The sequence below is a fragment of the Malaclemys terrapin genome, chromosome 6, assembly GCF_027887155.1.
Source record: "Malaclemys terrapin pileata isolate rMalTer1 chromosome 6, rMalTer1.hap1, whole genome shotgun sequence".
Classification (NCBI taxonomy): domain Eukaryota; kingdom Metazoa; phylum Chordata; order Testudines; family Emydidae; genus Malaclemys; species Malaclemys terrapin.
In genome coordinates, this window is record NC_071510.1 from 133977744 (window position 1) to 134120341 (window position 142598).

The 142598-nt window shown below is 53.2% G+C and overlaps 2 protein-coding genes across 5 annotated transcripts; one reads left to right on the forward strand and one right to left on the reverse strand.

Annotated features, from left to right (window-relative positions):
• Positions 1-9879: 9879 nt before the first annotated feature.
• On the forward strand, positions 9880-37024 carry LOC128839315 (gamma-secretase subunit Aph-1b-like). 2 transcript variants are annotated; one of them, XM_054032204.1, is made up of 7 exons: positions 9880-10064; positions 20791-20961; positions 32418-32491; positions 32763-32885; positions 35717-35844; positions 36448-36571; positions 36901-37024. In XM_054032204.1, the coding sequence occupies exons 1-7, from the start codon at positions 9952-9954 to the stop codon at positions 36936-36938; spliced, it is 771 nt and encodes a 256-aa protein (XP_053888179.1). In that variant the 5' UTR covers positions 9880-9951; the 3' UTR covers positions 36939-37024. The 2 variants fall into 2 exon arrangements, with proteins under 2 accessions (XP_053888179.1, XP_053888178.1); XM_054032203.1 differs by having other exon boundaries at positions 9898-10064; positions 32766-32885.
• Positions 37025-39958: 2934 nt separating this feature from the next.
• CA9 (carbonic anhydrase 9) lies at positions 39959-91089 on the reverse strand. Of its 3 annotated transcripts, none has more exons than XM_054032498.1 (14): positions 90825-91089; positions 67952-67981; positions 59323-59493; positions 55812-55954; positions 54545-54637; positions 53935-54001; positions 52623-52780; positions 52238-52379; positions 47627-47701; positions 45118-45192; positions 41654-41677; positions 41097-41132; positions 40673-40766; positions 39959-40311 (listed from the first exon to the last, which is right to left on the reverse strand). In XM_054032498.1, the coding sequence occupies exons 1-14, from the start codon at positions 90925-90927 to the stop codon at positions 40245-40247; spliced, it is 1278 nt and encodes a 425-aa protein (XP_053888473.1). In that variant the 5' UTR covers positions 90928-91089; the 3' UTR covers positions 39959-40244. The 3 variants fall into 3 exon arrangements, with proteins under 3 accessions (XP_053888473.1, XP_053888474.1, XP_053888475.1); XM_054032499.1 differs by lacking the exon at positions 90825-91089 and adding an exon at positions 68157-68244; XM_054032500.1 differs by lacking the exons at positions 45118-45192; positions 47627-47701 and having other exon boundaries at positions 90825-91086.
• Between the last annotated feature and the right edge of the window lie 51509 nt (positions 91090-142598).

The window sequence follows — 142598 nt, forward strand, 5'->3', positions numbered from 1 at the left end:
TTGTCCCCACGACTGACCCCAGACTCACCCCCCCGCCTTCGTCCCCACGACTGACCCCAGACTCCCCCCACCCCGCCTTCGTCCCCATGACTGACCCCAGACTCCCCCCCCCTTTGTCCCCACGACTGACCCCAGACTCCCCCCCCCGCCCTCGTCCCCACGACTGACCCCAGACTCCCCCCCGCCTTCGTCTCCACGACTGACCCCAGACTCCCCCCACCCCGCCTTCGTCCCCACGACTGACCCCAGACTCCCCCCCCCGCCTTCGTCCCCACCACTGACCCCAGACTCCCCCCCCCGCCTTCGTCCCCACCACTGACCCCAGACTCACCCCCCCGCCTTCGTCCCCACGACTGACCCCAGACTCCCCCCACCCCGCCTTCGTCCCCACGACTGACCCCAGACTCACCCCACCCCGCCTTTGTCCCCACGACTGACCCCAGACTCCCCCCCCCTTCGTCCCCACGACTGACCCCAGACTCCCCCCCCCCCCCCGCCTTCGTCCCCACGACTGACCCCAGACTCCCCCCCCCACCGGCCTTCGTCCCCACGACTGACCCCAGACTCCCCCCCCCACCGGCCTTCGTCCCCACGACTGACCCCAGACTCCCCCCACCCCGCCTTCGTCCCCACGACTGACCCCAGACTCCCCCCCCCTTTGTCCCCACGACTGACCCCAGACTCACCCCACCCCGCCTTTGTCCCCACGACTGACCCCAGACTCCCCCCCCCTTCGTCCCCACGACTGACCCCAGACTCCCCCCCCCCGCCTTCGTCCCCACGACTGACCCCAGACTCCCCCCCCCACTGGCCTTCGTCCCCACGACTGACCCCAGACTCCCCCCCCCACCGGCCTTCGTCCCCACGACTGACCCCAGACTCCCCCCACCCCGCCTTCGTCCCCACGACTGACCCCAGACTCCCCCCCCCGCCTTCGTCCCCACGACTGACCCCAGACTCCCCCCCGCCTTCGTCTCCACGACTGACCCCAGACTCCCCCCACCCCGCCTTCGTCCCCACGACTGACCCCAGACTCCCCCCCCCGCCTTCGTCCCCACCACTGACCCCAGACTCCCCCCCCCGCCTTCGTCCCCACGACTGACCCCAGACTCCCCCCACCCCGCCTTCGTCCCCACGACTGACCCCAGACTCACCCCACCCCGCCTTCGTCCCCCCGACTGACCCCAGACTCCCCCCCCCTTCGTCCCCACGACTGACCCCAGACTCCCCCCACCGGCCTTCGTCCCCACGACTGACCCCAGACTCCCCCCCCCCGCCTTCGTCCCCACGACTGACCCCAGACTCCCCCCACCCCGCCTTCGTCCCCCCGACTGACCCCAGACTCCCCCCCCCTTCGTCCCCACGACTGACCCCAGACTCCCCCCCCCGCCTTCGTCCCCACGACTGACCCCAGACTCCCCCCACCGGCCTTCGTCCCCACGACTGACCCCAGACTCCCCCCCCCCCCACCGGCCTTCGTCCCCACGACTGACCCCAGACTCCCCCCCCCCCCACCGGCCTTCGTCCCCACGACTGACCCCAGACTCCCCCCACCCCGCCTTCGTCCCCACGACTGACCCCAGACTCCCCCCCTCTTTGTCCCTACGACTGACCCCAGACTCCCCCCCCCTTCGTCCCCACGACTGACCCCAGACTCCCCCCCCCGCCTTCGTCCCCACGACTGACCCCAGACTCCCCCCCCCACCGGCCTTCGTCCCCACGACTGACCCCAGACTCCCCCCACCCCGCCTTCGTCCCCACGACTGACCCCAGACTCACCCCACCCCGCCTTTGTCCCCACGACTGACCCCAGACTCCCCCCCCTTCGTCCCCACGACTGACCCCAGACTCCCCCCCCCCGCCTTCGTCCCCACGACTGACCCCAGACTCCCCCCCCCACCGGCCTTCGTCCCCACGACTGACCCCAGACTCCCCCCCCCACCGGCCTTTGTCCCCACGACTGACCCCAGACTCCCCCCACCCCGCCTTCGTCCCCACGACTGACCCCAGACTCACCCCACCCCGCCTTCGTCCCCACCACTGACCCCAGACTCCCCCCCCCCTTTGTCCCCACGACTGACCCCAGACTCCCCCCCCCTTCGTCCCCACGACTGACCCCAGACTCCCCCCCCCCGCCTTCGTCCCCACGACTGACCCCAGACTCCCCCCCCACCGGCCTTCGTCCCCACGACTGACCCCAGACTCCCCCCCCCACCGGCCTTCGTCCCCACGACTGACCCCAGACTCCCCCGCCCGCCTTCGTCCCCACCACTGACCCCAGACTCCCCCCCCACCTTCGTCCCCACGACTGACCCGACTCCCCCCCCTTTGTCCCCACGACTGACCCCAGACTCACCCCCCCGCCTTCGTCCCCACGACTGACCCCAGACTCCCCCCACCCCGCCTTCGTCCCCATGACTGACCCCAGACTCCCCCCCCCTTTGTCCCCACGACTGACCCCAGACTCCCCCCCCGCCTTCGTCCCCACGACTGACCCCAGACTCCCCCCCGCCTTCGTCTCCACGACTGACCCCAGACTCCCCCCACCCCGCCTTCGTCCCCACGACTGACCCCAGACTCCCCCCCCCGCCTTCGTCCCCACGACTGACCCCAGACTCCCCCCACCCCGCCTTCGTCCCCACGACTGACCCCAGACTCACCCCACCCCGCCTTCGTCCCCACGACTGACCCCAGACTCACCCCACCCCGCCTTCGTCCCCACGACTGACCCCAGACTCCCCCCCCCCTTCGTCCCCACGACTGACCCCAGACTCCCCCCCCCCCCGCCTTCGTCCCCACGACTGACCCCAGACTCCCCCCCCCCACCGGCCTTCGTCCCCACCACTGACCCCAGACTCCCCCCCCCACCGGCCTTCGTCCCCACCACTGACCCCAGACTCCCCCCACCCCGCCTTCGTCCCCACGACTGACCCCAGACTCACCCCACCCCGCCTTCGTCCCCACGACTGACCCCAGACTCCCCCCCCCCTTTGTCCCCACGACTGACCCCAGACTCCCCCCCGCTTCGTCCCCACGACTGACCCCAGACTCCGCCCCCCCGCCTTCGTCCCCACCACTGACCCCAGACTCCCCCCCCCCGCCTTCGTCCCCACGACTGACCCCAGACTCCCCCCACCGGCCTTCGTCCCCACGACTGACCCCAGACTCCCCCCCCGCCTTCGTCCCCACGACTGACCCGACTCCCCCCCCCTTTGTCCCCACGACTGACCCCAGACTCCCCCCCCCACCGGCCTTCGTCCCCACGACTGACCCCAGACTCCCCCCCCCACCGGCCTTCGTCCCCACGACTGACCCCAGACTCCCCCCCCCGCCTTCGTCCCCACCACTGACCCCAGACTCCCCCCCCCCGCCTTCGTCCCCACCACTGACCCCAGACTCCCCCCACCGGCCTTCGTCCCCACGACTGACCCCAGACTCCCCCCCCGCCTTCGTCCCCACGACTGACCCGACTCCCCCCCCCTTTGTCCCCACGACTGACCCCAGACTCACCCCCCCGCCTTCGTCCCCACGACTGACCCCAGACTCCCCCCACCCCGCCTTCGTCCCCATGACTGACCCCAGACTCCCCCCCCTTTGTCCCCACGACTGACCCCAGACTCCCCCCCCCGCCTTCGTCCCCACGACTGACCCCAGACTCCCCCCCGCCTTCGTCTCCACGACTGACCCCAGACTCCCCCCACCCCGCCTTCGTCCCCACGACTGACCCCAGACTCCCCCCCTGCCTTCGTCCCCACCACTGACCCCAGACTCCCCCCCCCGCCTTCGTCCCCACCACTGACCCCAGACTCACCCCCCCGCCTTCGTCCCCACGACTGACCCCAGACTCCCCCCACCCCGCCTTCGTCCCCACGACTGACCCCAGACTCACCCCACCCCGCCTTTGTCCCCACGACTGACCCCAGACTCCCCCCCCCTTCGTCCCCACGACTGACCCCAGACTCCCCCCCCCCCGCCTTCGTCCCCACGACTGACCCCAGACTCCCCCCCCCACCGGCCTTCGTCCCCACGACTGACCCCAGACTCCCCCCCCCACCGGCCTTCGTCCCCACCACTGACCCCAGACTCCCCCCACCCCGCCTTCGTCCCCACGACTGACCCCAGACTCACCCCACCCCGCCTTCGTCCCCACGACTGACCCCAGACTCCCCCCCCCTTTGTCCCCACCACTGACCCCAGACTCCCCCCCCCTTCGTCCCCACCACTGACCCCAGACTCACCCCCCCGCCTTCGTCCCCACCACTGACCCCAGACTCCCCCCCCCCGCCTTCGTCCCCACGACTGACCCCAGACTCCCCCCACCGGCCTTCGTCCCCACGACTGACCCCAGACTCCCCCCCCGCCTTCGTCCCCACGACTGACCCGACTCCCCCCCCCTTTGTCCCCACGACTGACCCCAGACTCACCCCCCTGCCTTCGTCCCCACGACTGACCCCAGACTCCCCCCACCCCGCCTTCGTCCCCACGACTGACCCCAGACTCACCCCACCCCGCCTTCGTCCCCACGACTGACCCCAGACTCCCCCCCCCTTTGTCCCCACGACTGACCCCAGACTCACCCCACCCCGCCTTTGTCCCCACGACTGACCCCAGACTCCCCCCCCCTTCGTCCGCACGACTGACCCCAGACTCCCCCCCCCCCGCCTTCGTCCCCACGACTGACCCCAGACTCCCCCCCCCACCGGCCTTCGTCCCCACGACTGACCCCAGACTCCCCCCCCCACCGGCCTTCGTCCCCACGACTGACCCCAGACTCCCCCCACCCCGCCTTCGTCCCCACGACTGACCCCAGACTCACCCCACCCCGCCTTCGTCCCCACGACTGACCCCAGACTCCCCCCCCTTTGTCCCCACGACTGACCCCAGACTCCCCCCCCCGCCTTCGTCCCCACGACTGACCCCAGACTCCCCCCCCCACCGGCCTTCGTCCCCACGACTGACCCCAGACTCCCCCCCCCACCGGCCTTCGTCCCCACGACTGACCCCAGACTCCCCCCCCCGCCTTCGTCCCCACCACTGACCCCAGACTCCCCCCCCCGCCTTCGTCCCCACCACTGACCCCAGACTCCCCCCCCCCGCCTTCGTCCCCACCACTGACCCCAGACTCCCCCCCCCCGCCTTCGTCCCCACGACTGACCCCAGACTCCCCCCACCGGCCTTCGTCCCCACGACTGACCCCAGACTCCCCCCCCGCCTTCGTCCCCACGACTGACCCCAGACTCCCCCCCCCCTTTGTCCCCACGACTGACCCCAGACTCACCCCCCCCGCCTTCGTCCCCACGACTGACCCCAGACTCCCCCCACCGGCCTTCGTCCCCACCACTGACCCCAGACTCCCCCCCCCGCCTTCGTCCCCACCACTGACCCCAGACTCCCCCCCCCGCCTTCGTCCCCACCACTGACCCCAGACTCACCCCCCCGCCTTCGTCCCCACCACTGACCCCAGACTCCCCCCCCCCGCCTTCGTCCCCACGACTGACCCCAGACTCCCCCCACCGGCCTTCGTCCCCACGACTGACCCCAGACTCCCCCCCCGCCTTCGTCCCCACGACTGACCCGACTCCCCCCCCCTTTGTCCCCACGACTGACCCCAGACTCACCCCCCCGCCTTCGTCCCCACGACTGACCCCAGACTCCCCCCACCCCGACTTCGTCCCCATGACTGACCCCAGACTCCCCCCCCTTTGTCCCCACGACTGACCCCAGACTCCCCCCCCCGCCTTCGTCCCCACGACTGACCCCAGACTCCCCCCCGCCTTCGTCTCCACGACTGACCCCAGACTCCCCCCACCCCGGCTTCGTCCCCACGACTGACCCCAGACTCCCCCCCCCGCCTTCGTCCCCACCACTGACCCCAGACTCCCCCCCCCGCCTTCGTCCCCACCACTGACCCCAGACTCACCCCCCCGCCTTCGTCCCCACGACTGACCCCAGACTCACCCCACCCCGCCTTCGTCCCCACGACTGACCCCAGACTCACCCCACCCCCCCTTCGTCCCCACCACTGACCCCAGACTCCCCCCCCCTTCGTCCCCACCACTGACCCCAGACTCACCCCCCCGCCTTCGTCCCCACCACTGACCCCAGACTCCCCCCCCCCCCCGCCTTCGTCCCCACGACTGACCCCAGACTCCCCCCACCGGCCTTCGTCCCCACGACTGACCCCAGACTCCCCCCCCGCCTTCGTCCCCACGACTGACCCGACTCCCCCCCCCTTTGTCCCCACGACTGACCCCAGACTCACCCCCCCGCCTTCGTCCCCACGACTGACCCCAGACTCCCCCCACCCCGCCTTCGTCCCCACGACTGACCCCAGACTCCCCCCCCCTTTGTCCCCACGACTGACCCCAGACTCCCCCCCCCGCCTTCGTCCCCACGACTGACCCCAGACTCCCCCCCGCCTTCGTCTCCACGACTGACCCCAGACTCCCCCCACCCCGCCTTCGTCCCCACGACTGACCCCAGACTCCCCCCCCCGCCTTCGTCCCCACCACTGACCCCAGACTCCCCCCCCCGCCTTCGTCCCCACCACTGACCCCAGACTCACCCCCCCGCCTTCGTCCCCACGACTGACCCCAGACTCCCCCCACCCCGCCTTCGTCCCCACGACTGACCCCAGACTCACCCCACCCCGCCTTTGTCCCCACGACTGACCCCAGACTCCCCCCCCCTTCGTCCCCACGACTGACCCCAGACTCCCCCCCCCCCGCGCCTTCGTCCCCACGACTGACCCCAGACTCCCCCCCCCACCGGCCTTCGTCCCCACGACTGACCCCAGACTCCCCCCCCCACCGGCCTTCGTCCCCACGACTGACCCCAGACTCCCCCCACCCCGCCTTCGTCCCCACGACTGACCCCAGACTCACCCCACCCCGCCTTCGTCCCCACGACTGACCCCAGACTCCCCCCCCCTTTGTCCCCACGACTGACCCCAGACTCACCCCACCCCGCCTTTGTCCCCACGACTGACCCCAGACTCCCCCCCCCTTCGTCCCCACGACTGACCCCAGACTCCCCCCCCCCGCCTTCGTCCCCACGACTGACCCCAGACTCCCCCCCCCCCGCCTTCGTCCCCACCACTGACCCCAGACTCCCCCCCCCCGCCTTCGTCCCCACCACTGACCCCAGACTCACCCCCCCGCCTTCGTCCCCACGACTGACCCCAGACTCCCCCCACCCCGCCTTCGTCCCCACGACTGACCCCAGACTCACCCCACCCCGCCTTTGTCCCCACGACTGACCCCAGACTCCCCCCCCCTTCGTCCCCACGACTGACCCCAGACTCCCCCCCCCCCCGCCTTCGTCCCCACGACTGACCCCAGACTCCCCCCCCCACCGGCCTTCGTCCCCACGACTGACCCCAGACTCCCCCCCCCACCGGCCTTCATCCCCACGACTGACCCCAGACTCCCCCCACCCCGCCTTCGTCCCCACGACTGACCCCAGACTCACCCCACCCCGCCTTCGTCCCCACGACTGACCCCAGACTCCCCCCCCCTTTGTCCCCACGACTGACCCCAGACTCACCCCACCCCGCCTTTGTCCCCACGACTGACCCCAGACTCCCCCCCCCTTCGTCCCCACGACTGACCCCAGACTCCCCCCCCCCCGCCTTCGTCCCCACGACTGACCCCAGACTCCCCCCCCCCGCCTTCGTCCCCACGACTGACCCCAGACTCCCCCCCCCACCGGCCTTCGTCCCCACGACTGACCCCAGACTCCCCCCCCCACCGGCCTTCGTCCCCACGACTGACCCCAGACTCCCCCCCCCCCGCCTTCGTCCCCACGACTGACCCCAGACTCCCCCCCCCCGCCTTCGTCCCCACGACTGACCCCAGACTCCCCCCCCCACCGGCCTTCGTCCCCACGACTGACCCCAGACTCCCCCCCCCACCGGCCTTCGTCCCCACGACTGACCCCAGACTCCCCCCACCCCGCCTTCGTCCCCACGACTGACCCCAGACTCACCCCACCCCGCCTTCGTCCCCACGACTGACCCCAGACTCCCCCCCCCTTTGTCCCCACGACTGACCCCAGACTCCCCCCCCCTTCGTCCCCACGACTGACCCCAGACTCCCCCCCCCACCGGCCTTCGTCCCCACGACTGACCCCAGACTCCCCCCCCCACCGGCCTTCGTCCCCACGACTGACCCCAGACTCCCCCCCCCACCGGCCTTCGTCCCCACGACTGACCCCAGACTCCCCCCCCCGCCTTCGTCCCCACCACTGACCCCAGACTCCCCCCCCCGCCTTCGTCCCCACCACTGACCCCAGACTCACCCCCCCGCCTTCGTCCCCACCACTGACCCCAGACTCCCCCCCCCCGCCTTCGTCCCCACGACTGACCCCAGACTCCCCCCACCGGCCTTCGTCCCCACGACTGACCCCAGACTCCCCCCCCGCCTTCGTCCCCACGACTGACCCCAGACTCCCCCCCCCTTTGTCCCCACGACTGACCCCAGACTCACCCCCCCCGCCTTCGTCCCCACGACTGACCCCAGACTCCCCCCACCCCGCCTTCGTCCCCACGACTGACCCCAGACTCCCCCCCCCTTTGTCCCCACGACTGACCCCAGACTCCCCCCCCCCGCCTTCGTCCCCACGACTGACCCCAGACTCCCCCCCGCCTTCGTCTCCACCACTGACCCCAGACTCCCCCCCCGCCTTCGTCCCCACGACTGACCCCAGACTCCCCCCCCCTTTGTCCCCACGACTGACCCCAGACTCACCCCCCCGCCTTCGTCCCCACGACTGACCCCAGACTCCCCCCACCCCGCCTTCGTCCCCATGACTGACCCCAGACTCCCCCCCCCTTTGTCCCCACGACTGACCCCAGACTCCCCCCCCCCCTTTGTCCCCACGACTGAGCCCAGACTCCCCCCCGCCTTCGTCCCCACCACTGACCCCAGACTCCCCCCCCGCCTTCGTCCCCCCGACTGACCCCAGACTCCCCCCCGCCTTCGTCTCCACCACTGACCCCGACTCCCCCGAGGCTCAGCGCCCTGCTCCGTTCTCAGCACCCAGGAGCGCGCTGGGCAGAGCACAGGAAGCCCCGGTCCCCTCTCCAGGGGCCTAAACCCGGACCTGGCAGGAGGGGGTCGGGGGTGCGTCACCCCCAGGCCCAATGACGCTCAGCACCGCCCTGTACAGACTGGCCCAGGGCCGGCGGGCAGAGCTCGGCTCGGCTCGGCTCGGGGCTCCTGGGCTCGGCTCGGCTCGGCTCGGGGCTCCTGGGCTCGGCTCGGGGCTCCTGGGCTCGGCTCGGCGGGGCTGAGCTGAGCTCGGCTCGGGGCTCCTGGGCTCGGCTCGGCGGGGCTGAGCTGAGCTCGGCTCGGGGCTCCTGGGCTCGGCTCGGCTCGGCTCGGCTCGGGGCTCCTGGGCTCGGCTCGGCTCGGCTCGGGGCTCCTGGGCTCGGCTCGGGGCTCCTGGGCTCGGCTCGGCGGGGCTGAGCTGAGCTCGGCTCGGGGCTCCTGGGCTCGGCTCGGCGGGGCTGAGCTGAGCTCGGCTCGGGGCTCCTGGGCTCGGCTCGGCTCGGCTCGGCTCGGGGCTCCTGGGCTCGGCTCGGCTCGGCTCGGGGCTCCTGGGCTCGGCTCGGGGCTCCTGGGCTCGGCTCGGCGGGGCTGAGCTGAGCTCGGCTCGGGGCTCCTGGGCTCGGCTCGGGGGCCCGGCTGGGCAGGACCGAGGCTCCACGCTGCGGCCCGGCGGAGGGCCCCTGGCCCCGGCGTTGCCCTTTTAAGGCGGCCCGGCTGCGGGATGTGATGTCACCGGGCTCCCGGAAGGGCCGGAGCCGGAGCCGGAGCCGGAGCCGGGACCGGGCCCGGCGGGGCGGGGCTCAGTCGGGCGGCGGGGGAGCGGCGCAGGCAGCCGGACGGACGGACGGACGGACGGACAGACCGAGCTCCGCCCGCCCGCCCCCGGAGCCCCCCGGCCGCCATGACCCTCGCCGTGTTCTTCGGCTGCACCTTCATCGCCTTCGGGCCGGCGCTCGGGCTCTTCCTCTTCACCGTGCTGCGGGACCCGCTGCGCATCATCATCCTCATCGCCGGGTGAGTGCGCGGCCCCGCGGGGCCCCGCCCGCAGCCTGCCGGGGGGGGGTCCCACTGCCTCGGGAGCGCGCGGGGGGGCCCCGCTCCCGGCCCCTGCCCGCAGCCTGCCCGGGGGGGTGGGGTCCCGCGGCCTCGGGAGCGCGCGGGGGGGCCCGCTCCCGGCCCCTGCCCGCAGCCCGGGGAGACCCAGCCTGGCCTCCCGTCGCACTGGCCCCAGGCCCACCCAGCCCAGGGTCCGCTCTGCCTCGGGGGCACCGGGCGTGAACCGAGCCAGTGACCACCCAGGGACCCATCCCCTGTCGCCCGTTCCCAGGCTCGGGACACCCTCCCTGCCCAGCCTGGCTGATAGCCCCTGATGGACCCGTCCTCCATGAACTTATCTAGCTCCTTTTGGAACCCGGTGATAGGCTTGGCCTTCACAACATCCCCTGGCAAGGAGTTCCACAGGTTGACTGCATTGTGTGAAAAAATACTTCCTTTTGTTTGTTTTTAAACCGTCTGTCTATTCATTTCATTAGGTGACTCCTAGTTATTGTGTTATAAGAAGGAATAAATAACATTTCCTTATTTACTTTCTCCACACCAGTCATGATTTTATAGACCTCTGTCATATCCCCCCTTAGTCGTCTCTTTTCCAAGCTGGACAGTCCCAATCTTATCAATCTCTCCTCATATGGAAGCTGTTCCATGCCCTCAGTCATTTGTTGCCCTTTTCAAATCCCAATATATCTTTTTTGAGGTGGGGTGACCAGATCTGCAAGCATTATTCAAGGTGTGGGCATACTATGGATTTATACAGAGGCAATATGATTTTTTTTATCTTATTACAGTAACTATCCCTTTTGTAATGATTCCCAACATTATTTAGCAGAACCTGGGAATGGGTGGCAAGGAATGGATCACTTGATAATTACCTGTTCTGTTGATTGCCTCTGAGGCACCTGGCATTGGCCACTGTGGGAAGGCAGGACACTGGGCTAGATGGACCTTTGGTCGGACCCCGTATGGCCTGTTCTTATGTTACCTTTTTTGACTGCTGCTGCATATTGAGCGGATGTTCTCAGACAACTGTCCATAATGACTCTAAGATCTTTCTTGAGGGGTGACTGCTAGTTTAGATTCTGTCACTTTATAGGTATAGATGGTATTATAGCACGGGCCGTAGGACTAATCTGACCTCCTGTACAGCATAGGCCAGGGAACTGCCCCCAAATAGTTTCTAGAGTAGAGCTTTTCAAAAAACATTTGCTCTTGACAGGGTCAGCTCTATGCACCAGCAAAGCAAGCAGGTGCTTGGGGCGGCATATTTGTAGGGGCGGCATTCGGGTCATCCTTTTTCTGTGTGTGTGGGTGAGTAGGTGGGGGGGAGGGCAACCCAGCAGGCGCTGACCCAGCCCGACACTGTCCCAGCCCGCAAGCTGACGCCGAAGTCCAGGTGGAAGAGCCGCAGTGGGTGGCCAAAGCTGGCCCCGGGGCTGGGGTCCAGCAGCAGCAGTGTGTCGTGTGGGGAGGGCGCTCTAGGGCCGCTGTGGTTCGTGCCGCTGGCCACGGCTGAGCCATCCGGCAGGCTCTGACACGTGGAGTGCAGGACACTTGGGCTGGGGGCTGCCCCACGGGGTGCATGAAGCCGCCTGCAAGTGCCACAGGGCGGCCGCCCTCTAGCCCTGCAGCCGGGCCTGGGCAAAGCGGCCCGAGCTGCTCAGGAGCTGGGGTGGCATGGGGTGCAGGTGTGGGGGGGAAGAGCCCAGGACTGGGGCAGCAGGAGGGTGCGGGGGGTGGGGGGGACCTAGAGCCAGCCCTGCTCTTGATTTAAAATTTTTCAAGTTATGGGGTACCCACCATGATCCTTGGTAAATTGTTCTAAATGTTAATTACCCTCACTGTTAAAAACATACACCTTATTTCCAGTTTGAATTTGTCTAGCTTTGATGTCCAGCCATTGGATCGTGTTAGACCTTTCTCTGCTAGATTGAAGAGCCCATTATTGAACATTTGTTCCCCATGGGGGTACTTGTACACTGATCAAATCAGACCTTAACTTTCTCTTTTTTTAAGAGTTTATCACTATTTTTTTTCTAATTCTTTAATCATTCTCGTGGCTCCTCTCTGAAACTTCTCCAAATTATCACCAATTTCGAACATCAGAACTGGACACAGTATTCCAGCAGTAGTTGCACCATTACCAAATAAAAAGGTAAAATAATCTCTATTCATACTCAAGATTCCCCTGTTTATACATCCCAGGATCGCATTAGCTCTTTTGGCCACTGTGTTTGGCTGATTATCCACCCCCACCCCCCGAGGTGCTGGAACAATTTGTGTAGTGGGGGGTGCTGAGAGCCATTGAACCAAACTGTAAACCTTGGAAACCGCTTCCAGCCAGGGGTGCTGCCCTCCTGCACTCCTAGTTCCAGCACCTATGCCCCCCCAAAATCTTTTTAGAGTCCCCACTTCCTAGGATAGAGTCCCCCATCCTGTGAGCATGGCCGACATTCTGTGTTCCTAGATGTATAACTTCACATTTAGCCATATTAAAGGCATGTTGTTTGCTTGTGCTCAGTTCACCAAGTGATCCAAATCTCTCTCAATCAGTGACCTGTCCTCTTCATTATTTATCACTCCCCCAATTTTTGTGTCCTCTGCAAACTTTGTTTTCCTCGAGGTCATTCATAAAAACATTAAATAGTGTAGGACCAAGAACTGATTCCTGCAGGACCCCACGAGAAACACCCTGTCTACAAAAACAATGAGGAGTCCTTGTGGCACCTTAGAGACTAACAAATTTATTTGGGCATAAGCTTTTGTGTGGGTTCTAGGTGGGATAATACACCTGATTGGAATGTTGGTGTGGATGGGTACAGCTTGCTCAGGAAGGCTAGACAGGGGAAAAAGGGAGGAGGTGTTGCCTTGTATATTAAAAATGTACACACTTGGACTGAGGTGGAGATGGACGTAGGAGACAGAAGTGTTGAGAGTTTCTGGGTTAGGCTAAAAGGGTAAAAAAAAAAAAAAAAAAAAAGGGGGGGGGGAGATGTCATGCTAGGAGTCTACTACAGGCCACCTAACCAGGTGGATGAGGCTTTTTTTAAACAACTAACAAAATCATCCAAAGCCCAAGATTTGGTGGTGATGGGGGACTTCAACTATCCAAATATATGTTGGGAAAATAACACAGCGGGGCACAGACTATCCAACAAATTCTTGGACTGCATTGCAGACAACTTTTTATTTCAGAAGGTTGAAAAAGCTACTGGAGGGAAGCTGTTCTAGACTTGATTTTAACAAATAGGGAGAAACTCGTTGAGAATTTGAAAGTAGAAGGCAGCTTGGGTGAAAGTGATCATGAAATCATAGAGTTTGAAATTCTAAGGAAGGGTAGAAGGGAGTACAGCAAAATAGAGACAATGGATTTCAGGAAGGCAGATTTTGATAAGCTCAGAGAGCTGATAGGTAAGGTCCCATGGGAATCAAGACTGCCAACTCTCCTCAGTTGTTTTCCCCCTCAGTTTTTCAAAGGGACACTATTAAGGGCCCAAAAGCAAGCTATTCCGCTGGTTAGGAAAGATAGAAAATGTGGCAAAAGACCACCTTGGCTTAACCATGAGATCTTGCATGATCTAAAAAATAAAAAGGAGTTATATTAAAAAATGGAAACTAGGACAGATTACAAAGGATGAATATAGGCAAACAACACAGGAATGCAGGAGCAAGATTAGAAAGGCAAAGGCACAAAATGAGCTCAAACTCCCTATAGGAATAAAGGGAAACAAGAAGACTTTTTATCAATACATTAGAAGCAAGAGGAAGACCAAAGACAAGGTAGGCCCATTGCTCAGTGAAGAGGGAGAAACAGTAACAGGAAACTTGGAAATGGCAGAGATGCTTAATGACTTCTTTGTTTCGGTCTTCACTGAGAAATCTGAAGGAATGCTTAACTTAGTGAATGCTAATGGGAAGGGAGTAGGTTTAGAAGATAAAATAAAAAAAGAACAAGTTAAAAATCACTTAGAAAAGTTAGATGCCTGCAAGTCACCCGGGCCTGATGAAATGCATCCTAGAATACTCAAGGAGCTAATAGAGGAGGTATCTGAGCCTCTAGCTATTACCTTTGGAAAATCAGGGGAGACTGGAGAGATTCCAGAAGACTGGAAAAGGGCAAATATAGTGCCCATCTATAAAAAGGGAAATAAAAACAACCCAGGAAACTGCAGACCAGTTAGTTTAACTTCTGTGCCAGGGAAGATAATGGAGCAAGTAATTAAGGAAATCCTCTGCAAACACTTGAAAGGTGGTAAGGTGATAGGGAACAGCCAGCATGGATTTGTAAAGAACAAATCGTGTTAAACCAATCTGATAGCTTTCTTTGATAGGATAACAAGCCTTGTGGATAAGGGAGAAGCTGTGGCTATGGTATACCTAGATTTTAGTAAGGCATTTGATACGGTCTCGCATGATATTCTTATCGATAAACAAGGCAAATACAATTTAGATGGGGCTACTATAAGGTGGGTGCATAACTGGCTGGATAACTGTACTCAGAGAGCTGTTATTAATGGTTCCCAATCCTGCTGGAAAGGCATAACGAGTGGGCTCCGCAGGGGTCTGTTTTGGGACCGGCTCTGTTCAATATCTTCATTAATGACTTAGGTATTGGCATAGAAAGTACGCTTATTAAGTTTGCAGATGATACCAAACTGGGAGGGATTGCAACTGCTTTGGAGGACAGGGTCATAATTCAAAATGATCTGGACAAATTGGAGAAATGGTCTGAGTTAAACAGGATGAAGTTTAACAAAGACAAACACAAAGTGCTCCACTCAGGAAGAAAAAATCAGTTTCACACATACAGAATGGGAAGAGACTGTCTAGGAAGCAGTACGGTAGAAAGGGATCTAGGGGTTATAGTGGACCACAAGCTAAATATGAGTCAACAGTGTGATGCTGTTGCAAAAAAAGCAAACATGATTCTGGGATGTATTAATAGGTGTGTTGTGAGCAAGACATGAGAAGTCATTCTTCCGCTCTACTCTGCGCTGGTTAGGCCTCAGCTGGAGTATTGTGTCCAGTTCTGGGCACCGCATTTCAAGAAAGATGTGGAGAAATTGGAAAGGGTCCAGAGAAGAGCAACAAGAATGATTAAAGGTCTTGAGAACATGACCTATGAAGGAAGGTCTGAAAGAATTGGGTTTGTTTAGTTTGGAAAAGAGAAGACTGAGCGGGGACATGATAGCAGTTTTCAGGTATTTAAAAGGGTGTCATAAGGAGGAGGGAGAAAACTTGTTCACCTTAGCCTCTAAGGATAGAACAAGAAGCAATGGACTTAAACTGCAGCAAGGGAGGTTTAGGTTGGACATTAGGAAAAAGTTCCTAACTGTCAGGGTGGTTAAACACTGGAATAAACTGCCTAGGGAGGTTGTGGAATCTCCATCTCTGGAGATATTTAAGAGTAAGCTTAGATAAATGTCTAGACCATCTCTGATAGACAGTATTTGGCCCTGCCATAAGGGCAGGGGACTGGATTCGATGACCTCTCGAGGTCCCTTCCAGTCCTAGAATCTATGAATCGATGAATGAGGACTCCTCATTGTTTTTGCTGATACAGACTAACACGGCTACCACTCTGAAACCTGTCACCCTGTCTACAGTTACATTTTGAGACCTATCAGTTAGCCAGCTTTTAATCCATTTAATGTGCACTATCTCACCTGGGGGAGGGTTAGCACAGTGGTTTGAGCATTGGCCTGCTAAACCCAGGATTTTGAGTTCAATCCTTGAGGGGGCCACTTAGGGATCTGGGGCAAAATCAGTACTTGGTCCTGCTAGTGAAGGCAGGGGCCTGGACTCAATGATCTTTCAAGGTCCCTTCCAGTTCTAGGAGATTCATTATAAATAAATTAATGGAGATATCCTTTCTAGTTTTTGTTTTTGTTTTTTTAATTAAAATGTTGTGCGGTACCAAGCGCTTTACAGAAGTCAGCATTTATTACATAAACACTATTCCCTTTAGCAACCAAATTTTTAATCTAAAAAAAAAATATAATAGAATCATGGAATCATAGAAATGTAGGACAGGAAGGGACCTCGAGACGTCCTCAAGGCTAGCCACCTGCTCTGAGGCAGGACCAAGTAAACCTAGGCTATCCCTGACAGGGGTTTGTCCAACCTGTTCTTAATCTCCAGTGATAGGGATTCCACAGCCTCCCTTGGAAGCCTGTTCCAGAGCTTAACTACCCTTATAGTTAGAAAATTTTTCCTAGTATCTAACCTAAATCTCCCTTGCTGCAGTTTAAGCCTATTACTACTTGTCCCACCTTCAGTGGATATGGAGAACAATAGATCACAGTCCCCTTTATAACAGCCCTTAAGGTATTGAAGGCTGTTATCAGGTCCTCTCTCCCTGCCTTCTTTTCTCAGGACTAAACAAGCCAGTGTTTTTTAACCTTTCCTCACAGGCCAGGTTTTTCTAAACCTTTTATTATTTTTGTTACTCTCCTCTGGACTTTCTCCAATTTATCCACATCTTTCCTAAAAGGTGGTGCCTAGAATTTGACACTGTTCTCTGGCTGAAGCCTCACCCAGTGCCAAGTACAGCAGGACAATTGCATCCCATGCTTTTTGTACAAAATTCTAGTTAATACACCCCAGAACGATATCCACCTTTTTGCAACCGCATCATGTGGTTGACCCATATTCAATTTGTGATCCACTCTAACCGCCAGATCCTTTTTAGCAGTACTCCCACCTAGCCAATTATTCCCCATTTTGTAGTTGTGTGTTTGGTTTTTTTTTTTTTTTTTTTTTTCTTCCCCCCCCCCCCCCCCCCCGAGTGAAGTACTTTTCACTTGTTTTTTATTGAATTTCGTCTCCTTGAATTCAGACCAATTCTCCAATTTGTCAGGGTTGTTTTGAATCCTAATCCTGTTCTCCAAAGTGCTTGCAACCCTCCCAGCTTGGTGTCATCTGCAGATTTTATAAGCATGCTCTCCACTCCATTATCCTAAGTCACTAATGAAAAAATTGAGCAGTACCAGACCCAGGATTGACTGCTGCTGGACCCCACTAGATACACCCTCTCGGTTTGATGGCAACCCATTGATAACGACTCTTTGAATATGGTCTTTCAACCAGTTATGCACCACCTTATTGTAATTTCATCTAGACCACATTTTTCTAGTTTCATTATGAGAATGTCACATGGGACTGTGTCAAAAGTCTTACTAAAGTAAAGATGCATCATATCTATTTGGCCATTAACTTTGTCAAAGAAGGAAATGAGATTGGTTTGGCATGATTTGTTCTTGATAAATCCATGCTGGCTGTTCCTTATAACCCTGTTATTCTCTAGGTGCTTACAAATTGATTTTTTTTTTTTTTAATAACTTGTTCCAATATTTTTCCAGGTATTGAAGTTAGGTTGACTGGTTTGTAATTCCCTGGTCCTCTTTGCTCCTCTTCTTAAAGATAGGTGCTATGTTTGCCCTTCTCCAATCCTCTACAATCTCACCCATCCTCCAAGAGTTCTCAAAGATTGCTTCTGTAAGTAGGAACTAGTATGAATTTCATTAGGTCCTGCTGATGTGAATACATCTACTTATCTAAATAGTCTTTAATCTATTCTTTCCCTATTTTGGCTTGCATTCCTTCCCCCTTGTTAATATTAACCATGATATCAAGTTAATTTGCAGTGGTGTTGTAGCCATGTTGGTCCCAGGATATTAGAGACAAGGTGGGTGAGGTAATATCCTTTATTGGACCAGCTTCTGCTGGTGAGAGAGACAAGCTTTTGAGTTTATACAGAGCCCTTCTTCAGGTCTGGGAAAGCTACTGAGAGTGGAGACAGCTTGTCTTTCTCACCAGCAGAAGTTGGTCCAATAAAAGATATTACCTCACCCACCTTGTCTCATCAAGCTAGTTTGACAGGATCTATTTTCCATAAACCCATGCTGATTGGCATTAATTATATTCTCCTCCTTTAATTCTTCATTAATTGAGTCCCATATCAGCTGCTTCATTATCTTGCCCAGGATCGATGTCTGGCTGACAAGCCCATAATTACCCAGGTCATGCTGTTTACCCTTTCGAAATATTGGCACAATATTCACTTTCTTCCAGCCTTCTGCACCTTTCCCCAGCGTTTTAGGGCACTTTGAAAATCAGCAGTAACGGTCCAACGAGCTCATCAGCCAGCCCTTCTAAAACTCTTGGGTTCAAGTTATCTGGACCTGCTGTTTTTAAATATCTAACTGTTGTAGCTGCTGTGGGGCATTCTCCTGAGAAAGTAGTGGAATGGAAAGAGTGATATTGTCATATGATGAGCCTACAACGTCTCCCACATACAGAACAGACATATTTACTGAACTCCTCTGCCTTTTCTCATTATTATTATTATTTATTATTATTGATAATTCTACTACTTCCATCTAGTAATAGACCAATCCATTGTCAGGATTCTTGTTCTTTCAAACATATTTTAAAAACTCTTATTGTCCTTATCTCTGCTGGCCACAGATTTCTCCTTGTGTCCCGTTTCAGTGTTCTACGATTCCTAACTTCTGATTTAAATCCATTTCCACCCCCTTCTCCTTTCTTCCATTTGTTGTGTATTGTTTAATTTTTGTACACTAGAGTGTGAGTGTGCACAATGCGGGCCAGGTAGATCGATAAAGCAGGATCTGAGAGAAGGAGTTTTCAGGTCTGGGTATATTTTCTACGGGTCAGACCAGCAGCAGTGCCCTGTGCCCCAAGAGAAGGATCTGGAGCAACCTGGGTCAGAGAGGATGGGGGAGCTCAGGGAACAGGAGCTGGGCACCTCTGCAGGTTTCAGGGGCTGAGCCCTGCAGCAGCTCCACCGGACAGCACTGGAGATGCAGACTTCTCTGCCATGGGGCATGCTGGTGGACAATTCACCATTCCCTTGTGCTGTCATTTACAGCAGTGTACATGTGTGCAATGCTGTCCATCGGCGTTCGTTCTCTTTGCAGCACCAGGCAGGGCAGACAAGGACAGGAAATAAAATCAAGATTCAGCTTGGAAAAGGCAGCTGGGGGCAGGGGTGCAGTGGGAGGAGAAATAACTCCAGTGCCTCCATCATGGTGGGCAGGTGAGAACCGTATTCAGTGAGAGACAGTAGGGCGCGGGGCAGCCAGGTGACATGGCAGCAAGAGACGCCAATGCCGTTTTGGGCGGTGAAGATAGGAGCTGGGAGAATGAGTCGCTCTGTGCAGCATGGACAGGATGGGGGATGCAGCGCTGGAAGGGAGGTGTTAGACAAAGGGAGACATCCCTGGCCTGGCTGGGCCTGACGACATGGCCGTTGGGACCTAATCCAGCTCTTCCTCTAACTGGTATGGTGCAGTGTGTGGTGGGCTGCAGCCCCCAGCTCTGCGAGCCAGCTGCCTTTGGGACCTGGCTCCCCTTGCTGCCCCCAGAGTGCCTGAGACTGTGACCTGCAGTGACAGGGGCTGAGTGTCTTTCACTTGCCATCAGTTTGCTCTGTTCTGCTCTGAGCACCGTGTGCTTCAGGTAGGGCACTAACTGCCCCAGTCTGCTCCCTGGCTGAGGAGCACAAGGGCCTCGTTCTGGAGCCGCTGCTAGGAGCCCAGTCCCTGTTCACTCTGTGGTTTGCTGGTCTGTCTGTCATGGGGTGGGCATTAGACGTGGGGGTCTCTGTCCATGCACTGCAGGGTCTTGAGTTGGGTTAGCAGTAGGTTTTTCTGCCACTTCCCATGTTTCTGGGCCCCCCTTGCTCTGGGCACTGCATCTTGCTGCTCTCCCAGGGGCTGCTGCCGACAGTGGCAGGAGAGCACCAGGCCTCTGCCTGGAGGGGCCTAGCACATGATCCGTCACGCGCTCTCAGAGATGTCAGCACAGATTCGTTCTCTCAGCTGGCGCATGGGAGTCACACTGCTGTGGTCACTGCTCCCCCCAGAGTAACTCTGCCTCTCAGGTCGTCCTGTTCTTGTCGGGCCCACAGTGACCCTGCCAGCTCTTGGGGTACTCTCTGGGGAAGAAGAATGCAGCCTCTCTCTCTTTCTCTCAGGCCCTGGCAGCAGCTAATGGTCCTGAGGACCAAGCCAGTTCATCTGAAATAAAATAGCTGTTTCTTTTGGCAGCATCACAGAAACGGGGAAGCGCAGAATAGAGACTGGCCAACCCCAGATGCGCCCCAGGCTGATCCAGCCCTCATATCACCCAGACAGCAGTGTGGCTTCAGTGCCAGAGGAGGAATCTGTCTCCCATGAAGCTGCCTGTTGGCAATCCCTCTGGGAGAATGGCCACAGGTCCTTGCCAGACTCCCCATGTATACGGGGTAGGGAGGTGCAGGGGAAAAGTTACCTGTTCCCCCTAGACACACCTCACTTGGGTGATTGCACATGGTCTCCAGCCCCGTTGTGCAATTGTAATGCTCTTCAGAGCCCCTAGCTGAGAGCGCCTGTGTGAGCAGGCTAATGGGGCAGGCCCCAGGCCAGGCACCTATGGCCCCACCCTCAGCAGGTGGGAAGACAATGGAGCTCTGAAGATTTCCACCAGCTGAGACTCCTGCTACAGGCATCCACACTTCTCCCTGCCCCTAGCTCTGTCGAGCCTGACCAGGCCTGGGAGCTGCACCCCACTGATATGCAGATAGTGGGACCCTTTCCACACTGCCCACCCGGGGGGCTATCTGGAAGCAGGCAAGCAGTATGGTGCTGCATTTTCCAAAATGGCCTGTCTCTTTCTCTTTCAGGGCCTTTTTCTGGCTGGTCTCCCTGCTCCTGTCATCGTTAGTCTGGTTCATTGCAGTTAAAGCCAGTGACCCAGGGGATGAGCGGCTGCAGAAGGGCCTCCTGATATTCGGGGTCCTGTTCTCCGTGCTCCTGCAGGAGGCCTTTCGATTTCTCTACTACAAGTTGCTCAGGTAAGGAGTGGGGTGGGGTGCCTCCCACTACCTGCCTTTCTAGACTGTCAGTCCGAACTGCAACTGCGCTGCCTATTGCACAAGCCAGGACTTTGACACTCACCCTGCTGCCCCACCCCGCTTGTCTGTTTGATCCACCTGACGTCTCTTGTTACGTATTCAGACTGTGAGCTCTCTGGTGCAGGGACTGTCTTTTGGTTTTGTTATAGGTGTTTAGAGCGCCCAGCACAAAGAGCCCTGATCTCCCACCTCTAGGTGCTCCTGCAATACTAATAGTAAATAGAATCATAATTGTGATTAAATTCATCTAGTTTAAGGCCAGAAGGTCCATTAAATAAACTAGCCTGAGCTCCTGGGTAGCACAGCCCATTGAATTTCCCCCAGCTCCCTCTGCACGGAGCCCAATAACTTGCGTTTGGCTGAAGCAGCTTCCAGAAAGATCAAGCTTGGATGTCTGACACCAAGAGATGGAGAATCCACCACTGCCCGTAGGAGTTTCTTCCAATGGTGATTCAGCTTCACTTTTAGACATTTGTGCCTAATTTCTAACCTGAATTTGTCCAGATTCAGCTTCCAGTGTTGGTTCTTGTTCAGCCCGTCTCTGCTAGATTAAAGAGCCCTTTGGTACATGGCATTGTTGTCTCAGGAAGGTACTGACACTGTAAGCAAGTCACTTCTCCATCGTCTTGTTGATAAGCTGGAGCTGAGGCTGAGAATAGATTCTTGTTCATTTAACACAACAGTCTTACGAGTGCTACTTTACCACAAAGGGAAAAAGCCAAGAAATTAGTGCAGCGTGTCTGAAAATCTGGCAGTGCTTACGCTGCATCCTGCTCCAAGCCACGACCCAACCCCGACCCAGCACTCCTCTGCATCCCGCTAGCTTCCCTACTACAGCAGTGAGGTGCAGTCCTCATTCTGTAGCCGTACAGTGATCTGCGTATTGCCTGCCCCCGCATCTCCAGCCTGTGGTAGGTACAATCCTGTGAGAGCCCTTGGGCTAGAGTTACAAAGAGCTCAGCACCGTGGGTGCTTGTGCATGCCTGAAATTGGCCATTATCTAGGTGTCTGCGTGGGAGCTGAGCTCTTGTGAAAATCTGGCCCATCTCACCAGGGGCTGCTGACTGTCCTGGTGCGTTCAGGGCCGACATGGAAGAGCTGGTCTCCACTTTTGCCTTGAGCGCGTGATCTCTGTCCAGTACTGGGAGGGTGAACGGCGCAGAGGGAGGTATGCAGCTCCCAGTGGGCTGATGGAAGAGGTCCGAGTCTGTTGTGGCCCATTTGTGTTGGGTAATACAGCGTCAGGGATGGATTGACTGAGCCGCAGGCCAGGATACTACATCCCAAACACTGGCCACAGCAGTCTTGCCTCTTCCCTAATGTCACTGGCCACCACCCTCCTCCTTGGCCTACCCGGGGTAGGCAGACTTCCATCTTCAGTACTGGGCCTAGGCATGCTGAATGCAGGTGGGTGAAGCTGGGACTCCACAGGGAGGAAGCCAGATGTATGTTTTGCAGTAAGGGTGAGAGGACCAGCAGGGAGGGGCAGAACTGTGCAGGTCTTGGTGGCAAGAATGGGTGGATTACTGCATTGCTGGGAGGTGCCAGCACCATTGTGTGTGCAGCTTTCAAGTATCGGGGGTAGCCATGTTAGTCTGTATCTACAAAAACAACAAGGAGTCTGGTGGCACCTTAAAGACTAACAGATTTATTTGGGCATAAGCTTTCATGGGTGTAAACCTCACTTCAGATGTGCAAGTTTTTTATTGATGTTGATGGATTTCCACTCCATACGGCTAAATTTAGTGCCTTGCATGGTGTCAAGTATCGGGGGGTAGCCATATGCCATCATGTGCCAGCAATGCCCCTCTGCCATGTACATTGGCCAAACTGGACAGTCCCTCCACAAAAGAATAAATGGACATAAATCGGACATCAGGAATGGTAACATACATAAGCCAGTAAGTGAACACTTCAATCTCCCTGGTCATTCTATTACAGATTTAAAAGTCACTATCATTGAACAAAAAAACTTCAGAAACAGACTTCAAAGAGAAACAGCAGAACTAAAATTCATTTGCAAATTCAACACCATTAATCTGGGCTTGAATAGGGACTGGGAGTGGCTGGCTCATTACAGAAGCAGCTTTTCCTCTCCTGGAATTGACACCTCCTCATCTATTATTGGGAGTGGACTACATCCATCCTTATTGAATTGGCCCTGTCAACACTGGTTCTCCACTTGCGAAGTAACTCCCTGCTCTCCATGTGTCAGTATATAATGCCTGCATCTGTAACTTTCACTCTATGCATCCGAAGAAGTGAGGTTTTTTACCCACGAAAGCTTATGCCCAAATAAATCTGTTAGTCTTTAAGGTGCCACCAGATCCTTGTTGTTTGTGCAGCTTTGTAAACACGGTAATGTGTATCGAACATCTGAGAGACTGGGGCTGACTCTCATGTCCTCATGCAGCTGGGAGTGGAGTTTCGCTTTTCCCTGTTACAGCGTGCCCATCCAGCTTTGGAATCCATCCATCTAGTAACCGGACGAGAGCAAAGTGCTACCCTCTGCCAGCTCCCCCCCCTCTGCCGAGCTCCCCAGGCTGAAGAAAGGGTGGGGGCACTTGTGGAGAAGCGGCCAAGTGGAGGTGGAGGTTACAGCTTGAGTGGGGACTTCTCCTAAAGGGACTCTTCATGTTCCTGCAGCACTCTTGAAACGGGCCACTTTCTTCTCCAAGTGAGAGTCTCTGCTTTGACTCCCAGCTGCGATGCTTCCATAGTGCTATGTTTCATCCCCAAGCCTGGAGCACTGAGCAGCTAATGGTGCCCCGTGTACTCGGCTCGCCAGGATTCTTCTGCTCAAGACACACACTTGGGGCCTGGGTCTTGTGCCCCCTAATTCTGGCTTAACTGGCTACCTTGGCACCCCCCTGCACCAGGAGGAGAATTCCTGGGTCACGGCACTAGTGCAGTGGCTCTATGCTGGCCACCATGTAGGAATGCGGCCAGAGCACTCTACACGTCAGCTATTCTGGACTGCCCCTTTGCATCATGGCAGTGGGTGTAATTAGAGCAGGCCTCAGGCAGCTTGAATTTATGCCAGGGACTGGTCTGATCCCTGGTCAGTCCCAGTCTCTGGGGGGCTGCAAAGGCTGTGCACAGCCACCTTCCCCTCCCCTCCAAGCTCAGCTCAGAATCCAGCCCTAGATCTGTACGTAGAACAAAGCATGGGGGGGGGCGGCTTGAAGGTGACTTCGGGGCTCTGCCTTAAGCCCTGACTGAGCTTGTAGAAATGATAGGCAATGTGTGAGATGGCATTATGCCCACCTGTTCTCATCTGGGCTCATTCCGAGCTAAAAGGCTCAGAGCCAGGTCAAGAGCAACGAGGCAGTTACTGAGAAGTTTGGGATCGGATCTCCTCAGCAGACAGTTTCTGTTCTTTGGATTCTGGTCTTGGGTCCAGGATGCACCTGTGACACCCACTCTGGAGGGGGCGATGCCATGGCCTTGGTGGATCACAACTCCACTCACCTCACACACCTCTGCTGGGCTTAGCCCAAGAGACACTTTTCTAGAAGTGTCTATTCAGACTTTCTGGGGTGAGGATGGGCAGGCGCAGCCCCTCTCTTCACTTGCTCTGGCTCCCGGATCTGTGCATCAGGACTTGGTTCTCGGGTTCCTGAACTGCATTCCCTACAGCAGCCAGTGGGTGGTGATTGTGTATTACAAAAGTTTCCATCAGTGGAGATGAGGATCTGACTGCAAATTTGATCCTGACTGTTTGCACAAGGCTCTCCGGCCTTGGCCTGGAAGCGCAGAGTCACTCTGCTGGGAATTGCGTCCCTCCCTTTGTTTATAACCCTGAGTCACAGTCAGCGATTGGTAAGGCCAGAATGGGCCATTATGATCATCCAGTCTGACCTCCTGCTAGCACAGGCCAGCGAGCCTCGCCCAGTGATTCCTGCATGAAACCCAGAATGTCTGTTCCATGTTGGCAAACTGTCGGGAGCTGGCACTGCTTCCTGGGCTCTGCAGGGTTGGTTCCCTGTATGGATGGAGCCGTGAGGCAGGTCAGCCCTGCAGCTCTTCCAATCATTCTTTCCCTGACTCTAGTACATCAGATCCAAGGCTTTTGAAGCATTTCACAAATGCTTGCGGCCCTCGGAGCAAGGCAGTATTAACCGCCCGTGTTAGCAGATGGGGAACTGAGGTAGGAAGTGTGTGTCAGAGCACAGCCACTAACAGATCCCAGATCTGACTCCCATTCCTGGGCTTTAGCCTGAAGACCATCCTGCCTCCTGTATAATCTGCACAGAACGTCCCTGCATTTGTGCATCTCAAAGCCCCTTGGAGCCTTCAGCTCTGGGCCTCATAAACCGCTTCCAGTCAGTGCAACTCTCATGTGGCTTGCCTGGCCTCATCCTCTCCAGACACTCCCCGACAGGAGAATGCAGGGGAAGCTTCAGGCAAATTGACATTGACTTGCCAGCACAGCCCTGATCTGGGTAAAGTCTGGGCCCCGCCCTCAATGAATCACCAAATAATTACGAAATCAATTTGCAAACATCTAGAAGATGATGAGATAAGTAACCATCAGCATGGATTTGTCAAGAACAAATCGTGTCAAACCAACCTGATAGCTTTCTTTGACAGGGTAACCAGCCTTGTGGAAAGGAGGGATGCAGTAGACGTGGTATAACTTGACTTTAGTAAGGTTTTTGATACTGTCTCTCATGACCTTCTCATAAACAAACTAGGGAACCACAACCTAGATGGAGCTACTATAAGGTGGGTGCAAAAGTGGTTGGAAAACCATTCCCAGAGAGTAGTTATCAGTGGTTCACAGTCAGGCTGGAAGGGCATAATGAGTGGGGTCCTGCAGGGATCGGTTCTGGGTCTGGTTCTGTTCAATATCTTCATCAATGATTTAGATAATGGCATAGAGAGTACACTTTTTAAGTTTGCGGATGATACCCTGCTAGGAGGGGTTGCAAGTGCTTTGGAGGACAGGATTAAAATTCAAAATGATATGGACAAACTGGAGAAATGGTCTGAACTAAATAGGATGAAATTCAATAAGGACAAATGCAAAGTGCTCCACTCAGGAAGGAACAATCAGTTGCACCCATACAAAATGGGAAATGACTGCCTAGGAAGGAGTACTGCAGAAAGGGATCTGGGGGTCACAGTGGATCATAAGCTAAATATGAGTCAACAGTGTAACACTGTGGCAAAAAAAGCGAACATGATTCTGGGATGTATTAGCAGGAGTGTTGTAAACAAGACACAAGAAGTAATTCTTCCACTCTACTCCGCGCTGATTAGGCCTCAACCGGAGTATTGTGTCCAGTTCTGGGTGCCACATTTCAGGAAAGATGTGGACAAATTGGAGAAAGTCCAGAGAAGAGGAACAAAAATGATTAAAGGTCTAGCAGGTAAATATGCCCAATGGTCTGTGATGGGATGTTCGATGGGGTGGGATCTGAGTTACTACAGAGAATTCTTTCCTGGGTGCTGGCTGGTGAGTCTTGCCCACATGCTCAGGATTTAACTGATCGCCATATTTGGGGTCAGGAAGGAATTTTCCTCCAGGGCAGATTGGCAGAGGCCCTGGAGTTTTTTCGCCTTCCTCTGCAGCATGGGTCGCTTGCTGGAGGATTCTCTGCACCTTGAAGTCTTTAAACCATGATGAGGACTTCAGTAACTCAGGCATAGGTTAGGGGTTTGTTACAGGAGTGGGTGGGTGAGATTCTGTGGCCTGCATTGTGCAGGTCAGACTAGATGATCATAATGGTCCCTTCTGACCTTAAAGTCTATGAGAAAACATGACCTATGAGGGAAGAGTGAAAAAATTGGGTTTGTTTAGTCTGGAGAAGAGAAGACTGAGAGGGAACATAACACTTTCAAGTACATAAAAGGTTGTTACAAGGAGGAGGAAGAAAAATTGTTCTTCTTAACCTCTGAGGGCAGGACAAGAAGCAATGGGCTTAAATTGCAGCAAGGGCGGTTTAAGTTGGACATTAGGAAAAACTTCCTAACTGTCAGAGTGGTTAAGCACTGGAATAAATTGCCTAGGGAGGTGGTGGAATCTCTATTGTTGGGAATTTTGAAGAGCAGGTTGGATAAACACCTGTCAGGGACGGTCTAGATAATACTTAGTCCTACCTTGAGTGCAGGGGACTGGACTGGACTACCTCTCAAGGTCTATTCTATTTCCCATCTACCTTCAGGGCATCAGAGGGCACCAGGGATTGATGCCGCCTGCTGGACAAAGGGTGCCTCTCAGGCCATAAATCCTTCTCCTTTGCATTATGAGAATGGGGCCTTGTGCGCAGCGCTACACACGGCGTGAGAGACAGTCCCTGCCCCAAGGAGCTGACAGTCTAAGCAGACAAAGAGGGGCACAGTGAAAGGAAGTGACCTGCGCGCGGTCGATATACATCTGTACCGGCTAAACATAGGCAGGGACGGGATCCAAACGAGCTGTGACCACTCACAAAAGAGAGCTTGAAGTCACCGTGGGTAGTTCCTTGAAATTTTCAGCTCCATGCACAGCTGAGGCCAAAAGGGCAAACAGAATGTCAGGCGCCATTAGGAAAGGGATAGAAAATAAGACCCTAAGTAGCATAATACCACTAGATAAATCCATGGTTTGCCCACACCTTGAATACGGTGTGCAGTTCTGGTGACCCCATCTCAAACAATATATATTAGAAATCGAAAAGTACAGAGAAGGGCAATAAAAGTATGGAACATCTTCCATATCAGGAGAGATTAGAGACTGGGACTTTTCAGCTTGGAAAAGAGATAAATTAGGGGGTATATGAGAGAGGTCTATAAAATAATGTCTGGTGTGGAGAAAGTGAATAAGGAAGGTGGGGGAGAGGAATAGCTCAGTGGTTTGAGCATTGGCCTGTTAAACCCAGGGTTGTGAGTTCAATCCTTGAAGGAGCCGTTTAGGGATCTGGGGCAAAAAAAATAGTTGGAGATTAGTCCTGCTTTGAGCAGGGGGTTGGACAAGATGGCCTCCAGAGGTCCCTTCCAACTCTAATATTCTATGTTCTAAGTCGGGGTCTGCAACGTTTGGCATGCGGCTCGCCAGAGTAAGCACCCTAGCAGGCCGGGCCAGTTTATTTACCTGCTGATGCGGCAGGTTTGGCCGATCGCGGCCCCCCACTTGCCGCGGTTCGCTGTCCCGGGCCAATGGGGGCGGCGGGAAGCAGCGTGAGCCGAGGGATGTGCTGCCCGCAGCTTCCCACCACCCCCATTGGCCCAGGACGGCGAACCATGGCGAGTGGGGTCTGCGATTGGCCGAACCTGCCGCGTCAGCAGGTAAATAAACTGACCCGGCCCGCCAGGGTAAGCACCCTGGCGAGCCACGTGCCAAACGTTGCCGACCCCTGTTCTAAGTTCATAAGCCTAAACCAGGTGGCAGTGAGGGGCCGGGGCTGGCTCTAAACACAGCAACCCCATACTACAGCATCTCCCTGTTTGGTATCAAAAATCCTTTCATGCCTGGGCTCAAACTGCATGGCCCAGCACGGTAACATCAGAGCCAGGCCTAGAACCCAGGATTCATAGTGTTTGAGCCAGAAGGGAGCATTAGTCTGACCCCCTGCAGAGTACAGGCCAACTGCTGTTGTCCAGTCACTCCTGTGCTGAGCGATTTACTCTCAGCCATTGGTTCTTTTCTGCCTTTCTCCTCTCGATTAAAGAGCCCTTTAGTACCTGGTATTTTCTCCCCGTGAGGGTCTTTAGACGCTCTTTGTCTCTTACTGTAAGGCATTTTTCCAGCTCTTGGATTATTTTTGTGGCTCTTCTCTGCACCCTCTTTAGTTTTTCAACATCCTTTTAAAAATGTGAACCCCACAATTGGACGCAGTGGCAGCCTCACCAATGCAGTATAAAGAGGTAAAATCACTTCCTCCTCGATAATCACCTGTTCATACATAAAAAGAACAGGAGTACTTGTGGCACCTTAGAGAGATCTATATCTCCTCAATATTTATTCCACTCTATATGCATCCGATGAAGTGGGCTGTAGTCCACGAAAGCTTATGCTCTAATAAATTTGTTAGTCTCTAAGGTGCCACAAGTACTCCTGTTCTTTTTGTGGATACAGACTAACACGGCTGCTACTCTGAAACCTGTTCATACATAGATGACCACAGTGGTCCCCTCTTCCCTTAAAATCTATGAATCTATCTGACCTTCTGCAGAGCACAGGCCAGAGAACTGCTCGGAAATAATTCTAGAGCAGAACTTTGAGGAAAAACATCCCATCTTGATTTTAAAATTGTCAGTGATGGAGAATCCACCACAGCCCTTGGTAAACTGTTCCAATGGTTGTTTAACCTCACTGTTAAAAAGTGTGCCTTATTTCCAGTCTGACTGTCTAGCTTATACTTCCACCCATTGGATCGAGTCAGACCTTTCTCTGATCAATAGAAGAGCCCATTATTAAATATTTGTTCCCTATGTAGGTACTTGTAGATTGGAATCAAGTCACAACTTAACCTTCTCTTTGTTAAGCTAAATAGATTGAACTTCTTGAGTCAATCACTATGTGGCAGGCTTTCTGATGCTTTAATCATTCTCCTGGCTCATCTCTGAACCCTCTGCAATTTATCCACATTTTTCTTGAATTGAGGACACCAGAACTGAACCCGGGATTCCAGCAGTGGTTCCAATAGTGCCAAAGACAGAGGTAAAATAACTTCTCTACCCCACTCAAGATTCCCATTCATGCCTCCCAGGATCGCATTAGCCCTTTCGATCACAATGTCACACTGGGAGCTCATGTTCAGCTGATTATCCACCACACCCCCAAATCTTTTCCAGTGTCACTGCTTCCCAGGATGGAGTCCCCCATTCTGTAAGTGTGGCCTGCATTCCTCCTTCCTAGATGGATACATTTACGTTTAGCCATATTAAAATGTGTATATTGTATGCTTGTGCCCAGTTTACCAAGTGATCTACATCGCTCTGTATCCGTGACCTGTCCTCTTCATTATTTACCACTCTCCCAATTCTTTTTTGTCATCTGCAAAATTTCAGTGATGATTTTGTTTTCTTCCAGGTCATTGATAAATGGTTAAATAGCATGGGGCCAAGAACCAATCCTGGTGGGACCCCACTGGAAATAGTCCCGTTCAGAGATGATTCCCTATCAGTTAGCCAGTTTTTAATTTGTTTAATGTGGGTTCTGTTAATTTTCTATCATTCTATGTTTGTACTGGGAGCTCAGTTCAGTTGCTTATCCCCTATGACCCCTAATCCTTTCTAGATTCACTACTTTCCAGGATACAGTCGCCCATTCTGTAGGTATGGCGTGCATTCCTATGATTGTATTAAAATGCATTTTGTTTTAATGGGCCCAGATTACCCTATGTGACTGCCCTGTCCTTGTCCTTATTTACCATTCTGCCAATCTGTCATCAGCAGATTTTATAAGCAGTGTGACAGACCCAGACCAGTGGGGTATAGGAGTCTGGTAGAAGGCAAATATACTGGTCACTGGATGAATAGTTTTCTGTTCCCTGAGTGACCAGAGCAGGGGCTGCACTAGAGTAATCAGGAACCTGCTAGAACCAGTTAAGGCAGGCAGGCTAATTAGGACACCTGGAGCCAATTAAGAAGAAGCTGCTAAAATCAATTAAGGCAGGCTAATCAGGGCACCTGGGTTTTAAAAAGGAGCTCACCCCAGTTTGTGGTGGGAGTGTGAGAAGCTGGGAGCTGAGAGGGTGTGCTGCTGGAGGACTGAGGAGCACAAGTGTTATCAGACATCAGGAGAAAGGTCCTGTGGTGAGAATAAGGAAGGTGTTTGGAGGAGGCCATGGGGAAGTAGCCCAGGGAGTTGTAGCTGTCATGCAGCTGTTACAGGAGGCACTATAGACAGCTGCAGTCCACAGGGCCCTGGGCTGGAACCCGGAGTAGAGGGCAGGCCTGGGTTCCCCCCAAACCTCCCAATTGACCTGGACTGGGTTCTTCCAGAGGGGAAGGTCTCTGGGCTGTTCCCCAACCCACATGGTGAATCTCTGAGGCAAGAAAATCTGCCAATAAGCGCAGGACCCACCAAGATAGAGGAGGAACTTTGTCACAAGTGATATTTATTTTTACTTCCAGATCCTTTGATTTTAAAAAAAATTAAGTGGCATCAGGCTTAGAACCATACCAGAAATGCCTCATTCAGTTATCAGAGTAACAACCGTGTTAGTCTGTATCCGCAAAAAGAAGAACAGGAGTACTTGTGGCACCTTAGAGACTAACTAATAAATTTGTTAGTCTCTAAGGTGCCACAAGTACTCCTGTTCTTCATTCAGTTATGATTTCCTCTTGACAGCTGTCACAGAGCTTTGGAACAGTCCCTAGGAGGAGCCCGTCAGTGGGCCAGACCCCTGGGGGAGAGGGGGTGTCTCACACTTTCTCCAGCATAAGCTGTGCGGCTTCACCACTTCCTGAGACTGGACCTCTGGGCCTGAAGCCCCCCTGCGTCACCCCGTGAGCTCTGGTTAGCGAGACCCACTGAGATAAACCCCGATGGAGGCTTGTCCACTCCGCAGGGATTAATGCACCTCACCCAGCATCTGCGGTGACACTCACACAGTGCTGCCAGAACAGTCAGGTCTGTCAGTCACCTGGACACAGCACAGGGAGCCCTTAGGGTAGCCCAGAGAACTGACGGTTGGAGCATCGTCCAGTCTGGTCAGCCCAGAGCCCAGCCAGGCTGTAGAGAACCCCTTGGGTCAAGCTCTGTCTGTCTCTGTCTGACCTCCTTGGTCAGACTCCAGGTGAGAGCCCAACTCCTGCCAGCTCTGATCCCCCATCTCACACTTCCCAGTCCTTTGGTCTCCAGCTGGGGAATGTTTCTCAGCCTCCCTGCTGAGAGGTGGGAAATCCGGATCCCTCTGGGGCCTTGGTCACTGGGTGTCAATGTCTGAGGGACTGGATTTGCCATTGTTTTCTCAGATCTCCCTTGATGTGGGGCCTAAAGCCTAGACAGTTCGATGACACCCACCCCTTTGTTTCTTTGCCTGCCCTGAGAGCAGACAGCCCTTTTCCACCCACTTGGCAACCATGCAGCACACAGGGGAAATGGGCTCACAGGACTCCTAAGAATATTACAGAATATTCCCACTTTCTCAAAACTCCTTTCTGAGATCTGTCAGCCAGTTCTAAATCCGTTTAATTTACGCTTCATTGATATTGTGTCGAGGTAATTTTTTAATCAGACTATCGTGCGGTGCTAAATCGAACACCTTGCAAAGATCCAAGTACAGTACGTCTACACAGTTACAGTTATCAACCAGCCTAGTAATCCCATCAGAGAATCAGAGTCCTGGCTCCCAGCACCGTGGTCTACATGCACCCATGATGCTGCTTTGCATCCCCACGCCAGGCACCATGGGCAGCCATACACTGGGGTGTGACTGGAGCGCTCTCCTTTCTCTGTCCAGGAAGGCGATCGAAGGGCTGGTGGCCCTCAGCGAAGATGGCTGCTCCCCGATTTCCATCCAGCAGATGGCGTATGGTATGTTCCTCGGTGGGGCAGGGCTGACTCCAGCCTGAGTGGTGGGGACATGGGATGAGTGGAGGTAGCATCTCCTAGAGGAGGGGAGCGGGTCTTGGGGAAAGGAGGTTTCTTACCAGGGATCCCTCAGAATGGAGGAAAGTGTTATGGGGTCCCTGTGCAGGGCTGTGGGGGAGGCCTCTGGGGTTGGAGACAGGTCAGGGAGCCTCTCTGAGAGTCTCTGGCTCTGACGTCCCTGGGCTCAGCAACACGTGTTTTCTCTGTCCCATAGTAGCTGGCCTGGGCTTCGGGCTCATGAGTGGCGCCTTCTCCATGATTAACCTCCTGGCAGATGCACTGGGGCCTGGCACTGTGGGGATCCATGGAGACTCGCAGCTCTACTTCCTGACCTCGGGTGAGCAATGGGCCTACAAACCCCTGCACCATCTCCCCACCAAACTGTGCCATAGAATCTCTATGGCTAGTAATTCCACGCTCTAATAATAAGAATGTAGCAGTAGCGATATACTACTGACCACCTGATCAGGATGGTGATAGTGACTGTGAAATGCTCAGGGAGATTAGAGAGGCTATTACAATAAAAAACTCAATAATAGAGATTTCCACTTTCCCCATGTTGACTGGGCACATGTCACCTCAGGATGGGATGCAGAGATAGTTTCTGACACCTTCAATGACGGCTTCTTGGAGCAGATAGTCTGGAACCCACAAGAGCAGAGGCAATTCTTGATTTAGTCCTAAGTGGAGCACAGGATCTGGTCCACGAGGTGAATATAGCTGGACCACTTGGTAACAGTGACCATCATATAATTAAATTTAACATCCCTGTGGCAGGGAAAACACCACAGCAGCCCAACACTGTAGCATTTAATTTCAGAAAGGGGAACTACACAAAAATGAGGAAGTTAGTTAAACAGAAATTAAAAGGTACAGCGCCAAAAGTGAAATCCCTGCAAGCTGCATGGAAACATTTTAAAGACACCATAATAGAGACTCAACCTCAATGTATACCCCAAACTAAAAAACATATGAGAACCAAAAAAGTGCCACCATGGCTAAACAACAAAGTAAAAGAAGTAGTGAGAGGCAAAAAGGCATCATTTAAAAAATGGAAGTTAAATCCTAGTGAGGAAAATAGAAAGGTGCATAAACTCTGGCAAATGAAGTGTAAATATAATTAGGAAGGCCAAAAAAGAATGTGAAAAACAGCTAGCCAAAGACTCAAGAAGTAATAAAAAATTCTTTAAGTATATCAGAAGTAGGAAGCCTGCTAAACAACCAGTGAGGCCACTGGACGATTGGGATGCTAAAGGAACACTCAAGGACGATAAGGCCATTGCAGAGAAACTAAATGAATTCTTTGCATCAGTCTTCACAGCTGAGGATGTGAGGGAGATTCCCAAACCTGAGCCATTCTTTTTAGGTGAGAAATTTTGAGGAACTGTCCCAGATTGAGGTGTCATTAGAGGAGGTTTTGGAACAAATTGAAAAACTAAATAGTAATAAGTCACCAGGACCAGATGGTATCACCCAAGAGTTCTGAAGGAACTCAAATGTGAAATTGCACAACTGCTAACTGTGGTCTGTAACCTATCATTTAAATCGGCTTCTGTACCAGATGACAGGAGGTTAGCTAATGTGATGTGAATTTTTAAAAAGGGATCTGGACGGGATCCTGGCAATTACAGGCCAGTAAGTCTGACTTCAGAACTGGGCAAAATAGTTGAAACCATAGTAAAGAACAGAATTGTCAGTCACATAGATGAACATAATTTGTTGGGGGAAGAGTCAACATGGTTTTTGTAAAGGGAAATCATGCTTCACCAATCTACTAGAATTCTTGGAGGGGGTCAACAAGCATGTGGACAAGGGGGATCCAGTGGGTATAGTGTATTCAGATTTTCAGAAAGCCTTTGACAAAGTCCCTCAGCAAAGGCTCTTAAGCAAAGTAAGCTGTCATGCGATAAGAGGGGTGGTCCTTTCAGGAATCAGTAACTGGTTAAAAGACAGGAAACAAAGGGTAGGAATAAATGGTCAGTTCTCAGAATGGAGAGAGGTAAATAGTGGTGTCCCCCAGGGGTCTGTACTGGGACAAGTCCTATTCAACGTATTCATAAATTGGGAAAGGGGTAAACAGTGAGTTGGCAAAATTTGCAGATGATACAAAACTACTCAAGATAGTTAAATCCCAGGCAGATTGCGAAGAGCTACAAAAGGATCTCTCAAACTTGGGTGACTGGGCAACAAAATGGCAGATGAAATTCAATGTTGATAAATGCAAAGTAATGCACACTAGAAAACATAGTCCCAACTATACATATAAAATGATGGGGTCTAAATTAGCTGTTAACACTCAAGAAAGAGACCTTGGCATCATTTGGGGGGAGGGATAGCTCAGTGGTTTGAGCATTGGCCTGCTAAACCCAGGGTTGTGAGTTCAATCCTTGAGGGGGCCACTTGGGGATCTGGGGCAAAATCAGTACTTGGTCCTGCTAGTGAAGGCAGGGGGCTGGACTCGATGACCTTTCAAGGTCCCTTCCAGTTCTAGGAGATGGGATATCTCCATTAATTTCAATTTCATTGTGGATAGTTCTCTGAAAACACTCAAAAAAGCAAACAGGATGCTGGGCATCATTAAGAAAGGGATAGTTAATATCATGTTGCCTCTACATAAATCCATGGTACGCCCACATCTTGAATACAGTGTGCAGATGTGGTCACCCCATCTCAAAAAAGATATATTGGAACACACACACGAGTGGGTTGCAGCTCTGCTTCCCGATCTCAGTTAAGCAACAAGTGTAACAGCCCCTGCTGTGCCCCCCTCGACCTGCACTGTACCCAACCCATCCCCTCCTCACCCATGTCTGCTCCCCACTCCTGCCATGTCTCCACTAACACCACCACCAACCCTTTTCTCACCCACACTGCCCCCCACCACTGCCTCCTCCTCAAGGCACCCCACTCCCACAGCCCCTTGAACTACCTGCCTACTCTTCCCCCCCCCCCCCCCACACACACACCTTCATCACCCACGGACATCCTGCTCGCACCCCGCCCATCCCCTCACCAGCACTGCTCCCCACATCAGTGCCCTGCACTGCCCCTCAGGTAAAGCCAGTTCTCCTCACCCTCTGCTGATGGGTGCCCCACCCTGCCATGGCCCTGACTCTGCCCAGGGCAGCCTCCCATCTTGGCCGTGACTGCGTCTGCTCCTCCTCACAGCCTTCATGACCATGGTGATGATTTTCCTTCACACATTCTGGGGAATCCTCTTCTTCCATGGCTGTGAGACCCAGCACTGGTGGGAGATGGCGGCCGTCATCCTCACTCACCTCATCGTGTCAGGATCGGTGAGTGTGGGCAGGGCGAACCGGAGACATGGGCGGCTGGGCAGACTGCTCCCACACCACCATGTCTCTGCTGCCGGGGTGGGCAGTTCTGGGCCAGGAATTACTATCTGGCTGGTGTGCGGGGCGCCCCCAGGATCTGGGCCCTGTCCAGATGGGTGCCGCATGCACAGAGACACAGTCCCTGCCCCCAGGAGAAACTGGGTGTTCCCCCATGACCTGTGGGACCCTGCATGAGTGCGAATGGGCAGAGGCAGCCTCTAGGTATGGACGCCTGCAAGTGAGAGACACTAGCACCCCTGAACCTCAAACTCCAAACGCTTCAGAGGAGCCTGCAGGACCCACTAGCTCTGTGGGGCAACGCTGTCCTGCTGCAGACCAGCGAGACACCCCAGTGCCCTCGGCATGCCAGCCCCACACCCCTCAGAGCTTTGTGCCCCAGCCAGGTGCAGAGCCAGGAGTGTCAGGGAAGGAGATTAGCGCATTGAGGGGGGCCTGAGCCAAGCAGGCCAGGGCTCAAGGGGAGGCCAGCTCTGGCATAACTGCCTCTGGGGCTCCCCCCGGCTCATCCCCCTCCTCTCACTCTGTTTGCTGCTCTCCTCCCAGACGTTCTGGAACCCCCTGTACGTGGGCAGCCTCGTCCCCTCCTACCTGCTGATGTTTGCCACGGGTGCTTGGGCCTACGTCCTGTCAGGAGGCTGCACTCGGAACCTGCTCCAGTCCCTGCGGGGTGAGTATCTGCTCCAGCCCCACGTCCAGAGCAGGAGCTCTGCCGAGGCCCTGCCTCTGAGGGGGTAGGAAGGGGCTACCCCAGTGTTGGGAGGATGTGGCCTGCTTTGGGGCCCATCCCCAGAATTATCTGGGGAAATGCCCTGATCTGAGCCCCTTCAGCAGTGACGTTAACCCGTTCCTGGCACTAGCAGGTGGGGAAACACCCCAATCTGGGCTGTTCATCAGGGTGCTGCCCCTTTTCTGTGAGAATGGGGTGGGAAATGACCCGCTCTGGAACCCTTTGAGCTGGGTGCCTGAACTCACCCCCTTGCCTTTGCTTCTCCATAGGGCAGCAGAGCGAGACAAGCCCCCAGCCAGGATCCTGAGGGTCTGTCAGGAGCTCTCCCCCTCAGCTGCTCCCTGCCTGCCCTGCCCTCCCTCTGGTGCTGTCAGCTGGGACCTACAGTTGCCTTCTCTGTGATATCATTTCTCTCTTCTGGAATGGGGGTCCCCCGATCAGTCCCTGCTGGAGACAGGTGTCCGGGGGCTCCTGCAGCCAGGGAGTAGCCAGCAGACTGTCTGATAGCCAGGGGCTGCTCACCGTCCTACCAACCCCTCTCCCTCCATGCTGTGGACTGGTTTAGCCCACCCTTGAAAGACACATGGTGTGAGGGGTTCTCCAGAACTCACTGCGCCTGCGCCACAACCGGTGTGTGTGTGGTGGGCGCGCTTTGCCCCATACAGGGAAAGTCCTTCTCGGCCCCAGGACGTCTGTGATCTGGCCGGCAGTGGGCTGGGCTGAGGGGCAAGTGAGCAGCGCTGGCCTGTGACTGTTTGCCAGGATACATCCAAGGGCCAAGCTGGGGATGCCAGGCACTAAGGAGCTGCAACGTCCTTTCCCCTTGCCCAGGAGTGGCTGTACCAGGGGGCCGAATTCCCAGCCCTGGCCCCAAGTGCCTGGCTGCTGGTATGGGACAGACTGCCAGGTACTGGCCTGGGAAGGATGGAGGGTGAGAGTGGGTGGCATTTGCGTGGGAAGTGCAGGACAGGTGGGTGGCAAAGGATGAGGCTGGCTGATGCCCAGCACTGGCACGGGGAGGGGGTGAGTGGTGACAAAGGGGAAGGGGGTGGGCAGGTGGTGCTGGCACTGCATAGCTGGTAGCTGCGTGCCTCATGCAGAAGTGCTGGGAGGAGGGGCGGTCGCAGAGGTTTATCTGTGACCCTGCCCATCTCTCTGGTGGGGGTGGATCTGAGGCGCTTGAGCTGGCACCAGCCCTGGGGATGTGGGGTGGAAGTGGGAGCAGGGACCCTGGTAGCCGTGCAGGGGCGTCAGGGCCAAGAGCCAAGACTGGCTGAGTTTGTAATGGGCTTTTATATCAATAAAGAGAAATACCAGCCTCAAAGAGAGTGTGTGTGTGGCTGTTGGGGGATGGGTCCTGCGAATGCAGTGCACGGGCCATGCTGGGAGAATCATAGAAGATCAGGGTTGGAAGGGACCTAGAGAGGTATCTAGTCCAACCCCCTGCTCAAAGCAGGACCAATCCCCAACTAAATCATCCCAGCCAGGGCTTTGTCAAGCCTGACCTTAAAAACCTCTAAGGAAGGAGATTCCACCACCTCCCTAGGTAACCCATTCCAGTGCTTCACCACCCTCCTAGTAAAACAGTGTTTCCTAATATTCAACCTAGCCCTCCCTCACTGCAACTTGAGACCATTACTCCTTGTTCTGTCATCTGTTACCACTGAACAGTCTAGATCCATCCTCTTTGGAACCCCCTTTCAGGTAGTTGAAAGCAGCTATCAAATTCCCCCTCATTCTTCTCTTCTGCAGACTAAACAATCCCAGTTCCCTCAGCCTCTCCTCATAAATCATGTGCTCCAGCCCCCTAATCATTTTTGTTGCCTTCCGCTGGACTCTTTCCAATTTTTCCACATCCTTCTTGTAGTGTGGGGCCCAAAACTGGACACAGTACTCCAGATGAGGCCTTCACCAATGTGGAATAGAGGGGAATGATCACGTCCCTCAATCTGCTGGCAATGCCCCTACTTATACAGCCCAAAATGCCATTTGCCTTCTTGGCAACAAGGGCACACTGTCGACTCATATCCAGCTTCTCGTCCACTGTAACCCCTAGGTCCTTTTCTGCAGAACTGCTTCCTAGCCATTTGGTCCCTAGTCTGTAACAGTGAATGGGATTCTTCCATCCTAAGTGCAGGACTCTGCACTTGTCCTTGTTGAACCTCATCAGGTTTCTTTTGGCCCAATCCTCTAATTTGTCTAGGTCCCTCTGTATCCTATCCCTACCCTCCAGCGTATCTACCTCTCCCCCCAGTTTAGAGTGAAGTTGGGGTAATACGCAGCTCGTATGCAGTGTTTCAGGGGTAGGGGCAGGGTCGTTATCCTTATTGTAGAGCTGGGGAAACCAAGGCACAGGCGCAGAATTGATTTGTCTAAGGTCACCCACAGGCCAGTGGGGGAGCCTGGAAGAGAACCCAGCTGTTCTGAGCCCTGGTCCAGTGCTGAATCCACTCGACCACACTGCCACTGTCTTGGGAGGGGAGGTTTGTAGACAGTGGGGGGGGCGGGGCGGCGGGCTGTCTTATTGTTTCCCTTGGGTCCTTGTTCATGACAGAAATGCTGCAGGGACTCCACATGGCCACTAGGTGTCAGCCAGTCCACGGCCCGTGGCGCTGGCATCGAGTGGAGCTCTGGCTGGATGTTGCCAGGTGGACGCGGGGCTCCAGGCTGGCACAGTAACGAGCCCCACCAGAGGGTCACAGGATGCTGGGCACTGGCTTCCCCTCTCTGGCTGGGCAGTGGCTGTCTAGCCTCCGCTGCTGCATGCAGGGTGTCTGGTTGCTGAGCCCTGGGGGGCAGGCCGATGGCCATGGGAATCCCCCTCCCACCTGGGACAGGCCTCGTGGCAATTACTTCTGCTGCTGTTCAGCCCACGGTGCACTAAGAACGTGTGGGACTGAGCTGCACTTGCCACGGCAATGCTTAGGGCGGGGCAGGAAGGCAAAGCCCAGCTGCAGCGTCCCCCATGTTGGGAGTGGCCCAGGCCGCTGGAGCCTGTACCCTGACAGCTGGGGAATGTCCCACTGGTTCTTCACTAACCACAGGCAATGGGACCTTCAGTCTGGTTCCTGCACCCCCAGCCCGGTGGGGGGACATCTCCCCTGCTAGCTTGTAACAATCACCCCTTGCTAACTCCCACCCCTGGGGCTTCCTGGCTGCTCTAGCTGGGCATCCGCTGTGCTGCTACGGGCAGCTGGCCCTGCCCTGGGGTGCTTCCTAGCCCTGGCCTGGGGCAATCCCCCAGCAGAGGCAGGGCCGTCACTGCAACGGTGGGAGTGGCCCTGGCCCCCGTGGGCGATAGCTCCTGCAGCAGAGGCAGGGCTGGTGTAGCAATAGGTTTTTATTTCATTTATTTTATTGTGTTTTTAAAAAAAGTATCTGTGAAAGGGGTGGAGTTTTCCCCCTCAGTCTCTGCTGAGCCTCCGTGCAGGTAACCAGGCCTCAAGGAGCGAAGGCCCCAGCAGCGGGGCCCCTGCTGCTCTGGCCCCCGGTAGGGGGAAGGGCGTGCTGGGCTGGCCGCAGGTGGCAGGGTCTGGCTGGCTGAGCCCCAGGAGGCGTGTGCTGGTCTCCAGTCCATGTGCCAGAGGCCCTCGCAGGGCAGCAGGGGCAGCGCCTACGCCGCGTTCTCATCTGTGGTGGCTGCTGTGTAGATGACGTTGGGCTTGGGGTGAGAGTCCGGCCTGCAGGGAAGGGAGAACACAGGGGTCAGGGCGGCCCTGGAATAAGCTGAGAAAGGACTGGTCACCTGCAGCTCCCTGGCAGCCCCCCTTCCGCATCATGGGGCAGATGCTCCCCACTCACCCCCCCCCCAGCCTCTGGGCTGGGCTGTGCAGGAGTGACTGCTGCCAGGTGGGCTGCGACTCTCCCAGCCTTTGCAGGGTAGGGCACTGGGGTGAGGGGTGGGGATTTGGCTGGGGGGGGGCAGCAAGGGAGAATCATAAATTGAATGGAGTTTCAGGATGGTGGGGGGGGGGGGGGGAGGTTCCTGCATCCAGGGAGAGGGGAGGGGAGGGGAGGATGCCTGGGGCTCCCAGCTCTCACCTCCTATTCTGGCTCCGCTGCTTGTAGATGTAGATGAGGAAGGCCAGAGCCATGACTGCAAAGAGAACCCCGAAGAGACCGGCCAGCACCTCCGCTGCAGACACAGGAGAGCAAGGGGGGGTGAGGCCCCAGACACAGACTGGGAGGGAGAGCTCTAGTCCTGGGAGAGTGGGACAAGCCAAGCGATGCTCCCGGGGGGGAGGAGGAGGAAGCTAGCAGCCCTGAGCAGGGCTGGGGTGCCACAGGGCAGGGGCAGGGAGAGGCCAGGAGAGCCAGGGCAGGGGGTGGAGTTGAGAGAAGCTGGATAGCCCCAGGCTGGGGAGGCTGTGTGGCCTGGGGCAGGAGGTCGAGGTAGCAGAAGCTGGGTGGCCCCAGGGCAGGGAATGGGGGGAGAGGCCAGGGCCACGCAGCCGGGAGCACTCACCTGTCTGCAGGGCGAAGCCCAGCTGTTTTTCTGAATCTAAACATGAAACAGTTTGAGGGGGACACAGAGACAGCAGGTGAGGCTGGGCAGGGACAGGTGCCAATATCACAGGAACCACCACACCCCTCCCACCTGCCCCATGTACAACCCCCAGCCCACTATCTAGCCATCGCCTGCCCACATCCCAGCATGCAGCCACCAAGCCTGCCCCCCCCACATCCTATCCCAGCGTGCAGCCCCATCCCCCACCCATCCCATTAGGGGGTCACTGAAATCTGCACACCCCCAATGTGTGTGCACCCCCACCCCCCTGTGCAGTGCCAGGCTCTTTCCTGGCACACAGCCACCCCCACCCCCATGTAAACTCATGTCACCCCATGGACATGTTTCCCTCCCCCCTGGCATGGTGCCTTAGGGAAGCAGGAACCACCCCACATTGGCACTGCCCTGGTGGCTAACGCTGGTGCCTCCTGCTATGAGCTGGTGTTAAGGGGAGGCCTGGCAATTCTTCGCCTCTGCCCCATCCTTGGGGTGTGGGGCCGGGGCCCAGCTCTTACCTGCGCATGGTGGGCAGCCAGCACCTGCAACAGAGGCAACATGGTGAGCAGGCCGCGGGGGGGGGGGGGGGGGAGGCATGTCCCATTACAGCCCCCCCCCCCCCCCGTTTATTTGGTTTTGGTAAAACAAATTCGAAGGGTCCCTTCCCGCTGCCATTCCCGCTGCCCCCCCTCTCCAGAAGGGACATTCTCCCCCTCTGCACACAACCAGCCCAGCAATGCGGCTGCTTTAAGCCCAGCTCATCGGTCCTTCAGCATGGCTCAGCTGCTCCCTGGGGCTTGGCCTCTGCTCCAGTTCTTCCTCGTACTCAGGTGTTTTGTGAAACGCACCGCACCACTTTCCAATTCAGGGAAACCCAGAGCCCAACTAGGAGCGTCTCATGCCCACAGCGAGGCCTCCGTCACACACACACAATGGCACTGGGAGACCCTCACATACACCCCCAGGGGTGTATGACAGTTCTTTGGCCATGACCATCACCAATCTAGCCTCTGACAGAGCCCAGAACCCCCTTCCTCCCTTCCCGAGAGACCCCGCTGCCCACACAGGACTCTGGAAATCCATAAAGGAACTGTGCCAAAACCCAGCCAGCAACACAGCTTGGGAAATGCTGGTTCCCCTGAGCCAGGCGCGACAAAGAGAGAAGCCCAGATCTCCAGCCGTGCTCCCAAATATGCCTAGCATGTGAGGTGCCCTCCCCAGCAGCTGTGCTGGCTGCAGGGAGATGGAAAGGACAGACGTGGAAGTGTCCGTGCCAATCCCCAGGGCTCACCAGCCAGCAGGAGTGTGATACCGTCTTCAGGACCATCGCTGGTGCTTGCCCCTGCAGCGTCTTTGGGGGCAGGAGTCACGGGGGGAGCCCCACCACATGTGGTGAGATTACAGGGACTTCAAACAATTCAGGGGCCTCTCAGAAATGCCTGTGCCCAGCCCTCATGGAAACCCCCACCCCAGTGCCTGCCCAGCTTCAACATCCACCCTCTAGATCTTGTTATACTTTTGTCTGCTAGACAGGCCATCTTTCCGCAATTTTCTGTTCCCGCTGCCGGTACTGATCGACTGTGATCAAGTCACCCTTTAACTTCATCTTTGTTAAGCTAAAAATGACTGAGCTCCTTGAGTTTATCACTAGAGGGCAGGTTTTCCCCTTGTTTAATCAGTCTCCGGTTCCTCTCAACCCTCTCCAGTTTTCAGCCACCCTTCAACTGTGGGCACCAGCACTGGACACACTATTGCAGCAGCAGCTGCACCAGTGCCAAATAGAGATAAAATAAACTCTCTGCCCCTACTCAGGATTCCCCTGGCTACGCCTCTGTGACGAACTGGGACTGGTCTTACTGTGGTCTTTGAATGCTGAGTGGGGAGTGTTGGCTGGGAAGACAGGGGAGTGTGGCTAGGATGGTCTGCATTGGGGATAGGAGACTGGCCGTGAGGGAGAATACCTGAGCATGTAATGTGAGAACCCAGGAAGGGGTTAGAGGCCAGGTGACACCTTTGCCCGGGAAACTGAACAAAGGCTTGGGAGAGAGGTTCAGAGCTGGCTGGTGGAATGGCTGGGAGGCAGATGGAGCTCTGACCTCCCAAGGGGGCTGTGGTGCCCTGGGACCCCAAGATGCAGCTAATTGGGGGTGGGGATCCTGTTGCCTGTGCCTGCAGGACCTGTCTTGGACTGTGTTTCTGTCGTCTAAATAAACCTTCTGCTTTACTGGCTGGCTGAGAGTCCTGGTGAATCGCAGGAAGCCGGGGGTGCAGGGCCCTGAGTCCCCCCACACTCCGTGACAGCCTCCCAGGGTCACATTTGCTCTTTTGGGCCATAGTATTGCACTGGCCCCTCATGTTCAGCTGATTCTCCACCACAGCCACCCCCAAGGCTTTTCCAGAGTCACTGCTTCCCAGGACTGAGTCCCCTGTCCAGGCTGCAGCCTTTGATCCTGCATTTGTCTGTTCCTAGACGTACATGTTTACATTGGCTATATTAAAACACATATTGTTTGCTTGCGCCCAGGTTCCAAGCGATCCCGATCCCTGTGTCAGTGACCTCTGCCCATTATTTACCACTGCCCCACCAATGTTTGTGTCAAACTTTATCAGTGATGATTTTACATTTTCTTCTAGATAATTGATAAAAATGTTAAATAACATAAGGCCAGGAACTGATGACTGTAGGACCGCACTGAAAACCCACCCGTTTGATGATTCCCAGTTACATTTTGAGATCTATAAGTTAACCAGTTTTTAATCCAGCTGTTAGCCATATTAATTATATATCATTCTAGTTTCTTAATCAAAATGTCCTGTGGTACCAAGTCAAATCTCATACAGAAGCCTGGCTATTGCATTTACCTTTGCTGTAATCTCATAAAAAAATAGCACGTTTATTTGACAAGATCTATTTTCCATAAACCCATTTTGACTGGCATGAATTATATTACACCCCCGACCCCTTTAATTCTTTATTAAGTGAGTCCCATATCAGCAGCCCCATTGTTTTGCCTAGGAACAACGTCAGCCTGATAAACCAGGAATTACCTGGGTCATTCTGTTTAACCTTTTCAAACAGTCACACACCATTAAATATTGGCACAATCACTCTCACTGCTAAATATTTGTGCCTTATTTCTAGTCTGTATTTGTCTAGCTGCAGCTGATAGCTACTGGAGCTCGTTCTGCCTTTGTCTGGTAGAATTAAGAGCCCTTTGTTCCCTGTGTAAGTAATTGTAGAAAATGATGAGTCTCTCCAAAGCAGATTTTCCAGATCTTGAACACTCACAACTCTTCCCTGAACCTTTTCCTATCTTTCAACATCCCCTTTGAAGTGTGGCCTCTGGAGCAGGACACCGTGTTCAGCAATGCCATATGCAGAAGTAATAGCACCCCCGGCAGGCAAGGGTCAGGTTTTGTTACCATCACGCTGGGCACTCCTGTGCCAGTGTACATCTGCCATAATCACAGAGTCCTTCAAGTGATAAAGGGCCTTGAAGGCCAAGACCAGGAGTTCAAGTGTGAGGCACTGGAGCGCCATGGCAAGAACTCAGGGTGTGTGTGCAGGGGAAGTGCCCAGGGCCCAGAAAGCCCAAACAGCCTGAAAGTGCCTCATGGACAAAGTGCGAATGTTGTTTATTATTCTAATGCCCATGTACCTAGAGCCTCTCCCACTCCAGAGAAACCGTTCCATCCCCCCCACTAGCCATTGCCAGAGCCCAGGCCCCTCTAGCACTGAAGAGACCTCCACACACAGCCCATCACCCCCCAGCCACCAGCAGAGCTCAGGCTAAGACAGTCCTCAAGCCAAACCCCCACATGAGACAATCCCAGCACCAAAGCCCATCAAGCCCAGAACCCCAGCAAAGGTTCAAACTCCGACTGGCCCAAAGAGAGCCCTTCCCAGCAGCTGTGCTGGCTGCAGGCAGGTGGAAAGCACAGAGATGGGAGAACCAGTTCCAGCCACCAAGGGGAGCGGTACCTTCTTCAGGCACTTTGTCGGTGCTTCCCCCTGCAGTATCTTCAGGGGCAGGAGTCACAGGGGCATCGCTGCCATCTGGGGTGAGATTACAGGGGACTGAAATATGCACAAACCAGGGGGAGGGGCTTTTCCAGCCAAAGGCCACCCACAACCCTCGCTCTGAATCAAGGAATAGTCTAAAACTCCATCATGGAGCCCTGGAAATCCTGAAATACCCTGAGCAGCCCAGCGAGGCACGCCATTACAAATCTGTTCGCGCCTCTTTCAGCGCTGCCAGCAGGCTTGCTAAACAACGCTACGTCTCCACCTTACCTGAGTCGCACCCCACAGTCTCAGCCCTCTTTTTGCCATGTTTGAGTCACTCCTCAAACTCTCTCCTCCTCCTGCCTCCACTGTTCTCTCCATAAAGGGGCGCGGCAATTCCTTCCAAGAGCAGATTGACAAACTATAACAGGACCTTCCCCCTCTCGGCTTGCCTTCCCTTCGCCTCCTACAGCTCTCGCCACCTTCTCCCTGAGAACAGAGGCAGAAATTTTTCATCTGCTCGCCTCTTCGAGCCCCAGGACCGTCTGCTCTCTTGGGCCACACTCATTCCCCCTTTTACCCTTCTCCGTAATCTCTCACTGGTCTGTGGCGCGTGCCCCTCTGTGACAACGCCTTCCCACGGCCGGCAAGCATGCTTTAGTTTCTTCCATCGTAACAAATGAGCCCAGTTCCCTTTCAGTTCTAAGGCCACCGAACACAAGGTTTACGCTCACTGGCTGGAGTTCCGCTCCACTCTGGCTCTTGGTCCTTGCACTTCACACTCACCCACGTCTGTAATGAGCTCTTAGCCGACACTCAGACCCATCCGCCTTGACCTGTCAGCTGCCTGGCACGCAGTCACCCATGCTCTTCTTGAAGTCTTGTCCTGCCTGGGTGTCTGTCACTCTGCCCTCTCCTGAGTCTCCTCCCACCTCTCCAAATGCTCCTGCAGCCAGTCCTTCTGAACTTCCTCCTCCGTCCCACTTCAGCTGTCTGGGGGATTCCTCAGGGCTCTGGCCTTGGGCTCCTTCTCTTCTCCCGCTAACCTAGCTCTGAGTAATTTCATCTGCAAACACAATACCAGCTCTATGATGGTGATTCACAGACCAGTCTCCTTCTGTACACACTAACATCTCAGCCTGTCTCGCTGACATCGCTTCCTGGCTGTCTCACCATCAGCTCATGTGCAATGTGGCTAAACCAGAGCGCTTAATCTCCCCCCAACACACAAGTCTGCTACCTCCCTTCCTGACCACAGTGGACAACACCACAACCCTGCCTGTCACTCAGGCCTGTCACCGGGGTGTCATCATTGACTCGGACCGCTCTCTAGTTCCTCACATCCAGACTGAGTGCAAGTCTTGCAACTTTTTTTGCATAACATCACTAAGATCCGCCCTTTCTTATCCATCCACAAGCTAAAACACATCAGCTCATGTCTCAATTACTGCGCCAGTCTTGACACGCGTCTCCCTGACGGCTCATACTCAAAGCTAATTTCCTAGCCTGTCGCTCTGACCACAGATCCCTCCACTGCCGCCCTCTTCTCTAGCACAGGGGTTCTCAACCTTTTTGTTCCTGGGGCCCCCCAACACGCTATAAAAACCCCATGGCCCCCCTGTGCCACAACAACTGGTTTTCTGACTACAAAAGCCAGGGCAGCGTTAGGGGATAGCAAGCCGGGCAACTGCCTGGGGCCCCACGCCACAGGGGCCCCTGCAAAGCTACATTGCTGAAGCTTCAGCTTCAGCCCCGAGTGACGGAGCTCAGGGCAATGGGCTTCAGCCCCAGGCAGTGGGGCTTTGGCTTTCTGCCCTGGGCCCCAGTAAGTCTAAGGCTGGCCCTGCTTGGTGGCTCCCCTAAAACCTGTTCACGGCCCCCCAGGGGACCCCAGAACCCTGGTTGAGAACCACTGCTCTAGAACATCCAACATTTGTCTCCTTGCATCCCTTTCAAGGCCCTTCATGGCCTATCTCCCCCCCCATACGGCGTTTAAAAGAAACAAAACACCCCAGCCAGCAAGAGTCTGTGATACAGGGGAACAAACTCGCTACTGACACTCCCGTCCCCCCACCCTCCAAAGAGTCTCCTGGGAATACCTAGTATAGCAGAGCCCATCCCCCACAGCCAACCACTGAGACAGCCCCGAGCCCCATCCTCCAGCTAGCACCCCCCCCAGGTGCAGAGCTACCCATCCCCCACAGCCAGCCACTGAGACAGCCCCAAGCCCCTGCCCCTGCCCCCCAGGAGCACCCAACCTGCTCAGATCCACAGCCGCACCCAGCAACCAGCCACGCTGCCCCTCAGAGCCCAGAAGCCTCTCGGCCCAGCTCCCCAGCAGAGGCGCTGACTCTGCCCAGACACGGTAGAGCCCCCCCGCCCCCCCACAGCTGTGCTAGCTGCAGGGAGACGGGCAGGACAGATGGGGGGAGCCCGATCCAGCCCTTCGAGGGGATAACAAAAGCCACCAGGAGGAGAGCGGTACCTGATCCGGGGGCTTCGGCCGTGCTTCTCTCTGTGGCACCGTCAGGGGCGGGCGTCACAGGGGGAACGCCGTCGTCTGGTGAGATTCAGGGACTCAAACACACAAGATCCAGGGGCCTCCCAGCACCCCAGTGACCACCCCCCCAGCCATCCCCCCAGCAACTCCCCTGGAATGCCTGCACAGAAGCCAGGAACAGCCCAAACCTGGTCCCACACCCGCAGCCCAACATGTCCCAGCAACCTTCACAATCTCCCCCTCCCCCTCATCCCGTGAGCAGCCCAGAGACTCACTGAATTCAACCGCCTGCAGCAAGGACACTCCGAATCCTGGGCCCATGCCATCCCTGCCCCTGGGACCCTTCTGCAGGCAGCTTTGAGCTCTTACCAGAACGCTCACCCCAGCTCGAAGCCCTGACTAATGGGGCAGGACCCTGCATTGGGGCCAGGCAGGTAAAGTCAGCGCACTGACTGCTGTGCCCCATGTGTTCAGCACAAGCCTCTGTTAGGTTCGGCTTTGCCTGATTCCCTGCCGGGGACGCGGCCTCCTTTGGGACTGCGTGCCCCTAGGCCAGGAGTGGGCAATCTTTTTGGTCCGAGAGCCACATCTGGGTATGGAAATTGTGTGGTGGGGGAGCGGGAGGGTTGGGGAGTTGGGGAGCGGGAGGGAGTGAGGGCTCCAGCTGGGGGTGCGGGCTCTGAGGTGGGGCCAGAAATGAGGAGTTCAGGGTGCAGGAGGGGGCTCCGGACTGGGGCAGGGGGTTGGGGTGTGGGAGGGGATCAGGGGTGCAGACTCTGGGTGGCGCTTACCTCAAGCAGCTCTTGGAAGCAGCAGCATGTTCCCTCTCCGGCTCCTACGTGGAGGCGCGGCCAGATGGCTCTGCGCACTGCCCCGTCTGCAGGCGCCGTCTCTGCAGCTTCCATTGGTCCTGTTTGCTGGCCAATGGGAGCTGCGGAGGCGGCGCTTGGGGTGGGGGCAGCATGTGGAGCCCCCTGGCTGTCCCTATGTGTAGGAGCCAGAGGGGGGAACATGCCGCTGCTTCCGGGAGCTGTGTGGAGGAAGCCCCCGACCCCACTCCCTGGCAGGAGCCCGAGGGCCGGATTAAAACGTCTGAAGGGCTAGATGTAGCCCCCGGGCCATAATTTGCCCACCCCTGTCCTAGGCACTGCCCACAGCACCTGGGTGGCAGAGACAGGGGTCTGGCTCAGATCGGGGACCTGGGCCCAGCCTGGCTGGAAGAGTCATGCTGAACCGCGAAGAAAGCCCTGAACCCTGCAGCAAGTGGCACCTTCCTCCCACATTCACAGCCCCAAGCCAAGTTCCACACCCTGCTACAGCCTGACAGAGATGCTCAGAGCCAGGCCGGAGCCAGAGGGCTCTGTTCTGGTAGGGCCTCCTCTCACTGAGCCGGGGACCTCTCCACCCAGCAGCCAGTGGGCCAGGAACTTGCCAGAGGCAATCTGTCCCTCTGAGCTGCGTCATCTGCCCCAAAGACAACAGAGACGCATTGCCTGGGCCCAGCCACCTCCCTCCCCCACCTCCAGGGCCTTTAACTTCTCGAAGCCCTAGAGGCCCAAGAGTGGGTCAGTGGCTCTGAGCTGTTCCAGCCGAGCCCTGGCCCGTGGGTGCCTGCTGCACCAGGGTGCCAGCTCATCAGCACCATCCCAGGAGGGCCGGAAGCCCGGATGCCCAGCTGTGACGAAGTCGGACTGTTCTTAATGTTTCCTCTGAATACTGTGTGGGTGCCTCAGTTTCCCCTATGCAGTTCTTAAGTCTTTAGGTGGTGGGATAAAGGCCAGTGTGCATAAAATGGCCGACACTCTGTCTCCTGGCAACTAATGCCCAGGGCCCTTCCCCCGCTGCAAGGAGATAGCTAAGGTGAACAAAGAGTTCAGGTGACCTCCTGGCCTGGGAAAGAGACAAAGCCCAGAGGAGGAGGGGGTGGAGGGGGTTTCAGTTTGGAGCTGGCTGGGGACTAGGAGTTAGAGCAGACGGGGGTGTCTGGCTTGCTGGGCCCCAGAATGGACCCGGCGGAGGGATCCCGTTCGCTGGACCGACAAGCTCTGTTTTAGACCCTGTTCCTGTCATCTAATAAACCTCTGTTTTACTGGCTGGCTGAGAGTCACGTCTGTCTGCGAAGTGGGGGTGCAGGACCCTCTGGCTTCCCCAGGACCCCGCCGGGGCGGACTCGCTGTGGGAAGCGCATGGAGGGGCATATGCTGAATGCTCCAAGGTCAGACCCAGGAGGTGAAGCCGTGTGAGCTTCTTGCCCTGAAGACAGTCTGCTCCGAGGGAGAGGAGGCTCCCCAGAGTCCTGACTGGCTTTGTGGGGAGCAGTTCCAGAGCATCGCCCCGGGATTCCGTGACACCAGGCAGCAGAAATTGAAGAAGCACACAGGAAATGAGCCCTCAGCCATGTTACCAATGGCTTCAGCGCCTACAGCAAAGTGAGCAGAGCAAACCCAGCCAGGCGGGCGGCAGGGGCCCAACGGCACCCACACGGCCCTGTGCTAACCATCACCACCCCCAAGACACCATCACAAGGGCCCTTCGTGCCCCCTCAAGCAGGACACTTGCAGAGGGAGCTGGTGTGGCCGTGAGAGACAGTCCCCCCAGCAACCACCTAGCGGGGACAGAGCTGCAGGGATGCTACTCACCATCCTCTGCCATTCCCCAAGGCAGCAGCCAAGCTCTGACCAGGGTGTAGAAGACGAATCACTTGCACTGTGCCCCGGGTGCTCAAAGCCTGGCTGGGAAAGGGGTGGGCAGACCCCAGGAGCCATGGCTGGGGCAGCTCCTGCCAGTGCCACCCTTACAATGTGCAGCGCCGGGGCCTCCTGGTACGGTCGACACGCTCAGTGCCACCACAGAGTTGCCTGGTCTCACGTGTGGCTGGAGGCAGCTCAGCCCCGGCCTGGCCATGTTCTCGGAGGCACAGGGAGTCTGGCTCCACAGTGCCTGCAGCCCATTCCCGTTCCCACGTCTGCCCAAAGCCAGCAGCTCTGTCCAGACCATGGTCACTGCAGTCAAGGAGGCACTGTGGCCCACCATAGTGCCAGCCCCTCCTCTGCCCCTCTCCCTGTGAGGCTGAGTCCCAGCCTCCATTCCCTCCAGAGCCTGTTTTAACCGGTAATGTTTGGGACATCAGAGGGAGAGCAGCCTGTTAGCGTGTCACCCTGCCCCCTCCTGCTGTCTCCCTGGGGCACCCGGGCTGCTGAGTGGGAGGCACTGGGAGAGCAGCCCCAGCTAATGGCTCAGCTCGGCCTGGTTTGGGGCAGCAGGACTGACCAGAGCCCACTGATGGTTTCGTGCTGCCCCACGTGACACAGGGGATCATCATATCCCCTGTGGAGGTCGGGCACCCAGACCTTCCCCTCCTCACTGCTTCAGGGAGCCGTGTGACATCTGTGCAGATACAGATGGGCCCTTATTGCTCCCAACAGGCCCCATCAAGGCGCCTGTGGGGCAGAGCCAGGGACGTTCTTCTCCAGTGAGTCTGGTTCTTCCTTCACGCTGGGCAGCAGCAGGACTGACATCCCTGGGCCTTGCTGAGCCCACAGAGTGTGACCCCTCTTTCTAGGGCGCCTGCACTGTCTCTCCTTGAAACCCACCCTCACCTGCACGACGTGTGCTGTAAGGGCGATCTCAGTGACTGCGATTTCCAAGGCCTCCGTCACCCTCTCTGTACCAGGGCTCTGGCACATCCACCAGCACATGTGGTTGGTGGTGGGTCAATCGTCTGCTCTACAGGCAGTAACTGAAACTGGGCCCAAAACTAGGACTTTGTGACACACTATGGGGCTCCGCCAGGCAAATATTTACCCAATGCGGTATCACAGGCCGTTAATGGTTCTGTTATCGCCTGGTACACACCTGCTGTATCATGCACAGGGTGGCTTTGTCTGGGGGTGAGACACAGAGACACGCCAGGGCTTGGCCCACCTGCTTGGCCCAGCCTCAGTTGTTGAATGATCCAGGAGTGGGGCAGCGAGACTGCGGCTTTCCTAGACCACTGATGGGTCAGGAAGATCAACAAGCACCTGAGCTGGGGCAGGAGTGTTCCAGGGAAGGGTTCAAAGAAGCTGAACTGACCGAGCCCTTTCCCAGGTGGGGAAGAGGGTATGCCCCCATTCACTGCTGGGCATAGCCAGGCCCAGAAGTGGGAGCCACAAAATACCCCTGGAGGGTGTGTTCTGGGGTTTCAAAGAGTCCTGCTCTCCTGCAGCTCCAGCCTGGCTTTGGCTAACAGGGCTGGAGACATGCAGAGAAGCACCTGAACGCCTGGGTCCCGAAGGGAGCTGGCAAAAACTGCCAACAACTTGCTGTGACTACTTGTTCAGACACATTCCTTTTGTGCCCTGCTGGCATGTCAGCTGTGAGGCCAGGACAGAGCAGGTCCTGGAGACCAAGCTGCCTCCCCACAGAGCCCCCTCAGGTCAGGTTAGCAGTGAGACCCAGTGCGTTGTTTGGCCCCACCGCTCGCTGGCACTGGCTTACATGAGCTATTCCTTCCTGGGACACCAGTGTCTGGGTCCTGTTCTGCTCTGCCAGGCTTGTCTGTGTCAGGGTGGCACGCAGCAGAGAACTGCCCAACCCCATCCCACAGCTCCTTACCAGGTAGCGGGACCCGCCTCGAGCTGAGGGATGCCTGGAAACTCGCTAGGACTTTCCGTCCGTGCAGGCTCTGGGTTAGCCGGAAGTTGTTCTGCAGATCTTTGTCATCGTCTCCCTGCAGCGTGGTCTCCAGCAGCGAGATCTGGAGAGGGAGGGTTGAACGGCGTCACTAAGCCGCCCCTGGGAGCCTCTCGAACTCAGCCATCCTCGTGCCCTGGTGCGAGGGGGGCTGGCTTCAGGAAGTCTCCAGTGGCCCACGGGCCGCCCCCGCCCATTGCTGGTGCTGGCACGCAGCTCCTAGCGTGACAGGCATGGCAGAGCCACCTGCAGACAGCCCCACCCACCCCCAAGAGGAGAAAAGGAGGCCCTCACCCCCCGGACGGACCTGCTCCTTGGACAGCAGCACCGTCTGGTTGAAGACAGTCCAGTTCACCGTCTGGTAGCAAGGAGGGGTGGTCAGAGAGCCGCTGTAGCGGTAATAGCGGCTTAGGTTGGCGGGCAGCAACCCTTTAATATTGAATCCAGCCACAGTCGTTTCCGTGCCTGGAAGGAAAAAAATACTGCCTGTGCTCTAGAGCAGTGTGTCTCCATGCTCCAGAACAGAGAGACAGCACAATCTAGAGCAGCACAGCTCCATGGACTAGAGCACAGCAACAATCGAGAGCTGCACAGGCCCCCGGGGATCTGAATCTGGACAGCATTGTTGCCGGCAAAAGGGCCCGAGGACAGCAACAGCGGGTTCGCTGCCCGGTGTGCTTTGCGCCAATGAACACACCAGGATGGAGAAGCAAACAAAATTTATTTGAGATCTCAAAGTGGTGCAAGGAGACAGACAAGTCTCAGATCAAGCACACTGAGACAAACAGTTTTCCCTTTTTATTCTTTTGCAGCTAGGCTTCACCCTTTACACCCCTCCTTCACCCTCCCTTTCTCCTATAATAGTTTACTTTAAGCAAGTAACAAGCAATTACATTTCACAGCCAAATTCCTCCCTCTTCCCCTCGCCCTTCTCTCCCCCCCTTCTCCCATTCCCTCTCCCTTCTTCTACAAAAGCCATGTTTATACATTTAAGCAGTTAAATCATTCTGGTGGCTATAAGTCTAGCTTGTTAGTAACACTCCTCTAAACTGTTACCTGGTCCTGTTTCCCTTTGATTTATTATCTCCCCTTCAGCCAGAAACATACAGGTCTCATTATTACCGCTTGGTACCAGTATGAGGGGGGGGTTGTAACTGATAACTGGTTGTTACACATTCCAATTTCTGCCCCTGGCTTTTGAGTGAAACATGGAGGAACTTTGGTTCCTTTCGGCCTCGTGACACCAACAGCATGATCCTGGTCAGCACATGCCCAGGAGCCAACATCCAGAGACGGTGAGCTGTCACTGCGTAGCCGCCTGGGAACTGAGCTCTGGTTTCACTGCAGACGCACATTGCCCTGGCCAGGCACAGCCAGTCTGTACAAGCCCTGGATGGACGAGCCTATGGCGCTAGAGAAGCCATGTCATTGGGACAGGTGCAGAGTGGGAGCCCGGGGAATCCCGAGGGATGAGACAGGCCACTCATTGCCTGTCTGTCTCACAGGAGCTGCCTGCCTCTGTCTGTCTCTCTGGCATGCACAGGCCTCTCCATGCAGCAGGCAGCTCACGGCTGCCCGGGCTGTCCCCATGGTGGGCATTAGGCAGGCAAGGGCTTTACCTTCCTCTTGGACCTCATGCAGCTGCTCAAGCAGAGGCTGATAGTGCACGTTGTCCTCCGGCCCAACCTGTAACACAGACTCAGCAGGTGTGAGAGCACAGGCGCCAGGAAGGGCCAGTCCCCTGCCTATTAAGCCCTGGTAGCTGGGTCACAGCAGGGAGGGTAGCTCTGAACATGGGACTAATTTCACTCTCACAGGCAGCGGAGCGACCCGTGACCTCCCTGACTGACCTGGCTGGGGTCAGGGCATCCCGCAGCATGGCCCTTGCACCCCCGACCAGGATCAAAGCATGAACCCTACCACTGACCAGTGATTAGGGCATCCCCTAACCTCACCTGGACCAGTGCACAGAGTACTTTCTGCCTCCCACCACAAGCATGGCCCAGCAATCGGGGCATGTCCCGTCTCCGCGCTGGCATGGCCCAGTTGTCAGAGCATTCCTCCCTCCCAGACAGCCCCTGCCCTCCACTGCCCCTGTTCTCCTCCACCCCAGAACTGCCTATGCCGTCTCAGTCCTCGCCTACCCTGCCACGCCCAGCCCAGTGATCAGAGCATCCCTGCCTGGCACTGCCCCCCCACCTTCCCAGGGACTGCCCCCATTGCCATAACCTGCAGGAAAGCTGCCAGCACTGCCAGGCCACCGGGTTGCCTCGTTGCCTCTTTGATGCTGTCAGAGCTGGGGTTGTAATACACCATATGGATCTGGAATCAAAGCACAGAACCCCCTGAGGCTCCATTGTGCCGTGGGTGAGTGCTGGACCCCCCAGACCTGCACCGGTCCCAGTATGACCCCACCAGGTCTGGCCAACCCCAGCACTAGGGCCTCTCCATTAGCAGCACCTGGGGCTTGGTCACGTGGCCAGAGCCCCCCACTCGGCACCAGGCAAACTCCCCAAACCATTTTACAGTGACCCGAGAGTGCTGCTGCTGCCAGCCCCTGCTGCCCCAAGAGCCCTGCCACCAGCCTCCCCTGTTTTCTGCACATGGGTCAGGGCTGAAGGTCGTCTCTCTGGTGCCCCTCTAGCTGGGGCAACAGCATGCTGGCAGCCCCTCCAACTCCTGTCCTCCCTGATGCACTGGGCCCTGGCGGCTCCGTGTGAACAGCAACAGGGGGAGGGGGGTAGAACCAGTTAGGAACCAGACCCAGGCAGCAAACACCTCTGTGTATGAGACAACAGTCCCAGGAGCTCTCTGCCCACACAGCTCTGGGCTGGTGCCAAGGACGAGGGCACAGCGAGCTGCCCCCCTCTCAGGCCCTCACATGCCAGGGAGCGGGCCAGAGTGCTGGGGAAAAGCTGAATCATCCTCCAGCACAGGGCAGCCTGCACTGGGGAGCTCTGCGTTGCCCCCTCCTTAGGTTCTAGGTCCCCTGGGGTAGCTTGTGCCCCCCTGGGCACATCCGAGGGCAATTTTAAAGGGGGCTGTGATGGGCCCTGGACTTAGGTGGGGGTGGGCTCCCTGTGCCCCTAGCACCTGGTTAGCGCCAGGGCAGTCTGGCTGCAGAGCAGTATGGATTGTTTATCCTGTACACAGAGTGTGTGCTCCCCGCGTGGGTCCGTCCCCGCATTGTGCACTGGGTGCCTGGCTCCCCACCCCCACCCTGCTGGCACAATGTCCCTTCCATGGGGGAGTTTTGCCTCACTTCCCCTCTGCTTCCATGTTTCAGGCTGTGTCATAAACTCTGCTTATGTCTGTGGACTTTGTCTGTGGACAAAGGGCAGCCAGTGACCTGGGGGTGCCACATCCGCCTCAGGGCACTAGCCCTTCACCCTGTGCAGACAGCTGGAGTGGGTGGGACTGAAGTGATCACCGCCAAGTTCTGAGGCACACCCGGGGAACAGCAGGCAAGAGGGGAAGGCCCACGACGGATCTTTACCTCCCCATCATAGCGGCGTCCGTCCACGGTGTGTTCTGAGCCAGGCCCTTCCGGGGAGCCCCAGTGCAGGTGCAGCTGCATAGCTCTGTACTCCTGCGGGTAGCCGCTGGCAATAGTCAGAGAGCCAGGCAGCCGAAGGACAACTGCAGGAGTGAGGGAGTGAAGGGGGAGAGAAGTCAGAGGTGGGCTCTGATCCATGGCGCTGGCACCAGGCGAAGATGTGTGTTATGGAACATAGTCAATGTGGTTTAATGGAAAACAGGTCTTATCAAACAAACTGATTTCATTCTTTGATGCAATTAGGAGTTTGGTTGATAGAGGGAACGGTGGAGATGTAACGTACGGAGACACAGTACAGTACAACACTGTAAGTTAAAAACGTAGCACTGTATAGTAGCAATAGAGCACGTTAAATGGATTATACCCCGGCTAACCAACAGCTCTCAAAAAACAGCTGCCAATGGGAAGCCTCACTGATCGGGGAGTCTAGAGTGAGGTTCTGCAGGGATCAGTTCAAGGCCTGACACAATTCAACTGTTTCACTAACGCTCTGGCAGTAAGTCACTGCTGACGGCACAAAGATCGGCAGAGCAATAAGGATGAAAACAGGGCAGCCACACAGACCAATCTGGATCACTTGGTAAGCTGGGTCCATTCAAACAAAATGTGCTTTAGTGCAGCCAAATGCCAAGTGATACATCTAAGAACAAGGAATCCCGGCTCTGCGTCCCGGGAAGCAGTGACTCTGAAAAGGATTGAGGGGTTACAGTCACCAGCAACTCAACAGGAGCTCCCAGTGCAACACTGGCACAAGGGGCTAATGAGCTCCTTGGAGGTTTTTAAGGCCCGGCTTGACAAAGCCCTGGCTGGGATGATTTAGCTGGGAATTGGTCCTGCTTTGAGCAGGGGGTTGGACTAGATGACCTCTTGAGGTCCCTTCCAACTCTGATATTCTATGATTCTATAGGTATAAATAGGGGATTAGTAACGGAGCCGGGAGGTGCCTTTATCCCTGTCTTCGGCACTGGTGAGACTGATACTGGAACTTGGGTCCAGTTCTGGGGTCCACATTTGAAAATTAGAGAGGGTGAAGAAAAGATCTGTGTGTTGAGTGCTACAGAAAATGTCTCCTCCATCTGTTTAATCAAAAAGGAGATTGAGAGGTGACTTGATTATGGTGTAGGGTTTGTCTACAGCACAGGAACACTCAGGAAACTAACGTTTAAAGTGGATTAGTTAAACCCCTGTGTGGACACTCTGAATCAGAATTAAACTGAACTAAACAAAACTGAAAAAAAGCCACTCTAATTCTGAATAAGAACATCCACACAGTTCAAGGCAGTTTAACTAATCCACTTTAAATTCATACCTTTGGCTAATTCAGATTAATTTTCCTGCATGTCCCCATGTACACAAACCCTTATTTACCTAAGTACCTTAGCCCTAAGTACCTTCCTGGGAAGAAAATAACAGGTTCTAAGGGCTCTTTACTCTAGCAGAGAAAGGCAGAACAAGAACCGATGGCTGGAAGCTGAAAACACATGAATTCAAATTAGAAATTAGGCACCAATTTGGAAGAATTTTTTTTAACGTGATTAACACCTGGCACACACTGCCAGAGACAGTGCTGGACTCCTCGTCTCTTTGACGTCTTCAAGCCTGGCTGCCTTTCTGGAAGCTGCTTTAGCCAAACACAAGTTCTGGGGCTCAGTGCAGGGGACTGTGGTGGGATTCAAGGGCATGTGCCACAGAGCAGGTCAGACTAGGGATCTGATTGTCCCTTCTGCCCTTGGAATCCAGGAATCTAGGAAACTCTAGGACAGTCAGGGAACCGTCACGGGGAGGGGCAGACAGTGAGCCCAGAGCTTACCCAGACCTGGCACCCCAGTGGGGCCTGCTGGGGGAGACTGGAACTGTAAAACCAGGAGTTTCCCCCACAGCCAGCGCTCCTGCCCCCTGCTCCCCACAGCGTCCCCTCTGCTGGGAGAGACCAGGCTGGAGTAGCCGGGAGCTCCCCCCACAGCCAGTGCTCCTGCCCCCCTGCTCCCCACAGCGTCCCTTCTGCTGGGAGAGGCTGGGACTGGAGTAGCCGGGAGCTCTCCCCACAGCCAGTGCTCCTGCCCCCCTGCTCCCCACGGCGTCCCCTCTGCTGGGAGAGACCAGGCTGGAGTAGCCGGGAGCTCCCCCCACAGCCAGCGCTCCTGCCCCCCTGCTCCCCATGGCGTCCCCTCTGCTGGGAGAGGCTGGGACTGGAGTAGCCGGGAGCTCCCCTAGGGTTGGAACTTTCTAATCCAGGGGTGGCCAACCTGTGGCTCCGGAGCCACATGCGGCTCTTCCCAAGTTAATGTGCGTCTCCTTGTACAGGCACCGACTCCGGGGCTGGAGCTACAGGTGCCAACTTTCCAATGTGCCGGGGGGTGCTCACTGCTCAGCCCCCGGCTCTGCCACAGGCCCTGCCCCCCACTCCACCCCTTCCCGCCCCCAGGGCCGGCTCCAGGGCTTTGGCCTCCCCAAGCAGCCAAAAAAAAAAATAATCCGTGATCGCAATTGCGATCGCAATCTGCGGCGGCAATTCAGTGGGAGGTCCTTCACTCCCAGCGGGAGTGAGGGACCGTCCGCCGAATTGCTGCCGAATAGCTGGCCCTGCCGCCCCTCTCCGGAGTGGCCGCCCCAAGCACCTGCTTGCCAAGCTGGTGCCTGGAGCCGGCCCTGCCCGCCCCCTCCCCTGAGCCTGCCATGCCCTCGCTCCTGTCCCCCCCGCCCCCAGCCTCCTGCATGCTATGAAACAGCTGATGGGATGTGAGGGGAGGGAGGGGGAGGCGCTGATCCGCGGGGCTGCTGGTGGGCAGGGGATGGCGGGGAGCGGATGGGGGGCTGCTGACGTATTACCGTGGCTCTTTGGCAATGTACATTGATAAATTCTGGCTCCTTCTCAGGCTGAGGTTGGCCACCCCTCTTCTAATCGCACAAAACTGAACACCCTAGCCCCGCCCCTCCCTGAGGCCCTGCCCCCCCCCACTACATTCTCCCTCCCTTGGTGGCTCGCTCTCCCGCACCCTCACTCACTTTCACTGGGCTGGGGCAGGGAGTTAGGGTGCAGGAGGGGGTGAGGGCTCTAACTGGGAGTGCAGGCTCCAGGGTGGGGCCAGAAATTAGGGGTTCAGGGTGCAGGAGGGGGCTCTGGGCTGGGGCAGGGAGTTGGGGTGCAGGAGGGGGTGAGGGGCTCTCGTTTGGGATGCGGGCTCTGGGGTGGGGCCAGGGATGAGAGATTTGGGGTGCAGGAGGGGGCTCTGGGTTTGGGACGGCTCAGGGATGGGGCAGGGGGTTGGGGCTCAGGGCTGGGACTCAGGGCTTATCTCCGGTGGCTCCTGGAGGTCAGCAGGCTCCCTGCCTGTCCTGGCACTGTGCTGCACCCCAGAAGTGGCCAGCAGGTCCAGCTCCTAGGTGGGGGGGGGCAGGAGGTTCCACGCGCTGCTCTCGCCCGCACACACCGCTCAGCCCCTGCACTGACCTGTGTGTCCGTTGTTCATTAGGCTGAGACGCTCACTGGGGTCCAGGTTGTAACCCGCCAGCACAACAGGCTGCAGCTCACGGCTGAAGATTGTGGAATTGGTGTCAATATTGATGGGAGACTGCATCTGCCCACCGCAGTCTGGGAACTCCAGCGGCCACTCGTCCTTATCTGTGCGGGGAAGAGAGAGACAAGTGGGGGAGCCGCGGGGTGAGGGAGCCTGCCGGGGAAGGGGAGCGTGCAGGAGGACTTCGGGCCCACCAGCAGAGGCTGCAGCACTCACGGGATGGTGATGTCAGAGCTCTGAGCGAACCAGGGGCCTGTGGGAAGCTCAGCTGCAAACACTGGTCCCTCCTGACAAGCAGGGCCGGTGCAAGGAAGTTTCGGGCCCTAGGCGAAACTTCCACCTTGTGCCCCCCCGCAGCTAACCCCACCGCCCCGTGGCAGCTAACCCAGCCCCCCACCCGGGGAGCCCCTCCCCGCCCGGGGAGCCCCCCCGCCACCCCTGCGGCAGCTAACCCCGCCTGGGGAGCCCGCCTCCACAGCAGCTAAACCTCCGCTGAGCATCCCAGTGCCACTCTAATTCTCCTCCCCTCGCAGGCTTGCGGCGCCGATTGGAGGAGACTTAGAGTGGGGGCTGTGTGCTCAGCGGAGGAGGCAGAGTGGAGGTGATCTGAGGCGGGGAGCGGTTCCCCTGTGCGCCCCTCCTGTTACTGTGGGCGGCCCTCCCCGCGCCAGCTCACTTCCACTGCACCTCCTCGCCTGAGCAGGCTTTTAGGCGCCCTCAACCACTAGGCGCCCTAGGCAGCCGCCTAGTTTGCCTGAATGCTTGCACCAGCCCTGCTGACAAGCACGTGCCACAGGGATTGCGTTGGCCACTCAGTGGGTCTGGGTGCAGCGCAGTGTGTTTATTCACACTCAGTCCGTCTCACTGACGGCTACTTACCCCTGAATTTTACCCCGGAGTGGTGGTGGGGGGCGGGGGAACGGACAGTGCAAGCATCCTCTTGCCCCGTCTTGTGGTACCTGCCCTGAGCATAGTGCATTGGGGTGCTGCTGCCCTGCGCTAGCTCCCTCCAGATTTGCGCAGAAGCCTTTGCCGGCACAGCACTGCGATGCTGCTTCCGGCCCAGACAAGCTGATGACCAGGGCCTGCTCCGCCAGCAGACAGTGCTTGGCTCAGAAGCTGCTGGAATCTCTGTGCAGCTGTCACAGGACAGGGCTCTGCACTCTGTCCACTGCCAGGAGCATCTATTTTAAGGCGCAGCTGAACAAGCTGTGAGAAGACGATTTACAGCCTGATCCTGGCAGGGAGAGAGACACGCTCCTGGCGCAGCTGTGCTGCTCCCTCTCCGCCGCTAAGCGTGCGCTTTGCTGCCCTGCCCTTCATGGCCCTTTCAGAGGCAGCCTGGCTGGCCAGGTCAGAGACATGAGGCAAAACTGCTAATGCAAGTCACATGTGGGGGAGAGACATGCAACAGAGCTATGGCCATGAATGGAAACATGCTGGTGGCTCTGTGGGCCACAGGACTTCACTGCACAGTGAGCAGCACCAGAAACTCAAAGGCGGCACCACAGAGAGCAAGCCTCATCTCTTCCACATCGGCACAGCCGGGCGACACAGGGACCTGCGTCCATGGCCAAACATGTTCATGTACACGTGAAGCCCTTGTGTGTGCATGAGAGTGAGGCAGACAGAGCCACGTCTCTGCGTGCGGCTACAGGAGCTGTGCCCGAAGACACACGTGTGTGTGCATGCGGCTACAGGAGCTGTGCCCGAAGACACACGTGTGTGTGCGTGCGGCTACAGGAGCTGTGCCCGAAGACACACGTGTGTGTGCATGCGGCTACAGGAGCTATGCCCGAAGACACACGTGTGTGTGCGTGCGGCTACAGGAGCTGTGCCCGAAGAAACACATGTGTGTGCGTGCGGCTACAGGAGCTGTACCCGAAGAAACACATGTGTGTGCGTGCGGCTACAGGAGCTGTGCCCGAAGACACACGTGTGTGTGCGTGCGGCTACAGGAGCTGTGCCCGAAGACACACGTGTGTGTGCGTGCGGCTACAGGAGCTGTGCCCGAAGACACACGTGTGTGTGCGTGCGGCTACAGGAGCTGTGCCCGAAGACACACGTATGTGTGCGTGCGGCTACAGGAGCTGTGCCCGAAGACACACGTGTGTGTGCGTGCGGCTACAGGAGCTGTGCCCGAAGACACACGTGTGTGTGCGTGCGGCTACAGGAGCTGTGCCCGAAGACACACGTGTGTGTGCGTGCGGCTACAGGAGCTGTGCCCGAAGACACACGTGTGTGTGCGTGCGGCTACAGGAGCTGTGCCCGAAGACACATGTGTGTGTGTGCGTCACCACTTCTGGGGGATCCATGGCCAGCATAGCCCCTGCCCAGGCACGTGTCTGCTTTAAGACCTGTTAGGCTGTGCATGTTGGATTTGACCCAATATTATTTTTGGCTGGGTTACTTTTGCTATTCCTTATTCCTGTATTTTGAATGCCTATAAAGGTTTCTGGGTTTCCCTGCCGGGGCTCAGTAAATGGGCTCTTTCCCTTATCGGTAGAGCCCTGCGTGGGACTTGCGTAGAGCCCTGCAGAGGGACTGGAATCCCACAGGATGTGGAAGTGGAAGTGGAAGATTGGACAAATGACCAGGGAAGAGTATAAAAATATTGCTCAGGCGTGCAGGAGTGAAATCAGGAAGGCCAAATCACACTTGGAGTTGCAGTTAGCAAGAGATGTTAAGAGTAACCAGAAGGGTTTCTTCAGGTATGTTAGCAACAAGAAGAAAATCAAGGAAAGTGTGGGCCCCTTACTGAAAGAGGGAGGCAACCTAGTGACCGAGGATGTGGAAAAAGCTAATGTACTCAATGATTTTTTTGCCTCTGTCTTCACGCACAAGGTCAGCTCCCAGATTGCTGCACTGGGCAGTACAGCATGGGGAGAACGTGACCAGCCCTCTGTGGAGAAAGAAGTGATTCGGGACTATTTAGAAAAACTGGAAGTGCACAAGTCCATGGGGCCGGATGCGCTGCATCCGAGGGTGCTAAAGGAGTTGGCGGGTGAGATTGCAGAGCCATTAGCCATTATTTTTGAAAACTCATGGCGATCGGGGAGGTCCCAGATGACTGGAAAAAGGCTAATGTAGTGCCCATCTTTTAAAAAGGGAAGAAGGAGGATCCGGGGAACTACAGGCCAGTCAGCCTCACCTCAGTCCCTGGAAAAATCATGGAGCAGGTCCTCAAGGAATCAATTATGAAACATTTAGAGGAGAGGAAAGTGATCAGGAACAGTCAGCATGGATTCACGAAGGGGAAGTCGTGCCTGACTGACTTAATTGCCTTCTATGATGAGATAACTGGCTCTGTGGATGAGGGGAAAGCAGTGGATGTGTTATTCCTTGACTTTTGCAAAGCTTTTGATACGGTCTCCCACAGTATTCTTGCCGCCAAGTTAAAGAAGTATGGGCTGGATGAATGGACTGTAAGGTGGATAGAAAGCTGGCTAGATCGTCGGGCTCAACGGGTAGTGATCAATGGCTCCATGTCTAGTTGGCAGCCGGTTTCAAGCGGAGTGCCCCAAGGGTCGGTCCTGGGGCCGGTTTTGTTTAATATCTTTATTAATGATCTGGAGGATGGTGTGGACTGCACTCTCAGCAAGTTTGCAGATGACACTAAACTAGGAGGCGTGGTAGATACACTAGAGGGTAGGGATCGGATACAGAGGGACCTAGACAAATTAGAGGATTGGGCCGAAAAAAACCTGATGAGGTTCAACAAGGACAAGTGCAGAGTCCTGCACTTAGGACGGAAGAATCCCATGCACTGATACAGACTAGGGACCGAATGGCTAGGTAGCAGTTCTGCAGAAAAGGACCTAGGGGTCACAGTGGACGAGAAGCTGGATATGAGTCAACAGTGTGCTCTTGTTGCCAAGAAGGCTAGCGGCATTTTGGGCTGTATAAGTAGGGGCATTGCCAGCAGATCGAGGAACGTGATCGTTCCCCTTTATTCGACATTGGTGAGGCCTCATCTGGAATACTGTGTCCAGTTTTGGTCCCCACACTACAAGAAGGATGTGGAAAAATTGGAAAGAGTCCAGCGGAGGGCAACAAAAATGATTAGGGGTCTGGAGCACATGACTTATGAGGAGAGGCTGAGGGAACTGGGATTGTTTAGTCTGCAGAAGAGAAGAATGAGGGGGGATTTGATAGCAGCCTTCAACTACCTGAAGGGGGGTTCCAAAGAGGATGGAGCTCGGCTGTTCTCAGTGGTGGCAGATGACAGAACAAGGAGCAATGGTCTCAAGTTGCAGTGGGGGAGGTCCAGGTTGGATATCAGGAAAAACTATTTCACTAGGAGGGTGGTGAAACACTGGAATGCGTTACCTAGGGAGGTGGTGGAGTCTTCTTCCTTGGAGGTTTTTAAGGCCCGGCTTGACAAAGCCCTGGCTGGGATGATTTAGCTGGGAATTGGTCCTGCTTTGAGCAGGGGGTTGGACTAGATGACCTCTTGAGGTCCCTTCCAACTCTGATATTCTATGATTCTATGATAGGACCCGCTGCCATGCTAGCGGAAGCAGGATTTTTAAAAGTCCTGCGCAGGGCTCTAGCTGGAAGCCGTGGTACTGGTGTGTCACAAGTTGCTCCTAGTTACCTCAGTACGAGGTTTAGCTGGAGCTCCTAAGGAGGAACAGGTTAGGCTGAGCACCTGGGGGACATTTCGGGTGAGCGTTGGGGGAGGAGTAGAGAAGGGTGGCACCCACAGAGCACAATTCATGGTGCATATTGCTAGGCAGAGTGGCTTAGAGTGAGTGCCCGGGAACTGTTCAGGGCACACACCTGGGAAGAAGGTTTATGGTGAACGCCAATGGCTTGGTTTAGGGTGAACACCCAAGGAGGAGCAATTAAGGGAGAACACCCAGGAATGATTCAGCGTGAGCACGTGGGGAGCAGCAATTTAGGGTGAACGCTGGACGAATGTTTTTTGAGTGAATCCCAGAGATGGAGCAATTTAGAGTGAACCCTCACAGAACGGTTTAGGGCAGGGCCCAAGGGAGGAGCAGTGCAGGGTGAACAGTCAATGAAAAGGTGTAAGCATCCAGAGAGGAACAATGTAGGGTGAAACCATTGGGGAATCATTTAGGGGCACACCTGAGAAGAGCACTTTACAATGGACACCCAGGGAAGAGCATTGAGGGCAGAGCAGTTTGGGGTGGACACTTAGGGAGCTGTTCAGCAGGGGCACCCAGGGAACAGGGTAGGATGAGCATGTAGGGAAGAGCCAGGGGTTTGTGTTAGGAGAATTTGAGAGTGTGTCTAGGGAGGAAATATTTAGGGGGGCATGAGAGGGGACCGGTTCAGGCAGAGCACTCAGAGAGGTGGTGTTAGCGTGAACACAGTGAAGAGCGGTAGGACGGACTCATGGGACAGCGTTTACATGTTTCTCCCCTACATGGAGTGAGCAGACCAGGGGACTGGTTTAGGATGATACCCAAGCACTGTGGTTTAAAGTGAGCACAGAGGAGACTTATTCTGGTTCTCCCTGGGTGTCTATCCTGAACATTTCCTCCCCCGGTGCTTATCCTGATCGACTGCTTCACACACGTGCTCACCATTCACTGTTCCCTTTCTGGGCACGTGCCCTAGATTGTTCCCCCAGAGAACTCACCCTCCCCTTGAGCCCTTGCCCCAGTGGTCCCACTGGTGCTCACTTAATAGACGTACTCCCTGGGCAGGGACATCCCTATGGGGACGCGGGGCCCGGGACATAGGCGCAGAGTTTCTATCTGCCGGGCGGTGCTCCCACCCAGCTCTGCCCAGGCCCCGCCCTCACTCCACCCCTTCCCCCAAGGCCCCACTTCTGACCTGCCTTTTCCCACCCCTGCTCCGCCCCCACCCTGCCTCTTCCCGCCCCTGCCCCACCTCTTCCCAGCCCATTTCTGCCCCCTCCCCAAAGTGTGCCACACCCTCACTCCTCTTCCCCCCCCCCCAGCGCTTCCTGACGCCGCGGGCGAAACATCTGATCTGCAGTAGGCACTGGGAGAGAGGGGAGGCGCTGATGGGCAGGGCCCGCTGGCAAGCAGGAGGCGCTGCGGGGAGGGGAAGATTGGTGGGGGGGGGCTCCTCCTCGCCTCCCCGTGCCCACCTCCCCACCTGCCTCCTTACGAACCGCGGGAGCCCCCAAAGCGTGGGGCCCAGGGCAGTTGCCCCAATTTGCCATACCCTAGGGACGGCTCTGTCCCTGGGTGCTTCCCCTAACCCCCTCCACTCCAAGTACTCACCCTCAATAATTATTGCCCATGAGCTAACCCTAAACTGTTGCTCTGAAGGAGACTCCCCAGTGTGCTCATGCTAAACCATGCCTTGCAGGAGATAAATATAAACTCTCCTCCCCTGGAGCTCACTCTAAACCCTTTGCCCCGCCCCACTCTTCACAGCTATTCCCCTTTCGCAGCTCCCCGGACGCTTTCACACAATCACTCCCTCGCTTTATCCCCATAAGCTGCCCACACTCCCACTTAGTATCACGCTGCCCTCGAACACAGGCAAACCCCACGAGACGGGATGCTGTCGCCATTTGCAAATAGCTCAGTACAACCCTGGCGGTGTGAAGCATGAGTAAAGCCACTGTGAGCTCACGCACCTGGGTGTTGGCCAACCCAGCTCGGCGTTGCACCGAACACCCCCTTAGCGCTAACGGGGCTTTGGCCAACATGACTTGGCGCTGCACCGAACACGCCCTTAGCGCTAACGGGGCTTTGGCCAACATGACTTGGCGCTGCACCGAACACCGCCTTAGCGCTAACGGGCTTTGGCCAACACAGCTCGGGGCTGCACCGAACATGCCCTTAGCACTAATGGGTTAACGGAATGGGTGGAGACACAGGGATGCATTTAACCTTCTTTGGGCTGGTGGTCTTGGACCCCCACCTCCAGCCCATCGCTAGGCCTCAGGAGGGGCAGATCTGACCATTGGCAAGTCTGAGTGAGACCTTCTATAGGGCCCAATTCACATTTTGGGGCCTAATTCACCAGGCCCCTGCACCTTGTGTTCAGGGCCGGCTTTAGCAAGAGCGGGGCCCGATTCCTGGGGGCGGGGCTTGCTGCAAGCCCCGCCCCCAGGAATCGAGCCGCACTCCGGCCGTGTTCGCCGGGCTTGGGTCCAGCCCAGAGCCCCTTGGCGGCCAGAGCCGAGCCGTGCCACGGGGGCCAGGCCGGAGCTGCGCTGCGGGGGCCGGGCCGGGTGGCCGGACCCGAAGCTGCGCCGCGGGGGCCGGGGGCCAGACCCAAAGCCGTGCCGCGGGGGCCGGGCCGGGCCGGGGGGCCGGAGCCACGCCGCGGGTTGGGCCGGAGCCGTGCTGCGGGCTGGCGCACTCGGCCGGAACCGGGGCAGGACTAGGCCGTGCCTCCCCGGAGCCCTCCTCGTGCCCCCCACCACCCCGGGTTATCTAGTGCTGCCTGCCCGCCCCTGCTTCTTTTCAGACTTCCCGCGAACCTCTGATTCGCGGGAAGCAGGGGCGGGGGAGGAGCAGGGGGCGGAGCATTCAGGGGAGGGGAGGAGGGGGAAGTGAGCTGGGGGCGGGGTGGAGAGCTGCAGTGCGGGGCCCTCTTGGCGCGGGGCCCAATTCAGCCGAATCGGCTGAATCGGCCTAAAGCCAGCCCTGCTTGTCTTGTCACTGACACCAGTGCAAAGTGAGTGTAAGGTGTCCCCACTCTGATTTACAGGGCAAATGAGACACAAGGCTCAGGCTAATGGTGACCTGAGCCTTGGTGTGAGTGTGGGGAGGACAGCGGCTTGCATGGGCTGGGTGGGGAGAGGAGCAGGGAAAACCAGCATGGAAGGAAAAGAAGGAAGCAGAGGAGCCCGGCATGGTGGAGTCAGGGGAGCCAGGAAGCTCAAGGAGCAAAGCAAAGGTCCTGTAGGCACAGCTGAGATTTCCAGCCCCAGCCCTGGTTAAAGGCCTCAGAGGCGTGGGATGCCCGTGATGTAAGGAACTCTCTATCCAGCTGGGCTGTCCCTGCGGGCAGCAGAACAGCCAGTTCACCAGGCAGGCACAGGGTCAGGAGCCTGGCTTGTACCCTGGGCCACCTCCCTATGGGCAGGGAGCTGCACAGCCAGCCTCGCTGCAAAGCGGGGTGCATATGGCAGGGGGACACAGGACTGGTGAGTCAATACCCCATAAGAGAGGATGTGTTTGTAAGCCGGGGAGCGACGTTCCAGCAGCGGGAGCAACCCTAGGTCTGTGTGAACGTGGAACCTGGCTCTCCCAGTGACCCCAGGGGTGGGTGAAGTCCAGCTCAGTGAGTGAATGAACCTTTTAGCCTGTGGGAACATAGAACAGATGGGCTGCGTGGGGCCCAACAACGGCTCCCCACAGATCACTCTCTCTTATCTGAATCTGAGCAGCTCCCACCTCTCCCTGGGCCTGTCAGGCCCCAGAAATGCTTGTGAGCCCCTCTGGGGTTGGTACCAGACCCCACTCCTGCTGCTGAACAGGGGCAGGGCACGGCAGAGCCTGGGCGAGAGCAAGGCAGCCCTGTAATAATTAACCCTGGCTGGCACGGGCCCAGGGCCTGCTGTGTAATATGAAAGGGTACGAGTAACCACAGTGTATTTACCTGCATAGCTCCAGTGACCGTGGCCAGGACCTTGAAAAGAAAAGAGAGAGAGAGAGAATGAGTGGAAGCCCGAGCTGGCAGCAAACAAACCAGTTCCAGGCAGCCCTCCAGTCCCCGCCCAGCTGGACTGCCCCACACTCGCTCCCAGCTCCCTCCCAGTTTCTCACCCTTCCCCCTCCTCTCACTCAGGCAGAGGCGGATTTACCATGAAACAAACAGTGCAGTGGCACAGGGCCCCCAATGAGTGGGAACCCCCCAAAATGCAGGACAAATCTCATCTAACAACCAGCCCCCGAGTCCCAGCCGGCGGCGCTGCAGGGCTCAGGCAGGCAGGTTGCCTGCATTCTGTGGCGGGTAGCCCCACGCTGCTCCCGGAAGCAGCCAGCATGTCCCTGCGGCCTCTGGGGTGTGTGTGTCTCTGCGCGTTGCCTCCGCCCCAACCACCAACTCCGCAGCTCCCATTGGCCGGGAACTGCGGCCAATGGGAGCTGTGGTGGCGGCGCCTGCGGCAGTGGTGCTCAGAGACCTCCTGGATCCCCCACTTAGGAGCCGCTGCCAGAGTGGTGTGCTGGTCGCTTTGGGAGCCACGGCCCCCAAGGTAACTGCTACCCCCTGACTCCTCCCACACCCCAACCCCCTGCCCCAGCCCAGAGCCTGCACCCAGCACCCAAACTCCCTCCCAGAGCCTGACCCCTGCACCCCTTCCTGCTCCAACCCAGGCCCCAATCAAGGTACCTCACTTTATTTTCATTTACTTCCTATTACTTATAATATAGGAGGAGGACGATGGAGGGTAGCGATAGGGTCCAGAGTGACCTAGACAAATTGGAGGATTCGGCCAAAAGAAACCTGATGAGGTTCAACAAGGACAAGTGCAGAGTCCTGCACTTAGGATGGAAGAATCCCATGCACTGCTACAGGCTGGGGACCAATTGGCTAAGCAGCAGTTCTGCAGAAAAGGACCTGGGGATTAGTGGATGAGAAGCTGGATATGAGTCAACAGTGTGCCCTTGTTGCCAAGAAGGCCAACGGCATATTGGGCTGTATTAGTAGGAGCATTGCCAGCAGATCGAGGGAAGTGATTATTCCCCTCTATTCAGCACTGGTGAGGCCACACCTGGAATATTGCATCCAGTTTTGGTCCCCCGCCTACAGAAGGGATATGAACAAATTGGAGAGAGTCCAGCAGAGGGCAACAAAAATGATTAGGGGGCTGGAGCACATGACTTACGAGGAGAGGCTGAGGGAACTGGTGTTATTTAGTCTGCAGAAGAGAAGAGTGAGGGGGGATTTGATAGCAGCCTTCAACTACCTGAAGGGGGTTCCAAAGAGGATGGAGCTCGGCCGTTCGCAGTGGTAGCAGATGACAGAACAAGGAGCAATGGTCTCAAGTTGCAGTGGGGGAGGTCTAGGTTGGATATTAGAAAACACTATTTCACTAGGAGGGTGGTGAAGCACTGGAATGGGTTCCCTAGGGAAGTGGTGGAATCTCCATCTTTAGAGGTTTTTAAGGCCCGGCTTGATAAAGCCCTGGCTGGGATGATTTAGTTGGTGTTGGTCCTGTTTTGAGCAGGGGGTTGGTGTAGATGACCTGCTGAGGTCTCTTCCAGCCCTAATCTTCTATGATTTTATGAAAAAATGAATGAAAAACTTGGGGGAGATAAAAGAGAATGTTCTTTTTCTTGGCTGGGTCCCGAAGGGGTGTGTGTGTGAAAATGAAGCTGTGCACAGGGCCCCACTAACTCTAAAGCCGCCACTGCACTCAGGTGAGAGCTGGCAGACGCCCTGTGGCATCAGGGCCAGCTCCTCTCTCAGACACACGCTGAGAAAGGCCCCTTCGGAGAGTCTCTCTCCTGCTCACTCAGACCAACCTGATGCATCTGGAACATTCTGGAAATTTGGGCCATTTTTAAGTGATCTGAGTCCCATGCACTGAGAAATTGTACAAACGCTCTGCCATGTGCCCAGCTAGCTCCAAAGCTGTTCCTTCTCCACCCTCAACCTCTTCTGGGTCACTGCTCTCGAAGAGTAAGGCCTGAAGACCTTTAGCTTAGCAGGAAGGCTACACTTTTCCCTACATTCCTAATGAGATGCAGAAACTCCAGATCATGTGCTCGTGGGGCATATAAACAAGGGAGTAGGGAGGAGGCAAGGCAGGTAATTTTTACCTCTCTGTATTTACAGCGTTGGCAAGACCAACATTGGAATACTGCGGTGAATTCTGGTGTCCACATGATTAAAAAGCTGTTGATACATTATAGAGGGTGCAGAGTAGAGCCTCAAAAATTATGTGAGGGCTGAAAAATGCTTTAGACTGGAAGAGTTAAGGCGCTCCATCTGTTTAGCTTATCAAAAGGAAGACAGAGGTGATCTGATTACAGCCTACAAGTATCTTCCAGGTACTAAGGGGCTCTTCAACCTTACAGGAAAGGCAAAACAAGAACCAACGGCTACAAGTTAAAGCCAAACAAAATCAAATTAGAACTAAGGCACAATTTGTAACAGTGCTTAAGCACTGGACCAAACTCCCAGAGTGGATTCTCCACCTCTTATCTTCACATTAAGACTGGTACCTTTCTGGAAAAGCGTTAGTCGAACACATGCTATTGGGCTCAATACAGGGGTAACTGGAAGAACGGCTCTGGCCTGTGGTATACAAGTGGTCAGATTAGATGATATCATGTTCCCAACAGGCCTTAAGATCTATGCGCTGCTTGTTGCAAGGGAGCCTGTCTGGAGCACCGTACTGCCCCAGAGACACGCTCAGCACTCACAGGCACTGAGCCGCCCCAAAGAGCTTGAGAAGAAATGTGTGAGCCTGAGAAACACAAGGCAGGAAGGAGGGGAGCAGGGCTAAGACGCAGAGTTACCTAGACCTGCTACGAGACAACCATTCTCAGCTCTCCCCACTGGTTCTTCTGCTCAGCCCTGAGCCATTGGCACCTTCCCTTAGGCCTTGGAGCAGAGCTGGATCTTAAGGAGGAGCGGGTAGGTGTCTTGCGGCTTAGCTCCAGGAGGGGTATGGTTGCCAATTTTGGTTAGCCATATTCCTGGAGGTTTCATCACATGACATAATCTTTAATGAAAGATTAATTTTTAATTCCTGGATACTCCAGGGCAATCCTGGAGGGTTGGCCACCCTTCAGAAGGGTGGTGGGGGAGGTAGGAAAGGGGAGGCCAATAGGCCACTGAACTCAGCTAACATGCGCTTGCTCAGTGTCCCTCGGTTTGGATTCTGAAGGACCTTGGGTGGGGGGGGTGTCTTCCCCTCTCGAATTCACTCCCCATCTCGGGCAGGCAGACCTTGGGGATGCTGAGGTTCAGGCCAGGTGCAAGGCCCCTGTTCCCCAGCTGGGGATGGTTTGCCAGAAGCTGGGAATGGGCGACAGGGGATGATCACCGGATGATTCCCTGTTCTGTTCATTCCCTCTGGGGCACCTGGCATTGGCCACTGTCAGAAGACAGGATACTGGGCTGGATGGACCTTTGGTCTGACCCAGTCTGGCCGTTCTTATGTTCTTATGTCACTGAGAGGCAGGGTTCCCTGGTGGGGAGTTGCTCTGTTCACACTGACATGTACCATGCTGGTTCTAATATGCACTTCTCTCCAGGTTGATGAAGTTTAGAAATGGGCGAGCAGACCCCGGAACAGGAAAGGCAGCAATGTAGGGGCTTGGGTGGGTGGGTTCAGAGAACCTGGGGACACAGAAACATTGGAGAGGAGTCAAGTATCAGAGGGGTAGCCGTGTTAGTCTGGATCTGTAAAAGCAGTGAAGAGTCTTGAGGCACCTTATAGACTAACAGACGTATTGGAGCATGAGCTTTCGTGGGTGAATACAGGCATGCATCCGACGAAGTGGGTATTCACCCACAAATACGTCTGTTAGTCTATAAGGTACCACCGGACTCTTTATTGGACAGGAGGTAAGTGAAAGGGGCCAGTGGAGCCCCCAATTCCTGGGGCGAACAGCCCCCATCCCACAAGGTACAGCTCTTGTAGCTGGGGTCTCCATGGCCCTGACTCTGAGCAGGGTCGGGAACCTGCCAGTGGTGTTGTCACACTCGGCCCATTCGGGAGGTGAGCCCGACGAGCTGACAGCACTGCTCTCTGGCCCCGCCCTTGGCAATGGCTATGGAAAGACACCTGATATTAATAGAGTGAGTTTATAGATGAGAAAGACAGATTTTCCCAGGCCCAGCCCTGAGGCTGCTCATTGCCGTGAGACCCAATGGCACTGCTGGCGGGGGGGAGGAGGGGGGAAGCGGGAATCAGGGGCTGTCTCGGGCTATGTCTACACTATGAGCTGGGTGTGAGTTGCTGTTCGTAGACATACGTAAATAGCAGCATAGCGACGGCAGCAGAGCCTGACTTAGCTGTGTTGAGTACAAACATGCCTGAAATGGGGGGCATGTACTTGGCACGGCCACGCCGTGTCTCCGGTGCTACTACCCATGTCATCATGTGTGATGTTATTGACATGAACTGTGACCATATAGATCATTGTTGCAACCAAGGTCCTATAGTTGACTTCCTTTGTACAAGATTTGTGCAAGTAAGGTCTCTATGAAAAGGTTGTAATTTGCTGGTTATAATTATGCTGTCTGTATGTGTGTATCATTTTTGTATTTGAAGTTATGAATATTGGCTATATACTTGTATCTCAATGTGTTTGATTCTAAGTAGCACCAGTGAAGCGTTTGGTCAGCTTCTTGAGGAAGGAATTTTCAGATTAAGTGCCCAGTCAAGAAACATTTGACTGACAATGGACCTTGGGAGACTCCACTCTACATATGGGAAGCCTTCCTGGGAACGTTCAAGGCAGTATGTGAGCAATGGCTGCTCTACCTGTAAAGAACTGAGTCATGCATGGACATGTGACTTGCCCAGACTCCACCTTGCTGCTGTGATTTTCCACAGTAAGAACAAAGGGGTGTCCTTCCACATGGCAAAAGGGCTATAAAAAGGCTGATGCCTCTCCTCCATCTTGTCTTCAATCCTGCTTCATACCTCTGGAGGAACTTTGCTACAAACTGAAGCTCTGAACAAAAGGACTGAGGACCCATCCCAGCTGGTGATGTTCCAGAGACTTGATTTGAACCTGCAGTTTATTCTATCACTGCTACAAGCCTGAACCAAGAACTTTGCCATTGCTGTATGTAATTGATTCCATTTAACCAATTCTAACTCATCTCTATCTTTTTCCTTTTATGAATAAACCTTTAGATGTTAGATTCTAAAGGATTGGCAACAGCGTGATTTGTGGGTAAGATCTGATTTGTATATTGACCTGGGTCTGGGGCTTGGTCCTATGGGATCAGGAGAACCTTTTTTCTTTTACTGGGGTATTGGTTTTCATAACAATTTGTCCCCATAACAAGTGGCGCTGGTGGTGATACTGGGAAACTGGAGTGTCTAATGGAATTGCTTGTGGTTAGCCAGTGGGGTGAAACCAAAGTCTTCACTGTCTGGCTGGTTTGGTTTGCCTTAGAGGTGGAAAAACCCCAGCCTTGGGCTGTAACTGCCCTGTTTTAAGCGATTTGTCCTGAATTGGCACTCTCAGTTGGGTCCCGCCAGAACCAGCATCGTTACAGTGACCATCCAATCTGACCCCCTGCATAGCACAGGTCCTAGGATTAGTCTGATCCTGTGTATAGCATGGGCCATAGGACTAGTCTGACCCTGTATATAGCACAGGCCCTGGGACTAGTCTGACCTAGAGTGACCAGGTGTAAGGTTTTTGTTAAACGACTGGTCGGCAGTGCTGCGGCGCTAAGGCAGGCTAGTCCCTACCTGTCCTGGCTGGCATCGTGCTGCTCCCCAGAAGTGACCACCAGGTCCAGCTCCTAGGCGGGAGGGCCATGGTGCTCTGTGCGCTGCCCCTGCCCCGAGCACCGACTCTGCGTTCCCTGTGCAGGAATCCACTCAGTGCAGCTATGCTGGCTGCACATAGGTGGTGTTGCTAGAGTGGGAAGAAAGCTCTGCAGATCTTTAAGTCTCACTTGCTCCCTTCCCCCCACCCACTTAGTTCATCGAGTCTGAGGCTAGAACGGACCACTGTGATCATCTCGTCTGACCTCAGGTAGAACACAGGCCAGAGAATTTCCCCAAAATAATTCCCAAAGAAGATCTGTTCAAAGACATCCAATTTTGATTTAAATATTGCCAGAGATGGAGAATCCACCACCACCCTTCGTAAACTGTTCCAGTGATTAATTATTCTCACTGTTAAAAATGTACATCCCAGTTCCAGTCTGAATGTGTCTAGCTTCACCTTCCACCCACTGGATCATGTTAGACCTTTCTCTGCTAGATTGAAAAGCCCATTATTAAATATTTGTTCCCCATGCAGGTGCTTACAGACTGTAATCACGTCACCCCTTCACCTTCTCTTTGTTAAGTTAAATAGATTGAGCTTCTGGAACCCGTCACTAAGGCAGGTTTTCTAATAGTCTAATCACTCTCGTAGCTCTTCTCTGATCCCTCTCCAGTTTATCAACCTCCTTCTTGAATTGTGGACATCAGAACTGGACACGGCATTACAGCACCAGTGCCAAATAGAGAGATAAAATGACCTCTCCTATTCGAGATTCCTCTGTTTATGCATCCAAGGATCGCATTAATCCTTTCGCCCACAGCAATACACGGGGAGCTCATGTTCAGCTGATTATCCACCACACCCCCAAATCTTTTCCAGCGTCACTGCTTCCCAGGATAGAGTCCCCCATCTTGTAAGTATGGCCTGCATTTCTTGTTCCTGGATGAGTACATTTACATTTAGCTGTACTAAAAGACATATTATTTGCTTGCGCCCAGCCTCCAAAGTGATCCAGATCGCTCTGTATCAATGACCTGCCCTCTTCACTATTTACCACTCCCATTTGCTAACTTTATTGGTGATGATTGAATGTTTTCTGCCAGGTCATTGATAAAGATGTTCAATTGCATAGGGCCAAGAATCAATCCCCAGCACTGCTCGATGACGATTCCCCGTTTACAGTTACACTGAGATCTATCAGTTAGCCAGTTTTTAATGCATGTAATGTGTGACATGTTTAGCCCAGTGCAGAGCCAGCCCTAAAGCTGTTGGGCTAGAGGCGGCCTCTGAGTAGGGTTACCATTCGTCCGGATTCCCCCGGACATGTCCGGATTTTTGAACTAAAAATAGCGTCCGGGGGGAATTTGTTAATGTCCGGACTTCCCTCCCTCCCCCCCATGCAGAGCACGTGCGGCTAACAGGGCAGCCGGATGGTGCTACTTACATGGGGCTCCGACAGCGAGAGAGACCCCTCCTCCACTTCCCCCTCCTCCCCTGCAGCATAGCTCCCTCCCTCCCTCCCTCCCTGCATTCGCCTCCGGCAGGCTGGAGCTCCTCCCCCGCTGCTGCCCAGCGTGCCGGGAGAACGGCTCAGACTCAGCAAGCTCCCAGAGAGCCCTTAGGCGAACCGAAGGCCAACGACAAGGGAGCCAGGGGGCAGGAAGGTTCTGGAGGGGGCAGTCAAGGGGGGGGGTCGGGAGTTCGGGGGGGGGCTTTCTGGGAGGTGTGGGTAAGGTTTTGGGCAGTCAGGGTATAGGTAGGGGGTAGGGTCCTGGGGGGCAGTTTGGGGGGGGGGTCTTAGGAGGGGGCAGTTAGGGGACAATGCACAGGGAGGCTTAGGTAGGGGGTGGGGTTCTGGAGGGCAGTTAGGAGCAGGGGTCCCAGGAGGGGGCAGTCAGGGGACAAGGAGCGGGGGGGGGGGTTGGGAGTTTGGGGGGGGCTGTCAGGGGGCAGGGGTGGGGAGAGGGATCGGAGCAGTCAGGGGACAGGGAGCAGAGGGGTTTAGATGGGTCGGGAGTTCTGGGGGGGGCTGTCAGGGGGTGGGGAGTGTTTGGATGGGGTGTGGGAGTCCCAGGGCTCTGTCTGGGGGTGTGGATAAGGGTTGGGGCAATCAGGGCACAGGTAGGGGGTAGGGTCCTAGGTGGCCAGTTAGGATGGGGAGAGGGTCTCAGGAGGGGGCAGTCAGGGGACAAGGAGCAGGGAGGCTTAGGTAGGGGGTGAATTCTTGGGGGGGCAGTTAGGGGCAGGGGTCCCAGGAGGGGGCAGTCAAGGGACAAAGAGCGGGGGGGGAGAGGATTGGGAGTTCTGAGGGGGGCGGGAAGTGGGTGGGGCAGGGGCGGGGCTAGGGCAGGACAGGGGCGGGGCTAGGGTGGGGCTCCTCCCGTCCTCTTTTTTGCTTGCTGAAATATGGTAACCCTACCTCTGAGGCCTGGGGCTCCCCAGGGAATTTCCCAGCCTCAGAGGCCAATCAGTCTCCCCCCGCATACTGAACAGGGCCCTCGCTCTTCTCTCCAGCTCTGCCAGAGTCCCCCATAGACTCATCTCCTCATTCTTCCGGGCCCCTCCCCCTCGTCTCTGCTCCCAGGAGGAGTCCAATTCCCACATACATCTTTCCTATCTGCTATCAGATGATGAGTGTTCGGCAGGCATCTTGCTGCACAGTTCATCCTGGCGCTGCCGGCGCAGAAACTAGACGAAGAGCCACAGATACGGGGGTCACAGTACTGGCCCCAGCAGACTGCCCAGGCAGCAGCACGGCCTGCCAACCACAGTTGCCAACTTTCACGCTGTAAATAAGCACCCCAACTTTCACAATAAGACAAACATCAAGCTAATCCCATTTCAAAACAAGGCCAAAACAAGCCAATCCCTAAGAACCCCAACACTCTATGTGACTAGATCCCTCCGGCGTGCTGGGTGGGCCCACTGTGCATCCCTGACTCTCTCCCCCCCTTGCCCCTGCTTGCCAGGAGCTGATAAAAAAAAAGAAGCAACAAGCTAACAGCCAAAAACTAGCCAACAAGCAACTCACAAGCCAGTTAAGCCAAAAACAAGCCCAATTGCTGAATTTTTTTCACGGGTTTGGCATGTCTGCTGCCAACCCGTCCCTGCTCAGGTGAACCTGTCCTGCACCCCTCGCTCCTGCCTACAGCTTCACTGAGTCCAGGATTCCCCTCCATTTCCTGCTCGTCACTCTTGTGTAGACCAGCTGCCTTGCCCCGCCTCAGAGGGGGCTGCATTTCATAGTAGGCATAACAGTTCCTCTGTATCCCTCAGAGCAGTGGGCCTGAGCCAAACTCTGAAATCCCACTCGGACTCTTAAGGCAGGGGGAGAGTAATTAATTATGGCCTATTCTGCTACCCTTACTCTGTAAGTGCTCCCAGAGACTTCAGCATGCATAAGGGAGGAAGAGTCTGGTCTTGGGTGTCCAAGTGCTGATAGTTGAGGCTGGGTGGGTCACCAGGGGTCAGTGTATCAGCTGCATCTGCATCTCCCTCCTCACGCTCCTTCCTCTCCCCTCTCCGCATTCTCTCCCTCTTTCTGCCTTGCTCCTGCAGTTCACTCGCCCTGCATTTGCACTGTGCTTATCAACATGGTATCTTGGCCCATTACCTGGTGTCCTCTGGCCTCCCGTCAGCCTGTCCCAGCCGTTCTGAGGGGAAACGAACCGAGGCCTACACAGGCAGCGCTCTCACCCATCGCCATTTCCCAGTGAGATGCAAAGACACAGCCACCATCAGGAGCACACAGAAGCACTCACCCCTGCACATCTCAGCCCTGAGCATCCAACACCTCCAAGCACAGGGCACAGTCCTGTCACCATCCACAGTGGTACCAGGGCCTGGTACCCACCCAACTTAAATAGAACTCACCACAGGGGATGGCGGAGGGCTGTGCTTAGCCACAACGCAAACCACTCCCTCACTGAGAGGTTCTAGTGTCTCCCCAGCTGCCAATCCCTGCTCCCCACACTGACCCTGCGGCAAGGAGTTCCACAGGCTGGCTGTGCATTGTGTGAAGAAATACTTGTATGAAGGGGTAAAGAACACTTCCCTGTTCACTTTCTCCATACCACTCATGATTTTACAGACCTCCCCCATAGCCATCTCTTTTCTAAGCTGAACAGTCCGTCTTTTTAATCTCTCCTCATACAGAAGCTGTTCCATCCCCCTAATCATTTTTGTTGCCCTTTTCTGTACTTTTTTCCAATTGCAATTTATCTTTTTTCAGATGGAGTGAACAGATCCACATGCAGTATTCAAGGTGTGGAGGCACCATGGATTTAGGTAGTGGCATTATGATATTTTCTGTCTTATTATCTCTCCCTTTCCTAACTGTTCCTCGCAGTCTGTTAATTTTTTTGACTGCCGCTGCACATTGAGCGGATGTTTTTAGAGAACTCTTCCAATGCTGTCTTCTCCTGCCCCTGTCCTCTCTCCAAGCCCCTCCTTCGCTCAGTGCTAATGCCCTGAGATGATCGCGCTCCTTCCCCCCAGGCCCTGCCTGGCCCATACACAAAGAGAGGAATCAGATCTCCCTGCTCCAGTTGCCTTGGCAATGAGCACTGGGCCCTACAGTCACCCAGAGAAGTGACGGAGGCAGAGGCCAGGAGGCTGCATTCCCATTGTTCCCAGAAGAGTCTATTCCACACACACTCACTCAGCTTTACCCCACAATCTCCTGCCTCATCTCACGGAAAGGCTGCACCCCAAAGGGGAGCACACAGGGCTCCACACTCGAGGTGGGCATGACAAAGGGGAGTGCACGGGAGGAGACCCCAACACTTGTATTTACCTATGGCCAGACTGTCCCTCTCCCTCACGCCCAGGAGCAGCAGCAGGATCCCTGTTCTCAGCTGGTCTCAGACCTGGGTGGGGAGCACAGCGCTGCAGCATGACGAGGTCCAGGACACAGACAACGCCAGCAGCAGCACAAGGGAGCAGCTGGGAGCTGGTCTTGTCCTCACCCCCACAATGGGATCCAATTAGGGCAGAGGTGGGCAAACTACGGCCCGCGGGATCGTCCTGCCCGGCCCTTGAGCTCCCAGCTGGGGAGGCTGTCCCCCCTTCTCCTCCCCTCCCCCGCAGCCTCAGCTTGCCGTGACGCCAGCCCTTCTTAGTCAGAGAGATTCAGGCAGAACAAACTTCACTGTTCAGCCCCCACAAAGCAAAATGTTTCCTAGCTGGCAATAAGCGTTTCCCTGAGCTCTACCGCCCTGTCCCTTCAGACCAGCGGAATTGTCTCACTTGGAGACCATCGTTTGGTAAGTCCCAGTAACATCACAGCCTCTGGCCAGGCCACTTTGTGCTGTGATCCCGGCAGCTCTCACAAGCTTATGCAGAGCTGGGCCTGATCAGCACCTGCAGCAGGCACCTCAACGGAACACCTCGGTACTGCCCATCATGGCCTGGGTGATTGGGGCTCCTCTCTCTGCCTCCGCACTGACCCAATGCCCCCGTGTGGGGCAAAGAGGCACTGCTGGAGAGGCTGTAATACCAAGGTCCTGTCCACTTATAGGCTTTAACAGTCCCCCAGCACTTTGCACAAGGGATGGTAACACTGGGGCCCTGGCCCAAATCCTGTGCAGGTAATTATAGCCTGCCACTTAAATTCCCCCTGTACTTGCAGTCGGGTAGTTTTCTTCCAGTCAGAAATTGCTGAGTAGCATTGCTATTCACTGTTGAACAGCTGCCACCTACCACACCAGAGGTGGACGCATTTCAGTGGTGGGTGACATGATCACTAACTATCCGTTACCTATCTCTCAGGAGGAGTGAGGCTTCAGTGGCTATAACCTCAAAAGCCTTGAGTGAAAGCTCAACTGGCCACACACCGGTTAGGTCACTGCATTCACAGGGTAACTGGCAGGGCCAAGATTTGCTTTGGTGAGAATCCCAACCAGGGAACTCAGCAGAGAGCTGCACATGAGGCATGTTCAGCTGCCACTGGGCTCAAAGAATCAGAGAAGCAAGACAGCCTGTCACCCTGTCCCAGCCCATCCCCAGAGTCAAGGCAGGCTTCAGCCATCAGCACATTCTCTAGGCTTCTGTCAAGTCCAGCAAGAAATGCTGCAGATGACAGGGCCCTGCCCAGGGAGACCCTCCTCTGGCAGCCTGAGATTCAGCCTAAAGCTCCTCTGTGTTAATTTCAGCCACTTTCTCCTCGTCACTGCACACACCCAAGTGCCGCCAGAAATCGCTCTCTCGCTATCAGGCATTTTGAGGATGCTCATCATGGCAGAGCCTGTGCGAGTGCCAGGTCTGTGCCTTCCTTACTGCTACATTTGGGCAGGAGCTGCTGCCATTAAAGGCAGGCAGCTTTGCATGTCCACACTGCTCCCGCAAGGAAGGCAGTGAAAGCAGAGCCAGTGTGCTGTCAGGGGGAGGTGCTGAAACGGCTGTGGGTTGGAACCAGTCCTGTGCAGAAAAGAAGCTGCTGACCATAGGACAGCTGAAGCCCCCAGTTCCCAGGAGCTCCTGGCAAACAGCCAGCCTGTTTGTGATGGAAACCAGGCCTTAGTGGCTGGTGTGGTGCATGCGTCCTGGGGTCAGTGACTGGCTCATACCTGCTCTGTTGCCCGCCCACACTCACAGAGCCCTGTCCCCCTCTACTCCACTTGCCCCCTGCTTCCAGGCACAGCACTGGAACCTGGGTTACCCTGGTACAAAACCCCCAGACCTCAGCTCCACCCAGAGACCTCTCACCCAGTAAATGAGGGGGATCCCCGTATCCCTTCCATGAGTGACAGACAATGCCAGGGATCCCCAATTCCCACCCTGAGGGTGCCTGGCCCTCACGCCAGGGCACATTCCTGGACAGTCGCTCCCCGAAGATGAGGAGCTCTGATCTCCCAAATTCTCACCCTCCTCTTCCTTGTGGGCATGCTGCCCTCCACCTCGCTGTCCTGGCACATGCCCCATAGACACTGTTCATCTGATGCTCCTTGGCCCCTCCCTGCATATGCCCCATGCCTGGTGCTACTTCTCCACTGCTCATTGGCCCCCTCCACCTTCACATGGTTCAGATTCAGCTTCTCCAGGATCCCCTGCCCTCCCACGCAGGCACAGCCCCTGGGCACGGCTCTCCGGTGCACACCCTGGGCACCACCCATGCGGGCCTCACTCCTTCCCAGCCTGAGCTCTGACTGCGCAATAACCTCAGCCCTGTTTAGAAATCTTGCTCTAGTGCAAACCTTTGTGACAGTCTCTAATCCGCAGCTGGCAGCTCGTGTTGCTACAGGGAACATTCCTTGTGTTCCTGGCGGTGGAGGGCACAGGTCCTGGTGCCTGGGAATTGAGCCAATTCCCTACAGCGGCTTCTCTGGAGGAAGGTGGCAGAGGGCTGGCAAGCCCCAACGTACCTTTCCCATCCCCTGACAGCCATGGAGCCCCTGCTCCTGCAGGTGTGAGGATGAGGGAGATTGCACCCGCAGGGAAATGGGAGCGGGCACCAAGGCAAGACTGGGATGGAAGGTGACCAGGAATGGAGCTGGGAATGGACAGAGACAGGAATGGGGAGGGGAATGGACTAGGATGGCTGCAGTGGGACTGACATGGGGCAGGAGGGACTAAGGGAGGTGCAGGATGAGAAGGAGAGTGGGTAACAGAGGCAGGTGGGGGGCAGATTTCGTGGGGAGCCTCTCCAGGGTGGGAGGGATCAAGGCCCCAGAGTCTCGCTCTCCTTCTCCTTCCCCCAGGGAGATGCTATTTCTCCCCATCACTCTTGATAACAACCCTGCCCATTTTATCAGGGCCAAGGTCTCTGTGCCCGGCCCAGGCTGGGTAGCTGCATGCCTGAGAGGTGAGGGGTTAGCAGGGAGGGCCCTGAGGGCTAGGGAGCTGCATGGGGGCCTCTGGCCAGACACAGGGTGAGCCCACACTGTGTGTGTGTGTGTAGGGGAGGGGGTGGGCAGAGAAAAGCTCTGGCAGAGCTCATGCTGCCGGCACAGTCTGCTGCAATAACCACTGCTCAGCTGTGGGTACAGCCATCCCCTCTCCTCACAGCCAGGGCTCTGCTCTGCAGCTTCCCAGCCCTGCTGCCTGGGGCCCATCCATTCTGCAGGGCATTCCTCGCACTCCGGCACTGAACGCTCAGACCAGCTGGCAGAGGCTCCAGGGAGGCAGGTCAGAGCTGACTCTCCCAAGCCATACCTCAGACAGGACCCTTCCTCCCCCAAGCCTGAGCCAACCCCCCTCCCAGAGACAGGCAGGGCACCTAGCAGTGCTTTCTCCTTTGCCGCAGCAAAATCCAGTCCAGCTCAGCCCTGTCCTGCCCCCTGGCGCAAGCGCTGAGATGGGGGAGCCCAGCAGACACCCTCTGGTTCCAGAGGCCCCAGGTAGAATTGGGTCTCCACCCCGACACACACCCTGCCCCCAAGATCTTAGCAGCAGATTTACAAGCACCCAGCCTGAAGCTCCCCCCGGCGCTGGCCATTGGAGCACACACTGTACCCAGAGCCCCAGACCTGCCCCTCAGGCACCAACGGGCGGGTTCTTCCCACCATCACGTCCACAAACCACACCGATTCAGTGCATCTCCTGGCACTGTAGGAGGAAATGATGCAACCTGCGGAGAGTAATCCCTCCCCAGGACGCTGCCTGTGCAGATCCCTCGAGTTCTAGTACAACCCTATAAAACTAAACCACATGCCACAGCTTCCCCTGAGTCACCCCAGCCCTGATGCAAGTAGCACTTCCAACCAGCAGCATGTGCTCGGAGGCAAGAGGCAGGATGCAGAGACCCTGGAGCTGCAGCCTAGTCCAGCCACAGAGCTGGGTGTGGGCATGGTGCGCACAGCTCAGCACAAGGTGTCTAACAGGGTGATGGAAGGCAACACAGGGACCAGATGGGAGCAAGGGGGGTGCAATGGAGGGTCGGCGGGGGGTGAGATGAGGTGGGGGTGACATGGGGTGATGAGGTGAGGATGACAAAGAGGTGAGGAAGGGGGGTGATACTGGAGTGAGACAGCGACAAGGACAATGTAGGGAGTAATAGATTCTGACTGCACAGGACCCTGCAGCACCCTGCCCAGGACCCACTACTCTGGGCCCACTGCTCAGTCTGTCTAGGCTCTCCAACTGCACTCACTGCTGTGTTCTCAATGCCCGCCTGGCTCTCACCCCTCGAGAGCTGCTGCACTCTCTGAGCTCCCAGGAACCCTCTGTACATGGACAACACAACTGCAGCCTCACTCCTGTATCGACACCCCCTGGGAACTTCCAGCATGGAAACATGACAGTACCCCCCAGCTATATTACAGCACCGTGCCCCCTGCAGCACTGACACCTCTGCATCCCCACTCCCTGGGCTCAGCACAGCCCTCTCAGCACCTGACCGGTAGAGCAAATACCCTTCCCCACAGCCAGGAAACATGCAGGACACAAGCCCAGCACCTAGAATGCAAACATACACTGGGCAGCCAGGGAGAACGAATCCAAACCAGCCCCAGCCCCAGATCCCTGCACAGAACAATCACACTGGTACAGACATCACTGCAGAGACATGTGCAGAAATAGAAAAACCCTCACCAAATACAGACTCGGTGACCATAAACCAGGGGTGGGGACCAGGTGGCACAAAGCATAGGCCAAACTCACAGAGCAATGACTGTCCAGGGGGGGAGGGATAGCTCAGTGGTTTGAGCATTGGCCTGCTAAACCCAGGGTTGTGAGTTCAATCCTTGAGGGGGCCATTTAGGGACCTGTGTCAAACATCTGTCTGGGGATTGGCCCTGCTTTGAGCAGGAGGTGGGATGACCTCCTGAGGTCCCTTCCAACCCTGATATTCTATGATTCTATGACAGAGAAGAGAGAGAAAGAGAAACATTCTAGTCCAATGTCCCACAGCAACGGAACAAATGGAAGTTGGACTCCAACTATCAGGAATCCTAAGCAATATCTTACCAGCGTAAAGAACTGCTGGAGATGGAAAGAAACAGCCCCACATTATGGAACCACCTGCCCTGGGGCAGGGATGGGCAGGAACAACAAATGGATCCAGGGGCTCAAACCCCAAAGACATGAAGCCCTGACCAGGGTGAATCATAGCCCCACCTCTGACAGAGACTGCAATGGGCTGTTACTTTCCAGCACTTGTCTAGCCAGTCATGACAATCAAGTCTTACTGAACAGAAGTGTGTGACAGTCCCTGAGAGCCTCCTTCACCGAGACATGACCACATCCCTTCCACTGTATCACACCCTCCAGGCCTTGCACTGAGATGTGGCTGAATTTATTCCTCCAGCAGAACAGAGTGCGACTGATGCTGTTTGGAACATCACTGCACGTTTCTCTCCCGCTCCCTGGGTGCCTCATCGATTTCTCAGGTGATTCAAGCAGGTTCTGTGATAGCCCAGCACTGCAGTAAGGGGCCTTAGACGTGAGTGTGAAGTGGCACCTGGCGGTAGCACTGCTCTGACCCTATTAGGGCAGTATGTCTGAGCACGCTCACCACCAACAGACCAACGCTACAGATGAAACGCACCATAAACCCGCTCAGCATTGGAATATCCATGCAGCTGTTTCAGGTCCATCCCCATATGCCTCCCCTCCCCCCAGCACCTTATTGCCCATGTGGCTGTGCCATAAATCTTGACAACCTCGCTGTCCAGGCTGCTGTGCCAGGCCACCCCCGTCTGAGTTGCTGACCGTACCAGTCACATGCCATCGCTTTCCCGAGTGTTAGAACTGTAACTGCCAAGTTGACATTAATCCCTTTGATCTGATGGAAAAAGGAATTAATGTGTGGAAAGGGGGTTGGGGCCCAGCGAGGAGAAAGGGGGGCTGCAGGAGATGGCTCGGGCGCTGTATGGAGAGAGTGGGCGAGGTGAGCAGGAGAGGTGAGGGGTGTGGGAAGAATGGGTCCAAGTGCTATGCAGGATGTCAGCCTGTGTGACTATCATGGGCCCTTGTGGCTTTAAGAGCTATAAGTCTGTGCACATAAGGAGGGGACTAAGGTGAGGGGAAGGGGCACAGGATCTATACACGGCGGGTGAGGGAAAGGGGCACAGGATCTATACACGGCGGGTGAGGGAAAGGGGCACAGGATCTATACACGGCGGGTGAGGGAAAGGGGGCACAGGATCTATACACGGCGGGTGAGGGAAGGGGGCACAGGATCTATACACGGCGGATGAGGGAAAGGGGGCACAGGATCTATACACGGCGGGTGAGGGGAAGGGGCACAGGATCTATACATGGCGGATGAGGGAAAGGGGCACAGGATCTATACACGGCGGGTGAGGGAAAGGGGCACAGGATCTATACACGGCGGGTGAGGGAAAGGGGGCACAGGATCTATACACGGCGGGTGAGGGAAAGGGGCACAGGATCTATACATGGCGGGTGAGGGAAGGGGGCACAGGATCTATACACGGCGGGTGAGGGAAAGGGGCACAGGATCTATACATGGCGGGTGAGGGAAGGGGGCACAGGATCTATACATGGCGGGTGAGGGAAAGGGGGCACAGGATCTATACATGGCGGGTGAGGGGAAAGGGGCACAGGATCTATACATGGCGGGTGAGGGAAAGGGGGCACAGGATCTATACACGGCGGGTGAGGGAAAGGGGCACAGGATCTATACACGGCGGGTGAGGGGAAGGGGGCACAGGATCTATACACGGCGGGTGAGGGGAAAGGGGCACAGGATCTATACACGGCGGGTGAGGGAAGGGGGCACAGGATCTATACACGGCGGGTGAGGGGAAGGGGCACAGGATCTATACACGGCGGGTGAGGGGAAGGGGGCACAGGATCTATACACGGCGGGTGAGGGAAGGGGGCACAGGATCTATACACGGCGGGTGAGGGGAAAGGGGCACAGGATCTATACACGGCGGATGAGGGAAAGGGGGCACAGGATCTATACACGGCGGGTGAGGGGAAGGGGGCACAGGATCTATACACGGCGGATGAGGGAAAGGGGCACAGGATCTATACATGGCGGGTGAGGGAAAGGGGCACAGGATCTATACACGGCGGGTGAGGGAAGGGGGCACAGGATCTATACACGGCGGGTGAGGGAAAGGGGCACAGGATCTATACACGGCGGGTGAGGGAAGGGGGCACAGGATCTATACACGGCGGGTGAGGGGAAGGGGCACAGGATCTATACACGGCGGGTGAGGGAAAGGGGCACAGGATCTATACACGGCGGATGAGGGAAAGGGGCACAGAATCTATACACGGCGGGTGAGGGGAAGGGGGCACAGGATCTATACACGGCGGGTGAGGGGAAAGGGGCACAGGATCTATACACGGCGGGTGAGGGAAAGGGGGCACAGGATCTATACATGGCGGGTGAGGGGAAGGGGCACAGGATCTATACACGGCGGATGAGGGAAAGGGGCACAGGATCTATACACGGCGGGTGAGGGGAAAGGGGCACAGGATCTATACACGGCGGGTGAGGGAAAGGGGGCACAGGATCTATACATGGCGGGTGAGGGAAAGGGGCACAGGATCTATACATGGCGGGTGAGGGGAAGGGGGCACAGGATCTATACATGGCGGGTGAGGGAAAGGGGCACAGGATCTATACATGGCGGGTGAGGGAAAGGGGCACAGGATCTATACAGGGCGGGTGAGGGGAAGGGGGCACAGGATCTATACACGGCGGGTGAGGGAAAGGGGCACAGGATCTATACACGGCGGGTGTGGGAAAGGGGCACAGGATCTATACACGGCGGGTGAGGGAAAGGGGCACAGGATCTATACACGGCGGGTGAGGGAAAGGGGCACAGGATCTATACACGGCGGGTGAGGGAAAGGGGGCACAGGATCTATACATGGCGGGTGAGGGAAAGGGGGCACAGGATCTATACACGGCGGGTGAGGGAAAGGGGGCACAGGATCTATACACGGCGGGTGAGGGGAAGGGGCACAGGATCTATACACGGCGGGTGAGGGGAAGGGGCACAGGATCTATACACGGCGGGTGAGGGAAAGGGGCACAGGATCTATACACGGCGGGTGAGGGAAAGGGGCACAGGATCTATACACGGCGGGTGAGGGAAAGGGGCACAGGATCTATACACGGCGGGTGAGGGAAAGGAGCACAGGATCTATACACGGCGGGTGAGGGAAAGGGGCACAGGATCTATACACGGCGGATGAGGGAAAGGGGCACAGGATCTATACACGGCGGGTGAGGGAAAGGGGCACAGGATCTATACACGGCGGGTGAGGGAAAGGAGCACAGGATCTATACACGGCGGGTGAGGGAAAGGGGCACAGGATCTATACATGGCGGGTGAGGGAAAGGGGCACAGGATCTATACACGGCGGGTGAGGGGAAAGGGGCACAGGATCTATACACGGCGGGTGAGGGGAAGGGGGCACAGGATCTATACACGGCGGGTGAGGGAAGGGGGCACAGGATCTATACACGGCGGGTGAGGGGAAGGGGGCACAGGATCTATACACGGCGGGTGAGGGAAAGGGGCACAGGATCTATACACGGCGGGTGAGGGAAAGGGGCACAGGATCTATACAGGGCGGGTGAGGGGAAGGGGCACAGGATCTATACACGGCGGGTGAGGGAAGGGGCACAGGATCTATACACGGCGGGTGAGGGAAAGGGGCACAGGATCTATACATGGCGGGTGAGGGGAAGGGGGCACAGGATCTATACACGGCGGGTGAGGGGAAGGGGCACAGGATCTATACACGGCGGGTGAGGGGAAGGGGCACAGGATCTATACACGGCGGGTGAGGGAAAGGGGCACAGGATCTATACACGGCGGGTGAGGGAAGGGGGCACAGGATCTATACACGGCGGGTGAGGGAAAGGGGGCACAGGATCTATACACGGCGGGTGAGGGAAAGGGGGCACAGGATCTATACACGGCGGGTGAGGGAAGGGGGCACAGGATCTATACACGGCGGGTGAGGGAAGGGGGCACAGGATCTATACACGGCGGGTGAGGGGAAAGGGGCACAGGATCTATACACGGCGGGTGAGGGAAAGGGGCACAGGATCTATACATGGCGGGTGAGGGAAGGGGGCACAGGATCTATACACGGCGGATGAGGGAAAGGGGCACAGGATCTATACACGGCGGGTGAGGGAAAGGGGCACAGGATCTATACACGGCGGGTGAGGGGAAGGGGGCACAGGATCTATACAGGGCGGGTGAGGGGAAGGGGCACAGGATCTATACACGGCGGGTGAGGGAAGGGGGCACAGGATCTATACACGGCGGGTGAGGGAAAGGGGCACAGGATCTATACACGGCGGGTGAGGGGAAGGGGGCACAGGATCTATACACGGCGGGTGAGGGGAAAGGGGCACAGGATCTATACACGGCGGGTGAGGGGAAGGGGGCACAGGATCTATACAGGGCGGGTGAGGGGAAGGGGGCACAGGATCTATACACGGCGGGTGAGGGAAAGGGGCACAGGATCTATACACGGCGGATGAGGGAAAGGGGCACAGGATCTATACACGGCGGGTGAGGGAAAGGGGCACAGGATCTATACACGGCGGGTGAGGGAAGGGGGCACAGGATCTATACACGGCGGGTGAGGGGAAGGGGCACAGGATCTATACACGGCGGGTGAGGGGAAGGGGCACAGGATCTATACACGGCGGGTGAGGGAAAGGGGCACAGGATCTATACACGGCGGGTGAGGGAAAGGGGCACAGGATCTATACACGGCGGGTGAGGGAAAGGGGCACAGGATCTATACACGGCGGATGAGGGAAGGGGCACAGGATCTATACACGGCGGGTGAGGGAAAGGGGCACAGGATCTATACACGGCGGGTGAGGGAAAGGGGCACAGGATCTATACACGGCGGGTGAGGGGAAAGGGGCACAGGATCTATACACGGCGGGTGAGGGGAAGGGGGCACAGGATCTATACACGGCGGGTGAGGGGAAGGGGGCACAGGATCTATACAGGGCGGGTGAGGGGAAGGGGCACAGGATCTATACACGGCGGGTGAGGGAAGGGGGCACAGGATCTATACACGGCGGGTGAGGGAAAGGGGCACAGGATCTATACACGGCGGGTGAGGGGAAGGGGGCACAGGATCTATACACGGCGGGTGAGGGGAAGGGGGCACAGGATCTATACACGGCGGGTGAGGGGAAAGGGGGCACAGGATCTATACACGGCGGGTGAGGGGAAGGGGGCACAGGATCTATACACGGCGGGTGAGGGAAAGGGGCACAGGATCTATACACGGCGGGTGAGGGGAAGGGGGCACAGGATCTATACACGGCTGGTGAGGGGAAGGGGGCACAGGATCTATACACGGCGGGTGAGGGAAAGGGGCACAGGATCTATACACGGCGGGTGAGGGAAAGGAGCACAGGATCTATACACGGCGGATGAGGGAAAGGGGGCACAGGATCTATACACGGCGGGTGAGGGAAAGGGGGCACAGGATCTATACACGGCGGATGAGGGAAAGGGGCACAGGATCTATACACGGCGGGTGAGGGGAAGGGGGCACAGGATCTATACACGGCGGGTGAGGGAAAGGGCCACAGGATCTATACACGGCGGGTGAGGGGAAGGGGCACAGGATCTATACACGGCGGGTGAGGGGAAGGGGGCACAGGATCTATACACGGCGGGTGAGGGGAAGGGGGCACAGGATCTATACAGGGCGGGTGAGGGAAAGGGGCACAGGATCTATACATGGCGGGTGAGGGAAGGGGGCACAGGATCTATACACGGCGGGTGAGGGAAAGGGGCACAGGATCTATACACGGCGGGTGAGGGAAAGGGGCACAGGATCTATACACGGCGGGTGAGGGGAAGGGGCACAGGATCTATACACGGCGGGTGAGGGAAAGGGCCACAGGATCTATACACGGCGGGTGAGGGAAAGAGGCACAGGATCTATACACGGCGGGTGAGGGGAAGGGGGCACAGGATCTATACACGGCGGGTGAGGGGAAGGGGCACAGGATCTATACACGGCGGATGAGGGAAAGGGGCACAGGATCTATACATGGCGGGTGAGGGAAAGGGGCACAGGATCTATACACGGCGGGTGAGGGAAGGGGGCACAGGATCTATACACGGCGGGTGAGGGGAAGGGGCACAGGATCTATACACGGCGGATGAGGGAAAGGGGCACAGGATCTATACATGGCGGGTGAGGGGAAGGGGGCACAGGATCTATACATGGCGGGTGAGGGAAGGGGGCACAGGATCTATACATGGCGGGTGAGGGGAAGGGGGCACAGGATCTATACATGGCGGGTGAGGGAAGGGGCACAGGATCTATACACGGCGGGTGAGGGAAAGGGGCACAGGATCTATACATGGCGGGTGAGGGAAAGGGGCACAGGATCTATACATGGCGGGTGAGGGAAAGGGGCACAGGATCTATACATGGCGGGTGAGGGAAGGGGGCACAGGATCTATACATGGTGGGGGTCATGGGAGTGGAGGGTCTGTACAGCTGTGTACACAAATGCTTATTTAATTGGCAGCCTGGGCAGAGTGCCTGGCGGGGAGATGTTGCTGTGGTTACACCTGACCAGGCTATTCCAGTTTGTAGGTGTGCTGGGTTCTCCAGGGTCAATACAGCTGGCAACCTTCTCTGCATTGTGGTGCCATTTGTGGGTCATGTCCTCTTGTCAAGGTGAAGCTGGAGAAATTCCATCCCCACTGACTGAACTTTTGGTGGGAGCCCCAAGGGGCTTAGCTGGTGCTAGGATGGGTGCCCTGGCTGTGTGCACTGGGTCCAGCAGGTGCTGAGAGACAGGAAGCGGATCCAGGATTTGGGCTGGGGGACTGGAGGCAGGAACTGTAGCACTGTCTGTGCAGGGGCATTCCTCCAGCAGCGCTCTCAGCAGCCAACATGCCCTCTCCAGCAGCCTAGCAGACAATTGCCCCATGACACAAACAGGACATGCTTCATTCAGCCCTCCTGGGATGTGTTAGAGAACCAGCAGGGCGACACCAGCCAGCCCTGTGGGGAGCAGAACCAGCGCCAAGTACCCTGCGCCCCATCTCTCCCTAGAGGGAGCAGCCAGACACCAGAGAGATGTGTGTGGCCAAGGGAACCAGAGAGAGAGTCTGGGATTTACTCACCTTTCTTTTTGGGGTGAGAAGAGTCCTCTGAGCCATGCTCATCCTCCGTCCAGCCCAGGGCAGCCAGCAGCAGGAGAGAGAGACCCAGCCTGGTGCAGTTCATCCTCCAACAAGGGCCTGTTCAGTGGGACGGCCCCACTTCTCCACTGCAGAGCCTGCCTCTGGCTGCCAGAGCAGCAGGAGCTGTGCTGGGCGGCCGGAGCTGAACTGTGTCTGCGAGAGAGGGAGAGAGAGAGGGCAGGAGCGGGAGGGGGCAGTGACTCACACAGCCTTTACCTTTTATAGAGACTGCAGGCAAAGTCTGCGGGGCAGGTGAAGGGTGAACTACATGCTGCACTGGGAGCTTGCCTGAAGTTCAATGTCATTGCCAGCTGGGGGTCTGGGCTGGGACCAGGGTGTGCGTATCTGGAGCCTTAACGTGGACTAGAGCCAAGGGACGCGACCGGAGCTTGAACAGGGTTTCCTTTTCAGACAACCTCCCAGCAATGCAGTTCAAACACAGCCACAGCTCCCCTCCCATAGCAACGGGGCCTGGGACCGACCCTCCATGAGCCCCATAATCACTGCTCCTCTCCCATAGCAAGGGGGCCTGGGACTGACCCTCCATGAGCCCCATAACCCCAGCTCCCCTCCCATACCAATGGAGCCTGGGACCGACCATCCATTATCCCCATAACCACAGCTCCCCTCCCACAGCAATGGGGCCTGGGACCAACCCTCCATTATCCCCATAACCACAGCTCCCCTCCCACAGCAATGGGGCCTGGGACCGACCCTCCATTATCCCCATAACCACAGCTCCTCTCCCATAGCAAGGGGGCCTGGGACTGACCCTCCATGAGCCCCATAACCACAGCTCCCCTCCCATAACAACAGGGCCTGGGACCGACCCTCCATTATCCCCATAACCACAGCTCCCCTCCCATACCAATGGGGCCTGTGACTGACCCCTCTGTGAGCCCCATAACCACAGCTCCTCTCCCATAGCAATGGGGCCTGGGACTGACCCCCCCACCCATGAGTCCCCATTACCACAGCGCCGGTCCAATAGCAATGGGGCCTGGGACCAACCCTCCATTATCCCCATAACCACAGCTCCCTTCCCATACCAATGGGGCCTGGGACTGACCCCTCCATGAGCCCCATAATCACTGCTCCTCTCCCATAGCAAGGAGGCCTGGGACCGACCCCCTCCATGAGCCCCATAACCACAGCTCCCCTCCCATAGCTATGGGTCCTGGAAAAAAACCCTTAGTGAGCCCCATAACAACTCATCTCCCATAGCAATGGGGGCTGTGGCCTGACCCCACCCTCCTGTGAGCCCCCATTACCACAGAGCCCATCCAATAGCAATGGGGCCTGGGACCGACCCCCTGTGAGTCTCATAACCACAGCTCCCCTCCCCTCCCCTGGCAATGGGGCCTGAGAACTGACCCCTCCATGAGCCCTAGAAGCAGAGCACCCTTCTCACAGCAATGGGGTCTGGGGACAGATTCCTCCATGAGCCCCATACACACAGCACCTGGGACCCATCCACATCATTGTAACTACACCCCCACCCTTCCTGTGACACAGAGGGTTCAGGAGCCCACACCCCAAGGGGTTGCCCTTTGATGGGAGAGTGAGGCCCAAAGCAGGTATTGCCCTCATGCCACTGCTCATCAGAGCGAAGGACAATACACAGGAGTTTAAGTATATAGAGAACAAAAGGAATCCTAACAGTGATCATGGTCCATAGCTAGATGGGCCTGGTAGACCTGTCAGTAATAATACAGAAAAGGCAGAAGTGTTTGGTAAATATTTCTGCTCTGTATTTGGGAAATAAACAGATGATGTGTTCATATCCTAGTATATGATGATGAAATATATTCCATTCCAATAGCAACCCAGGAGGATGTCAAACAGCAGCTTCAGATTTAGACATTTCTAAATCAGCAGCTCCAGATAACGTGCATCCAAGAGTATTAAAGGAGCTGGCTCAGGAACTCAATAAGTCTTGGAACACGGGAACGTTCCAGAGGAGTGGAAGAAGGCTCTTGTTATGTCAACATTTAAAAAGGTAAACCAGGTGACCCAGGTTACTTTAACCTGTCATCCTGACACTGATCCCGAGCAAAAACATGGAATGGTTGATATAAGACTAGATTAATAAATAATTAAAGCAATGCAATATAATTAATGTCAATCAACAGCTATTTCTGAGAACAGGTCTCATCAAAGTAACATACTGTTTTTTGATGAGATCACAAGTTTGGTTGACAAAGCTCATAGTAATATTTAGACATCTGTGAGGTATTTGACTTGGCACTGCAGGACATATTGATTAATAAACTACAGTGATATAAACTCAACATGGCATACATCTAATGGATTACAGACTGATTACACTGTAGGTCTCAGAATTTAATTATAAATGGGGCGTCATCACCAGAGTGACTGTGTTTCTAATGGAGTCCTGCAAGGATCAGTTTTTGGCCTTACACTATTAAACATTTTTATCAATGACTTGGAAAAAAAACAAATTTTTTACTGATAATGTTTGCAGGTGACAAAGATTGGGGAAGTGGTAAATAATGAAGAAGACAGGTCACTGATAATACAGAGGGATCTTGATCACTTAGCAAATGGGACACAGGCAACAATATGCATTTAAATACGTCCAAATGCAAGGGCATACATATAGGAGCAAAGAGTGTGGGGCATACTTACAGGCAGGGGGACTTCATCCAGGGAAGCAGCGACTCTGAAAAAGAGTTGGGGGTTCTGGGGGATAATCAGCAGATCATGAGCTCCCAGGGTGACCAAAAAGGCTAATGTGACCTCTGGATGTATAGAGAGGGAAATAGTGAGTAGGAGTAGAGAGGTTATATCACATCTGTATTTGGCACTGGTTTGACCGCTGCTGGAATCCTGTGTCCAGCTCTGGTGTCCACACTTCAAGAAGGATGTGGGTACATTGGAAAGACCGTTGAGAGAAGAGCCATGAGAATGACTGACTCATGGGAAAACATGCTGTGATAAATGAAGGGCAAACTCCCTTTTATGGACACCCAGACAGCCAGTTAGCTATAAAATCCCCCTTAGTAGCTGTTCTCCTCTTGCTCTACCTGTAAAGGGTTAAAAATTCTCACTGCTATGCATAGGTAAAAGGGTGGGAGTGGGCACCTGACCAAAAGAGACAGTGGGAAGGCTAGAACATTTTAAAATAGAGAAAAACTTCCCCTTTGTCTGTCTGTGGTTGTTCTCCCAGGGAGAGGGACAGAACAGCAACTATACTGTAAAAAGATTGGGCCAGGTATGAAAAATCATCAGATCATACCTAGAAACTACTCATTTGAAACCCCAGATATGTAAGTAGATTAGGAAATGTCTAGGAAGACGCAATTAGGTTTAATCTCTTATTTCTTTATGGCTTGTAGATTCCTCTGTGCTAACTCCAGGTGCTTTTGTTTTGCTTGTAACCTTTAAGTTGGACCTCAAGAAAGCTATTTTTGGTGCTTAATCCTTGTATTTGCTCTTTTAAAATCTAGCAATAACCTGAGTTTTCAGATTTTTTTTTTTTAAATAAAATTTACCTTTTTTAAGAACAGGATTGAAGTTCTGTGTCTTAAAAGGTCTGTGCATGTTTTTTTTTTTTTTTATTTTTTTTATTAGCTGGTGGCAACAGATGATTTCTTTTTCTTTTCTTTCTCAGCTCTTCCCCGGGGGTGGGGGTGAAAGGGCTTGAGGGTACCCCACAGGAAGGGATTCCCAAGTGAGCCTTCCTGGTCTCTCAAAGGGATTCTGCACTTGGGTGGTGGCAGCATCTACCCATCCAAGGTCAGAGAGAAGCTGTAACCTTGGGCGTTTAATACAAGCCTGGAGTGGCCAGTGTTAATTTTTAGAATCCTTGCGGGCCCCCACCTTCTGCACCCAAAGTGAGGAATCAGTTTTGACACATGCCATGTAGTGAAATTCTTAAGGAGCTCAATCTATTTAACTTCTCAAAGAGCTGAAGGGGTGATGATCACAATATATAACTACGTACATGGACATTAGCAGACAAAGGTATAACTCGACACACCAGCGGGAAGTTAAAGGTAGATGAATTCAGACTAGAAATAAGGTGCACATTTTTAACAGTGATAGTAATTAACTATTGGAACAATGTACCAAGGAATGTGGTGGATCCTCCATCACTGGAGATTTTTAAATCAAGATGGGATATTTTCCTAAAAATACGCCCAAACTCCAGCACAGCTCTTGGCCTTGCCGCAGGTTTTAATACAGAGAAGTTCTATGACCTGTGTTATGCAGGAGGTCAGGCTAGATGATCACAGTGGTCCATTCAAGTCTTAAAAGCCATGAATTCCCTAGCTAACCTCAGAGGCCATTCGCTCACATTTGCAACAGGGCTTTGGAGCTGTTACTCGGTTCCCCAGTCATGAATGGAGTTAGCTTCATATGCTTGGGAGGCAGGGCATGGTACTAGCCCCACTGTACAGATGGGAAACAGGAACAGATTTCAGAAGGGACTTGTCCAAGGTCACAGAGTGGGTCAGTGGCAGAGCTGGAAATAGATTCCAGGTCTCCAGAGTCCCAGTTCTATGCCATAACCACAAGTTACCCCGCCAGGATGCTAGTCTGCTAAGCTCTGCCTGTGGCAGTCGCGCCCTTCAACCCATAGGGAGTGGTTGCTCACAGAGCATGCAGAGTACCTCCCATCTCCTGCAAGCCTCCTCTGCAGTTTAACATACAGACCCGAGCCAGCTTGCCCTGCTTCTATGCCTGCCCTTCATGCAATGGGCTCTTTCTGCCTTTGGGCACCCCGTGCTGGGACTGCTTCTTCAGCCTGGCTCACTGTGCCGAGGGCTCCTGCTAAATAGGTCACATACTTGGCAGGATCAGTGCATCCCTCAGGTGACTGGCCCCATTCTGCAGCCCTGTTCCTGTGCTGAACTCAGTCATTTGCCACCAAGTGGGGGTTGGAACTAGGGGAGGACTGCTCGTCGCTGGATTGTGCCGGGGGACCCCAGGGAGCAGCTGCCAGTACTGAGGAAAGGTGACAGCTGCCCTGGCTGTGAGTGGAGGGAGGGAGAGGCACATTCCTCCCAGAACAACCTCAGCTGGAAATTCTAGGCCTGCTCAGGCTGCAGAGGGCAGCAGCCCAGGCCTGGCCACAAACTGCTCAGCAAACCCCCTGGCGAGTGTCCAAGCTCCTTGGTTGGGCAGCGGAGGAGCTGCCGCCCACTTGATGGCCTTCACCGGAGTGTACCTGCTGCCTCTTTCCAGAGCTGGTAGTGAGCACAGGTTATCCCTAATCCCCTTGTCTCCAGGCAAGTCGAATTCTTCTGTAGCTATAGCAGGGCTTGGCCCACCCCAAGAGACCAGCACCAGCCAGGCCAATGCAGGCAGCTCTGGACTTGCTGAGGGGATCTCTCTGTGCCCACGTGCCCTAGCCTGCATACCCCCTGGAGCTCTGGGTTGAACTGAGTGACATATTAAAAATATTTTTTATATATTAAAAATGTACACACTTGGACTGAGGTAGAGATGGACATAGGAGACAGAAGTGTTGAGAGTCTCTGGGTTAGGCTAAAAGGGGTAAAAAACAAGGGTGATGTCATGCTAGGAGTCTACTGCAGGCCACCTAACCAGGTGGAAGAGGTGGATGAGGCTTTTTTTAAACAACTAACAAAATCATCCAAAGCCCAAGATTTGGTGGTGATGGGGGAATTCAACTATCCGGATATATGTTGGGAAAATAACACAGCGGGACACAGACTATCCACCAAATTCTTGGACTGCATTGCAGACAACTTTTTATTTCAGAAGGTTGAAAAAGCTACTAGGGGGGAAGCTGTTCTAGACTTGATTTTAACAAATAGGGAGGAACTCATTGAGAATTTGAAAGTAGAAGGCAGCTTGGGTGAAAGTGATCATGAAATCATAGAGTTTGCAATTCTAAGGAAGGGTAGAAGGGAGAACAGCAAAATAGAGACCATGGATTTCAGGAAGGCGAATTTTGGTAAGCTCAGAGAGCTGATAGGTAAGGTCCCATGGGAATCAAGACTGAGGGGAAAAACAACTGAGGAGAGTTGGCAGTTTTTCAAAGGGACACTATTAAGGGCCCAAAAGCAAGCTATTCCGCTGGTTAGGAAAGATAGAAATGTGGCAAAAGACCACCTTGGCTTAACCACGAGATCTTGCATGATCTAAAAAATAAAAAGGAGTCATAAAAAATGGAAACTAGGACAGAATACAAAGGATGAATATAGGCAAACAACACAGGAATGCAGGGGCAAGATTAGAAAGGCAAAGGCACAAAATGAGCTCAAACTAGCTATAGGAATAAAAGGAAACAAGAAGACTTTTTATCAATACATTAGAAGCAAGAGGAAGACCAAAGACAGGGTAGGCCCACTGCTCAGTGAAGAGGGAGAAACAGTAACAGGAAACTTGGAAATGGCAGAGATGCTTAATGACTTCTTTGTTTCGGTCTTCACCGAGAAGTCTGAAGGAATGCTTAACATAGTGAATGCTAATGGGAAGGGGGTAGGTTTAGCAGATAAAATAAAAAAAGAACAAGTTAAAAATCACTTAGAAAAGTTAGATGCCTGCAAGTCACCCGGGCCTGATGAAATGCATCTTAGAATACTCAAGGAGCTAATAGAGGAGGTATCTGAGCCTCTAGCTATTATCTTTGGAAAGTCATGGGAGACGGGAGAGATTCCAGAAGACTGGAAAAGGGCAAATATAGTGCCCATCTATAAAAAGGGAAATAAAAACAACCCAGGAAACTACAGACCAGTTAGTTTAACTTCTGTGCCAGGGAAGATAATGGAGCAAGTAATTAAGGAAATCATCTGCAAACACTTGGAAGGTGGTAAGGTGATAGGGAATAGCCAGCATGGATTTGTAAAGAACAAATCATGTCAAACCAATCTGATAGCTTTCTTTGATAGGATAGGTTTCAGAGTAGCAGCCGTGTTAGTCTGTATCCGCAAAAAGAAGAACAGGAGTACTTGTGGCACCTTAGAGACTAACAAATTTATTAGAGCATAAGCTTTCGTGGACTTCTATATGCATCCGAAGAAGTGGGCTGTAGTCCACGAAAGCTTATGCTCTAATAAATTTGTTAGTCTCTAAGGTGCCACAAGTACTCCTGTTCTTCTTTTTGATAGGATAACAAGCCTTGTGGATAAGGGAGAAGCTGTGGATGTGGTATACCTAGACTTTAGTAAGGCATTTGATATGGTCTCGCATGATATTCTTATCGATAAACTAGGCAAATACAATTTAGATGGGGCTACTATAAGGTGGGTGCATAACTGGCTGGATAACCGTACTCAGAGAGCTGTTGTTAATGGTTCCCAATCCTGCTGTAAAGGCATAACAAGTGGGGTTCCGCAGGAGTCTGTTTTGGGACCGGCTCTGTTCAATATCTTCATTAACGACTTAGATATTGGCATAGAAAGTATGCTTATTAAGTTTGTGGATGATACCAAACTGGGAGGGATTGCAACCGCTTTGGAGGACAGGGTCATAATTCAAAATGATCTGGACAAATTGGAGAAATGGTCTGAGTTAAACAGGATGAAGTTTAACAAAGACAAATGCAAAGTGCTCCACTTAGGAAGAAAAAATCAGTTTCACACATACAGAATGGGAAGAGACTGTCTAGGAAGGAGTACGTCAGAAAGGGATCTAGGGGTTATAGTGGACCACAAGCTAAATATGAGTCAACAGTGTGATGCTGTTGCAAAAAAAGCAAACATAATTCTGGGATGTATTAACAGGTGTGTTGTGAGCAAGACACGAGAAGTCATTCTTCCGCTCTACTCTGCGCTGGTTAGGCCTCAGCTGGAGTATTGTGTCCAGTTCTGGGCACCGCATTTCAAGAAAGATGTGGAGAAATTGGAAAGGGTCCAGAGAAGAGCAACAAGAATGATTAAAGTTCTTGAGAACATGACCTGTGAAGGAAGGCTGAAAGAATTGGGTTTGTTTAGTTTGGAAAAGAGAAGACTGAGAGGGGACATGATAGCAGTTTTCAGGTATCTAAAAGGGTGTCATAAGGAGGAGGGAGAAAACTTGTTCACCTTAGCCTCTAAGGATAGAACAAGAAGCAATGGGCTTAAACTGCAGCAAGGGAGGTCTAGGTTGGACATTAGGAAAAAGTTCCTAACTGTCAGGGTGATTAAACACTGGAATAAATTGCCTAGGGAGGTTGTGGAATCTCCATCTCTGGAGATATTTAAGAATAGGTTAGATAAATGTCTATCAGGGATGGTCTAGACAGTATTTGGTCCTGCCATGCTGGCAGGGGACTGGACTCGATGACCTCTTGAGGTCCCTTCCAGTCCTAGAATCTATGAATCTATGACACTCAGAATGTCCATCAGCCCCTCCTTCCAGCTCCTCAGCTGGGATACAGTGGGACATGCCTTCAGCCACTCCCCAGGGCCCGGCTTCATCACAGGAGACCTCCCACGCCAGGTAGATGAGCATGACACCTACATCCTACATCCTCTGCTAGGTAAGAGACTGAAGTTCAGGACCTCCATGGCTGCATTCTCTGAAATGCTTCCAGTTCCATGCGCAGGGCAAGTTAGACAGGCAGAACTGCAGAGTCTCAATGCATGGATGAGACAATGGTGTAGGGAGGAGGGGTTTAGATTTATTGGGAACTAGAGAACGTTTTGGGAAAGGGGGAGCCTATACAGGAAGGGTGGGCTCCACCTAAACCAAAATGGAACCAGATTGCTGGCATGTAAAATTAAACAGGTCGCAGAGCAGTTTTTAAACTAAGGACTGTGGGAAAGCCAACAGGTACAGAGCATCTGATGAAGTTGGTTTTAGGGTTACCATACGTCCTCTTTTTCCCAGACATGTCCGGCTTTTCGGCACTCAAACCCCCGTCCGGGGGGAATTGCCAAAAAGCCGAACATGTCCGGGAAAATGGCGGCTCTGCTCCTCCCCGACTCTTCGGCTCTGTTTAAGAGCCGGGCTGCCCAAGCGCTACCGGCTTCGGGCAGCCTCGTGCCTCCAGACCCTGCGCCGCCGGAGCCCGGGAGGGGAAGAGCCCGGCTGGGGGCGCAGGGTCCGGAGGCACGGGGGCTGCCCGAAGCCGGTAGTGCTCGGGCAGCCCGGCTCTTAAACAGAGCTGAAGAGGAGCAGAGCCTCCAGCCGCCGCTGCTCTGCTTAACTTACACTGTGTCAGTTACACAGAGCCGAAGAGGAGCAGAACCGCCCCGCAGGAGTAACTGACACAGTGTAAGTTACGCAGAGCCGCCGGGCTGGAGGCTCTGCTCCTCTTCGGCTCTGTTTAAGAGCCGGGCTGCCTGAGCGCTACCGGCTTCGGGCAGCCCCGTGCCTCCGGACCCTGCGCCGCCGGAGCCCGGGAGGGGAAGTGCCCGGCTGGGGGCGCAGGGTCCGGAGGCATAGGGGCTGCCCAAAGCCCGAGCGCTACCGGCTTTACGGTTTGCCGGGCAGCCTCCAGACCCTGCGCCCCCGGCTGGGCGCTTCCCCTCCCGGGCTCCAGTTGCGCTGGGGAAGCGCCAGCTGGGGGCGCAGGGTCTGGGGGCTGCCCGGCAAACCCTGAAGCCGGTAGCACTGGGGCAGCCCTTTCCCCCTGGCTGGGAGTTGAAGGGTGGAGGGGATGGAGTTAGGGTGGGGAAAGGGCGGAGTAGGGGCGGGGCTAGGGGCGGGGAATGGGCGGGGCCAGGGCCCGTGGAGGGTCCTCTTTTTTTATTTATGAGATATGGTAACCCTAGTGGGTTTTAGCCCATGAAAGCTTATGCCCAAATAAATTTGTTAGTCTCTAAGGTGCCACAAGTACTCCTGTTCTTTTTGCTGATACAGACTAACATGGCTACCACTCTGAAACCTGTGATTTGGACAGAGACATCCCTTAGGGGAGGATCTATTAATGGAGATTCTCTATGTCCTAGTAAGGAGGAGAGGATGGAAGATAAAATACGGATAGAATCTGATGTGAAACAGTCAAATGAAAAAAAGCCCCATTCAATTACATCATGTAATGGCAGACAGCTAAAAAGTGATAATTTTTTTAAGTGCTTATAAACAAATGCTAGTAGTCTAAATAATCAGATGGGTGAACTACAGTGCCTCGTTTTAAATGAAGATATTGTTATAACAGGCATCACAGAAATTTGGTGGAATGAGGATAATCAATGGGACACAGTAATACCAGGGTACAAAATATATTGAAAGGACATAACTGGTCGTGCTGGTGGGGGAGTGGCACTATATGTGAAAGAAAGCATAGAATCAAATGAAGTAAAAATCTTAAATGAGGCAAACTGTACCATAGAATCTCTATGGATGGTTCTCTATGGATGGTAATTCCACGCTCTAATAATGAGAATATAGCAGTAGGGATATACTACTGCCTACCTGACCAGAATGGTGATGGTGACTGTGAAATGCTCAGGGAGATTAGAGAGGCTATTAAAATAAAAAACTCAATAATAATCGGCAATTTCATATCCCCATATTGTCTGGGTCCATGTCCCCTCAGGACGGGATGCAGAGATAAAGTTTCTGACACCTTAAATGACGGCTTCTTGGAGCAGCTAGTCCTGGAACCCACCAGAGGAGAGGCAAATCTTGATTTGGTCCTATATGGAACACAGGATCTGGTTCAAGAGGTGAATAGAGCTGGACTGCTTGGTAATAGTGACCATCATATAATTCAATTTAACATCCTGGTGGCAGGAAAAACACCACAGCAGCCCAAAACGAAAACATTTAATTTCAGAAAGGGGGACTACACAAAAATGAGGAAGTTAGTTAAACTTTGAAGCTGTGAGCTTCAAAGGAAGGTCTGAAAACTAGAAGCCTCCGGTAATTGGCTGAGCCTTAATCAGCGGGCGGGGCATTTACATAGGCCAGGGCTTTATAAAGCAGCGCACAAGCGACCAGGGAGCTTTTGCGAACAGGGACTGCTAACAAGGAGTTTCACAACGGAATTTGGAAGGGAGCGGGGGTCCCTTTATTCCCCTTAAAACCTATATACCAAACTACATTCAAAACCTTTTGCTTAAACAACACTTTCATTAACTAGGAGACAATGCAGGCAGAAGCCCAGCTGCAGAGTGGGGGCTATCCAGTTTATTGCCCTGAGTGCAGCATGTCTGATTACCTGCCCCGTGGGCGGGTGGCGTATGTGTGCATTCGGTGCAAGGAGCTCCTGGCCCTCAGAGACTGCGTACGGGCTTTGGAGGCCAGGGTGGCGGAACTGGAGGAGCTAAGGGAAGCAAAGAGGTATGGTGATGAGGCTTTCCGGGACACTGTAGAATTGTCCCACCTCCGGTCAGACAGCCCCTGCGCTGTTGAGGAGGATGAAAGGCCCAGGGAAGCAGAGCAGTCAACGGGAGCAGAGGGAAACCTTCCCATAGTTGGGACCCTCCTTCCAGATGGTGCTGGGGTTGCCTCTTGCACTGAGGTTACCTCTCCGGGGGAGGGAACTCCAGTTGCTATGGGAGATTCGATCATTAGAAACGTAGATAGCTGGGTTTGTGATGACCGGGAGAACCGCATGGTGATGTGTCTGTCTGGTGCGAAGGTTGCGAATCTCTCGAGGCATCTAGACAGACTTATATGTAGTGCTGGGGAGGAGCCGGTGGTCATGGTACATGTAGGTACCAATGACATAGGGAAGAGTAGGAGACATGTCCTGGAGGCCAAATTTAGGCTGCTAGGGAAGAGACTGAAATCCAGGACCTGTATGGTGGCATTCTCTGAAATACTCCCAGTTCCACGTGCAGGGCCAGGTAGGCAGGAAGAGCTTCAGAGTGTGGATGAGACAATGGTGTAGACAGGAGGAGTTTACATTCATTAGGAACTGGGGAAACTTTTGGGATGGGGGGAGCCTATACAGGAGAGATGGGCTCCACCTAAACCAAAGTGGAACCAGACTGCTGGCACTAAACATTAAAAAGGTTGTAGAGCAGTTTTTAAACTAGGAGATGGGGGAAAGCCGACTGCTGCAGACGAGCATGTGGATCGGACAGAGACTTCTCTTAGGGGAGAGTCCAATGATAGAGAATCTCCAGGTAACAGTCAGGAGCAGAGGATGGAGGAGGATAATGTAAGGGCCAGATCAGATGATAAACATTCACATAAAAAAGAATCTAACACATCAGAAAAGAGCAGACACATAAACAGTGACAAGTTTTTAAAGCGCTTGTACATAAATACTAGAAGTCTAAATAATAAGATGGGTGAACTAGAGTGCCTTGTGATAAAGGAGGATATTGATATAATAGGCATCACAGAAACCTGGTGGAGTGAGGACAATCAATGGGACACAATCATTCCGGGGTACAAAATATATCGGAAGGACAGAACAGGTTGTGGGCGGGAGGTGGGAAGGGAGTGGCACTATATGTGAAAGAAAATGTAGAATCAAATGAAGTAAAAATCTTAAGTGAATCCACATGTTCCATAGAATCCCTATGGATAGAAATTTCATGCTCTAATAAGAATATAACATTAGGGATCTATTATAGACCACCTGACCAGGACAGTGATAGTGATGATGAAATGCTAAGGGGGAAATTAGACAGGCTATCAAAATTAAGAACCCAATAATAGTGGGGGATTTCAATTATCCCCATATTGACTGGGAACATGTCACTTCAGGACGAAATGCAGAGATAAAATTTCTCGATACTTTAAATGACTGCTTCATGGAGCAGCTGGTACGGGAACCCACAAGGGGAGAGGCAACTCTCGATTTAGTCCTGAGTGGAGCGCAGGAGCTGGTCCAAGAGGTAACTATAGCTGGACCGCTTGGAAATAGTGACCATAATACAATAGCATTCAACATCCCTGTGGGGGGAAGACCATCTCAACAGCCCAACACTGTGGCATTTAATTTCAAAAGGGGGAACTATGCAAAAATGAGGGGGTTAGTTAAACAGAAGTTAAAAAGTACAGTGACTAAAGTGAAATCCCTGCAAGATGCATGGGTGCTTTTTAAAGACACCATAATAGAGGCCCAACTTCAATGTATACCCCAAATTAAGAAACACAGTAAAAGAATTAAAAAAGAGCCACCGTGGCTTAACAACCACGTAAAAGAAGCAGTGAGAGATAAAAAGACTTCCTTTAAAAAGTGGAAGTCAAATCCTAGTGAGGCAAATAGAAAGGAGCATAAATGCTGCCAAATTAAGTGCAAGAATGTAATAAGAAAAGCCAAAGAGGAGTTTGAAGAACGGCTAGCCAAAAACTCCAAAGGTAATAATAAAATGTTTTTTAAGTATATCAGAAGCAGGAAGCCTGCTAAACAACCAGTGGGGCCCCTTGATGATCGAGATACAAAAGGAGCAGTTAAAGACGATAAAGTCATTGCGGAGAAACTAAATGGATTCTTTGCTTCAGTCTTCACGACTGAGGATGTTAGAGAGATTCCCAAACCTGAGCTGGCTTTTGTAGGTGACAAATCTGAGGAACTGTCACAGATTGAAGTGTCACTAGAGGAGGTTTTGGAATTAATTGATAAACTTAACATTAACAAGTCACCGGGACCAGATGGCATTCACCCAAGAGTCCTGATAGAACTCAAATGTGAAGTTGCAGATCTATTAACTAAGGTTTGTAACCTGTCCTTTAAATTGGCTTCTGTACCCAATGACTGGAAGTTAGCTAATATAATGCCAATATTTAAAAAGGGCTCTAGAGGTGATCCCGGCAATTACAGACCGGTAAGTCTAACTAAGGCAAATTAGTCAAAACAATAGTTAAGAATAAAATTGTCAGACATAGAAAAACTGTTGAGCAATAGTCAACATGGTTTCTGTAAAGGGAAATCGTGTCTTACTAATCTATTAGAGTTCTTTGAAGGGGTCAACAAACATGTGGACAAGGGGGATCCAGTGGACATAGTGTACTTAGATTTCCAGAAAGCCTTTGACAACGTCCCTCACCAAAGGCTCTTACATAAATTAAGTTGTCATGGGATAAAAGGGAAGGTCCTTTCATGGATTGAGAACTGGTTAAAAGACAGGGAACAAAGGGTAGGAATGAATGGTAAATTCTCAGAATGGAGAGGGGTAACTAGTGGTGTTCCCCAAGGGTCAGTCCTCGGACCAATCCTATTCAACTTATTTATAAATGATCTGGAGAAAGGGGTAAACAGTGAGGTGGCAAAGTTTGCAGATGATACTAAACTGCTCAAGATAGTTAAGACCAAAGCAGACTGTGAAGAACTTCAAAAAGATCTCACAAAACTAAGTGATTGGGCAACAAAATGGCAAATGAAATTTAATGTGGATAAATGTAAAGTAATGCACATTGGAAAAAATAACCCCAACTATACATACAATAGGATGGGGGCTAATTAAGCTACAACAATTCAGGAAAAAGATCTTGGAGTCATCGTGGATAGTTCCCTGAAGATGTCTGCACAGTGTGCAGAGGCGGTCAAAAAAGCAAACAGGATGTTGGGAATCATTAAAAAGGGGATAGAGAATAAGACGGAGAATATATTGCCATTATATAAATCGATGGTATCCCCACATCTCGAATACTGCGTACAGATGTGGTCTCCTCATTTCAAAAAAGATATACTGGCATTAGAAAAGGTTCAGAAAAGGGCAACTAAAATGATTAAGGGTTTGGAACGGGTCCCATATGAGGAGAGATTAAAGAGGCTAGGACTCTTCAGCTTGGAAAAGAGGAGAAAAAGGGGGGATATGATAGAGGTATATAAAATCATGAGGGATGTGGAGAAAGTGAATAAGGAAAAGTTATTTACTTATTCCCATAATACAAGAACTAGGGGTCACCAAATGAAATTAATAGGCAGCAGCTTTTGAAACAAATACAAGGAAGTTCTTCTTCACGCAGCGCACAGTCAACTTTCGGAACTCCTTACCTGAGAAGGTTGTGAAGGCTAGGACTATAACAGCATTTAAGAGAGAACTGGATAAATTCATGGAGGTTAAGTCCATTAATGGCTATTAGCCAGGATGGGTAAGGAATGGTGTCCCTAGCCTCTGTTTGTCAGAGGATGGAGATGGATGGCAGGAGAGAGATCACCTGATCATTGCCTGTTGGTCCACTCCCTCTGGGGCACCTGGCATTGGCCACTGTCGGTAGACAGGATACTGGGCTAGATGGACCTTTGGTCTGACCTGGTCCGGCCGTTCTTATGTTCTAAAAGGTTCAGTTCCAAAAGTGAAATCCTTGCAAGCTTCAGGGAAACTTTTTAAAGACACCATAAAAGAGGCTCAACTTAAATGTATACCCGAAATTAAAAAGCATAGTAAGAGAACCAAAAAAGTGCCACTGTGGCTAAACAACAAAGTAAAAGAAGCAGTGAGAGGCAAAAAGACATCCTTTAAAAACTGGAAGTTAAATCCTATTGGTGACCCCTTTCACAAAGCAAGCCTCTGAGTGTGACCCCTCTTATGAATTAAAAACTCTCATTTTTTATATTTAACATTATTATAAATGTTGGAGTGAAGCGTGGTTTGGGCTGGAGGCTGACAGCTTGTGACCCCCCATGTAATAACCTTGTGACCCCCTCAGGGGTCACAACTCCCAGTTTGAGAACCCCTGCTATTGAGGAAAATTGAAAGGAGCATAAACTCTGGCAAGTGAGGTGTAAAAATATAATTAGGAAGGCCAAAAAGAATTTGAAGAACAGATAGCCAATAACTCAAAAAGAATAGTAAAATATAAATAAAAATTAAGTACATCAGAAGCAGGAAGCCTGCTAAACAACCAGTGAGGCCACTGGATGATCAAGATGCTAAAGGAGCACTCAAGGACAATAAGGCCATTGCGGAGAAACTAAATGAATTCTTTGCATCGGCCTTTGTGACTTTGAGGGAGATTCCCAAACCTGAGCCCTTCTTTTTAGGTGGGAAATGTCCAAGATTGAGGTGTATTAGAGGAAGCGTTGGAACAAATTGATAAACTAAACAGGAATAAGCAACCAGGACCAGATGGGATTCACCCAAGAGTTCTGAAGGAACCCAAATGTGAAATTGCACAACTACTAACTGTAGCCTGTAACCTATCATTTAAATCAGCTTCTATACCAGATGACAGGAGGATAGCTAATGTGATGCCAATTTTTAAAAAAGGCTCCAGAGATGATCCCGGCAATTACAGGCCAGTAAGCCTAACTTCAGTACTGGGCAAAATGGTTGAAACTATAGTAAAGAACAGAATTGTCAGACACACATAGGATGACCAGATGTCCCGATTTTACAGAGACAGTCCCGATATTGGGACTTTTTCTTATTTAGGCTCTTATTACACCCCCCCCCCCCATCCCGATTTTTCACACTTGCTGTCTGGTCAGCCTAGACACACAGATGAACACAATTTGTTTGGGAAGAGTCAACATGGTTTTTGTAAAGGGAAATCATGCCTCACCAATCTACTGGAATTCTTTGAAGGGGGTCAACAAGCATGTGGACAAGGGTGATGAAGTGGATATAGTGTACTTAGATTTTCAGAAAGCCTTTGACAAAGTCCCTCAGCAGAGGCTCTTAAGCAAAGTAAACTGTCATGGGATAAGAGGGAAGGTCCTCTCATGGATCAGTGACTAGTTAAAAGATAGAAAACAAAGAGTTGAAATAAATGGTCAGTTTTCAGAATGGAGAGAGGTAAATAGTGGTGTCCCCCAGGGGTCTATACTGGGACCAGTAGAGTTCAACATATTAATAAATGACCTGGAAAAAGGGGTAAACAGTGAGGTGGCAAAATTTGCAGATGATACAAAACTACTCAAGGTAGTTATGTCCAAAGCCGACTGTGAAGAGTTACAAAGGGATCTCTCAAACCTGGGTGATTGGGAAACAAAATGGCAGATGACATTCAGTGTTGATAATTGCAAAGTAATGCACATTGGAAAACATAATCCCAACTATACATATAAAATGATGGGGTCTATATTAGCTGTTACCACTTAAAAAAGAAATCTTGGAGTCATTGGGGATAGTTCTCTGAAAACATCCACTCAATGTGCAGCGACAGTCAAAAAAGCTAACAGAATGTTGGGAATCATTAAGGAAGGGACAGATACCGTATATACTCGATCATAAGCCGGTTCGTTTATAAGCCGACCACCCCACCCCCCAAGATGGATAAGTAAAAATGGAAAAAATTAGTGACCCGTTCATAAGCTGACCCTATAATTTAGGGGTCAGCAAACTTTGGCTCCCGGGCCATCAAGATAAGCTGTTGGTGGGCCGAGATGGTTTGTTTACCTCGTGTCCGCAGGCAGGAGGTAAACCTAAGTAAACAAAGTGTCCCAGCACAAGGGCACACTGCCGACTCATATCCAGCTTCTCATCCACTGTAATCCCCAGGTCCTTTTCTGCAGAACTGCTGCTTAGCCAGTTGGTCCCCAGCCTGTAGCGGTGCACGGGATTCTTCCGTCCTAAGTGCAGGACTTTGCACTTGTCCTTGCTGAACCTCATCAGGTTTCTTTGGGCCCAATCCTCCAATTTGTCTAGGTCACTCTGGACCCTATACCTACCCTCCAGCGTATCTACCTCTCCCCCCAGCTTAGTGTCATCCGTGAACTTGCTGAGGGTGCAATTCATCCAATCATCCAGCTCATTAATAAAGACTCAATGTTTCCAAGCCCACACTGCATTGTAAAGCCAGGTTTCCAATTGCTGGACCCAAGCCTCACAACTGCGTGAACGCATCCACACTGCACTACACAGACTTTCTGACTCTGGTTTGCAGCTTGAACTGCATTCACATTGCAAGATGGCAGTGCTTGGACCTGAAGCCCAGTGGGACTTGTCTCAGTCCAAGGGCTTGGGTCCTGAGGGCTTACTGACCCAAGTCAGAAAGATTTGTGTGTGGACAATAAAGGGGTTTGGGCTTAAACCTGAATCTGATGAGCTTGGGTTTACAATGCAGATATATCAGAGCACATGGAGCAGTTACACAGTCAGGCAAACTGAACAGTTAGAAATCAAAATAAATAATAAAACATTCCACCACCACATCCTTTGGCCTTGCTACAGACCCTGCAGAATCTCCTTGTCAGTGCAGCCACTTCTTCCCACAGGGAGGGAAGGGAACAGACAGGGCTAGAACCTGCAAAACAGACTCAGGGTCCCCGTATGCCTGGGGGCAGGACTGCTATTCCCAGAGAGGGGGAGGGGAAAAGGGGAAAGGTTGAGGCAGGGTTTACAGTTCCCATTAGGGACCCTGAGGCGTCTTATCTTTCTACTATATTGTTAGAACGTTCAGAGAGAGAGAGAGACAGAGAGAGACAGACAGACAGAGACAGGAGCAGCCAGCATCACAAACAGAGAGAGAAGCCTGACAGACCAGACGCAAAGAGTAGTTACCAATGGTTCACTGACAATCTGGGAGGGCATATCCAGCAGGGTCTCCCTGGGGTCTGTCCTGGGGTCAGTACTGTTCAGTAGTTTCATTAATAACTTGGATGACTGAATGGAAAATATGCTTATAAAATTTGCAGACATCAAGTTGGGAGGGCTTGTAAACACTTTGGAGGACAGGATTATAATTCCGAAGGATTTGAAATCACGGTACAATCAGAGGTGAAAGTAAGCCGGTACGCCCCGGTAACGGCATACTGGCAAGAGCCAGTGCCCCATACCAGGGCGGATTGGCTTCCCGACAGCAATTTAAAGGGCCTGGGGCTCCCAGCAGTGTTTGGAGCCCCGGGCCCTTTAAATCGTCCCCGGAGCCCTGCTGAAGGAGCCCTGGGGTAGCAGCGGCGGGGCGCCGGTGGCGATTTAAAGGGCCCGGGGCTCGGCCGCCGCTACTGCCCCAGGCCCTTTAACTTGTCACCACAGCCCCGCTGCCACTACCCCAGGGCTCCAGCAGAGGGGCTCCAGGAACGATTTAAAGGGCCCAGGGCGGTAGCAGCAGCCAGAGCCCTGGGCTGTTTAAATCACCACCCGAACCCCCGGCTGCCGCTGCTACCCCGGGGCTCCAGCAGTGCGCCTCGGGTGGCGATTTAAAGGGCCCAGGGCTCCCACTGCTGCTACCCTCCGGGGCCCTTTAAATTGCCACCCGAGCCCCGCTGCTGGAGCTCTGGGGTAGCGGCGGCAGGGCTCTGGCGGTGATTTAATGGGCCAGGGGCTCCCAGCTGCCACTACTGCAGCGGAGCCCCAGACCCTTTAACGCTCCGCCAGAGGCTGGGGCCCCGGGGTAGAGGCAGCAGCCGGGAGACCCCTCCCATGGTGATTTAAAGTGCCCAGGGCTCCGCTGCGGTAGCGGTAGCAGAAGCTGGAGCCCCGGGCCCTTTAAATCACCCCCAGGGTTCTCAGCCACCTCTGCAGCTGGTAGCTCCAGGGGTGATTTAAAGGGCCCTGGGCTCCCAGCTGCTGCTACCACAGCCCCAGCCCTTTAAATCCTGATTTAAAGCGCCCAGAGATTTAAAAAATGCTATATGCATCCGAAGAAGTGGGCTGTAGTCCACGAAAGCTTATGCTCTAATAAATTTGTTAGTCTCTAAGGTGCCACAAGTACTCCTGTTCTTCTTTTTGTGGATACAGACTAACACGGCTGTTACTCTGAAACTTGTCAGAGATTTAAAGACCCTGCCTCTTCCGGTAGAGGCCCCGCCTCTTCCAGTTGAGGCCCTGCTCCTCCTAAGGACTCTGGAGTACCGGTAAGTCCTTTAAGTTACTTTGACCCCTGGATATAATTCAATAAAGACAAGTGCAAAGTACTAAGGAAGGAAAACGTTTATTGCACAAATACAAAACAGGAAATAACTGGTAGGCAGCAGAGCTGCAGAAAAGGATGTGGGGTCGATAGTGGATCACAAACTGAATATGAGTAAATAATGTGATGCAGTTGTGAAAAAAGCTAATATCATTCCAGGGAGTATTAACAGGAGTGTTGTTTGTAAGACATGAGAGGTAATATTAGGCCAAAAGAAACCTGATGAGGTTCAACAAGGACAAGTGCAGAGTCCTGCACTTAGGACGGAAGAATCCCATGCACTGCTACAGACTAGGGACCGAATGGCTAGGAAGCAGTTCTGCAGAAAAGGACCTAGGGGTCACAGTGGATGAGAAGCTGGATATGAGTCAATAGTGTGCCCTTGTTGCCAAGAAGGCTAACGGCATTTGGGTCTGTATAAGTAGGGGCATTGCCAGCAGATCGAGGGACGTGATCATTCCCCTCTAGTCGACATTGGTGAGGCCTCATCTGGAATACTGTGTCCAGTTTTGGGCCCCACACTACAAGAAAGATGTGGAAATATTGGAAAGAGTCCAGCGGAGGGCAACAAAAATGATTAGGGGTCTGGAGCACATGACTTATGAGGAGAGGCTGAGGGAACTGGGATTGTTTAGTCTGCAGAAGAGAAGAATGAGGGGGGATTTGATAGCTGTTTTCAACTACCTGAAGGGGGGTTCCAAAGAGGATGGAGCTCGGCTGTTCTCAGTGGTGGCAGATGACAGAACAAGGAGCAATGGTCTCAAGTTGCAGTGGGGGAGGTCTAGGTTGGATATTAGGAAACACTATTTCACTAGGAGGGTGGTGAAGCACTGGAATGGGTTACCTAGAGATGTGGTGGAATCTCCTTCCTTGGAGGTTTTTAAGGCCCGGCTTGACAAAGCCCTGGCTGGGATGATTTAGTTGGGGATTGGTCCTGCTTTGAGCAGGGGGTTGGACTAGATGACCTCCTGAGGTCCCTTCCAACCCTGATATTCTATGATTCTATGAATTCGCCTGCTCTACTCAGCATTGGTGAGGCCTCAGCTGGAGTACTGTGTCCAATTCTGGGCTCCCCACTTTAACAAAGTTGCGCACAAATTGAACATAAGAATGGCCACACTGGGTCAGACCAAAGATCCATCTAGCCCAGTACCCTGTCTTCCGACAGTGGCCAATGCCCGGTGCCCCAGAGGGAACGAACAGAACAGGTAATCATCAAGTGATCCATCCCCTGTCGCCCATTCCCAGCTTCTGGCAAACTGAAGCTAGAGACACCATCCCTGCCCATCCTGGCTAATAGACATTGATGGACCTATCCTCTATGAACTTATCTAGTTCTTTTTTGAACCCTGTTATAATCTTGCCCTTCATAACATCCTCTGGCAAAGAGTTCAACAGGTTGACTGGGCCTTGTGTGAAGAAATACTTCCTTTGGTTTGTTTTAAATCTGCTGCCCATTCATTTCATTTGGTGACCTCTAGTTCTTGTGTTAGGAGGAGGAGTAAATAATACTTCCTTATTTACTTTCTCAACACTAGTCATGATTTTATAGACTTCTTTATCAATTGGAGAGAGTCCAGAAGAGAGCAACAAAATGATAACAGGTTTAGTCAACCTGACTGATGAAGAATGGTTAAAAACCTGGATATGTTTAGTCTTCAGAGAAGAAGACTGACAGGGCACCTGATAACAGCCTTCAAATATATTAAGGGCTGTTATAAAGAGGACCATGATCAATTGTTCTCCATGTCCACCAAGGGTAGGACACTTAGTAATTGGCTCAGTCTGCAGCAAGAGAAGGTCAGATTACATATCACTGCTCTACAGCCAAAATGCTTCTGAAATAAATGTAGTCAAACTTTACTAATTCTGGGTCACTGAGAACAAAAATGATGCTTAAAATTGTTGATTGGCTCTAGTTTTCAAGATATGCTATTGGGTCAGTATATACGACCCTTGACTTGGGAATGGCGGAGGATAAGTGAGTTATAAAGTGAAGGGATCTCAATTTAAACCAGAAATGACTAAAATCCATCTTTGACTGGATCTATGAATAAATCTATGACTGGGTTTGGACAGTACTTGCTTTTTAGGCAAAACAATAAATGATGCAATCTGAAGGTGGTATTGCATCATACATGATATGAATTGCATCATGTTATTCCTAGAAGTCATGGATGATGCAATCATAACGAAGCTTACATCACTCTGCTGAACAAATTGCCCTATATCAGCTCTAGAAATCATACAGTGTCGTGCTCTCTTATTTGTCAGTGTTTGATTTTGCAAGGGACACATTTCTGTTTAGCCAAAGTGAGCAGAGATGCCTCGTACAGTGCAGATAACTTCTGCTATGTTTGTGGTGAAGTGACTTTTGCATCACAAAAGCGCAGTATAACCACTATGGTTAAGAAAGCCTATCACCTTTATTTTGGCCGCAAAATTGGAGATCAGGACAAGAGGTGGGCCCCACACATATGCTGCAACACTTGTGCAACAAATCTTCGCCAGTGGTTGAACAGGAAAAGGAAATCTATGCCTTTTGCAGTGCCAATGATTTGGAGAGAGCCAACAGATCATACCAGCAATTGTTACTTCTGCATGGTGCCTCCAGTTGGGAAAGGTGTATCAAAGAAGAAAAAGTGGACTGTGCATTATCCAAACATTCCATCAGCTATACGCCCAGTACCCCACGGAGAAGGGCTGCTGATTCCTGATGCACCAGAATCATTCTCACTTGAGTCAGATGAGGAAGAGGAAGAGGATGAAACTTCTGGTCCTGAACCATCAATGTCACAGGACCCACATTTTCTCCCATCCTCCTCCTCTGAACCACACCTCATAACACAAGGTGAACTGAATGACCTTATCAGGGATTTGGAACTACCCAAGAGTAAGGCAGAGCTGTTGGGCTCCAGACTACAGCAGTGGAATCTCCTGGCAGGTGATGTTAGGGTTTCCATGTTCCGTGACCATCAAAAGGATCTTGTCCCATTCTTCTTCATGGAAGGTGATCTTGTAGCCTGCAACAACATCGATGGTGTGATGGCAGCCCTCAACATCGTTCACGATGCAGATGAGTGGAGACTGTTCATTGATTCATCGAAGACGAGTCTTAAAGCTGTTTTACTGCATAATGGCAATGTTTTGCCATCAATTCCAGTTGGTCATGCAGTCCATATGAAGGAAACCTATGACAACATGAAACAACTTTTGAGGTGCATAAACTATGACCAACATCAGTGGCAGCTTTGTGGCGATTTGAAGGTTCTTGCTCTCTTGCTTGGTCTGCAGACTGGATACACAAAGTACTGCTGTTTTCTCTGCGAATGGGATAGTCGTGCAAGAGATTCCCACTACATCAAGAAAGATTGGCCACTCTGACAGTCATTGGAGCCTGGGAGGAAAAGTGTTCAGCATCCACCACTTGTTGAATCAAGGAAGATTTTGTTACCACCCTTACACATCAAGCTGGGTCTGACGAAGAACTTTGTCAAGGCCATTGACAAAACACAAGCACCTCCGTGGAAAATTTCCAAGGTTAAGTGAAGCTAAGATAAAGGAAGGTGTCTTTGTTGGTCCTCAGATTCATGAACTTCTTCGAGATGATGCATTTGACCATGCACTGCGTGGCAAGGAAAAGACGGCATGGAAAGCCTTCCAGTTAGTGGCAATAAATTTTCTCGGAAACAACAAGGCAGACAATTACAGGTTGTTGGTGGAAAACCTCCTCAAGGCATACAAAAGCCTTGGTTGCAACATGTCACTAAAGATAAATTTTTTTCACTCTCATCTAGATTTTTTTCCACCGAACTGCTGAGCAGTGAGCGACGAGCACGGCGAGCGATTTCACCAGGACATTGCAACAATGGAGAAACGCTATCAGGGCATACGGAGCCCATCAATGCTTGCAGACTATTGCTCGACAGTGACAAGAGATGCTCCATTTAATGAATACAAGAGACAAGCCAAGAAGCGCCGAGTAGACACTGAATAGGACTAAACTATGTACATAATAGTTTTTTGCCTTTTGTTTCATAATAAATTTTATTTATATAATCCTTTTGCTGATTTTTAAAGTGTTACATAAACAGGACAGGTGACATATTATCATGTAAACCAACCATAAACACATGAAAAGACCTAGGTTTACAATTTATGATTAAAACTCTACTATCTACACAATATGCATAGACATTGTGACGTTGTGCAGTCTATATGGTTTTATAAAAACTTGATAATAAGTCAATATAATGTAACTGAGCTGGTTTTAGAAAAAATACGGTAATAAGTGAATGTAACGTAACTGGGATATGCTTCATGCAAAAGGTCTCTTGTAAGGTATCATTACAAAGCTTATAATCTACTGAGTATGATCATCTGATTTGTATAAATGTACCACTCTTGTACCTAAAACTAGAAATATAAAATGTAACTCTGAGAGCCTATTGTAATTGTGTAAAGTGTGGACCATTAATGATGGTTTGGAATCTTGATGACTCCCATTGTCTGCAGATGGCTGTATTTACCTGTGAGTCTTCCTGTATATGTGTGTGCTGGCAAGTGAGTAATGAAGTCTTGCAGTGACATGTGATCATGTCACCTGAACTGGAATCCATCTTTAACCTGGTGCTTTTCCAGTGAGGGGGGGGTGGAAACCCAGAGAGACAAAGAGTTCCCGCCTTATGCAAAAGATATATAAAGGGGGGAAGAGAAGAGAGAGGGAGAGAAGCCATCATGAAGAATCCCCTAGCTACCACCTGAGCTGCAACAAGAGCTGTACCAGGGGAAAGAATTGTGCCCAGGCCTGGAAGGTGTCCAGTCTGAGAAAAACTTACTGAAACATCTCTGAGGGTGAGATTATCTGTATTTAGTTTGATTAGGCATAGATTTGCGCATTTTATTTTATTTTGCTTGGTGACTTACTTTGTTCTGTCTGTTACTACCTTGAACCACTTAAATCCTACTGTCTGTATTTAATAAAATCGCTTTTTATTTAGTAATTTACTCAGAGTATGTATTAATACCTGGGGGAGCAAACAACTGTGCATATCTCTCTATCAGTGTTATAGAGGGCGAACAATTTATGAGTTTGCCCTGCATAAGCTTTATACAGGGTAAAACGGATTTATCTGGGTTTAGACCCCATTGGGAGTTGGGCATCTGAGTGCTAAAGACAAGCACACTACTGCGAGCTGTTTTCAGGTAAACTTGCAGCTTTGGGACAAGTGATTCAGACCCTGGGTCTGTGTCTGGAGCCAGACAGGAGTGTCTGGCTCAGCAAGACAGGGTGCTGGAGTCCTGAGCTGGCAGGGAAAACAGGAGCAGGGGTAGTCTTTGCACATCTGGTGGCAGCTCCCAAGGGGGTTTCTGTGATCCAACCCGTCACAGACATAACATGTAAAAACTTAAATATCTTAGAAACAGTAGCCAATCAGGTGTTTTAATTGTCATATTTGAATTCAGCACATCAAAATACATAATAACTAGCACATTTTATCTCTGAAGCAGACGACTTCTCAAAAATTGTAGACCAGTGTATTCAAAAAACTTTTTAACTATGAGGGCAGTTAAATTCTGGGACAGGTGACCTGGGGAGGCTGTGGAACCCTGTCATTAGCGGTTTCTAAGAGCAGGTTAGACAAACACCTCTCAGGTATAGTCTAGATCAGTGGTTGTCAAACATTTTTTTCACAGACCACTTGAAAATTGCTAAGGGCCTCGGCGGACCACTTAATGATCTTTCCTAGGGGTAGGCAACCTATGGCACGTGTGCCAAAGGCGGCACGCGAGCTGATTTTCAGTGGCACTCACACTGCCTGGGTCCTGGCCACCGGTCCCGGGGGCTCTGCATTTTAATTGAATTTTAAATGAAGCTTCTTAAACATTTTGAAAACCTTATTTACTTTACATACAACAATAGTTTAGTTATATATTATAGACTTATAGAAAGAGACCGTCTAAAAACGTTAAAATGTATTCCTGGCATGCAAAACCTTAAATCAGAGTGAATAAATGAAGATTTGGCACACCACTTCTGAAAGGTTGCTGACCCCTGATCTTTCCAAATGTTGTTTGTCCCGTTAGCTAACTATTGTAAAGCGCTTTGGATAAAAGTGCTATATAAAAAAAACTTAATTAACTCTTTTTGTTCTACAAATAAAAGCTTACAACTCATATTTTAATATCAGTAGTCTTACCTTTCTAATGCGATGGATGTGCCCTCTCTCCTCCGCTGCAGTAGCCCCCGAACTAGAGCTGGGAAGAAGGGGGGTCTCTCCCCCGCCACAGCAGCCACAGACCTGGGGCTGGGAAGGAGGGCCGTCTCTCCCCAGCAGCCACAACTCTGGAGCTGGGGAAAGTTGCCTCTTCCTCTGGCCACCGCAGCCCTGCACGTCCCAAATTCCCCTCACCCCCTCTTCTCACCCCACTGCCACCTCCTACTTACCCCTTATTCCCCCCAAGACCTCCACCTCACCTTACATGTGCGTCTTCTCCAGGGTCCAGGCACCTAATTAGTGGAGCCACGCCTGCGCAGCTCCACTAATTAGGTGGGTGGCCCTTCATTCTCTTGTGTGCAGCCGCCCAGGCGTGCACCTTACTGGGAACTATCCACGGACCACCTGGATGGAGCTCGCGGACCACTGGTGGTCTGCAGACCACAGTTTGAGAACCTCTGGTTTAGATCTACTTAATCCTGCCTCAGCACAGAGGGATAGACTAGATATTTTCCTGTGGTCCCTTTCATACCTACACTTCTCTGCGTATATGATAATGCACTAGTAAACTTTCATTGAGCGTCACAGGGGGTAGGGAGGACCAGTGAAAGGCAACAGTGAACAGGATACTGATCTTCACCAAAGGAGAGGAGCAATCCTTGCAAGTGCTGTCTGCGAACTCTCATCTCTTCCCCTCAAAAACGCCATCTCGCACCCCTTGCACTGTCTGTACCCTTGGTGAAGAGTTTCTCATGTCTCTGGGAGGGCCGCAGCCCCAGACACGGCACACCTTACAGGACAGTACTCCTTAGTCTGTAGAGGAAGGATAGCCAAGTGATTAGGTCTCAAATATGGGCCTTGGGAGACTCAAGTTCAATTCCTTGCCACAGACTTCCTGTGGGACCTTGGGCAAGTCACTTAGGGTATGTCGCAAAAAGAAGAACAGGAGTACTTGTGGCACCTTAGAGACTAACAAATTTATTAGAGCATAAGCTTTCGTGGACTACAGCCCACTTCTTCGGATGAAAGCTTATGCTCTAATAAATTTGTTAGTCTCTAAGGTGCCACAAGTACTCCTGTTCTTCTTTTTGCGGATACAGACTAACACGGCTGTTACTCTGAAACTTGTCATTAGGGTATGTCTACACTAGAGCTGGAAGGCGTCAATTCCAGCTCAAGGAGACATACCCACGTTAGCTCTCATCAAGTGAGCTTGCTAAAAATAAAGTGTAGCCACCAGAGCACGTGTGGCAGGAATCATAGAATACTAGGGTTGGAAGAGACCTCAGGAGGTCATCTAGTCCTATTCCCTGCTCAAAGCAGGATCAACATCAACTAAATCATCCCAGCCAGGGCTTTGTCAAGCTGGGCCTTAAAAAACCTCCAAGGAAGGAGATTCCACCACCTCCCTAGGTAACCCATTCCAGTGCTTCATCACCCTCCTAGTGAAATAGTGTTTCCTAATATCCAACCTAGACCTCCCCCACTGCAACTTGAGACCATTGCCCCTTGTTCTGTCATCTGCCACCACTGAGAACAGTCTAGATCCATCCTCTTTGGAACCCCAGGTAGTTGAAGCTTGCTATGAAATCCCCGCCCCCCCCCCCCCAACTCTTCTCTGCAGACTAAATACCCCCAATTCCCTCAGCCTCTCCTCGTAAATCATGTGTCCCAGCCCCCTAATCATTTTTGTTGCCCTCCGCTGGACTCTCTCCAGTTTGTCCAAATCACTTCTGTAGTGGGGGGACCAAAACTGGACACAATACTCCAGATGTGGCCTCACCAGTGCTGAATAGAGGGGAATAATCACTTCCCTCGATCTGCTGGCAATGCTCCTAGTAATACAGCCCAATTTGCCGTTAGCCTTCTTGGCAATGAGGGCACACTGCCGACTCATATCCAGCTTCTCGTCCACTGTAATCCCCAGGTCCTTTTCTGCAGAACTGCTGCTTAGCCAGACGGTCCCCAGCCTGTAGCAGTGCATGGGATTCTTCCTTCCTAAGTGCAGGACTCCACACTTGTCCTTGCTGAACCTCATCAGATTTCTTTTGGCCCAATCCTCCAATTTGTCTAGGTCACTCTGGACCCTATCCCCACCCTCCAGCATATCTATCTCTCCCCACAGCTTAGTGTCATCTGCGAACTTGCTGAGGGTGCAATTCATCCGATCATCCAGATCATTAATAAAGATGTTGAACAAAACTGGCCCCAGGACTGACCCCTGGGGCACTGCATTGGAGTTTAGCCATCCTGAGTACAATCCCGTCTGAGACCATAGGTATGTACTCAGTGCAGACAGCCCCTCCACAGAGGCTGTACTTCTATTTCAGCATGCTAGCTCAATCAGAGTTAGTGTGTGTGTCTCCTTGTGCTGGAATTTAACCTTCCAGTTCCAGCACAGACATACCCAGGGCTTGTCTGTGCCTCAGGCCCCATATGTAGAATGGGGATAATAGAACTGCTGCCCTCACAACTCGGAAGGATAAATGCGGTCACAATTGTGAGGTGCTGAGATACTACAGTGACAGAGGCCTGGTAAGTCCATGCCATGTGGACTGAGAACCCTGAGCAGGGTAAGCTTCAGCCACCAGCCTGGTGTCCTGCTCCTGGGGACCCTCTCTTCTTCCATCCAGGTCACTTTGTTTTGCTGCCTAGTGCCCTTATTCACATAAGTATTTACTGAGATAGGCTCTACAAGGAGGGGATGACAGTCCCTTATTAAGGCCCACCGCCTGTATCCCAAATCCAATCTTGACTGCATTCCCGGCTTAAACACAAAGGTTCATTCCTGGTTTTATGGTCCCATTTTTACAATGTAAATAGTCCTTTGGAAGGTCACACACAAGCACACACAATGTACTTGTGTGGTAGATACGCTGGGAGGAGTGGTAGATATGCTGGAGGGTAGGGATAGGATACAGAGGGACCTAGACAAATTAGAGGATTGGGTCAAAAGAAACCTGATGAGGTTCAACAAGGACAAGTTGAAGTTCAAGAAAGATGTGGAGAAATTGGAAAGGGTCCAGAGAAGAGCAACAAGAATGATTAAAGGTCTTGAGAACATGACCTATGAACAGGGCTGGCTCTAGGCACCAGCAAAACAAGCTGGTGCTTGGGGCGGCACATTTTTAGGGGCGGCATGGCTGGCACCAGAATGCCACCCCTGCCGCCCCTAAAAATGTGCCCCGGCCACCCTAGCTCACCTCCGCTGCTGCTGCCGTTCGCGCGCCGCTATTCGCCCTCCCTCCCAGGCTCTCAAACCTGGGAGGGAGGGGGAGCAGCAGCGCGCGAATCAGCTCCTGGGCCGCGGCCACTCAGAGTCTCCCCCTCCCTCCTAGGCTTGAGAGCCTGGGGGGAGGAGGCAAGGCTGGGGATTTGGGGAAGGGGCGGAGTTGAGGCGGGGCTGGGGGTGGGGTAATTAAAAAATGGGAGGGGGCCCGCCAAAATTGTTTTTGCTTGGGGCGGCAAAAATCCTAGAGCCGGCCCTGCCTATGAAGGAAGGCTGAAAGAATTGGGTTTGTTTAGTTTGGAAAAGAGAAGACTGAGAGGGGACATGATAGCAGTTTTCAGGTATCTAAAAGGGTGTTATAAGGAGGAGAGAGAAAACTTGTTCATCTTAGCCTCTAAGGATAGAACAAGAAGCAATGGGCTTAAACTGCAGCAAGGGAGGTCTAGGTTGGACATTAGGAAAAAGTTCCTAACTGTCAGGGTGGTAAAACACTGGAATAAATTGCCTAGTGAGGTTGTGGAATCTCCATCTCTGGAGATATTTAAGAGTAGGTTAGATGAATGTCTATCAGGGATGGTCTAGACAGTATTTAGTCCTGCCATGCGGGCAGGGGACTGGACTCGATGACCTCTCGAGGTCCCTTCCAGTCCTAGAATCTATGAATCTATAAGTGCAGAATCCTGCACTTAGGACGGAAGAATCTCATTCACTGTTACAGACTAGGGACCGAGTGGCTAGGCAGCAGTTCTGCAGAAAAGGACCTAGGGGTTACGGTGGACGAGAAACTGGATATGAGTCAACAGTGTGCCCTTGTTGCCAAGAAGGCTAATGGCATTTTGGGCTGTATAAGTAGGGGCATTGCCAGCAGATCGAGGGACGTGATCGTTCCCCTCTATTCGACATTGGTGAAGGCCTCATCTGGAGTACTGTGTCAGTTTTGGGCCCCACACTACAAGAAGGATGTGGAAAAATTGGAAAGAGTCCAGCAGAGGGCAACAAAAATGATTAGGGGGCTGGAGCACATGAGTTATGAGGTGAGGCTGAGGGAACTGGGATTGTTTAGTCTGCAGAAGAGAAGAATGAGGGGGGATTTGATAGCTGCTTTCAACTACCTGAAAGGGGGTTCCAAAGAGGATGGATCTAGACTGTTCTCAGTGGTAACAGATGACAGAACAAGGAGTAATGGTCTCAAGTTGCAGTGGGGGAGGTTTAGATTGGATATTAGGAAAAACTTTTTCACTAGGAGGGTGGTGAAGCACTGGAATGGGTTACCTAGGGAAGTGGTGGAATCTCCTTCCTTAGAGGTTTTTAAGGTCAGGCTTGACAAAGCCCTGGCTGGGATGATTTAGTTGGGATTAGGTCCTGCTTTGAGCAGGGGGTTGGACTAGATGACCTCCTGAGGTTCCTTCCAACCCTAATATTCTATGATTCTACTTATCACCTTTGCATTTCCAAAGCAGCATTCCCCACTCCAGGGGCTCCCATGCCCTGTGTCCTAGCCACATGCATGGTACCTGTCCTGGCTGGAGAGGTTAGCTTGATTCCAACTTGCTGACTACCTTCCATGCCTCTGATTCCTCTCTAGATCAAAGGTGACTCATTGACAGACCAACACTGAACTGTCACATCACGCTAAAGAACCAAGAACTGGGAGAAAATAGCCAAGGGTGTGTAGAGGGTAATTGTACCATGAGTGAGGCAGATCTATAACCCCTTTGCACCACATGCAACCTATGTCCCTAGCCACAGTCACTACACAGTCCTCCCCATTGTAAGTTGCTGAGCAAATCACGCCAGAGACACTTGATAGCTTTGTCTGGCGATCTACAAAACGAAGGGGGTAAGTTGGTAGTTAATAGCACACGTCACTCAGCTGAGGAGCTCTAATGAATTTACAGAGGGCTGTTATCTACCTGTGTATTTAAATACACTGGCTAGGTCACAGCTCACGTAGTGCAGGCGAGCTGCTATATTAAACCTCATCACACCACGCAGAGACTTGGCCCACATAAGGGAACAGGGCTGGTCAATATCCTCTCCTGTCCTGGCTGGGGTTAGCAAATGACTCCGTAAGCCAGAATCTCTGCAAATAGTTTCACTAGTTGTTAGGAGGTGTCCCTTCATGGGGCTGGATAATTTACAGATTATGGCTGATCAGACACTGCTTCTCAACTGGATTTGCTATTCGTGGTATGTAGTTGGTCACCTCTGTCACAGGAATGGTTTCCGGAATGGTTTTCTCTTCCCAATTGGATCAGGAAGCACTTAAACTAGGAGATAAAGGCTAAGAGTCTCTGTATGGAGCCTGGTATTGTTTGGGCTCCATGCATGAATAAAGCATCCCCACAATAGTGACTGGCTGCTAGCAAATAATGCAGAATGCACTGCCCCATAGGGATAATCATTGGTGCTTTGAGGACTGCTGTTCATTTCCTGTAATGCTGAGCATGCCAAACTCTCCCAAGTAATGAATAATTCAATCCCGCGAATCAGAAAGAACAGAATATGGCACTTTTACTGGCAAAAAACATGCACCATTTTTTTTAACTGTGTAAGCAACCGTGAAGAGGGGCAGCCAAGCAGAGACCAGCATGGTGGCATTTGAGTAAAGCCCCTATCCCGTGAGGGGGTCCTGTAGACAGCAGGAAATGCCCCTCTCAATTCCTCTTGTGTTACTCTAATGCAAGGTGGCCACAAGGGCGGGGAGGCTGATGCCTCAGTATACAGACAAGTTCTGAGGGTTGCTAAAGGACAGTGTGTTGGGAAAGGTTGGGAAATGCGGCTCTTGCCCAATTCCCCACAACTGTAATCTCTGGCCCCACCGAAGTGCGCAATTCACTGGTTACAGAGTGCAGCGAGACACTGAGCTGATCAGAGCACGGTGAGTCACTGACATCACCACACTTTGTGCTCCATTGTGACACTTACTTTTTAAATATTTCCTCTATAAAGGGAAGGAGACGGGGCTAAAAAAGCCTACCTTAGAGCCATTTTAAAGGCCACAAACTCAGTAATCACAAAGATCTCACTAAGCAAGAAAAGTAACGGCAATCTATGGAACAGCAGTTAAAAATCCATTTTTCTGAATAGTTTGTACCTGGTGTTAAAATGACCGATGATAGTTTAAAAATAATTAGCAAATTCTTAGGATGAGGTAGAAGCACGTACAGTATGGCAGGGTATAAGGCGGGCATGAATGGTGGGTGTCATAGGCTGGCTGAGACTGTGCCTCCCCAAACAGCCAGGCGTACCCTCGCCCATGCTCCACCCCCAGGCCCCCTCTGCGGCTCCCCCTGTTCAGTGGCTCTGCCTGGGGCTGGGGCCATGCCACTCGCCCTCCCAGCACTCTGTGGTTGGGGGGGGAGGGTGCCCTAGCCTGGGGCAGGGGCTGGCGACCATGGGGGGGGGGGTCTGGGCTCACATGGGAGGGCAGAAGGGGCAGGGCCTTGGGCAGAAGGGGCGGGTCTGGGGCTAGCCTCCCCCAGCCGGTGATTCACATGCCGCCCGCAGGAGGGTATGTGGATCTTAGATTCACAGAGTTTAAGGCCAAATAGAACCATTAGATCATCTAGTCTGACCTCCTCTATGTCACAGGCCAGAGAATTTCATCAAGTTATGCCTGAGTTGAGCCCAGTAACTTGTGTTTTATTAAAGCTTCTTCCAGAAAGGCAGCCAGTTCTCACATGAAGACTCCAGGAGACGGAGAATCCACCACTTCCCTTGGAAGTTTGTTCGAATGGTTAAATCACCCTCACTGCAGTGGCGTAGCCAGCTTCTAAGAGAAGGGGGAGAAGGGAGCAAATATAAAAAAAGCGCCCCCCCTTAGCTCCTCCTCCGGCCACACCCCCTTGGCTCCTCCTCTGGCCGCACCGCCCCTGCCCCCCATGGCTCCTCCGGCCCTGCCGTGCCACCCCCGTGACTCCCTCCCCTTGCTCCTTTGGCTGCAGCTGCCAGCCACCATGCTGTGCCCCTGCCCCCGCTCCTCCGGTCGTGCCCACCGCTCCCCCATGGCTGCCGGGCACAGTGCCGGCCGCCGCTGCCAGGCTGCTCTGCGGGCCGCATGCCGTGCCCCCCGCTCCTCTGGCCATGGCTGCCGGGCCGTGCTACAGGCCGCATGCCGCACCCCCCCCCCCCCCACTCCTCCGGCTGCGTTCGGAAAGGCGGGGGAAACAGCTGCTTCCCCTGCACCCCGCTAGCTACGCTGCTGCCTCACTGATAATAATGTGGGGCTAATTTCTCATTTGAATTTCACTGGTTTCAGCTTCCAGCCATTGATTCTTGATACGCCTTTCGCCACTGGATTAAAGAGCACTTTAGTTTAAAGAGTTGCAGCAAACTGGACGTTGGTTGGCAAGAGGTCTTGCCTACAGGAAGTCTCTGTCTCGCTTATGGAGCAAAACCATCTTTGGACTGAGACAAAGTTCAGGCGTCAGAAACCAGGACCCTCTACAGGCATACTTGGAGTGGCTTGTGGCATTCCACAAGTGCTGCCAGCATCAAATACCGAGCATAAAGTGGTTTGACTTTGTGTGATGCTGACAGGCCAGCTGAGGTCAGAGCAATAAGTCAATTAACTTATGTGTGAATATCAACGGAATGTTGGGTACTAATTCACTTGAGTGCTAATTTAGTTAAAAGGAAATGCAAATGATATTGTCTTCATTTATCTGTAACCTGTTGATTGTTATCAATTTACATTATGTGTATCCCTGTACTTACCGGTACTTAACCTTAGATCAAAAGGGTGTATTAGTATTAAAATAAGAATTTACTTGATGTGTAAACTTCATGAAAACGAATGAAGGATTGTTGTATGCGGTTACATTACAATTTACATAGCATATATCCCAGTAATTACATTTACCCATCAAACCAGATTGGAGCCTTGGAAATGTAAATGAAGAAGGTTGCTAACTTCAAAGCAAGGGCCATTTAGTTCACAATGGAAATTCACACAAACTCAATCTGCATTCCTCACACGCAGCCCGAGGACAGAATTCAGCTTGTCTTCTGTTAGCAGGATCTATAAATACTGGTTTAAGGGAATGATCCTGCATCTCTGAACTGTTTGTAGACTCACAAGGGAATGCTCCAGATGCAAGACGGAGATCCCCAAAGTTGTTCTGGGTAACCCGGAGAGACTTATGGAAAACTAGCAGATTGCTACATCTCAGCTATAATTTTGGACTTGCAAACTTGGACTCACCCGTTAATAGCAACAGAGGGTCCTGTGGCACCTTTGAGACTAACAGAAGTACTGGGAGCATAAGCTTTCGTGGGTAAGAACCTCACTTCTTCAGATACAAGTCACTTGCATCTGAAGAAGTGAGGTTCTTACCCACGAAAGCTTATGCTCCCAGTACTTCTGTTAGTCTCAAAGGTGCCACAGGACCCTCTGTTGCTTTTTACAGATTCAGACTAACACGGCTACCCCTCTGATACTTGTCACCTGTTAATGTATTTTACTTGATTTAACCTCTCAATAACACTCATTTCTTTTTCTTAGCTAACGAACCTTTAGTTAGTTTACTAGAGAAATTACCTGCTTGCGTTGTCTTTGGTGCGAGATCGAGAGTAGCCATTGACCAGGGGAAGTGACCAACCCTTTCGGGTTGGGAGTAACCTGAAGAAGTGAGATTTTTGTTAATAACCTTTTATCATGAAGTTCAGTTTGTCTGGGTAGCAAGACAGGCTGGGGGGTGTAAGGGGACTGTCTGTGACTCCTTGGTAAGATTGGTATAGTGATCCAGGTGTTCACATTTGTTACTGGCTTGGTGAAATCTAATTATAGAATATACCCCCAGTTTGGGGTGTCTGCCCTATTTTCTGACAGTCTGACCTGAGATTGGCACTCTCAGTTGTGAACCTCTCCAGACATCATGATATCGAGCTTAACACGGCTTGACTTTGTGTGAAATGTCATAATCTAACCAAGACTGGCCTTCCTTCAGTGGCTCATTACATTCAAAAGTGGCATTGCATGCACTTCAGCCACATCGCCAGAATGGACACCCTGCCCCCAGCATACCATGCTCTCAACCTCTCCACTGATGCACGAAGGGATACATGCCCTGACACTGCCTGGCCCCACCAGCAGGCTCACCCCAGAGACTTCTGTGTTTGCAGGATTGAGCCAGATCTGGGAACTTCAGTATAGGATGCCTGTTGCGACACAATCAACCGCGGTCGCTCTGGCTGGTGTAACAACCTCAGTAGACTGTGTGAATTGATGATGGTGATTTAGTACCTGGTATATTCTCCTGGGAAAGGCACTGATACACCACAATCAAATCACCTCTCAGTCTTCTTTTTGGTAAAGTAAATAAATTAAGTCCCTGAAGTCTCTTGCTATAAGGGCTTGTCTAGACAGTGTGGTAATACGCACTACGGGGTGTGATTTCTCAAGTGCACTGTGTTGCACATTAAGTGGTCTGTGTAGACCCTGCTGGTGTGCACTAAAGCATCCCTTGTGCACTTTCAATTCTTCCTGTCAAAGGTAGGGGCCCGGGCAGAGACAGATGCATCATGGAGGTGAATGCCTGGCTGCGAAGATGCTGTCGCCAGGAGGGCTTTGGCTTCCTAGACCACGGGATGCTATTCGAGGAAGGACTGCTAGGCAGAGATGGCGTTCACCTTTCGAGGAGAAGAAAGACCCTATTCGGACACAGACTGGCTAACCTAGTGAGGAGGGCTTTAAACTAGGTTCGACGGGGACAGGTGAGCAAAGCCCACAGGTAAGTGGGGAACATGGAGACCGGGGAGAGGGGTCGGAAACGAGAGGGAGTGTGGGCTATATTGGCAGAGAGAAAGGAGAGTCAGGACAAAACTGGGAGGAAAGATCAAACCAGTATCTTAGATGCCTATATACAAATGCGAGAAGTATGGGGAATAAGCAGGAAGAACTGGAAGTGCTAATAAATAAATACAACTATGACATTGTTGGCATCACTGAAACTTGGTGGGATAATACACATGATTGGAATGTTGGTGTGGATGGGTACAGCTTGCTCAGGAAGGATAGACAGGGGAAAAAGGGAGGAGGTGTTGCCTTATATATTAAAAATGTACACACTTGGACTGAGGTAGAGATGGACATAGGAGACGGAAGTGTTGAGAGTCTCTGGGTTAGGCTTAAAGGGGCAAAAAACAAGGGAGATGTCAAGCTAGGAGTCTACTACAGGCCATCTAACCAGGTGGAAGAGGTGGATGAGGCTTTTTTCAAGCAACTAACAAAATCATCCAAAGCCCAAGATTTGGTGGTGATGGGGGACTTCAACTATCCGGATATATGTTGGGAAAATAACACAGCGGGGCACAGACTATCCAACAAATTCTTGGACTGCATTGGAGACAACTTTTTATTTCAGAAGGTTGAAAAAGCTACTAGGGGGGAAGCTGTTCTAGACTTGATTTTAACCAATAGGGAGGAACTCGTTGAGAATGTGAAAGTAGAAGGCAGCCTGGGTGAAAGTGATCATGAAATCATAGAGTTTGCAATTCTAAGGAAGGGTAGAAGGGAGAACAGCAAAATAGAGACAATGGATTTCAGGAAGGCAGATTTTGGGAAGCTCAGAGAGCTGATAGGTAAGGTCCCATGGGAATCAAGACTGAGGGGAAAAACAACTGAGGAGAGTTGGCAGTTTTTCAAAGGGACACTATTAAGGGCCCAAAAGCAAGCTATTCCGCTGGTTAGGAAAGATAGAAAATGTGGCAAAAGACCACCTTGGCTTAACCACGAGATCTTGCACGATCTAAAAAATTAAAAGGAGTCATATAAAAAATGGAAACTAGGACAGATTACAAAGGATGAATATAGGCAAACAACACAGGAATGCAGGGGCAAGATTAGAAAGGCAAAGGCACAAAATGAGCTCAAACTAGCTACGGAATAAAAGGAAACAAGAAGACTTTTTATCATTAGAAGCAAGAGGAAGACCAAAGACAGGGTAGGCCCACTGCTTAGTGAAGAGGGAGAAACAGTAACAGGAAACTTGGAAATGGCAGAGATGCTTAATGACTTCTTTGTTTCGGTCTTCACCGAGAAGTCTGAAGGAATGCCTAACATAGTGAATGCTAATGGAAAGGGGGTAGGTTTAGCGGATAAAATAAAAAAAGAACAAGTTAAAAATCACTTAGAAAAGTTAGATGCCTGCAAGTCACCCGGGCCTGATGAAATGCATCCTAGAATACTCAAGGAGCTAATAGAGGAGGTATCTGAGCCTCTAGCTATTATCTTTGGAAAGTCCTGGGAGACGGGAGAGATTCCAGAAGACTGGAAAAGGGCAAATATAGTGCCCATCTATAAAAAGGGAAATAAAAACAACCCAGGTAACTACAGACCAGTTAGTTTAACTTCTGTGCCAGGGAAGATAATGGAGCAAGTAATTAAGGAAATCATCTGCAAACACTTGGAAGGTGGTAAGGTGATAGGGAACAGCCAGCATGGATTTGTGAAGAACAAATCATGTCAAACCAATCTGATAGCTTTCTTTGATAGGATAACGAGCCTTGTGGATAAGGGTGAAGCAGTGGATGTGGTATACCTAGACTTTAGTAAGGCATTTGATACGGTCTCGCATGATATTCTTATCGATAAACTAGGCAAATACAAATTAGATGGGGCTACTATAAGGTGGGTGCATAACTGGCTGGATAACCGTACTCAGAGAGTTGTTATTAATGGTTCCCAATCCTGCTGGAAAGGCGTAACGAGTGGGATTCCGCAGGGGTCTGTTTTGGGACCGGCTCTGTTCAATATCTTCATCAACGACTTAGATATTGGCATAGAAAGTACGCTTATTAAGTTTGCGGATGATACCAAACTGGGAGGGATTGCAACTACTTTGGAGGACAGGGTCATAATTCAAAATGATCTGGACAAATTGGAGAAATGGTCTGAGTTAAACAGGATGAAGTTTAACAAAGACAAATGCAAAGTGCTCCACTTAGGAAGGAAAAATCAATTTCACACATACAGAATGGGAAAAAACTGTCTAGGAAGGAGTACGGCAGAAAGGGATCTAGGGGTTATAGTGGACCACAAGCTAAATATGAGTCAACAGTGTGATGCTGTTGCAAAAAAAGCAAACATGATTCTGGGATGCATTAACAGGTGTGTTGTGAGCAAGACACGAGAAGTCATTCTTCCGCTCTACTCTGCTCTGGTTAGGCCTCAGCTGGAGTATTGTGTCCAGTTCTGGGCGCCGCATTTTAAAAAAGATGTGGAGAAATTGGAAAGGGTCCAAAGAAGAGCAACAAGAATGACTAAAGGTCTTGAGAACATGACCTATGAAGGAAGGCTGAAAGAACTGGGTTTGTTTAGTTTGGAAAAGAGAAGACTGAGAGGGGACATGATAGCAGTTTTCAGGTATCTAAAAGGGTGTCATAAGGAGGAGGGAGAGAACTTGTTCACCTTAGCCTCTAAGGATAGAACCAGAAACAATGGGTTTAAACTGCAGCAAGGGAGGTCTAGGTTGGACATTAGGAAAAAGTTCCTAACTGTCAGGGTGGTTAAACACTGGAACAAATTGCCTAGGGAGGTTGTGGAATCTCCGTCTCTGGAGATATTTAAGAGTAGGTTAGATAAATGTCTATCAGGGATGGTCTAGACAGTATTTGGCCCTGCCATGCGGGCAGGGGACTGGACTCGATGACCTCTTGAGGTCCCTTCCAGTCCTATAATCTATGAATCTATGAATGTAGTGCTACTTGAAATGGTAAAGTGCACTAGGGAAACTTTACTGCGCACAAGCAGGGTCTGCATGGACCAATTAATGTACAACACATTAGTGTGCTTTAGAAATCACCCGCCTGGACAGCCCAATTCTCCACCAGGTAGACAAGTCCTAAGGTATTCTTTCCACCCCTCAAATACGAGCAGCAAGGGCCTGGTTCAATATCAAGGGGTTGATGCCTCTTAGTATTACAAAACAAAACCAGTCCCAGTCCCTACGCTGAAACCTGGGCATACTAAATACATCCCATAGCCCCCCCAAATAGGCAGTACTTCCCCTCTCGCAAGCTCTTAGGGCTTGTGTACACAAGCCACACCATACTCGTTGTCTTGATGGAGTGCGTCCTCACTACCAGCGCCTGCATTGATGCACAAAGCAGTGCATCGTGGGTAGCTATCCCAAAGTGCAACTTGCCGCAGTGTGTTTTGGGAAGTTTGTGCAATGCCTCATGGGACCAAAACATTGTCGCAGGGGAGACTGGGAACATTGCGTCGGTATCCCATGATGCACTGTGCTCTCTCCATCAATGGCAAACAACCCAGTGGTTTTTGCGCCTTAAAACCGCCATGTGTACGCCATAATCCCAGAAGCCTGGTGCCTGCTCAGTTGTGCACTCTTGCTGTGAGCATCTCAAACACCTCGCGCCTTCTCCTGCAGTATTTCCAGAGCCAAAGTAGGGTCCGCCGCACGGAACATAGCGATGTCCTGCAAGCAGCCCTGCTGCAAGCCATTGAAAAAAGAATTCACAGTTACCGATGGCAGTCACAGAGCAGCTGCACTCTGTTGAGCGCTGTTTCTGTTCCCGTGAAACAAGCACTTACTGGAAGGACCACATCACTTTGCAGCTATGGGATGAGCAGTGGCTGCAGAACTTTCAAATGCGGAAGGCCACCTTCCAGGAACTTTGTGCAGAGCTTTCCCCTGCCCTGCAGTTCAGCATAAGGTGACCAGATAGCAAATGTGAAAAATCGGGACAGGGGATGGGGGGGTAATAGATGCCTATATAAGAAAAAGCCCCCAAAATCGGGACTGTCCCTATAAAATCGGGACATCTGGTCACCCTAGTTCAGCAACACAAAAATGAGAGCTGCTCTGACAGTGGAAAGGCGAGTGGTGATCGCTATTTGGAAGCTTGCAACGCCAGACAGTTACCAGTCAGTGAGGAATCAATTTGGAGCAGGTAAATCAACCGTGGGAGCTGCTGTGCTCCAAGTGTGCAGGCCATTAATCGAATTCTGCTACAAAGGGTAGTGAGTCTGGGAAATGTGCAGGACATAGTGGATGGGTTTTCCACGATGGGGTTCACTAAGTCTGGTGGGGTGATAGATGGCACGCATATCCCCATCTTGGCACCAGACCACCTTGCCAAAGAGTACATAAACTGAAAGGGATACTTTTCAATGGTGTTGCAAGTGCTGAAGGATCACAGGGGGCGTTTCACCGACATCAATGTAGGATGGTCGGGAAAGGTTCATGACGTGCACATCTTTAGGAATTCAGGTCTGTTAAAAAAACTGCAATCTGGGACTTTCTTTCCAGACCACAAAATTAACACTGACGATGTTAAGATGTCTATAGTTATCCTGGGGGACCCAGCCTACCCCTTGCTCCCATGGCTTATGAAGCTACACACCGGCCGTCTGGACAGCAGTAAGGAACGGTTCAACTATAGGCTCAGCAAGTGCAGAACGGTGGTTGAATGTGCCTTTGGTCACTTGAAAGAGCGTTGGAGAAGTGTACTAACAAGGTTGGACCTTAGTGAGGAGAACATCCCCATGGTTATAGCTGCCTGCTGTGTGCTCCATGATATCTGTGAAAAAAGGGGGGAATTCTCCGCAGGGATGGGCAGTTGAGACAGATCCCATGGCAGCCATTTTTGAGCAGCCAGACACCTGGGCAAGGGACGCTGCATATCCATGAGGCTTTGAAAAGTCATTTCAGTAATAATGAGTCACAGTAATGTGGGCTGCTTGTCTGCATTGTGCTTTCCCAAACCTTCAACTGGCTTGTATCACTGTCCCTGTAAAGCCAACCCCCCACCCAAGCCCACTGTTTCTACTCAATAAAGAACATTTATTTCTCAAATCCATTTACTTTAGTTTACAAACATAAGTGAAGAGGGAGAGCAGAAAGAAAAGGTAAACTTGGGGAAAAGGGGTTGTAAAGTTGGAACAGGAGAAACATTTTCATCAAAGGTCTGTGAATGGGCGCCTTCTGTTCCTTGTACCCTCCCCCAATCCCCCGAGTTAAGTGAAAGGGATAATGGACTTTTTGCCCACGCCTCATGGAACAATTGGGGGAGGGTGATTCTGTGCCAGGCGAGGCTGGCTGGCTGTCCACCAGGGTCTGCAGAGGGACTCTACCCTCCTGCTTCTGTTCCTGCAGTTCAACCAGACATCTCAACATGTCTGCTTGGTCCCTCATAATCCGAAGCATCTCATCCTGCGCCACACGCTCTCACTCATTAGAAGCTTTCCTGCGCTCCATGTCCACTTCTCAGACAGTGAAATCCTCCACGTTCTCAGCTCTGCGTCAGTCGTCCCGGAGGCGTTCATTATCTCAGTGAACATGTCCTCCCGCATTCTCTTTCTCCTCCTGCTAATCAGCGAAAGTCTGCTTTCAGGTGTTGATGACCTGCCAAAGGACACATTTCTAGCTGTCAATCAGGGGGGAAAATAAAGGAGCCATTGTACACGAATAAAATGTTTCCATAGCAAAGCATTAAAAAAAAACAAAAATAAAAACCTTTATTACACTAGGGGCAAGCCATAACATAATCAGAATCCGTAACCGTTCAGTGTGCTGTTTTGCTGCTCCAGCCCTGGTGAGTAGCCCCCCCCCGGTCATGGGTGACTGCACTTTTAATGAAGTTTATGGCAGGCTCATGTCAGGAGCACAGGTAACTAGTCGAACAATGGCCCTTCCCCATAGCACCATGGGAAGCTGTTTATGTACAGGGTGGGGGGAACATTTTCACTCCCAAATTGTGGAATCTCTCATGTGGGGCCCCAGTCCAATATCCGCCAATTTAAACTACTTGCCAACCCATGCCGAGCACAGTAAAGGCACAATAGCGGCCGTGCGGATTGACGATCCGGAATGTGTGTGTGGGGGGTCTACATGCCCTTTTTTTCCCCGTGTAAGAGCACTTTTAATGAGAACTTCCCCAGTTTTCCCTAGGTGACCCTATGTGATATCAGTCTCTTGAGGATAACAGAGGCAGAAAGGAAGGAGATCATAGAATCATAGAATATCAGGGTTGGAAGGGACCAGTCATCTAGTTCAACCCCCTGCTCAAAGCAGGACCAATTCCAAACTAAATCATCCCAGCCAGGGTTTGGTCAAGCCTGACCTTAAAAACCTCTAAGGAAGGAGATTCCACCACCTTCCTTGATAACCCATTCCAGTGCTTCACCACCCTCCTAGTGAAACAGTTTTTCCTAATATCCAACCTAAACCTCTCCCCCTGCAACTTGAGACCATTACTCCTTGTTCTGTCATCTGTTACCACTGAGAACAGTCTAGATCCATCCTTTTTGGAACCCCCTTTCAGGTAGCTGAAAGCAGCTATCAAATCCCCCCCTCATTCTTCTCTTCTGCAGACTAAACAATCCCAGTTCCCTCAGCCTCTCCTCATAAGTCATGTGCTCCAGACCCCTAATCATTTTTGTTGCCCTCCGCTGGACTCTCTCCAATTTTTCCACATCCTTCTTGTGGTGTGGGGCCCAAAACTGGACACAGTACTCCAGATGAGGCCTCACCAATGTCGAATAGAGGGGAATGATCATGTCCCTCAATCTGCTGGCAATGCTCCTACTTATACAGCCCAAAATGCCATTAACCTTCTTGGCAACAAGGGCACACTGTTCACTCATATCCAGCTTCTCATCCACTGTAACCCCTAGGTCCTTTTCTGCAGAACTGCTTCCTAGCCATTCGGTCCCTAGTCTGTAACAGTGAATGGGATTCTTCCGTCCTAAGTGCAGGACTCTGCACTTGTCCTTGTTGAACCTCATCAGGTTTCTTTTGGCCCAATCCTCTAATTTGTCTAGGTCCCTCTGTATCCTATCCCTACCCTCCAGTGTATCTACCACGCCTCCCAGTTTAGTTTCATTTGCAAACTTGCTGAGAGTGCAGTCCACGCCATCTTCCAGATCATTAATGAAGATATTGAACAAAACCGGCCCCAGGACCGACCCCTGGGGCATTCCACTTGAAACCGGCTGCCAACTAGACATGGAGCCGTTGATCACTACCCACTGAGCTCGACGATCTAGCCAGCTTTCTATCCACCTTATAGTCCATTCATCCAGCCCATACTTCTTTAACTTGCTGGCAAGAATACTGTGGGAGACTGTATCAAAAGCTTTGCTAAAGTCAAGGAATAACACATCCACTGCTTTCCTCTCATCCACAGAGTCAGTTATCTCATCATAGAAGGCAATTAGGTTAGTCAGACATGACTTGCCCTTGGTGAATCCATGCTGACTGTTCCTGATCACTTTCCTCTCCTCTAAGTGCTTCAGAATTGTTTCCTTGAGGACCTGCTCCATGATTTTTCCAGGGACTGAGGTGAGGCTGACTGAACTGTAGTTCCCTGGATCCTCCTTCTTCCCTTTTTTAAAGATGGGCACTACATTAGCCTTTTTCCAGTCATCCGGGATCTCCCCCGATCGCCATGAGTTTTCAAAGATAATGGCCAATGGCTCTGCAATCACATCCGCCAACTCCTTTAGCACGCTCGGATGCAGCGCATCCGGCCCCATGGACTTGTGCTTGTCCAGTTTTTCTAAATAGTCCCGAATCACTTCTTTCTCCACAGAGGACTGGTCACCTTCTCCCCATACTGTGCTGCCCAGTGCAGCAGTCTGGGTGCTGACCTTGTTCGTGAAGACAGAGGCAAAAAAATCATTGAGTACATTAGCTTTTTCCACATCCTCTCTCACTAGGTTGCCTCCCTCATTCAGTAAGGGCCCACACTTTCCTTGACTTTCTTCTTGTTGCTAACATACCTGAAGAAACCCTTCTTGTTACTCTTAACATCTCTTGCTGGCTGCAACTCCAAGTGTGATTTGGCCTTCCTGATTTCACTCCTGCATGCCTGAGCAATATTTTTATACTCCTCCCTGGTCATTTGTCCAATCTTCCACTTCTTGTAAGCTTCTTTTTTGCGTTTAAGATCAGCAAGGATTTCACTGTTTAGCCAAGCTGGTCGCCTGCCATATTTACTATTCTTTCTACACATCGGGATGGTTTGTTCCTGCAACCGCAATAAGGATTCTTTAAAATATAGCCAGCTCTCCTGGACCCCTTTGCCCTTCATGTTATTCTCCCAGGGGATCCTGCCCATCTGTTCCCTGAGGGAGTCAAAGTCCCTCGTGTAGTCCTTCTCCCCCATTCCACGAGCAATCTTTGCATACATGTCAGCGTTTCTTCTGCTGGATCGGAGCTCTGCCTGCACAGACTCTTCTCCCCACACAGCAATGAGATCCACCACCTCCTGTGCAGACCAGGCTGGAACACGTTTGCGGTGTGTAGTTTCCATGATCAGCTGTGCTCAAGCTGGCATGCTCCCAATGTTGATCAAACAGGAAATGGGAATTCAAAAGTTCCTGGGGCTTTAGCAGGGGAGGGGCTGTTTCCTGTGTACCTGGCTGCAGTACAGCTGAGTTGAGAATGATCTCCAGAGTGGTCACAGATGAGCATTGTGGGACACCATCTGGAGGCCAATTAAGTCGAATTACACATTGCTGCATCTGCACTACCTTGCAGTCGGCCCATGAAAATCGAACTAAGCGCTACACCTCTCACAGAGGTGGATTACAGAAGTCAACATCAGAGGTGACTTAGGTCGATGTAAAGGACCCGGTAGTGTAGACACATACATTAACAGGTCGACTTAAGGCATCTTCCTTTGACCTAACTTTGTAGTGTAGACCAGGCCTCAGTCAGTGTATAATACACAGGACACTTATTATGGGGAGAGGGACAGAGCATTAATTTAAGAACACACAGCAACAATGACTCAAAAGTACGCAGATCACAATTCAAACCCCGATCCCACAGCGTCCTTTGTCTCACTTTCCCCCTTCCAGTGTGAAAGTCCAGTGAACAAATGTCCCTTTAACATGCCACTTCCCCTTCCCTCACTGTACCCCACTTACAGTTTGTTGTCAGAGGCTAGCGAAGTCCCAGCATCATGGAGCGCATTCAGGCGGGTTCACGTCCAGTCCCCAGGGATGGGGGTGGGGAGTTACTGCTGCCTGGCTCCCATGAAGGGATGTTTTGCTGCCTGTCTCCTCTCTTGCCACTGCTGCTACGACCACCTCTTGCTGTTGCTGTTGCCTTGCTGCCTCTCCTTGTCACTCCGCCTGTCCGATCTGGTCCCACCGCGCCATGAGCACCTCGCCCAGCTGCCATCACAGTTCTGGGATTGTTGAGCAGGGGGCACCTTGCTGCTGTTACAGCTCCCACCACCAGGCTGCCTTCAATTGCAATGTTATTTTGCTAGTGGTTTCACTAGGTAGGGGGGAAGAGTACTGCTGCAGCCTCCTCTGCACCACTGGAACTCTGGCGCCACGCCACGTCATAGACTATCTGCGTTGGAAGAGACCTCAGGAGATCATCTCGTCCAACCCCCTGCTCAAAGTAGGACCAACGCCAACTAAATCATCCCAGCCAGGGCTTTGTCAAGCTGCACCTTAAAAACCTCCAAGGAAGGAGACTCCACCACCTCCCTAGGTAACGCATTCCAGTGCTTCACCACCCTCCTAGTGAAATAGTGTTTCCTAATATCCAACCTAGACCTCCCCCACTGCAACTTGAGACCATTGCTCCTTGTTCTGTCATCTGCCACCACTGAGAACAGCCGAGCTCCATCCTCTTTGGAACCCCCCTTCAGGTAGTTGATGGCTGCTATCAAATCCCCCCTCATTCTTCTCTTCTGGAGACTAAACAATCCCAGTTCCCTCAGCCTCTCCCCATAAGTCATGTGCTCCAGCCCCCTAATCATTTTCGATGCCCTCTGCTGGACTCTCTCCAATTTGTCCACATCCCTTCTGTAGTGGGGGGACCAAAACTGGACGCAATACTCCAGATGTGGCCTCACCAGTGCTGAATAGAGGGAATAATCACTTTCCTCGATCTGCTGGCAATGCTCCTACTAATGCAGCCCAATATGCCGTTAGCCTTCTTGGCAACGAGAGCACACTGCCGACTCATATCCAGCTTCTTGTCCACTGTAATCCCCAGGTTCTTTCCTTACGTCTAAGGCTCAGCCCCCTAGACCAGCTTCAGTGATTTCAGTTCCAGTGGTCGCTGGGAAGGGAGGGGGACTCTCAATTGAGTCTAATCACCTCTGTCTTTGAACTCTGGAAAGGGAGGGCTCAAATGGGGTACAGGACCCAGAGAGGTTAGCCGGGGCTTGTCTCTCTCTGGGGTGGCGGGAAACCAAACCGCCTCACTAAACTCAGGAAGATGTCTTTTGGGGAATTAGTCCGGCCATGGGAGTCTTCCTCTGTGGCCTTTGTGAGGGCAGAAATAAACAGTGAGCCCAGGCCCTAGGCCAGGGCGGGGCAATGGTGAGTCAGGCACTCAGGCAGGGCTGAGCAGTAACAGTACAGGTAGTAGTGAGCCCAGGCCCTAGGCCAGGGCGGGGCAATGGTGAGTCAGGCGCTCAGGTAGGGCTGAGCAGTAACAGTACAGGTAGTAGTGAGCCCAGGCCCTAGGCCAGGGCGGGGCAATGGTGAGTCAGGCGCTCAGGCAGGGCTGAGCAGTAACAGTACAGGTAGTAGTGAGCTCAGGCCCTAGGCCAGGGCGAGGCAATGGTGAGTCAGGCGCTCAGGCAGGGCTGAGCAGTAACAGTACAGGTAGTAGTGAGCCTGGGCCCTAGGCCAGGGCGGGGCAATGGTGAGTCAGGCACTCAGGCAGGGCTGAGCAGTAACAGTACAGGTAATAGTGAGCCCAGACCCTAGGCCAGGGCGGGGCAATGGTGAGTCAGGCGCTCAGGCAGGGCTGAGCAGTAACAGTACAGGTAGTAGTGAGCCCAGACCCTAGGCCAGGGCGGGGCAATGGTGAGTCAGGCGCTCAGGCAGGGCTGAGCAGTAACAGTACAGGTAGTAGTGAGCCCAGGCCCTAGGCCAGGGCGAGGCAATGGTGAGTCAGGCGCTCAGGCAGGGCTGAGCAGTAACAGTACAGGTAGTAGTGAGCCCAGGCCCTAGGCCAGGGCGGGGCAATGGTGAGTCAGGCGCTCAGGCAGGGCTGAGCAGTAACAGTACAGGTAGTAGTGAGCTCAGGCCCTGGGCCAGGGCGGGGCAATGGTGAGTCAGGCGCTCAGGCAGGGCTGAGCAGTAACAGTACAGGTAGTAGTGAGCTCAGGCCCTGGGCCAGGGCGGGGCAATGGTGAGTCAGGCGCTCAGGCAGGGCTGAGCAGTAACAGTACAGGTAGTAGTGAGCCCAGGCCCTAGGCCAGGGCGGGGCAATGGTGAGTCAGGCGCTCAGGCAGGGCTGAGCAGTAACAGTACAGGTAGTAGTGAGCCCAGACCCTAGGCCAGGGCGGGGCAATGGTGATTCAGGCGCTCAGGCAGGGCTGAGCAGTAACAGTACAGGTAGTAGTGAGCCCAGCCCTAGGCCAGGGCGGGGCAATGGTGAATCAGGCGCTCAGGCAGGGCTGAGCAGTAACAGTACAGGTAGTAGTGAGCCCAGGCCCTAGGCCAGGGCGAGGCAATGGTGAGTCAGGCGCTCAGGCAGGGCTGAGCAATAACAGTACAGGTAGAAGTGAGCCCAGGCCCTAGGCCAGGGCGGGGCAATGGTGAGTCAGGCGCTCAGGTAGGGGCTGAGCAGTAACAGTACAGGTAGTAGTGAGCCCAGGCCCTAGGCCAGGGCGGGGCAATGGTGAGTCAGGCGCTCAGGCAGGGCTGAGCAGTAACAGTACAGGTAGTAGTGAGCCCAGGCCCTAGGCCAGGGCGAGGCAATGGTGAGTCAGGCGCTCAGGCAGGGCTGAGCAATAACAGTACAGGTAGAAGTGAGCCCAGGCCCTAGGCCAGGGCGGGGCAATGGTGAGTCAGGCGCTCAGGTAGGGGCTGAGCAGTAACAGTACAGGTAGTAGTGAGCCCAGGCCCTAGGCCAGGGCGGGGCAATGGTGAGTCAGGCACTCAGGCAGGGCTGAGCAGTAACAGTACAGGTAGTCGTGAGCCCAGGCCCTAGGCCAGGGCGGGGCAATGGTGAGTCAGGCGCTCAGGCAGGGCTGAGCAGTAACAGTACAGGTAATAGTGAGCCCAGGCCCTAGGCCAGGGCGGGGCAATGGTGAGTCAGGCGCTCAGGCAGGGCTGAGCAGTAACAGTACAGGTAGTAGTGAGCCCAGGCCCTAGGCCAGGGCGGGGCAATGGTGAGTCAGGCGCTCAGGCAGGGCTGAGCAGTAACAGTACAGGTAATAGTGAGCCCAGGCCCTAGGCCAGGGCGAGGCAATGGTGAGTCAGGCGCTCAGGCAGGGCTGAGCAGTAACAGTACAGGTAGTAGTGAGCCCAGCCCTAGGCCAGGGCGGGGCAATGGTGAGTCAGGCACTCAGGTAGGGCTGAGCAGTAACAGTACAGGTAGTAGTGAGCTCAGGCCCTAGGCCAGGGCGGGGCGATGGTGAGTCAGGCGCTCAGGCAGGGCTGAGCAGTAACAGTACAGGTAGTAGTGAGCCCAGGCCCTAGGCCAGGGCGAGGCAATGGTGAGTCAGGCGCTCAGGCAGGGCTGAGCAGTAACAGTACAGGTAGTAGTGAGCCCAGGCCCTAGGCCAGGGCGGGGCAATGGTGAGTCAGGCGCTCAGGCAGGGCTGAGCAATAGCATAGGCCCAAGCCTCCAAGGCCTGCGAGGGGGGAGACGGCCACCCGCGGGGTGGCTGGCAGGGGGGACGCAGGCCCTCCCACTCCACTGCATCCCAGCCCAGGGCCCTAGCAGCGGCACAAGACTTGCTGCTGTGTCAGTGGGGATCCTGGTCGCAACTAGAGTGACCAGACAGCAAATGTGAAAAATCAGGACGGGGGTGGGGGATAATAGGAGCCTATATAAGAAAAAGACCCAAAAATCGGGACTGTCCCTATAAAATCGGGACAGCTGGTCACCCCAGCCGCAGCACACTGGCATGGGCTCTGGCAGTGCTGCAGCCAGACTAGGGTCGGCTGCCCCCGGGATACTTCCAGACTCCCCCTCCTCAGGTACCTGGGTTGGGGTGGTGTCCTCCGGGGGGGCCAGCACCATGGGTTCCTCGGGATAGCTGGCGAGGGGTAGACTCTGCAATTCCTCCGGGTAGCTGGCGTGGGGCAGGTCGGGCCAGTCCTTGGGTTTACTGGAGGCCCCTGGGCTTCCCAATCGCGAGCTAGGCTGGAGGCATCTGTCCTCCCCGGCGGCTGCTCTCTCAGTGAGCTCTGAGGTCGGCCCTTTATACTTGTGGGGCAACGCCTGGCCCTCTGGGTGTGGGCTCAGAGCTCCCTGGCTCCGCCCACTCTGGTGTCCGGAGGGACTTGTCTCTCTCCAGAGCGGCTGGGAACCACACCGCCTCACTACAGACCCTTACGCAGAGTCCTTACCACCAGGTAGGAGCACCTGTCCCTACCACTTCTCCTTTTCACTGGGATTTTGGCTCACTACATCTCAGACCAGGACACACCAACTCAAAGTGGCCTCAGACCCTGGCAGAACAACAGTTGTAAAACCTGCAGACATATCTTTACTGCTACAAAGATCAACACCCCCCACCTCCAACACACCTTTCAAGATCCATGGGTCATACTTATGCATAGGCACCCGACTCTGTGGGTGCTCCGGCACTGGAGCACTCGCGGGGGGAAAATGGTGGGTGGTGAGCAGCCATTGGCAGCCCTCTTATCAGCTCCTCCCATCCCCAGTGCCTCCTGGCAGGCCCCACAGATCAGCCTCTCCTTCCCACACCTCCCGCCCACTGCAACCAGCTGTTTCACAGCGTTCAGCAGGTTCGGAGGGGGCGGGAGGAGAAGCTGGGACGAGGCGCACTCAGGGAAGGGGGCGGAATTAGGCGGGAAGAGGCAGGGTGGGGGTGGAGCGGGGACGGGAAGAGTTGGGGCAGCGGTGGGGCCTTGGGGGAAGGGGTGGAGTGGGGGCAGGGCCTGGGGCAGAGCCTGGGGTCGAGCACCCACGGCACTTTGGAATGTCAGTGCCTGTGTACCCATCCCTATCACAACATGATACAAACATCATATCATAAACAAACTAGGGAAATGCAACCTAGATGGAGCTACTATAAGGTGGGTGCAAAAGTGGTTGGAAAACTGTTTCCAGAGAGTAGTTATCAGTGGTTCACAGTCAAGCTGGAAGGGCATAACGAGTGGGGTCCCACAGGGATCAGTTCTGGTCCGGTTCTCTACAATATCTTCATCAATGATTTAGATAATGGCATAGAGAGTACACTTATAAAGTTTGCGGACAATATCAAGCTGTGAGTGGTTGCAAGTGCTTTGGAGGATAGGATTAAAATTCAAAATGATCTGGACAAACGGGAGAAATGCTCTGAAATAAATAGGATGAAATTTAATAAGGACAAATGCCCAAGTACTCCATTTAGGAAGAACAATCAATTGCACACACACAACAAAATGGGAAATGACTGCCTAGGAAGGAGTACTGCGGAAAGGGATCTGGGGGTCATAGTGGACCACAAGCTAAATATGAATCAGTAGTGTAACGCTGTTGCAAAAAAAGTGAACATCATCCTAGGATGTATTAGCCAGGAGTATTGTAAGCAATTCACAAGAAGTAATTCTTCTGCTCTGATTAGGCCTCAGCTCAAGTATTGTGTCCAGTTCTGGGTGCCACATTTCAGAAAGGATGTGGATAAATTGGAGAGAGTCCAGAGAAGAGCAACAAAAACGATTAAAGGTCTAGAAAACATGACCTCTGAGGAAGATCGAAAAAATTGGGTGTTTAGTCTGGAGAAGAGAGGGCTGAGAAGGGACATGATAACAGTTTTCAAGTATGTAAAAGGTTGTTACAAGGAGGAGGGAGAAAAATTGTTCTTCTTAACCTCTGAGGATAGGACAAGAAGCAATGGGCTTAAATTGCAGCAAGGGAGATTTAGGTTGGACATTAGGAAAAACTTCCTAATCTTCAGGGTGGTTAAGCACTGGAAGAAATTGCCTAGGGAGGTTGTGGAATCTCCATCATTGGAGATTTTGAAGAGCAGGTTAGACAAACACCTGTCAGGGATGGTCTAGATATTACTTAGTCCTGCCTTGACTGCAGGGGACTGGACTAGATGACCTCTCGAGGTGCCTTCCAGTTCTATGATACTGTGTAGCGTACCTCATGCAGTGCACTAAGTGCTCCAATTACAACTATGTGGGTGAAACCAAACAATCACTATGTTCTCGAATGAACTCATACAGGAAAATGATAAAGGACAAACACCATATCACCCATGGGTGATAGGGGTGCCAATCCTCCAGGATTGTCCTGGAGTCTCCAGGAATTCAAGTTTAATCTTTTATTAAAGATTATGTCATGTGATGAAACCTCTAGGAATACGTTCAACCGAAATTGGCAACCCTAGTGGGTGAACACTCATCACACAGCGACCACGCTGTATCTGACCTATCAGTCCTCATCCTCAAAGGAAACCTGCACAATACTTTCAAAAGATGAGCCTGATAACTTAAATTGATTTATCTTCTAGACACTAAACATCATGGACTGAACAGAAACACTGGATTTATGGTTTATTACAATTGACAACAAACTTTGGCCCACTAATCCCCTCTTTTTATTCTATAAACTGCAGAGGTTTAAAGGGCCACTCTGCCTTGAATGGTCCCTTATAATATGTGCTAATACTTATGCTAAACAATCTGTTCCACCTGGCATTTAGCTGTGATGCTCCTTGTTCCTTTCCCAGACC

Coding starts and splice junctions, on each gene's coding strand:
- CA9 (XM_054032498.1), bottom strand. CDS start 90,927: ATGAACTGCACCAGGCTGGGTCTCTCTCTCCTGCTGCTGGCTGCCCTG. Junction 54,638..55,811: donor GACGCCGCTATGATGGGGAG/GTAAAGATCCGT, acceptor CTTTGATTCCAG/ATCCATATGGTGTATTACAA. Junction 41,133..41,653: donor TGGCTGCCCACCATGCGCAG/GTAAGAGCTGGG, acceptor TTTCATGTTTAG/ATTCAGAAAAACAGCTGGGC.
- LOC128839315 (XM_054032204.1), top strand. CDS start 9,952: ATGACCCTCGCCGTGTTCTTCGGCTGCACCTTCATCGCCTTCGGGCCG. Junction 32,492..32,762: donor CATCCAGCAGATGGCGTATG/GTATGTTCCTCG, acceptor TCTGTCCCATAG/TAGCTGGCCTGGGCTTCGGG. Junction 36,572..36,900: donor CCTGCTCCAGTCCCTGCGGG/GTGAGTATCTGC, acceptor GCTTCTCCATAG/GGCAGCAGAGCGAGACAAGC.